Raw genomic sequence first — 114,626 nt, 5'->3', positions numbered from 1 at the left:
GTAAGCATTTCTCCACAAAGCATAAAGCCTAATGCCCGATATACCATTTCTGAGTATTTTCTTTGGCCTCTCCACAATCTATCCACCTGGTACAACTGGGTGGTGGACACACATGGCCTTTTGACGCAATCAAGAGATGCAGTTAAACACAAGATATATGAGGCTGTTGCTGTCATAACACGGAATACTATTTTGCAACTTTCGTGTGTGTGTGTGTGTGTGTGTGTGAGAGAGAGAGAGAGAGAGAGAGAGAGAGAGAGAGATACTTGGGATTGAGCCCAGGGACACTTACCACTGAACTACATCCCTAGCCCTCTCTTTTTATTTTTTGAGACAGGGTCTCACTAAGTTGCTACACACACACGACTCAAGAATAGAACATTCTATCCTTGTTCCTCATTTTAAGAGATATGCTTTCAAACATTTACCATTATTGGGATGTATGTTGTAGGAATTTTTTTTTTTTTTTTTGTCATCACTGCTGAGAATCAAACCTAGGGTCTCACACATGCTATTTGTGTGTTTGTGTGTGTATCAGGGATTGAACCCAGGGGCACTTAACCACTGAGCTACACCCCTAGCTCCTTTTTATTTTTTAAATTTTGAGATTGGGTCTTGCTAAGTTGCTTAGGGCCTTGCTAAATTGTTGAGGCTGGCTTTGAACTTGCAATCCTTCTGCCTCAGCCTTGTGAGTCGCTGGGATTACAAGCCTGGGCCACCATGACTGACCCTATGCAAGACTGCATCACTGAGCTATACTCCCAGCCCAAGTCCCCTGGCTTTCAGTTTCATAAATAGAATCCCTGTCCTGCCTACCCTCAGGATTGGATGAAAACTCAAACGAACAAATTTGGTAGAACCACTTGGCAAAGTAGTGCATTATTCACACATAAGGGGGTTGTTGTTTATTGCTGCTAAGATTGGTAGAGGTAATGTGGGATAACGGAAATTGTTTGTAATTTGAAGATAATGGAATTTAGATCCACTCCCAGCCATCGGCAACACCTTGTACTTGTTACTTTAATCTTCACGTAAGACAGGCAAAGTACCTGGCATATACTAAGAGCTCAGAAAAATTTTGCCATTACTAAAAGAGATGTGGTCTGAAAAGCATTAATTACTCCGCAAAAGGAAGCAGTAAATCTCCCTTGGGTTCGAGACTTCGAGGTTCCCAAAGCAGCATACTACCCAAGTTCGCACACGGTGGGTAAGAAAGGGGGCTGCATAGAAACAATCCTTGAATTCCCACCGTCAGGCTTCCATGGAGCGCCAAGGTGCACCCAACATCCTTAAAGTTGATAAGAAATGGCAAAATGACTGGGAATGGGCAGACCTGGCCATTAACGTTCTCTTGAGGGCTCCAGCTCCCGAACCCGACCGGGAGAATAGGTGCTGGAGCTCCAGTCTCATCGACCCGGTTGGGGGTAACGTGTGCGTTCCCCGCTGCAGTCGCGAGGAGGCGCTTGTTCCACTTCTTGCCCTGCACGAGTCCACTTTCGCGCACGCGCGATTCCTTTTCTTTAGTCCCTCCCGCTCCCTCCCAGCCAGTTACGTTTGACCAGTTGCGTTTGTGCGGCGTTCTCCACGCATTTTCTGACGTAGGGAGCGGCGGTGGGGAGCGGAGAGGAAGTCTAGCACGCTTACTGTTGGAGGAGGGAGGGGTGAGAGGAAAAACCGGGGCCGGAAGTGGAATCATTTCGCTTAACTCCTGGGAGCCCGCGATACGCAAAGGAGAAGGCGCGGGTCTGGCGGGTGTGGCCTCTGGAGGCGGAGGGCCCTGTGATTGGTCCTGGGCTGTGGCGACGGCGACGATTGGCCTCTGAGTGTGGAGCTAGGTGAGAATGGATGGTTGCCGTTAAAATTCAAAAGTGGCGGGCGTGGCGCGGGGCTGCTAGCCGCCGAGCTCCGTAGCGCGCGTGCTCTGTGTGTCGAGCTGGCGCGAGAACGCGGGTCCCGGGAATCCCGGCGCCCTGTCCTCTTCCATTGTACTCAGTGGAGTGCGTGAGGCCGAGGTGGACATGGAGTCGCAGGTTAGTAGAGCGGCGCGCTTCTCCGGCTGGGATGAAAAACAACTGCCGGCCACCAGATGCTGCCGAGTCCGCGGCACTCGGCCGGCCTGGGTCATGCCTGCCTGGAGGGCTGAGGTCCGTGTGGCCCTGCGACCGTGGGACGGGCGAAGGGGGCTGTGGAGACCACAGGGAGCAGTTCCACGAGATCGGAGGCGACGGCTGTCTAGCGGTCTCCAGCTTCAAGTCTTGGCGGCCGGGACTCCCATTCATACCTCCAGGATTTCCCATTTCGAATTCTCAGTCTGGTCTGGCGCGTTTCCGCCTCTCGATTCTTAGGATTGTAGTGTGTGAGAAGGGAGAGTTCTGAGATGACCTCTGCCTCTGGGGAAATGGTGTCTGAAGTCCACATCCCTGTCGTTGAACTTTTGTGTTGTCTTTCTGCTTCGAGGTGTTTAGAAAGGAGAGAGAAGGAATGGGGTAATATGGACTGAAGGATTCCATCCTCCCTCTTTACCTAAATTTTGTCGAGATTTCAGCCCAGTGGGGCTGGTTAATTTTAACTCTTTCTCTTATCTTTGCTACAACTTCTCAGTGGCAATATGTGTATATGTATGACAGTGTGTACAGACCTCTGGTGCCAGGAAATGTCTCCTGCCTGAATCCTTTGTTTACTATACTTTCACGTTTGTATTTACCCAAAGTCAGGATTCACCCTGAAGGAGGTTCTTTGTACTCTGACAACCAAAGGGTAGTACAGTGTAATGTGATTGAAAAATAGTAAAAACTCCTCAGTTCTGTTCTCCAAATATTTACTGAGCACCTACTATATGCTGGACACAGTTGTTGGGACTTAGGATGTAGCAGTGAATAGGACACATCAGTCTTCTTGCCATGCAAGAGGCCCTGAGTTCAGTCTTCAGCAGCAACAGAAAAGAGATTCCAGCATCATGGAGCTGCCATTCTGTGAGAAGACATACAGAAACTGTAATAGAGTATTAAATAGAGTGGTCTCAGTAAGTCCCACTGAAAGTTTAGAGTTGATTGAAGGCCTGAAGAAAATAAAGGAGTTAAACAAGTTGATATTGAGAGAATCCATCAGAGCAGAGTCTCTAAAGAGTTGCACAGTAAGTGAGCAAGTGGGAAAGTTGTGGGGCTGTGAGGTAATGAGGATTAGAGTTGCTGATCAAGTTTGTTTCTGCAGGAACTAATGTAAGGACTTTGGGTTTTGCTCTTAGTAAGATGGAGATTCATTGGATGTAAGTTTTAGGCAAAGAGAGATAAGGTATTAGATTTAAGAGGATCCCATTGCTGCATGGAGATTATACTGTAAAGGGGACAAGGAAGGAAACAAGGAGATCTGTTAGGACATTGCCTTGTAACAGAGTCTCTCAGCCTTGATTTATTGTAAGTTTACTGTGTGTGTGTGTGTGGGGCTGTCCTGTACATTTTTGATGCTTAGACCCCTGGACTCTACCCACTAGCTGCTAATAGCAACTCCTGCCTAGTCATAACAGTCTAAATGTCTTCAGATATTGTTAAATGTCATTTGGGAGGTAAAACTACCCCCAGTTGAGAACCACTGGAGTATGATAATCCAGAGTGTTAGCCGTGGAAAAAGTAATAACAAGTGGTTGGGTTCTGGGTGTGTGGCAGGGTACCAGGGATTGAATCTAGGGGCCCTTAACCACTGAGCCATATCCCCAGCAGTTCTTATTTTTCATTTTGAGACAGGGTCTCGCCAAGTTGCTTAGGGCCTAGCTAAGTTGTTGATGCTGGCATTAAACTTGCAATCCTTCAGACTCCTGAGCCACTGGGGTTACAGGCATGTACCATCACACCTGGCTTATAAAATATATGTATGTATTTAAAAAAAAATTTTTTAATTGTAGATGGACACGATACCTTTATTTATTTATTTTTATGTGATACTGAGGATTGAACTCAGTGCCTCACATATGTGGGGAAAGTGTTCCACCACTGAGCTACAACCCCTGAGCTATAATCCCAGCCCCTAGGTATATTTTGAGGACATAAGACAATGAAAGGACTCTGGGCTTTTTGGCTTGATCAACTTAATGATGGAGTTATATCAACTGATATGGAGAATTGCAAGAGGAACAAGTTTGAATGGGTGATGTATAGCTAAAGGTTAGGTATTAACTTTTTTTTTTTTTTTTTCCTTTTTGGTACTTGGGATTGAATCAGGGGGCACTTTACCACTGAGCTACATCCCCAGCCCTTTTTGTTTTTTGAGTCAGGGTCTCCCTAAGTTGCCAAGGCTGGCCTCAAACTGCCGTAGCCTCCTGAGTCATTGAAATTATAGGTGTGTGCCTCCACACCTGGCTAGTTATTAGACATCTAAGTGAAGTTGAAGAGTCAATTTGATGTTAAATTCAGAAGTGAGGTCTGGGTTAGAGATATAAATTTGGGAACTCTCAGCATATCAGTGGTATTTGAAGCTATGGGAGTGGATTATAATTAGAGACAGAGCATAGATAATTATTAATGCCTAGAAAGTTACTGGTGTATTTGAGGACAACAGTTTTGGTGGAATGGTAGGAATGAGAGCCTGATTGAAATGGATTTAGAACAGAACTTGGACACAGTGACTATTTTTTTTTTCTTTTTTAGTTGTAGATGGACATAATACCTTTATTTTATTTATTTATTTTTATGTGGTGCTGAGGATCAAACCCAGTGCCTCACACATGCCAGGCAAGCGCTCTACCACTAAGCTATAACCTCAGCCCCAACAGTGAATACTTTAAACAGTACTTTTTAGTTTTTGTAGTTGTAGATGGACAGCATGCCTTTATTTGTTTATTTTTATGTGGTGCTAGGATTCAAACCCAGTGCCACATATGTGCTAGACAAGTGCTCTACCACTGAGCTACAGCCTTAGCCCTAGACAATACTTTTGAGGAATTTTGCAGCAAAGAGCAGCAAGGAAAAGGGTAGCAGCTGGCTAGGAAAGTACAGTCAAGAGACTTTTTTAGGTTGGAAAGCATGTTTGTGTTTTATTCTGACTGGATTGCTCTATTAGAGTGTGAGAAGCTGATGATGTAGAGGGGAGAAGGGAGGGTTGCTGGAGCCAAGTTCCTGAGCTGGCAAGGAGGGTGGGATCTGCATGGGGAAAAGGGGTTGCCTTAGGAGAAGTCATCCATCTGTGATCTTGTGGTGAAGTGGATTTAAGAGGGGTTGGATGAATATCTGTTCTTATCCTTCTCATTCTGGAAAGTTGAGGATCGTAGCTTTTTTTTTTTTTTTAATACTTTTGTTTATTTTTATGTAGTGCTGAGGATTAAACCCTGTGCCTCACATATGCGAGGCAAGCACTCTGCCACTGAGCCACAATCCCAGCCCAGAGGATCATAGCTTTATAGATGGGAGAAAAATAAAAAACTGAATTATGAATAAATAAGTCTTTTTTTTTTTAATATTTATTTATTTATTTTTTAGTTTTCGGCGGACACAACATCTTTGTATGTGGTGCTGAGGATCGAACCCGGGCCGCACGCATGCCAGGCGAGCGCACTACCGCTTGAGCCACATCCCCAGCCCATAAATAAGTCTTTAAACATCTTTCCTTTCTTCATCCACCTTCCCTTCTTTCTTCCTTTTGGTTCTGGGGATCAAACCCAGCACCTCACACCTGCTAGACTAGTGCTCTACCACTCTTCAGCCCCAGAATACGTTTTCTGCATCCAAGGGCGTAGTTCTGCAGGAGATCTAAAATAGTAGTATATAGAGGAAAAAGGGCACACATAGTGCTTGATGTTGGAATATTTAAAAAGAAAAATTGGTTTTCATACTATATTTGATTACACTAAATTAAAATAAGCATTTGTGGGCTGGGGTTGTGGCTCAGTGGCAGAGCACTTGCCTTGCACATGTGAAGCACTGGGTTTGATCCTCAGTATCACATAAAAATAAACAAAATAAAGATATTGTGTCCATCTATAACTAAAAAAACTTTTTTAAAATAAGCATTTTTTTTGTGCATGAATGGGAAAAAAATCCACCTCCTTTTTATTTGTATGGTTTGGCTGTTTCACCGTTTAAATATTCCTTCACTGGGAGACATTTAGTTCCTTCAAAAATCATAGAGTGTTGGCTGGGGTTGTGGCTCAGCCGCAGAGCACTTGTCTTGCACATGCGAGACCCTGGGTTAAATCCTCAGCACCAAATAAAAATAAATGAATAAAATAAAGGTATTGTGTCCAACTATAACTAAAAAATAAATATTTTTTAAAAATCATAGAGTCTTAACCATGTAGTAGACATTGTAGTAGAGCCTGTGGTTAGTTATGAACAAAATAGACAAGTTCTTATGGTGCTCATAATCTAATGTAGGGAAAGACAATAAATAAACTACAACTAAAACAAAACCAAGATATCAGGTTGTTTCAAATTTTATAGTGATACTCAATGACTTTTTTTCCTCTTTCTCTTATGATACTGGGAACTGAACCCAGGGTGCTCTACCACTCAGCTACATCTCCAGCCCTTTTAAGTTTTATATTTTAGACAGGGTCTCACTAAAGTTGCTGAGGTTGACCTTGAGCTTGGAATCCTCCTACCTCTGCCTCAGCTGGAATTACAGGTATGCTACCACCATGACCAGCTTGAACATTCTTGAATATACCTCGCTGTATCACATGTAGCTCAAGCTCCCTTTCCCAAAACTGAATGTAGCATCTTTTAAAACACAACCCTATCACCAGACGTGGTGGTGTGCATGCCTGTGGTCCTAGTGATACAGAAGACAAAAGGAAAGAGAATCGGAAGTTCAAGGTCAGCCTTGGCAACTTAGTGAGACCCTGTCTCAAAATAAAAAATGAAAAGGACTGGGGATGTAGCTCAGTGGTAGAGTTCCCTTGGGCTTAATCTCCAGTACCACAAAAATGGAAAGGGGAAAAAATAAATAAGTAAACCCAGCCCTTCGGGTACTCTTGGATTTCTCTGTATCCAAATGTAATTGTACATTACAATAGTATATGAATCTACAATGATCTTTTTTTTCCAGCGTTGGGAATATAACACATGCTAGACAAGTACTTTGCCACTGAGTTATATCCCAACCCTACAATGACTTTAGAATTTAAAAACAACATAACCAGCCCTTTCTCCTGTGATATGGATAATGGAACTGTAGTAGACCCCTGGGAGTCAGCTTGAACTCCTCATCTTCCTCCCTGCCTGTGTTCTTTTCCAAGTCAGTTCCGAGTTAGATCAGTAATTCATTTCTCGTGTTTCGGCCCCTCTTCTTCATCCCCACTGCCCAACTTTACATCTGGTATGTTAAATTCTCTCATGTGTCCAGAATGGTAAGAATCATCTATGTCCTTGGGAGAATTGAGAAAATAGTATTCTGTAGTTTTAATTCTTGTTGAGCCCCAGTTGGGAAAGTCTGCCTGAGAGAGTAAGCTCTGGGAAGGCAGAGACTTGCTGTTCATTACTCAACCCAGCACCTAGAGCAACATCTGGACATCAGCAATGCAGATGTCCAGCAGATCTGCGGATGAATGATTATACCCTTCTTCACATTGCTCACAGTTCACTTTTGTTGTTATTGTTGCAGATGGGACAGAATACCTTTATTTATTTTTATGTGGTGCTGAGGATTGAACTCAGTAGCTCATACATGCTAGGCAAGTGCTCCACCACTGAGCCACAACCCCAGCCCCACAGTTCACTTTTTTAATACCAATGTAGTCATTCTCTTCTAACTAAAAATCATCAGGCTCCCTCCTGCCTTCAGGGTCCAGATCCTTTACATGCCAGATTGACCAGCACAATTCCCTTCTGTTGTTATCTGCTCACTCTCTATGTACGGCCTATGCGTTCAACTGAGTAGAAGAGATTGTCATTTATTACATACACCCTCCTCACTCTCTACCTGGAATGTTTGTCCTTGACTTAAACTCATTAGGCCAACTCTTCCTTATCCTTAAGACTACCTAAAGATACTCTTCTCTATCCAAATGGGATGCCCACCCCTTTCTCTGGTCTGGTTTTAGTACTGAAATTTCTCTGTCCCAAGAACCCCTTAGTTCCCAGGAAACCAAAATGATTGGTTACTCTGGATGTGAGCAGCCATGGAGTGAGCATAACCCCCAGGTACTGAATTAAGCTACTTCAAGGAGAGGATCTCTCTTTTCCCACTGCCAACGTTATGGTCTCTAGATTGGTCTTTCTACTTACTTGACTTCCCCATGCAAGTCAGTATATTTACAACTGAAACATTTAATTATTTATTTGGTACCAGGAATTGAACCCAGCAGTGCTTATCCACTGAGCCATACCCCCAACACTTTTTATTTTTATTTTTATTTTTAGGCAGAGTCTCACTAAGTTGCTGAGGTTGGCTTTTAAAAACTAGCTGGCTCTTCACAGTATGCAGAGATAAAGTTTAAACTTCTTAGACTGGTATCACAGTCTTATAGGGCAGCATGGTCCAACCAGGCTGGATTCTAAATCTGTTTTACCTCTCAGTGCCTTCCTTCCATCATCTGTAAAACTAATAATTGGCACTAATAACTAATTAGTGTTATTAACTAACAATATCCCCTCAGTGGGCTGCTATGAAGATAAAGTGAGTTGATGCAGATAAAGCATTTAAAACAGTGCTCAATAAATTCTGCCTGCTTCTTTCAACCAGTCTTCAGTCTTCTCTGTCTTCCGTTTTCTGTCCAACATCTGTCCAGCTTTTCTCTTAGGTTGCTCCCACTTTTATGTCATGCCCCTCTTCTGTCCATTGCTATTTTGCTGGCACAAAATCTGAGTCTAGCATTTGGGACAGGTGGTACTCAGTTAGTGCTTACTAATGGTGACACTGGGAATTAAGGTTGGGGGGTTAAAATGGGGAGTTCACAGGGAATTTGTGCTCCTGGATATTATCTTTTGGGGGGAAGTACCAGGGATTGAACTCAGGGGCAACCACTGAGCCATACCCCCAGCCCTATTTTGGGTCTTACTGAGTTACTTAGTGTCCTGCTTTTGCTGAGGCTGGCTTTGAACTCACAATCCTCCTGCCTCAGCCTTCTGACCTGATGGGATTACAGGCGTGTGCCATCATGCCTGGCCTGGATATTATCTTAAAGGTCACTTTTCCCAGCAGAGGTGCCCCTTATTGGAAGTGAAAAAGAATATAGAGTTGAAGACACCGCTGGTCAAGGGTCCTTCCCAACTGCCTCTCTCAAGAAGTAGGCTCAAGAGGGGGCCTAACCAGATGGAAGATGCGTTGGAGCCTGCAAAGGTGAGCTGGGTGTGGAGAGCTGTGCATGTATATATGTGTGAGTGAGGGTATGTGTGTGTGTGTGAGAGAGAGAACCAATAAGGGAAGTGACTATGGACCCTGTCTTTACCTTTCTCCAGAAACGGACACGAGGTGTGGGCGCAGCAACCAAAATCAACACGTCCCGCTCCAGAGTACCACCCCTCACCACAGTACCACAGACACAAGGCCATACTGCAGGTGGGTTCTAGGGGTGGACAGGAACCACGGGCATGGGTGTGCAGTGCTTGTCTACTCATGCTTTTCTTTTTCAATTTCAATCTGTTTTAAATAGGTAATAACATTTTACTTGGTTCAGAATTCCAAAGGCAGGAAGAGGTTATACAGTAAAGCTTCTTCCACACCTTTGTCCTCTAGGTACCAAGTTTACTTTCCCTGGGGCAACTCCATGTCCTAGGGATATTCTGTGGGTATATAAGCAAATATGGACATCATCTCCCACTTTTTTCACATGAATAATAGCATACTTTACATATGGTTTTATCACTCTATTCTTTTTCACTTGTCTCACTCCACCTTGCTTCTTGGCATGGTGAGTAATTTCTGTCCTAGGAGGGTTGTCATCAGGAGCTGGTCATATGTAAGGGATGAGAGAAATTATCTCTGATCTTTAGAAAAGTGTGCTCTGTGCTTCTGGCTCAGACAGTACATGATTGTTACGCATTTCCTCTCTCCCTTCTCTGGATAGTTCAAAAAGTTCCCAAGAAGACAGCACCCCGTTGTTCCACAGCTATTACTGCAGGTAATTGTGCTTAAGAGCTGGGGCTGAGAGGGAATTGGGGTATGTGTTAAGGGAAAATGGTGGAGGTAGAAGGATGTTGGTTCTACAATTCTTTTGTCAATTTCCAATTCTCTAGTGTTGAAGAACCAGAAGCCAGTCCCTGCTGTTCCTGCCCAGAAACCTGGCCGTAGGTGACAAACATAATCATTGGGTGAAAGGCTGGGATAGGGAAGAGAAGGTGGTGAGTGCCCAGAAAAATCCATTGGTCTCTTCCCTATTTAGAGGGGAAAGAGATAGGTATGGCATCGAGTGTGGAGGCCCTGAAGGCCAGAAGGGAGGAAGGATAGAGAGCCAAGATTCCATTGACTTTTGTCTTTTTTGTGTCCATGTTAGCAACAGCTGTTCCTCCCATAGCGGGAGTAAAGAAACCCAGCAAACGTCCTGCCTGGGATTTAAAGGGTCAGCTATGTGACCTAAACGCAGAGTTGAAACGCTGCCGTGAAAAGTCTCAAACATTGGACCAAGAGAACCAGCAGCTGCGGGAACAACTTAAAGAGGCCCAACAACAGGCCAAGGACTTGGGGACAGAACGCAGTACCCTAGAAGGGGAGTTGGCCAGGGTACGCACCCAGGCTGAGCAGGGCCAACAGCAGCTTGGGAATCTGAGTGCCCATGTCCTAGAGCTGGAAGAAAGGCTGGGCACACAGGAAGGTTTAGTGCAAGTCCTCCAGAAAGAACAGTTGGAATTACAGGAGGAACGGAGGGGGCTGACAACCCGATTGGAGGAACAAGAGGTAAAGGCAGGATTCTCCAAGTGCAAGCCCCCTTTCCTTGCAGAGGTCATGCCCTCTTTCCTTTCCAGCCTCCCTTGAAGTCTCTTTGGGCCTAGAACTCCTGAACCCACCTATCTTTAGCACTATGCCTCTGTCCTCTACCCCAGTCCTTTATTTTTTTAATTTTATTTATTTTTTAGATGTAGATGGACAGCATGCCTTTATTTATTTATTTTTAATGTGGTGCTAAGGATCAAATCCAAATGCTAGGCAGGTGCTCTATCACTGAGCTACAGCCCCAGCCTCCCAGTTCACTTCTGACTATTGCTTTCTGCCCCAACTTCTCCCTATGCCTCCTGTGTATCTCTCACATGGATATGTGTCTTGCCCTAGTCATCTACTTTCCTATTTTTCTTCAGTTCTCCAGCTTGAATACAAATTTCTGTACAAATCTTTCCCCATGTGCTTTGAACTCCTTGGTGAGCTCCAACTAGACTGAATTACTCGCAGTTTCCCAAATGACTCAATTCTCACTTCTGGCACTTTGCATGTACATTTTTCTCTCTTTTATTTATTTATTTATTTGATATGGGGGATTGAACCCAGGGGCACTTAATTTCTGGGCCACATCCCCAGCCTAAGACTTTCACTTTGCTCTTTCTGGAAAATTCTTTCTGTACTCCATCTTTCCCTTGGTTCACTCCTATAGTTTTGGGTGTCAGCCTAGATATCTTCCTCATGCCCCTCCTGGATAATCCCATAGTACTTACTATCCTAGTACTATGATTCCTTCTTTTTCTCTTCTTTCCTTGTACTATAATTCCCTCTTTTCTTTTCCCATTCTCTTTTCATCCTTCTCACATGGTAGAAAAATCATTCTATCACAAAGCTACATCCCCAACCCCTGATTCCTTATTTTCTTAATTTCTTTCTCTACCAGACTTACACCTCATGGGCCAAGGAGCCCACCTCCACACCCTCTCCCCACCATTTCATTTTTGTTACATGACTTTTTTAAATTTTTGGTTGCATATCACCCTGTGTGTGTGTGTTCTGTTTTGGGCAGAGGAGGCTACAGGCATCAGAAGCAGCTCTGTCAAGCAGCCAAGCAAAGGTGGCATCTCTGCAGCAGGAGGCTACAACCCAGGCAGCCTTACTGGCTGAGCGAGGAGACCGTCTCCATGGGCTAGAGATGGAGCGCCGGCGACTGCATAACCAGCTGCAGGAATTGAAGGGCAATATCCGGGTATTCTGCCGGGTTCGTCCTGTCCTTGAAGGGGAGTCCACCCCATCCCCTGGCTTCCTCTTGTTTCCTCCTGGCCCCGGTGGGCCCACTGATCCTCCAACTCGCCTTAGCCTCGCCCGATCTGATGATCGGCGTGCAACCCTGAGTGGGGCACCAGCCCCCACTACCCGCCACGATTTCTCCTTCGACCGGGTATTCCCACCAGGAAGTAGGCAGGATGAAGTGTTTGAGGAGATCTCCATGCTTGTCCAGTCCGCCCTGGATGGCTACCCAGTATGCATCTTTGCCTATGGTCAGACAGGCAGTGGCAAGACCTTCACAATGGAGGGTGGGCCTGGGGGAGATCCCCAGTTGGAGGGACTGATCCCTCGGGCCCTGCGGCACCTCTTCTCTGTGGCCCAGGAGCTGAATGGCCAGGGCTGGACTTACAGCTTTGTGGCAAGCTACGTAGAGATCTATAATGAGACTGTTCGAGACTTGCTAGCCACTGGGACCCGGAAGGGCCCAGGGGGTGAATGTGAGATTCGTCGTGCAGGACCAGGAAGTGAAGAGCTTACTATCACCAATGCCAGATATGTCCCTGTCTCCTGTGAGAAAGAGGTGTGTACCTATGGGGACTGGAACAGGAGAATGGGGAAGAGAGGGCAGGGAGTTACAGATGGAGCAGGAAAAAATTGAAAGATAAAAGATGAGTTATGGGAATGGGTTATCACATCAGTTCTGACTAGTCAGCTGTAAGGTGACAGACCTGCCTTAGCAATCAGGGAGTAGAGAGGAAGGGACAAGAGTCACTCAGCTCCTGCTGGTTGCATCACAGGTCTCTTCCTGCTGTGTGTCTTGCTCAGTTCACTGTAGCCATGCTGGCCTTTTGGCTGTTCTTCAAACCACGTCATAATCCTGGTTCAGAATCTTTTCTTGAACACTCCTCCCCTGGAGATCTCAAGGCAGTAGGCCATCTGCACTCTCCTCTCTAAACTGTACACTCTACCCACCTTCACAAAACTTGTTTTCTGGTTTTGCTCCTTAGCATTCTCAGACATACGGTATATTTTATTTATTTTGTCCTTTCATTGATTTAAAAAGAAAGCTTCAGGGTATCAGGGACTGGCATTCATTGCCACACCTGACAGATCATCTCTGACTTCATGAATGCCTTTGCCTCTTGGCTGTTCCCCATTCCCAGGTGGAGACACTGCTTCATCTGGCCCGCCAGAATCGGGCTGTGGCCCGAACAGCCCAGAATGAGCGATCATCACGCAGCCATAGTGTGTTCCAGCTGCAGATCTCTGGAGAGCATGCTGCCCGAGGTTTACAGTGTATAGCCCCCCTTAATCTTGTGGACTTGGCTGGAAGTGAGCGGCTAGACCCTGGCTTAGCCCTTGGCCCAGGGGAACGGGATCGTCTTCGGGAAACACAGGCCATTAACAGTAGCCTGTCCACACTGGGGCTGGTCATCATGGCCCTGAGCAATAAGGTGGGAATGGGAACAAGGGCAAGTGAGACTTGGGGAGCCACTGGGATGGCGCATGCAGAATACTGCTCTATCCTAACAGCCAGTCCCTTCTTTCCACTACCAACCCTCTAGGAGTCTTATGTGCCTTACCGGAATAGCAAGCTCACCTATCTGCTACAGAATTCTCTGGGTGGCAGCGCTAAGATGTGAGTGAAAAGGGCAGCTGGAAGGGGTCTGGTAGGAACTATGATGATATTGAGGTGATGGGTAGGAAGGGGGAGCAGTGGTGGCCTGTCAGCCTCTACTTACCACTAATGCTGGTTGGACCTTTTATCTTTCCACAGGCTCATGTTTGTGAATATTTCCCCTCTAGAAGAGAATGTCTCGGAGTCCCTCAACTCTCTACGCTTTGCCTCCAAGGTGCGATTACTACCAAGCCCAGTCCTTATCAGAACCCCTGGCTAGATGTAAGGCATCTCCATCCCAACCTCCTCTTCTCTCTGCTTGAGAGGTAGAGGCATTTATCAAAAAAAGAATTTACTTTTTTTGGTACTGTGGATTGAACCCAGGGGTGCTTAATCATTGAGCCACATCCCAGCCTTTTTTATTTATTTTGAGACAGGGTCTCACTAGTTGTTTAGGGCCTCCCTAAGTTGCTGAGGCTGTCTGAACTTGCAGATCTCCTGCCTCAGCCTCCTGAGTCGCTGGGATTACAGGCATGTGCCACCATGCCCTGCTTGCATTAAGTTTTTAAAAATAGGTGATTAGGGGCTGGGGGTGTGGCTTAGTGGTAGAGTGCTTGCTTGGTATGTGTGAAACCTGGGTTCAATCCTTGTCACTGCAGAAAACAAAAACCAAATAGGTGACTAAATGGTCAAAACTATATGTTACAAAAAGAAGCTATATGCATTTCTTATTGCCTTATGTGTGTATATAGTTTTGTGCCTTGTTTGTAATATTATTCCTCATCAGCACTCAGGGATCATAGAATTATTTTTAGGTCTGCCTAGCATTCCACTGTGAAGATAACACCAAAATTTATCCACCAGTTCCCTCTACTGGACACTTGGATTGTTTCCACTCACTTTCTATTATGAACAAAGCCACATTGACTAACCTTGAAAACATGTCAGTTTGTATTCTTTTAGTTACATCTAACTAGGGAAATACTGTTTGAAATGGAATTGCTAGAACAAAAGAGATAGGCTGGTTTTTCAGAGCATTCCAAATAGTGTGAAGTCAGCCTCCAAATCCCACAAGGGTCAATCAGCCCGGTGGCCATGAACTCTCAAGGACACTTAGTGTTCCTGTTAGAGTTACACAAGTCAAGGGAGTTTCTGTTTCAGGGAATAAAAATAAATAAATAAATAAATATATATATATATATATATATGTATTTTTTCCCTGAACCTAGAGCCTTTCAGTGAGTTTCTGGCATTATTTGTGGTCTGATTGTGTCTGCCCTTCTGGTGTGCTTAGGCTTCCCCCATGCAGTACTGGCTTGCTACCATGGAAGCTGTCTCAGCACCTGCATTGGCTGTGCTCAGGTTTACCCCTGATATTTGGCAAGTTCAATTAAAAGGGCATTGGCGTTTGTTTCCAACTATTTATATATGTATTTTTTTAAATATTTATTTTTTAGTTGTAGATGGACACAATACATTTATTTATTTTTATGTGGTGCTAAGGATTGAACCTAGGGCCTCAAATGTACTAGGCAAGCGCTCTACTGCTGAGCCACAACCCCCAGCCCTTGTGTATGTATTTTTATTTTGGCATTGGAGATTGAAGCTAGGGCCTCCTGCATACTAAACACATGCTCTACCACTGAGTTATATGCCCAGTCTTTTAATTATATCAACATGCAGCGATATGAACCTTTTTTTTTTTTTTTTGGATAAGAGATTGAACCCATGGGCACTTAACCATCAAGCCACAACCCCAGACCTTTTTGTTTTCTATTTTGAGATATAGTGTCTTGCCAAGTTGCTGAGGACCTAGCTAAGTTCCCGAGGCTGGCTTTGAACTTGCCATCTTCCTGCCTCAGCCTCCTGAGTCTCTGGGATTATAGGCATACACCATTATGCCTGGCCAACCTGAATTTCTTTTTTCTTTTTTTTTTTTTTGAGAGAGAATTTTTTTGGTATTTATTTTTTAGTTTTCGGTGGACACATCATCTTTTTTTTATTTTTATGTGGTGCTGAGGATCGAACCCAGCGCCCCGTGCAGGCCAGGCAAGCACACTACTGCTTGAGCCACATTCCCAGCCCCTGAATTTCTTAATATCCCCTAATAACCAGTTAAGTTTCATCTAGTTGCCTTAGTTAAGTTTCACTTAATTAATTAAATTAAGTTTGTTAAATCAGGATCCAAGCAAGGGTTGTTCATTTCATTTGGTGGAATATTATTGTAGTCTGCATCAAGCCCTCTACTCCCTTTTATGCCATTTGTTAAAGAAGTAGAACAATTTGTTCTACTTAATGTGCCATATTCTGGATTTGGGCTGGTTGCTTCCCCTGCCATCTAAAGGCATTACTTCAGATATTGTAGGTTTGGCTCCAAAATACTAAAAATACAAAATAGTAAAATAAATCAAATGTTGCAATAATGTAAGTAACGTGAACTTTTTGTTTCCTAGTGTATATAAAAGGTATGTTTACATTATACTGTAGTTTATTAAGTGTGTAATAGCATTAGGTCTTAAAAGTACATACCTTGGGGCTGCGGTTGTGGCTCAGTGGTAGAGCGCTTGCTTGGCATGTGTAAGGCACTGGGTTTGATCCTTAACACCACATAAAATAAATAAAGGTATTGTGTCCATCTACAGCTAAAATATATATATATTAAAGTGTACGTACCTTAACTGAAAAATGGTAAACAGTACTAATGATCATCTGAACTGTTAGGAAAAATGGCACCAATAGAATTGCTCAATGCAGAGTTGCCACAAAACTTCAATTTTGTTTGAGAAAACAAACAAACAAACCTGTTATCTGCAAAAGTGCAATAAACGGAAGTGCAATCAAATGAGATATTCCTGTATTTGGCTGCTCAGGAAATCAGTTCTTAATAGAAAAGAAAGATGCTGAATTCTGATTGATTTCTCAGTATTTAATTGATATCTAGCAACTCCAAAGATGGTTGTTAAGGTTTTTATTGAGGTGGGAGGCAGACAGTAATTTTCTATGTACTTATGTATTTGAAGTCTGTTCTTTGTAGTTATTATTCTTTCTGATACCCCATCTTTGGCAATATGAGCCCCTGCAAGTTGGCTCCTGTGTCCTTCATTTTAGGGGCAGTGCTGGGGATGGAACCCAGAGCCTTGCATATGTGGGGCAAATGCTCTACCGCTGAGTTATATCCCTTAGTCCTCCTGTCCTTTAAAAGGAATTGCAGCAATCTTTTTATTTTATTTTTTTAGTTGTAGATGGACAAATGCCTTTATTTTATGTGGTGCTGAGGATTGAACCCAGTGCCTCACATGTGCTAGGCAAGCGCTCTATCACTGAGCCACAACCCCAGCCCAGTTATCTTTATTTCAGATTCATCTTGTATATTTCCTCCTCCCGTGTTAGGATGATCCATTTTCTAAGGAACCCTAGTTCTTAAGTGTTTTTAATATTTTGTCTAGGTTGTTTTAAAGTAGAAGGGTTTGGATGTCTCTAGTCCAGGGTGTTGCTGGAAATGAAAATATTCTCTCTGCTCCTATATCTTCATGTGAAACTTCCATCACTTCTTGGGCCTTTTCACCTTCAAACCTCAGTGGGAATAGAAGGAACCTTAAGTGGGACCAGCATGAACCTGTCTTCAGAGCCCTTTATTTCAGTATTCCCTAAGGGCAGCCCTAGCATGGGGTGAGGGGTAGTAGAAGAAATTGTTCTTCTGGTTGCTCTGTAATTTGTTTTTATCCTGTCTAATCTTTCATCTCCAGGTGAACCAGTGTGTGATTGGTACTGCTCAGGCCAACAAGAAATGAAGATGGATCCAGATCTTATTTGTGTGTGTATGCGCACTTGTGTATGTTTTTGTGTGTATGTGTTGGGGAGTGGGGAATGCCTTATTGGGTGGAGGGCACTATGTACCCCAGCTTATCAAATAAAGAACAGTTCTTGATTTTTATTTTTTTTTTAAATTTAATTAAATTATTTATTTATATGTGGTGCTGAGGATCGAACCCAGGGCCTTGCACGTGCGAAGCAAGCCCTCTACCGCCGTGCCATAACCCCAGTCCCCAGTTCTTGCTTTTTAAATAAACGTTTTATTAGCGGTTGGCAGAGGAAGCAATTTTTCACATCTGTAAAGATAAGAGCTGTGAATTGTCCACTCTGCTGTTTGTGTGTTTGGTTTTGTTGTGCAGTACTAGAGACTGTACATAGGGCTCCTTCATGGTAGGCAAGCTCTACCACTGAGCTATATCCTCATCCCTTTTTATTTTGACAGTGTCTCACTAAATTGCCCAGGCTAGCCTCAAACTTGCAATCTCCTGCCTCAGCTTTTCAAATATGCTCTTGTGCTCTTACGCCCAGCGTGATTGTGTTTTGCAGAGCCATGACTGGCTTTTCTCCCATTTCTTACCTGGTCTGGAACATTCTCCACTCTGTAATGCCCCCTCCGTGTCGTTCGCAACTGGAGGCTGTGCCCATAGCTACCACCCTCACCTTCTAAGTTTCCCCTTGAAGTTTCCCCTTCTCGCAAGTCATCCCACCCCTAAGCAGGAACGCTCTGTGGGTGGGTGTGGAAAGGTGGGGATCTGAGGCTAGAGGCGTGGCCGGAGTGTGCTACCACAAACTGCTGGCTTTTTCCTCCCGCCCTTTTCCTTCCTTTGAGTTCGAACGTCCCGGGCCCTGCCCGCCCGCTGCCCATTGGCTGGCTCTAGTGGGCGTCACCACCTTGGGTACTATATCTACGTCCTTGCACCGCCCTGAAACCGCGGGTTGGGCCGAGCATGCGAAGAGGGCGCACACACCCGCCTACTGCCTCGCGCCAACCGCGATGGGCCGCCGCCCCATAAAGGAGGGGCTCAGTCTTCCCAGGTGCCGTACGCGGGAGGAGCCACGCGTGCGCACGAGCGCGGCGGAGGGGGGACAACTTGCCATGGAGAGGGCGGGGCCGGGGCAAAGGCGGGAGGAGGGCGGGGCGCTAGGGAGGAGGGCGTGGCAGGGGCAATGGGAAGGGTGAATGGAGGGCGGGATTGTGAACTGGGGCTGGGGGCGGGACTTGGAATGACCATGGGGGTGGGGCAGTTAACGGATGTGGCATGGGGCGGGGGGCCAATCTGGAGGCAGGCGGCCGAGGAGGGGGATTCCCTCTTGCCCCAAGGGCGCGTCTCCCATTGGAGGAAGGGGCTGCGGGGATTCCCTCTCCCTCTGGATCCGGCTATCCGCGCCCCCCTCCGCGGAGGGGCAGCCTCTTGCTCGGCGCCCTCCAGGCCTGTTGGAGGTGAGGGAGGTGGGGTGAGGTGGTGCCCGCCCCCCACTTCGGCTCCTCCTTCCCCCACCTCGTCCTCCCCTCCCATCACCCTCCCCCCCAGTCGGTCCGTCCCTCCCCTCTCTCCCCCCGCCGCCTCCTCCTGCCGCTGCCGCTGCTTTGGCTGCTGCGTCATACGCCCCAGAGCTGCCGGGACGAAGGGGCTGGGCCTGGGGACCCCCCGGCCTCTACCTGCACGCCCCCTGACGCCAGGACTTGCCCTCCCCGCGCGGGGGGCTCGCCCAGGTTTTCTGCGTCGGCCCCTGCCCAGCTCTCGGCGGCCCCAGCTGTCACTGGTAAGAAGGCGGCATGAGGCGCCAGTGGGGGGGCAGGGAACCGGGGGTCGGCGCGCAGGGCGCGGGCGGGAGAGCCCCGCCACCCTGGCCTCGGGTCCGGGCTGGGCCGACTCAAGTCCCTTCTTGGACTTGCGGTCGTGGGGAGTAGAGACCGGGACTGGGACACGCCCCCCTCCCGGGGCACTCAGGGAAGTTATCTAACCCAGGGGCGGGGAGCCCCGAATTTGAGGGTGACCTGACATAACCTAGCACAAGGATGATTGTTCTGAATGAGACCTGCAGGCCTAGGGGGAAAGTGGTGTTTCTACTCTGAAAAGCGTCTCTGAGCAACCGAGTAGCCCAATTATGATACCTCTAAACAGCTGGGGAAGGTGAAACTAACTGAGTGGTAACCTCTGGTTCTGCAGCCGTCATTTCTCCTAGGAGCTCAAGGCTAGGAGCTAAATATCCCAGGAGAGCTCTGGAGGCTGGGAAACTAGAGAACTGGGTTGGGAGGTTGGGGTTAGGAAGAGGAGAGCCAGCAACTAGAGTTGGAAGAGCTAGTGAGTGGTGCCCAGTTGTGTCCTATTCAAGTATGTGAGGGATCCGGAGACTGGCTTGAAGATGCTTGCTTGGTCCGTGGTAGGAGAAAAAGGCAAGGAAAATGGGGAAGCTTTCTCAGCATTTATAACCTTTTTTCCATCTCTTGTTTCGGTTTAGGTCACCCCAGGATGCAATGGCGCAGCCCCCCCGGCTGAGCCGCTCTGGTGCCCCCTCTCTCTGGGACCCAGCTTCCCCTGCTCCCACCTCAGGCCCCAGGCCTCGACTTTGGGAGGGTCAAGATGTGCTGGCTAGATGGACTGATGGGCTGCTATATTTGGGCACCATCAAGAAGGTAAGACCTTTAATCTCTGACCTCTCACCTTTTCTCTATTCCCTTTATGTGTTTCCTATTTCATCTTTTGTGCTCACCCATTCCAGGTGGACAGTGCTCGAGAGGTGTGTCTGGTCCAGTTTGAGGATGATTCCCAGTTTCTGGTTCTTTGGAAAGACATTAGCCCTGGTGAGACCCTAAAAACCTAAGATTGTGCATCCAATGGAAAATAGAAACTTGGCTTGGTGGGCACAACAGGACTTGAGGGCTGGCCTCCTGACATTATGTTCCCTCACAGCTGCTCTCCCTGGGGAGGAACTCCTCTGTTGTGTCTGCCGCTCTGAGACTGTGGTCCCTGGGAACCGGCTGGTCAGCTGTGAGAAGTGTCGCCACGGTGAGAGGACAGACCACCTTAATGGTCCAATTTGCCCTGCACCTTCTAGATTGCCACCAGCCCTTTCCTCTAGCACTGGTGCTTATGTCCCCTGTCCTGGTTTAAGTTCCCAGGCCACCACTCTGGCCAGTCTCAACCCTGTAACCTCATCCCCTTCCAGCACTGGGAGAGGTAGCCAGAGAGAGGATGCTATGAAGTTCTGTAGGCAGAGGGTAGCTCACATCCTTTTTTTTGGTCATATGACCTTGGGCAAGACCCCAAACATCTAGGAGCATTAGTTGTCTCATTTATAAAATGAGAATAATATACCCACCCCAGATTATTCTGTCTCCATACCAACCACACACAGGCATTCAATACAATAACAACAATAAACGTTGTTGTTTTTCAGCTTATCACCAGGACTGCCACATTCCCAGGGCCCCAGCCCCTGGAGAAGGAGAGGGCGCTTCCTGGGTCTGCCGCCAGTGTGTCTTTGCAATTGCCACCAAGGTAATGGCATCTCTTTGTTGCCCCTTACTGTGGGAGCTTCCCACCTACAGCCTCTCCTAAGCCTTTCATCTCCTACCCTTCTGAGGCCTCCTACCTGTTCTTTCTCTGCAGCGGGGGGGTGCACTGAAGAAGGGTCCCTATGCCCGGGCCATGCTGGGTATGAAGCTGTCTCTGCCATATGGACTAAAGGGGCTGGACTGGGACGCTGGACATCTGAGCAACCGACAGCAAAGCTACTGTTACTGTGGTGGCCCTGGGGAGTGAGTAATGAGGGGTGACAGGTTATGGAATGATTGATATGGTTGGTAGATTGTGAGAAATGAAAGAACAGGGTGAAGGAAACACTGCAGGGGAGGGGAAGTAAGTGACAAGGAGAGTTTGGGGCAGTTAAACAGGTACAGGAAGTATTTGGAGGCCACAGTTCTGTTCCCCAACAGGTGGAATCTGAAAATGCTGCAGTGCCGGAGCTGCCTGCAGTGGTTCCATGAGGCCTGCACCCAGTGTCTGAGCAAACCCCTCCTCTATGGGGACAGGTGAGGCCAGCACAGACTCTCCAAGAGCCTAGGACCCCCTCTGGCTCTGCTCCACCCTGTTCCCCCACACCCTCTGCATTCCAGGCTTTTTTCTATTGCAACCTTTCCTTACCTGCTTACCTCTCTCTTGCTTGGGAGTTTTGCATTGTCTGTATGAAATTTACCTAAATAAGGTGTGTGTTCTCCCTCTTGCTGACATCCAGGTTCTATGAGTTTGAATGCTGTGTGTGCAGGGGGGGCCCTGAGAAGGTCCGGAGGCTACAGCTTCGCTGGTAAGCTGGACTGGGCATGTCCTCAGCATAACTCCTTCCTCAACACCCCCAGTTCTTCACCCTACATGCCCTCAACCACTTACCTCAGAACTCCCCTAACTTGTGTAATTATTTCATGGCCTTAACAACTGGATGTTTCTCTAGGGTGGATGTGGCCCATCTTGTTCTCTATCACCTCAGTGTTTGCTGTAAGAAGAAATACTTTGATTTTGACCGTGAGATCCTCCCTTTCACCTCTGAGAACTGGGACAGTCTGCTCCTGGGGGAGGTAGGAAATAGTGGAATTTGGGGGATTGGGGTGGGACAGAGAATAAAGAGAAAGGGGGAATCACTGCTCTCCTAACCTTTTTCTTTCTCTTCCCCCAGCTTTCAGATACCCCCAAAGGAGAACGTTCTTCCAAGCTTCTCTCTGCTCTTAACAGCCACAAGGACCGGTGAGTTAGAAGGAGCAGGGAGGCCCAGAGAGATGAAGATCTGGATGTCTGGGAGGGGAAAGGCTGCAAGCACCTGGGGACCATCTCTGAAAGGGACTAAAGAATAGTATGGGGGAATCTTGCAGCACAACCTCATACCATTTCTCTCCTCGCCCCAGTTTCATTTCAGGAAGGGAGATTAAGAAGAGGAAATGTTTGTTTGGTCTCCATGCTCGGACTCCTCCTCCTGTGGAGCCCCCTGCTGGAGATGGAGCCCCCACCAGGTCACTGGTCCAGGGAGGATGGGGGAAATTCTCAGGAATTAGTCTAGGGGGGTACATGTATAAAGTTGGGGAGGTCTTTGGGGGTGTCCGGGAGGGGGCTGGGGGGATAAGGAGGCCTCTTACAGCTTCCCTTCAGGGCAGGGCCCTGGGGGAGGGGTCTCACGTCCCCTGGGGAAGCGCCGGAGGCCGGAGCCGGAGCCCCTGAGGAGGAGGCAGAAGGGAAAAGTGGAGGAGCTGGGGCCACCCTCAGCAGTGCACAATCAGCCCGAGTCCCAGGAGCAGAGGGAGCGGGCTCGTCTGCAGAGGGCACTGCAGGTACAGGGGCATGGGAAACCCCATGGGTCAAAAGATGGGGTGTGGGAAGGAATCAAAGATTCTCTCTCAGTCCTCTGCCCCTTCTTGTAGGCCTCAGTGTCTCCACCACCCCCCAGCCCTAACCAGAGTTACCAGGGCAGCAGCGGCTACAACTTCCGGCCCACCGATGCCCGCTGCTTGCCCAGGTTAGTGCTCCTCTGCCCCCCAACCAGATATGCTCCCAGTTCTTTATATCCTCCAGACTTGTCACTTAGAATTCTTTCCCTTCTCCCTTGGTTACTCACTACTTGTCCTAGTGAGATGTCTAGAACCAATGTCTGGTACCCAATATTATTCTGGGGATGGGGGTATTCTGGGAGTAGTGTTTAAAGTCTATTTCCCTGGAGGGAAAAGATCTTGTTTCCTTGCTTCAGGTCTTGACTTTCTTCCTCTCCAACCCCAGCAGCCCCATCCGGATGTTCGCTTCCTTTCACCCTTCTGCCAGCACCGCAGGGACCTCTGGGGACAGTGAACCCCCAGACAGGTAAGATTCTATCCCTTATTACCAGCGATACCCCTTCCCCTCTGTGGTCACAGGTCTTTTATTCTCAAACCATTTCTTTGCTCCTCTGATCCACAAGTGGCCCCCATTTCTGGTGAGTCTTTGTCTACACCTGTCTGTCTCAACTTAGAATTACATTCTCTCCCTAGGTCACCCCTGGAACTTCATATTGGCTTCCCCACAGACATCCCTAAAAGTGCTCCCCACTCAATGACTGCCTCATCTTCCTCAGTCTCAGCCCCCTCCCCAGGTCTTCCTAGACGCTCAGCACCCCCTTCTCCCCTGTGCCGTAGTTTGTCTCCTGGGACTGGGGGAGGAGTCCGAGGTGGGGTTGGCTACCTGTCTCGAGGGGACCCTGTCCGGGTCCTTGCTCGGAGAGTACGGCCTGATGGCTCTGTGCAGTACCTGGTTGAGTGGGGAGGAGGGGGCATCTTCTGAACAGACTGCCTCTGCCCATCTCCCCATTCACACACACGGCACTTTCGTACCCTGACCTCACCTACAGCTGGGATGTACCTGGAGAGATAGGGGGTAGTTCTCCCTATTGGCCAGGCTGGAATCCAGGAGATGGGTGGGGAAGAGGCTCTCTCTTCTCTACCCCCTTCAAGATTCCTGACCCCTCATCTTCTTCCCATTTCCTTTGATGTTATTTTGTTACAGCTTTTTAAATATTTTTTAAAATTATTTAACCCCTGGGTGCAGAGACTGAAGAGGGAGGGATAAGGGATTCCGGACTCTGTATGATTGAAATAAAGAGAAATAAACAAACCTAGTGGTTATGAGTCATGTCTGAAAGATGGACAGAATACAGAGACCTACACTTCTGACTTTCCCTAACCAAATGTGCATATGTGACAAGAAATTAAGGCAAAAGGCAATAAGAACCAGACAGGATTTATTAGGGGCCCAGTCATCATCATCACGTGGAAGTCAAGAGTGTTATTTTTTTTTTAATTAAAGAATCATGGCAGACCCCAATGATACAAATGTATGAATTGCCAAGATCATTGTAATGTCATGTGTAGATAATTAAAAAAAAAAAAAAAAAAGAATCATGGCAGGAACAGGGCTCATCATGGTTGGACTGTGCTGGAGTCAGAAACTGACTCTGTGACCTGGCGCACCCAGTGAAGGTAGGGGGAGTTCCCCTGTTCCACAGGCAAGGCAATCACCTCAGCCACTTCATAAGGATGCACAGAACTGCAAAAATAGGGAAGGAGGATGATTACTCAAATATTTACCCTAAGAAGCCCACCCCTCAGACAACTGCAGACTGCTCAGCAATTCCCAATCCACAATACCACATCCTCTCCCCTATCTAAAAGTTCTTACCGAACAAAATCTGTCAAGGCTGGGACCAAGGAACTTTGGGTTTTAATCATCTAAGGGGCAAAGTAAAACACTGTTGAATCAAGACATCAGAGTGATCTCAGGTGAAAGAAATCAGAGGTCAAGGGAACTGGAGCAATTTGGGGTGGGGGATGTTTCTCACCATCAGCACTTCACTGTCTTCTTCCATCTCTCCCTTCCACTCATAGCTGAAGAAGTCAGAGAAAGAGAGGGAGAGAGAGTCTTGGGAATGAAAGACTTTCCCCTAGGAAAAGGCTCCCTGTCAGCCTCTAAAGTTAGATTAACCTTCCAATTCTTTTGACTCACATGGATGTAATCTGAGGGATGAGGTTGACGCAGGCTGCTAGGCGCTTCTCCACCAAAGCTCTGAAGGTGAAGAGAAAGCCCCATTCAGAGTGCCCCGGGAAAAGGACTTTTGTTCTGGCAGCCCAGAGATGGCTTCCAAAGATGGAGAGCAGGAAGAACCAACCTTCTCCTCCGCCCCCAATTCTCCCTTCATGACAATACTTTCTAGCTCTATACCAAGGTCCCCACCTGGCAATTTCCTTGGCGACCTTTTCGTTGGGGCAAGTGACAAAGGCTGCAGAAACCGATCCTGGAACATAGCTAGAGCCAGATGCCGTAGTGGGCTGGGACGGTGGGCTTCCAGAGGCCATGGTCAGCAGTGCTCGGGGTAGCAACAGAAGGCGGGAGGCCACAGGCAGCAACGCAGGCATCCAAAGACAAGACAGGAACAGAGCGGCCTGAGAACAGGGGGCGAATTCGGTCTCTTCCCCACAAATACCCCCGGAAATGGCACCCCAGAATGCTTTGGCTGGGATAGAGCCTCAGGCTCTGCCCTTCTTGTTCTGCACACTGAAGGAAAATGTCCCTGAAAATTAAGCCCAAGACTCAGTTTTCACTCACACCTCAGCGGGCCAACCCCTGGGATTTGGGGTGCGGGGGGTGGTCTAAACTTCGAAGACCGGAAGGGGAGAGGCGGGGCCAGGCACTCACCCCTCCGCCGAGTAGAGCTGCGGACGCTCGACCGCCCCGCATGCAGCCTATACTGATAAAGGAGGACTGATATCAAAGGCCACACATTACACGGAGAAAGGACCCCAAACCCAAGAAGAGGGGCCTCTTCTTACCTGGGTGGCAGCCACGTGATAAGAAAACAGCGCACCCCACGTGACAGTAGAAGCTAGGGGGCCGGGAGTTTCCAGAATCAGCCAATCCTGGCCCTCACGTGGCGCGGATTGCCCCGCCTCCTGATTAGGGAGGAGCGAAGGGGATTTGGCCAATGGACAGCTGGATCCGCAGAAGTGCGCGTAAATGGCACGCCCGTTTCCGTGAAACCCAAACCCGCCAGTGGCTGGCGGAGGAGAGCCTCTGCGGCGTTCCACTGTCACGTGAGGGGGCGGGTCCGCTCGAGCGGTTCTACCTCCCGGAATGATGCGAAGATGCCAATCGCGAGCCAGTCCCACAGGCCACGTGATGAGAAAGCTAGAACCAGGGGGGTCGGAGACCCCGCAGACTCTATGCGTCAGGCGGTGAAGTCCTTATACCCCAGAATGTGCCTAGTAACAGCCCCAGCACTATTTCAGAGGCCTTAAGGAGTGGGAGGGTCTGAGAAGACTGAATCTCAGGGGTGAAGAGAGCGCCCCCTGTTCAATTAGGATTGAGCTGTGCCTGGGTTGATGAATGAACAACTATGATCTGAGGAGATGCCAGCTGTCCCTGGGTAGGGGGCAGTGATTAGGCAGGCGAAGGCATGGCATGACAGTGGCTAGGTGAGGAGAGATGCATTTTAATCGGACAGAGGTGAGACCCTGTCAGTGGGATATAGGATAATGGGAAGAGCTTAAGGGCACTCTTAACTGAAAACCCAAAGCTTGAGGTAGACTGGTGAATCAGAGTTGAGGGTTGCAGGTTAGGGAGAGTAGCGATGGTCCTTCTGTCCCCTCTCCTCTGCAGGATTGGTCCACCTCTGAGCCTTGGGTCTCCTTTCCTTAACCCATCCCCCAAGGAGCCAGGACCTGCCCTACATAACCTCCCTGGGGCCCAAGCACATTCAGTGACCCAAAAATCGAGGGGCCAATAAGAGGCCAGAGAAGTGGGAGGAGACAACAGACAAAAAGACTCTGCTACCCAATAGTCCCCCTCCCTCTGGGGTCACTGATATGGTGGGCGTGACTGTGACTGGGAGTTTCCCAAGCTGAGGTCAGAGTTCTCTCATATTTACCTCCCTGGAGTTGGGGGTCTCCTGTGATCTCTGGATTTGGGGCTTATCTCAGATCTCTGAGGGGTTTTCCAATATTTGTGTTGGAATATTTCTCAGGACTGAGTTTCTTTTATGTTGTTTAGGGAGCTTCTGTGTTTCAGGATCCAGTGGTCACTCTCCCTGAGGTTTTTCAAATTATTATGAGTTTTCAGTCTCTAAATTCCGGGTCTGGGCTAGCTAAGTGTCTCTTTCTCTGTCTCCCACTAAAACTGGAATTTCTCTCAGAGTTAAACAGTCTCTGAGTCTGGTTCCCCCACCCTCCCTTGGGATCTGAGTTTGGGGTCTCAGATCTCTCGCTGGGCCTGAGTTCTGAGACCTAATTCTAGGTCTGGGTCTTTCTAATCTGGGTTTCATCTTTTTCTTGAGTCTAGGTCTCAGGTTTTAGTCTCTAAAATCACTATCACAGGGCCCGAAATCTAAGATTTCTGTGGCTGTGAAGAACCTTTTGAGAGTGGATCCTTAAGATCTTGATCTTTGACTCCCCTCTGACGGGTCTGGGGTCTTTTTTCCCCCCCTCCTATATCAGGGATCTCCTTCCCTTTAGATTTGGGGTCTGTGTCTCAAATTAACCTGCCTGTGGTTGGGAATGAATTATATCTCTCTGAGTCTGGGGTCTGTGAATCTCAGGGTCTGGGGTCTGCATCTTCATGACTGTTTGCTCTCATGTGTGTTTGAGGCAGGGGTCTTTTTCACTCTCTTTCGCTCCCTGGGTCTCCCTGGGTAGGGATGGGGGCTGCAGTCTCTCCCTCCTCCTCCTCCTCCTCCTGCTCTCTTCTCTCGCTCGCTTCCCCCGCCCCCCTCTCTCTCTCTCCCTCTCTCTCTCTGCTGCCGCTGCTGCCGTTGGCTCTTATTCTCCTCCTCCTCCTCCTCTCTCCTCCTCTCTGCTCCTCTCTGCTCCTCTCTCCTCCTCTCTCCTCCTCCTCCTCCTCCACCTCCTCCTCCTTCTCCCCCTCTCTCTCCCCCTCTTTCTCTCTTCTCTTTCTCCCCCGTCCCCCGCCCCCTCCCCCCAGGCCTGATGAGCAGGTCTCGCGCCTCCATCCATCGGGGGAGCATCCCCGCGATGTCCTATGCCCCCTTCAGAGGTACGGTGGTGGGGGAGGGGGAGGGCCAGATGGGGGGGCAAGAGGGGGAGGGGCAGGGGGCGGGGGAGAGCCAGGGCTAGGGAAGGGAGGGAGCGGCTGAAATGGAGGGAGAGGAGGACCGGGAAGGCTGGGGTGGGAGCCATGGGGAAGGAGAGACTGGTAGCTAGAGGGATAGGGGTAGGTAAGGAACGGAGGGGCTAGGAAACAGGCCTTGAAGGGTGCTTAGAGAAAAACGAAGGGGAAAGAGAGCGCCAGAAAGGGGTGGAAAGGTAGGAGGATAGGGTTGGGGGAAGAGCTACAGAAATAATTTGGCGGTGGGAGCTGAGGGATGGGGAAAACATCAAGGAAATAGAGGCACAGAGTCTTAGGAGAGAAAATGAGAAGGAGAAATGAAAACATAGGGGTGAAAAGAGAAGCCAAGATTATGAGGGGAGAATACCGTGGGGGGCTTAGAATGGTAGGGGTTATAAAATGAAGAGGATGAAAGGAAAGAAGAGGCCAGATGGAGAGAGAGGGAGGCAGTGGGGGGGGGGGATGGAGGGTCCAGATGGAGGGAAGAGAGGAGAGAGGGAAAGGATTGGGGGAGGGGAGGCCAGGGTAGGGGAAGGGCCAAATTATGTGTATATTTTTGGGGGGCAGATACAAGGAAGATTGAGTGATGCAAGTTAGGGACTAGGTTAGGATCCTGCTCCCACTTTGACCCTCATTAAGTTCCTTAATAAGTAAAATGCAACCCTAGGGGTCTTATCTGTGCTCTTCATCTCACCACTTTTAACCCCCTCCCCCACCCCATATCCTTATTTCCATTCCTCCTCCCTTCTTATGCTGTCCATCACTTATATCTTTCCCCCCATATGATGTCCGTTCCTTATATGAGTCCCCCTTCTGTCCTTCCCCCATATCAGTTCCCACTCTGATGTCCATTCTCTCTTGCATTTGTATCTGGTAGCCGCCTTATATCTATACCATGTCTCTTGAACTCCTTCTTGACCTCCATGTCTTAATCTCCCTATTAGGTCTTCCTTGTTTCTTCTGCCCCATGTGTGTTTGAGCCTTTTTGGTGTATTCCCCTGTCCCTAGGCATTTATCATCATCTTTTCCTCCTTATCTTTTAGATACTTCCTGTTATTTGTCCCTGGCCCATCTTCTTATTTCCAGTCCCACTCCCCATCTTGTCACCACAGTCTGTGCCTACTGACTTTCCCTTTGTACCCCAAGTTTTTATCAGCATTCCTCTTTTCTTGTCTTCTCTACTTTCTTGGGTATTGGATATTTGAGGTGCAAAGATAGAGAGGGTTTTGATGCTTATAACAGGGACTATAAAGGATCCTTATCTGAATTCTTACAGGATTTCTCATTCTGGTAAAATTTCCCTCTTTCTCAGCCATGTTCCTTTGCCTCCCAGATCATTTTCATTCTTGCTTAAGTTCCAGAGTCTGTATGCATGTTTGTCTGTTTCCAGAAGATAAATTCCCTATGTTTTTCCCTGCTTCCAGGACAAAGATACCCCCTGAAGTCAAACTTGCTTCCCTAAACTGCAGCTCAAACCACCTCTTCCCATTAGTTACATGTATCAACAGATTTTTCATCTGGGTGAACCAAGTGCCTGAGTGCAGTGGGCATGTTACCTGCAATGTCTGTGGTCTCAGATTGGGTATCAGTGATCATTGTATCTAGAGACTGTTGAGTCTCTGAGACGGCCTTGAGACAGTAAAAGTTTCAGAGCATTGCCGTTTATAGACATTTATGTTCTGGGGGGTTCATCTGATCTGCAGGTTGAGTAAATTTGACTGGTATATTTGTAGACAGACAGGGGCTGGACTTTTTCAAAACTCCTACTCAGGGCATTCTGTTGGAATGAAACTAAAAGATCAGTTCTGCTGCAATATGCCCATGTTAATTATCCCATAAATGGGACCGAATTTTATTTTTTCTGCTTCTAAACCCTTTCTTACTCTTGATACCTTAAGCCTAATTTCTGTTACTTTGCTGACACCAATTTGACTTCTTACGTTCCTATAGGTCCTGTCCCCCTGTCCCCCTGTGATGGTGTGTGGCAATGGAATTTGAAGAAGAGGAATTTTGAAGGGGGGGGCATGGCAAGGATAGCAAAAATGGGGAAGAGAGACCCTGGGGCATGTCTGAGCATGGGCCACCCCTGATTTGCTGTTACTCTCTTCTGGTAGGTTTGTTCTCATCTCCAGCTCTTAACTTGGAGATTTCTATGTCACTGGATATTCCGTTTCTCCCCCCCCCCCCCATACTCTTTTTGTTCTTTAAACTCCTCATTATGCCTCAGGAAGGCTCCTAACTTGTGGAGTTGGCTTTCATTCCATCCATGGGCAGTAGATGGGGAGGAGGAGATTGGTATTGAATCTTTAATGCCTGGACATGGACTGGGGAAAGACATCAATTTGGTCTATTCATCCAAAGGACATATTTCCCACCTTCTCCCACCCTGGCTCTTCCATAGCCAGATGATGACAAAAGCCATGTTCTCTCTTCCACCAGAAGAACCAGAACCTTCCCAAAGGATGATCAGGGTAGGACTAGGTGAAGGGGAAGAAGTGATGGGGGAGGAGGTCCTCTCAGGTCTCTCCATCAATAGGAAAGCCCTCCACTTCCTCTTTTCCAAATGTTTAGCTCTCAAAAGCTCATGACCCAAATGTTCTTATCCACATACTTCATCCTTCTTCCCCACAGCTGTGTATAGTTTTCTCCTTACTCTCTTACATACAAGTGCTTCTGTTCCCAGAGTTGCTCCTAAATTCTCTATGTTCTTCCCTGCTTCCAGGAGAAAGATACCCTCTGAAGTCAAACTTGCTTCCCAATACATTCATTCCACCTTCTAAGTCCATCTGATGAGTGCCCTCCCTTTTCTCAGACTCCTGTCACCAACCTGTTTTTCTTCTACCAGTTGCACTGCACCTCCACCTTTATATTTTTCCCAAGTGGATGAATAGTTCCTTTACCTTTCCCTGCCCGCAATTGTGTTCCTCTCTGTCGTAATATATTTCCCTCCCTGAAATCTTTCTGCAAGTCTTCATAGCCTCTTGTGATGTGATTCCTCTTTTTTTCCTCTAGATGTAAAAGCTTATTTTTTGTTCCTTTAAAGTTGCTAAGTACTACCCTCAACTATGATCTCCTCAAGGCGGGTGGGGTTCCTTTCTTCCACTTTGTGGAATTGCTTCTTGCCATTTAGGCCTGTGCTCCCAAATGCATAGAACATCCCTTACTGTTTCTGTGTGTCTCCATCCCCCAGATGTACGGGGACCCCCTATGCACCGAACCCAATACGTTCATTCCCCGTATGATCGTCCTGGTTGGAACCCTCGGTTCTGCATCATCTCGGGGAACCAGCTGCTCATGCTGGATGAGGACGAGGTGAGCAGGGTGAGGAGGTTGGGAAGAGACCACACTGGGTAACTTGGGAGAATGTGGACAGAACAATGGGAAGAGTCCTTTTAGTGAAGGGTAGACAAAAAGAAGGTAATGAGAAACATTTGCAGGCAGTAGCAAGAGGGTAGCATTGATATTTGGGTTGGGGTATGATAAAAAGGACATTCTCTCATCTTGGCCTGGGGGTCTTTTGAAAGTCATAGGCAGTTTTGGAGAGGAAATATAGCTCTAAAGATATGGGGGTGCCTTCTGTTTTTATCTTGTTCATATTGTGGGATAGGTTTGAATAGGGAGGAAAAACTGAAGGGCTTGGAGAAAGGGTGAAGAAATGGGAAGTCTCCCCTTCAAAGTAATCCTGAGGACCCCTTTCCTCTTCTCCAATGATCAAGACTCATCACTCACCAGTCCTTTCTCCTGAGCATAGTGTAGGAAGGGGAAATGAGGGATTCAGAAAAAAGGCAGAGGACAGTGGAAGGAACAGGAGGGTACTGGGAAAGATACAGATGTTACTAGTTCTTGGCTTGAATGGGGTGAGGACTGCAGGTGCCTGAGATTGGAGTTTAGAGAAACACTGAGGTTTGTTGGGACTGATTGAATATCAAGAAGGAATATAGTGGAGGAGATGTCTGTGGAGGAGGGGAACTGAGAGCATAGGAGTTACCTAAAGGTGTAGAGGCAAGGACTGGCCAGAGTGAAGGAGATGAAATAGACAGATGTATCTTATGGGAGGTGGTGGCCATATAAGATTTGAGAGCCAGGGTCATGTGGATTCCGATTTGGGAGAAGCAGCATTAGCAGCAGAGGGTCCCTCAGAGGAAGCAGGATACAAATATGAAGGGTGGATGCCCCATAGGTGTGATTTCAGCAGTTGAGGGTGTTTGGGGGACAAGCTTTAGAGTGATAGGGTAGGTAGCCTGGAAGGCTAAGAAGTGGTGAGAGATGTACCTGAAAGCTACTGGGGATGGTGTTGTGAGGCAAGGCTAGAATTGCAGTTAGGGCTAATCAGGGTGTGAAGGGTCCTGGGAGGCAGATGAGTGTGTGGAGATAGCTGTGTAGAGATTTTCCAGACCACAGAGTAAAGAATAGGTGTCTAGGAGAGGACATGGTGACTCTCTGGAGGAGTCTTAGGTTTTAGACATTGCAAGGCATTTGAGTGATTCACTAGTGGTCATCAGCCTTGACCAGGGATTTGGAGACTAGGAAAACTAGAACCAATAGGAATAGGGACTGGTGAAAGGATAAAGAGGGAGGACAGTGGGTGGAGCAGTGAGGGAAGGACAGAAATGGGGACTGACTGAGAGGACCAGTGACCAGGCAGCTGAGGGGCAACAGGAATGGCTAGAGTTTGGGGTAGGAAGGTGATAGGAGAAGAAGCTGGGAAGAAGTAGATAGAACTAGGATAATGAACAGTTCGACTTGGAACTGGATGGGTTGTGAGATTGACGCTGGGGTTGGTGGGGGTGGGCTCTGGATCTTGTGAGTCCTGGTAGGACTGGAGGGTTGGACATATTTGCCCAGGGGATCTGGAGGTGAGGCTTAGGGAAAGGTAATGACTAAGGGAACAAGGGAACTAAGAGATGGGGGTGGGGGGGTTGGGGGTGGAAGTAGATGAAAGGTGGGGGGAGGTGACCAGGCCCTCTGGGGGGAGGGGAGGTTGGGTCCCAGTCTGGCCGCAAGCCTGGCCGTGGGAGGGAGACAAGCTGTGGATCCTGATTATAAATGCAGCTTCTGCTACCCCCGTGACAGGCTCGGAGGGAGAGAAGGGGTAAGGGAGGTGGGAGGTTGGGAAAAAAGAAGGGAGAATGGACGAACTGAAGGTCAAGGGGAAACTGGGTTCAGGAGGTAGCTAACTCCTGAGGAGTTGAAGGAAGATCTGAGAAGGGCTTGGGAGAATTCTCTGAGGGGTGCTGCGAGATAAATGCAGGGAGCAAAGAAAAGGGTGAAAACGGGAAGATATAAGAGGGAGAGAAAGGGACCGGGGAGATGGGAAAGAAAACCCCAAGCCACCTGGCGAGAGTGGGCAGGGGCAGGGGCGGAAGGTGGCAGGCGGAATGGAAAGGGGCCCAGCCTTCCGTGGAGGAGGCGGGAGAGGAGGGACGGCGCGGGCCAGTGAGGTCTGACACACCCCCGCATCCCCTAGATACACCCCCTCCTGATCCGGGACCGGAGGAGCGAGTCCAGCCGCAACAAACTGCTGAGACGCACAGTCTCCGTGCCGGTGGAGGGGCGGCCCCACGGCGAGCATGGTACGGCGGCCGAGCAGGCTCGCGTGCCCCGGACAGTCGCGGGGACAGGGCTGGAGGTGGTCGGGCTGGCGGCGCGGGGGCGTCGGGCACAGGGGGCGCTGGCAAGGGGCGGGAGGAGGCGGAGACCGAGTCTCGCAACTCTAGAGGAGACGGCGCCCTCGTCTGGGCTGTGGAGCGGGACAGAGGCTGTGGGTGAGAAACCCCAGCGCGTCCTTGCTCTGCTTCGCTCCCTTTTTCCTCTCCAGCAGCGAAGTTTGACTGTTTTCCCGGTGCTTTTAAAAATAGTCTCTTTAGATCTTTAGCTTCCTGTCCGAGTGTTCCTGTCCCTGCCCCTCCCAGCCCTTGGTCTGGGATCTTGGAGAGATTGACCTAGTTCCCGCCCTCCCCCCAGACCTCTGTCCCACCCCCTGCTCCGGATTCTTCTTCTAGATCTGCAGGTCTGTGGCCCATTCCTCTTTCTTGCCCCCTTTTTTCTCTTTTCACCAACTGCTCTATTTTCTGCAACTGTATCGCCCCCCTTTTCCTCCCTATTTCTCTTTATTTTCTGTACCCCTCTTGACTCCCCAGTCTCTCCCCTCTGCTCCCAGTGGAAATTCATTAGACCCTCCTTTCTCATCTCTTTCTGTCTGTAGAGATATCTGCTCAGTCTGTCTCTCCAATTCTCTCCCTCTCTCCATCTGTCTCTTCCCCTCCCTCCCCCTTTCTGCCCCCCCACCCCCCCTTTAGTCATTTAAAAAAAGATTTTTGTCTTCCTGAGAAGTTCGCTTAAAAGGTTTCCATGGGAACAGTGAGGGGATATGAAGGCAGAGAACAGAGATCTGCAGCCAAGGTGCAGAGAGACGCCCTCAGTCCCCGGAAACCCCCTCGCCACTGCCCCCTTCCTCTGTATTTCCCTCCCAGGACTTGGGATCCAGATCCCCCATCCCTCCAACCTTCAGATGATCTATTTCTCCTACCAAATCCCCCACCCCTCAGACATCCAGGGTTTCAGTTTCTTCTTTAGAGAGCCAGTGGCCTTTCCACATCCTTTGGCTCCCTCCAGCCACCTTGTGATAGGTCCAGACCTCTCTACCCTTGGGGGCCTGTTCTGGGACCCTGAGTGGATGGTCAGGGATGTGTGTCATTGTTATGGAAACCTCCGACCAGGGGTCTGTGTAGGTAGCTCATCTCTGAGGCAAATCCAGGTGGTGGTTGTGAAATGTGTACAGAGAATATGTGTGATGTCTTTCATATTTGTGTCTATGTGTATGTAATGTCCATATCTGGTGCATGTGTTTCTCTGCATGTGTGTGTGTATACCTTTGTGCCCAGGCCAGAATGGTCACATGCTCACAGAGCATGTTTATCAAATGTCCTGTGGTTGGCTGCTCTGCCCACATATTCTCCATCTTTCTCCTTACCCTGAGTCCTCAGAATCTGGGGGTCTCTGGCATGGGTCTTGGGTGGAGGCACCATGTGTGTTTGAAGTTGGGGTAGTATGTGGAGGTTGCTGTATGGGACTGGGAGGGGCTCCAGGGCTATAAATATATTTGGGGAGAGGGTTTAGTCAAAGTTTGATAGCTGGTGACTGGGGTCTTCAGAGGGACATGGAATGTGTAGAGAACATGGAGAATGTGTAGGAGACATCAGGGTCGTTGAAGTCTTGGGGCTTAGATCTGCGAAGGTGTTTGCTGAGGCTGTGGACTCTTCAGCCCGAGAGAGGTCGCCGGACCTTTGAGGGGCATTGGAATCTAGGGCTCCTCCTCTGCTGGGTGGAGCCGCGAGCCCTCCTTTCCTCCGCGATTTTGTTTTGGGGGAGGGGGTCCTGCTCAAGAGGGGATGGTGGAAGACCCGGTTGGTTTGGGGGGTCCCCTTACCCCCCTCCCCCGTCTCTCTCGCGCTGTCTCCGGGCGACGGGGCTCGTGACAGAGGCGGCCACGGCAGCAGCGGTCGCCTAGCAACGGCGGCGGGGCCCGGGCAACGGCGGCAGCGGCGGGAGCGGCGGCGGAGGGAGCCGTTCCCGCGGCCGTCACCGCGCGGCCGCCCGGGCCGTCCCGGGCCCCGCCGCCGCCCCCACCGCGCCGGGCGGCGCAAGCCGGGCCGCACCGCCCCCTCTCCCCCCTCCGCACCCCACCCCTCCCCCGCGCAGGGGCGGGGCCCTTCCCCCACCGGGGACACCCCCGAGCCCCCCCGGGGGGAGGTGCGAGGTAAGGGCGGGGCCGGGCGGACGAGGAACGCGCGTGGGGGGGCCGCGCGCGCGTGGGGCGGGGGCGCGCGTGTGCGTGGGCGCAGGGAGGGGGGTGGGGAAGCCGCGGCGGCGGCGGCGGCGGCGGCGGCAGCTGCTCCCTCCGCATGTTCTCGCTGCATCTTCCGAGTGGGGGGAGTTATGGTAACTGGAGGGGGGGGGTGCAGTGGAGGTCGGGTGGTCGGGACGGCCTCTTGGGGACACGGTTACAAGCTCGCGGGGGCGGCTGGTCAGGGGGGTCTTGAAGCCCCTGCTAGAGGGGCAGCCTGTGGGTTTGCGTGTGTGTTCATGTCTTTGCTCATGTCCCCTGTGTGTGGGTGCCATGTGCACAAGGGGCCCAGTTCCTCGTGCACACATGTGCAGCCAGCCATGTGCAAAGCGTGTCCTGTCTTATGCTGCTTCTTCCTGCCTAGGGGTCTGTTGGGCCAGCCACTATCTTAGTGGGGCAATCCATGGCCATACTGATTCATGTCACCCCTGACCCTGAGCTTGCATGTCTATGGTTGGGGCTCACTTCTCATCAGTCTCCTGTGTGTAGGAATGTGTGACTGGATGCATGAACAGAATTTTCTGTGTCCCTGGTGGCAGGTGTATGTCTTTGCATGTGTGTTCTAGCTTTGGCCTGAGTATCTGTGTCAATCCCAGGACTGGTGTCCAGGGCGTGTCTGGATGTGGGTGATGTGTGAGTGGAGAGGGGAGAAAGTGTGTGTGTGCTCCTTGGAATCCTACTGTGTATGAAACACCTTTGGACTAGGCAGGTGTGAGCCCCTGCCTGGTCCGGAGTGGGAATAGAAAGGCTCAAAAGGGAAGGAGTGAGATAAAGAGGAAAAGTGGGGAGAAAAAGGGAGAGGAGCAATGAGAAAGGTTTCAAGAGAGGGGAGAGTATGCCAGGGAGAAGAGAGAGCTGGAGAATGGGAACATGGAAGAGAACTCGCCAGACTTCAAAAAGGGAAGAGTGGTAGGCTTAAGATGGGGAACTGGATGGAGATGGTGGGAGAAGGGACCTCAGAGATAGGGAGCAGGGACAGGAGAGAGGCCTTTTGATAAAGTAATCTGTGAAAGAAGGGAGGGGAGATTGGAAAGGGCACTGGATTCAGGCAGGCCCTGTAGGATCAGATTTGGTTGGATCAGGTGAGGGCACATAAGTATAGAGGGTGGCTCACAGAGAGGCCTGTCATGGCAGGGACTGTTTTTAGAGGTTCATGTTCCCAGTGCAGAGCACTGTCCTCTATTTCTCTGCTCTCTATCCAACGCTATTCCTCATCCTGCTGTGGCAATGTTTCTGCCTAGGCTCCCCTTGAAAGCGGCCAGCTGAGTGTGGAGAAAAAGGCCAAAGGGAAAGTTAGGGTTTTGGGGGATTGGAGGGCAGGGACAAATTCTGTGGGTGGTGGCAAGATTAGAGACATTGGAGAAGCAGGAACCTAAGCCCTTGTTCTGTGTGTGTGCAATTGTGTGTATACAGGGTGTGTACATGTGTGGGTGTGTGCACAATGCCTATGTTACGGGTCTGTGTAGGTGGCTGTGATGTGTGTGCATGCGTGTATACATCGTGCAGGGGATGGGACGTGGAGACCCAGCAACTCAGTGTATGCTTTTCAGGTTTGCTCTGTGAATGTGTAAGACTGTGTTCTGTGTTCTCTGTACATGTTGCTGCATATAGCACTAATAACAGGATGTCCTGTGTTTCTGTCACTCTGCCTGCCTTTCCTCTGTGTTTCTCTTATTCTTTTCTTTGCAGTAATGAGAGTGTTTGTAAGCATGTGTCTATGTGGCCTTCATGTACCTGTGACTTAAGTGTGAGTTCATAGGTTTTAGCTCCTGGTGATATGTATAAGGTTATATTATCTCCAAGAATCAAGCAAACCAGGTACCAAATTCTTTTTTCTTCTGGTAATGCTTTAGTTCCAAAGCAGAATTTTAGTGGATTCAAAGTTAGACTTTATGCCTTTATTAGAGGAGCTCGTATGTAAAAATAATGGCTGAGCTAGGTTCCCTGAAATGAAAATGGGGCAGCTCTACCTTGAAAAGCAGAGAAATGTGACTAGGAGGAAGATATTTGGCCCTGGGATGTACTGTGTAGTGTATAACAGAAAGATAATGCATTTGCTCCTTGGTAGCAATCATGGATGCCGGTGTTGGAGGCAGGGAAGAACTGGGGAAGGAGAAGGAGGTTGTCCTGAGACAGAGTGGATGTGATTGCGCTTTTCATGTGAATGAAGGATTTTGTCCTTTGGGAATATGGGGGAAACCTTTATGTGGTTGGGATCATAGTGTATGTATTGTACAGGGATGGAATATGGTGTATTCAAGTATGTGTCCCAGGGGTTAAACTGGTATTCTCCTATGTGGGGGACATGTGTATGTCTTCAGGTTCATGTCCATTTCTGTAATGTGCGCTTGCATGATTGCCCAGAAGACTCAGGCCACAAAACCCACATTAGTGGCTCACATGTGAGTGTTTTGGTTCAAGTATGTACACCACTGTTGCAGTGTTCACACATGTGTAAGCATGTAGGGTGTGTGGGCCTCAAAGTCTGAGAATATGGACCTGTGCTCACAGCTGTCTGTATGTCTCATAAGCACATAGATCCTTATTTATTTTTGTATTGTGGTTCTGATATACACATACCCCCACAGCTCAGTGTATGTTTCTGTGTTCTACACGTGTTCCTGAGGGACTGATAGGGTCCTTGTATGATGGGATCCAGATTTTGTGTGCAAACCTCTAATGCTTGGGTTTTACAGGTAAAGGGAAGCTAGGGACTGATTCTAGGGCAACTTGGGGGCAATTTGCACTTCTGGAAGCAGACAGTGGAAATGTAGTATGGCCCTCTCTTGTTTTGTTCCGGAACCTTGAGGGTTAACAGGCAGCTCTTCCGGTCCACCTCCCCTCCAGCCTGTAGCTTCTTGTTGCCGTGGAGATGGTGGCCCCGCCCCTGATGCAGCACCTGCCCCCCCATTGGCTGCAGTGGTGACTGTGGGGCTGAGGGGGGAGCCCAGGCCTGGGCAGCCATTCTGGAGCTGAAGCCGGAGCTTGGCATCCCCCCCCACTTTCATTCTCCTCCAGCCCCTTGGCCCCTCTAAATTCCCTGGCAGCAGAGCCTCAGCTTCCCTCTTTGGATCTGCCATCCCTCTAGGCTCTTGGCAGGCTGAGCTTCATCCGCATTCACCTCCCCTCCTCCTCCTCTCCTAAACCTTAGATGGGAGTCCCCAGCACCCCCTAATCCTCCCCACTCCCTGCCCACTCCCCTGCATTCTTTTCTTTTCTTCTTCCCCCTTCCCTTCTAAGTCCCTGCCACTGCAGTGCACGTGGAACCGGCTCCTTTCTCCCCACCCCCCCATCTGCTTCTTAGATTTTCTCTCTCCAGCTTCTCCCCCAGCCACTCCTCACAGGTCCCAAGACTTCCCCCTCCGTCTAGGGAGGGGGTCATGGGAGGCAGCCCTGGCCCTCCAGACCAACAGGGGTCTGGGAGGTGCAGGGCAGGTAGAAGATGTCCCCAGAGAGAAGGGGAAAGCCAGCCTATGGGCAATGACCTTTAACCCATCTTTCCCCCCCAGCTAGCCCCTTCTGGGGGGGGGGTGGGCACCAGGACTTAGCCTCCCTGGATCTTCTATGTCCTTCATTACTGGGGTTTTACTGACCCCCTTGACCATGCGCCCCTGCTGACTGCCAACACTAGTCATGGGCTTAAGGCCTCCCACTCCGTCCCCCTCTGGGGGCTCTGGCTCGGGTTCCTTGCCCCCTCCTTCCCACCGCCAGCCTCTCCGCCGCCGCTGCTCTTCCTGCTGTTTTCCGGGGGGTAGGTGAGGCCGGAGCTGAGGGGCAGAGGGAGGTGGGAGAATGCAGTGGGGTCAGGGGTGGAAACCTGGGTTAACAAGCCCCTTCCCCAACTTCCCTTGGGGCCCTTTCCTCTCCTCCAGAATACCACTTGGGTCGCTCGAGGAGGAAGAGTGTCCCAGGGGGGAAGCAGTACAGCATGGAGGCCGCCCCCGCTGCGCCCTTCCGGCCCTCGGTGAGTGAATGGAAGCCAGCGCTTGCCAGATGTGGCTCAGCTGGGTCCCTCCCCTCCAGCCCCAGCTGGAGCCCTAGGATTCTGAGAAAGGGGACTGGAGGGAGAAAGATTTTGTGTGTATGTGTGTCCCCACCTCTTTGGTCTCCCTCTTCTTGGCTCTGCCCCCTGCTTCTTGGACTAGCCCTCCCACCTATTCCAAGCTAGTGTGTGTGTGTGTGTGTATTTCCCTCACTGTGCCCAAGGGAGCAAGGAAGACAAGCTGGTATCAGGGCTCCTGTTCCCTTTCCCACCTCTAGGGACTTTTCTCCCATCCCACCTTATTTTAGGGACTCTATACCAGCTGAGGGGTAAGTAGGTAGGACTGACCCTGCCCCAACCCACCCCTATCCCAATTTCCTCCCCCCAGCAAGGCTTCCTGAGCCGGAGGCTTAAAAGCTCCATCAAGCGTACGAAGTCACAGCCCAAACTTGACCGGACCAGCAGCTTTCGCCAGATCCTGCCTCGCTTCCGAAGTGCTGACCATGACCGGTACAGGGGAGGGAGCATGCGGGTTGAGATATGTGCAATATAGGGGACCTCTAGCGGTATGGGAAGGGAGGGGGTTATCCGAGGGCAAAGGTTGAAGGGCTCATGTTGATTGAGGGGTGTTATGGTGCAAGGAGAAAACAGAAAAGAGCTAGGACATGGCTGCAGGCGGCAGGAGAAGGGTGGGACATACGGAGAGGACAGGCAGGCAAGGAGGCGAAGGTAATGCCAAGGAGGGCATCTTCAGCCTGACAGAGGGTGGGCTCAGTCCAGGATCAGAGGAGCTGTACAGAAGGACAGAGAAGAGCCACACAGCCTGCCCATAAGGAACTCTGAATCCTAGGAAGTGGGCTTACTGGTTGGTGGAGGGGCAGCAGTGAGAGCTAGGTGGAACTGCCTGAGGGAAGGGCAGGAGGGGCAGGAGCAGCAGGTTGGAGTAGTGCTTGGGGTGACTGATGTTAACGGGTACAAGGTGGAGCTCATCGTGAGGGAAGGAACAGTGTAGAGTATTACAGAAAAAGGCAAGACCAGCACCAGTGTGCAGGGTGACATAATAGGGATCAGGGGCTGCAGGGTTAATTCATAGACTGAACCATGAAGAAGAAGGGCACTGTCCTGAGGCAGGACTGAAGGAGACCTTTTGGTGGTTGTCTCTGTTGTTTGCTTCTTGGGGTCCCTCTCTGGGTATCCCTTTTACCCAGTCATCCCTGCAGAACCCTGTCCTCCCTTTCCCCTCTGTCTGGCCACCCCCGGAATTGGGCAGGTAGGGAGGTTGGGGTAAGGTGAGTCAAACCTTTCCCTGCCCCCTTCCCATGTCACCAGAGCTGGATTTGGGGCCGGCAGGGGGTGAGGGCATGGTATTCCTGGCCGCGGGGGCGGGGGGCCGGGGGAGCGTGGCGCGCTGACGGCAGCCAGAGCCTGTGATGACGGGGCTGCTATAAATAACTTCATGGAGGCTCCCACACCCGAGCTCCCCCTCCCGCTTCCCTACTGCTCTCTACTCTTTATCCCCTACCCATCTCCATGCTGCTCGCCATCCTGTCCCTCTTCATTCCGTGCCCCTAGCCCCCTTTTTCTTTTTCTTCCCCACAGTGATTTTTGCCTTTCAGCCCCATCGCTTTTCCTGCGTCCATCTGTCTAGCTGCCCCTTCTCAGCCTCTCGCATCCTCTTTCTGCACATGCTTTTCCTCCTGCTTTCTACTTCTTGTCTTGCCTCCTTCCCCTTACTCCCATCTCCAGTGTCTAACCTTCATTCTGCTCCTTTCTCTTGTTTCTTACACTCTTCCTCACTCTTTCCCCTGATTCTACTGTAACTTTGTCTCTTATTCATTCATTCCTACTTTGAATCATGAAATGTTATTGGGCACTAACTAACTGTGTGCCAGGTCCAGGCCAGACAAGGATCTTCTGTGTGATTCTCCAGTTCTTATGTTGTGATCTTCTGTGTGACTCCTCGCTTTGCCCTTATGTTGAGACTTTGGTTTCTAGGGTCACCTAGAGGTCCTGTCTCCAAGGGGCCCTGGGCCCACCTTGGTTTTTTTCTCTTTCTTTTGCCAGGTCCATTCCTGCATTTAAGTATTTCTAGGTGTTCCCATTCCTCACAGCCCCTTAGATGTGAATAGAATGGCTGGTTTCTCTCACATCCCTCATGTCCTTCCTGAGGGGAGGCTGGGTTTCATTCTGTGAATTTGTGTCTATGTGCAGAGTGGTTCAGGAGACCTTTTCACCAAGTCTCCATTCTAAAATCACATTGATGAGTCAGGACCCCTGAGTCTATAAAAAGAGTTTGGGGTCCTGATCCTCTCTCCTGAACCTTCTGCCTGCCAGGGCCCGGCTGATGCAAAGCTTTAAGGAGTCTCACTCCCATGAGTCCTTGCTGAGTCCTAGCAGTGCAGCTGAGGCCTTGGAGCTCAACTTGGATGAAGATTCCATTATCAAGCCAGTGCACAGCTCCATCCTGGGCCAGGAGTTCTGTTTTGAGGTATTGGGTCTAGTGGGCTTAGGACCAAAGGACAGGGATGCTGGAGGGTAGGGACAGAAAGTCCTAGAGGAATTGGCACAGGGGTTGATGTCAAGAGGATGTCAGAAACCTCTTGGGGCTAGGATAGGCCAGGGAGGCAGAAGTGGTGGGGAATCTTCAGTTCTTAGGAGTAAGCTCCCTCTGGAGTCCCATTCTCAACTCCACACCCTTTCTAGGTAACAACGTCATCAGGAACAAAATGTTTTGCCTGTCGGTCTGCAGCTGAACGGGACAAATGGATCGAGAATCTCCAGCGGGCAGTAAAACCCAACAAGGTATTGGGGAGTAAAGGGGACGTGCATGGCATGTCTGGGGCAAAGAATGAGCCACAGGGAAAGCTGGGAATGGAGCCACCATTTGACCCAGCTATTCCCCTTCTTGGTCTATTCCCTAAAGACCTAAAAAGAGCATGCTACAGGGACACTGCTACATCGATGTTCATAGCAGCACAGTTCACAATAGCAAGATTGTGGAACCAACCTAGATGCCCTTCAATAGACGAATGGATAAAAAAAAAATGTGGCATTTATACACAATGGAGTATTACTCTGCATTAAAAAATGACAAAATCATAGAATTTACAGGGAAATGGATGGCATTAGAGCAGATTATGCTAAGTGAAGCTAGCCAATCCCTAAAAAACAAATGCCAAATGTCTTCTTTGATATAAGGAGAGTAACTAAGATCAGAGTAGGGACGAAGAGCAGGAGAAGAAGATTAACATTTAACAGGGATGAGAGGTGGGAGGGAAAGGGAGAGAGAAGGGAAATTGCATGGTAATGGAAGGAGACCCTCAAGGTTATACAGTGGAGGGGGTAGAGAGAGAGGAGGGGAGGGGAGGGGAGAGGTGGGGAGGGGGGAGGGTGGAGGATGGGAAAGGCAGCGGAGCACAACAGACACTAGTATGGCAATAGGTAAATCAATGGATGTGTAACTGATGTGATTCTGCAATCTGTGTATGGGGTGAAGGTGGGAGTTCATAACCCACTTGAATCAAAGTGTGGAATATGATATGTCAAGAAATTTGTAATGTTTTGAACAACCCACAATAAAAAATTAAAAAAAAAAAAGAATGAGCCACAGGGGGCCTAGTGAGTAAAGGAGGGGGAGGCTTGGGGGAGGAGGAGACAGCTTTGTAGGGACCCTGAATGAGTGGGGGTGTCCACCCCCATTATTCCTAGCCCCCTGTTTCTTTTTCCTTTTTTTCATACTGTTACCCTACTTTGTGATCTATATCCCTACTATAGAAATCATAGACTTAAAAGAGAGTTGATGGGACTCTAGAAGTCCTCTAGTGCAGCTTCCTGTCAGGCAGGAATGCCTCACTGACATCCCAACAGGTGGCCACTCAGCCCCTACTTACAGCATTTTTGCAGAACACACAAAATTCAATTAGCCGGATCTCTGTGCCTCTATGAAATTAGTGAGAATGGAGTGGACTAGATAATCTCTAGGGTCCTTCTGGAGCAGAGGTTCCTCAAGTCTATGTTTTTCCCAAAACTTCTACTTCCCAGGAGAAGTGCTCCCAGTTCTGTCATCTAGGCTGTGTATCCCACTAGTAAGATCACAGTTCTGGTCACTCTCATCTGGGGAAACTTGTTTCTCAGTGTCCTTCTTAAGAATTCTGACCCGGAGCTGAGGTTGTGGCTCAGTGGTAGCGCATGTATGACACACTGGGTTCAATTCTCAGCACCATATACAAATAAATAAAATAAAGGTCCATCAAAAACTAAAAAATATTTTAAAAAAATTCTGACCCATGCAGAGTCCAAACACTTTGCTTTTTTTCAGCACATTAGTGTTGATTGGTGTTGAAAAACGTCACCTAAACCTCACTGTGAGCTTGTGCTCAGTTATATCCCCAGGACATTCTCACACCAGCTATCAAGGCTCACTCATCCTGTATTTATGCAATTAACTTATTTTTTTCAGTTTCTGATGATCTCTATAGAACTTTTCCATTTTCCTCTTCAGAATCTGTCTTAATATTTTTGTTTTATTATTCTAACTTTTTTCCCCAGTACTGATTAGCGTCTGAGGAACTACCCTTCTATGTTAGTTTCTTAAGCTGCTGTAAAAAATTACCACAAACTAAGCCTGGTGTGGTAGCATATGCCTGTAATCCTAGTAACTCTGGAGGCTGAAGCAGGAGGACTGCAAGTTCAAGGCCAGTCTGGGGAACTTAGTGAGAACTTATCTCAAAATAAAAAATATGGAAGAATTGGGGATATAGTTCAGTGGTAGGATGTACGGGGACAGAGGGGGATTACCACAAACTGGGTCACTTAGAGCAACAGAAATGTATTCTTTGACAATTCTGGAGGTCAGAAGTCCAAAATAAAAATTAGCAGGGCCACATTTCCTCTGAAGCACAAAGAACAGTCCTTTCTTGCTTCCTCATAGCTCCTTGGAGGTTGCTGGCAGGCCACGGTTTCTAGCTGCATCCATCTAGCTTTTGCCTTCACCTTCATATGGCGAGCTCCTTCTGCATGTCTCATGTCTCCAAATCTCTCCTTATAATAGAAACACCAATTATTGTTTTAAGGGTCCACCCTATCCAGTATGTCCTTAATTTGACTATATCTGTAAGGACCATATTTCCAAATAGGATCATATTCACAAGATTTAGATAGACGATGAATGTGGGAGAGACTCTCTTCAATCCAGTACAGCTTCTCAGCTGTACAATTGTTGTCTGGATCCCACTTTCTCATTGTCTCCTCTTTTGGTGTCTCCATCTCACTGTCCTCTCCCTTTTATCTACCCTACCCACCATCCCCACACCAGGACAACAGCCGCCGGGTGGATAATGTGCTGAAGCTGTGGATCATAGAGGCACGGGAACTGCCCCCTAAGAAGCGGTACTACTGCGAGCTCTGCCTAGATGACATGCTGTATGCACGCACCACGTCCAAGCCCCGCTCAGCCTCTGGGGACACCGTCTTCTGGGGCGAGCACTTCGAGTTTAATAACCTGCCGGCTGTCCGCGCCCTGCGGCTGCATCTGTACCGTGACTCAGACAAAAAGCGCAAGAAGGACAAGGCAGGCTATGTAGGCCTGGTGACTGTGCCCGTGGCCACCCTGGCTGGGCGCCACTTCACAGAGCAGTGGTACCCTGTGACCCTGCCAACAGGCAGTGGAGGGTCTGGGGGCATGGGTTCGGGAGGGGGAGGAGGCTCGGGGGGTGGCTCAGGGGGCAAGGGCAAAGGAGGTTGCCCGGCTGTGCGGCTGAAGGCACGTTATCAGACAATGAGTATCTTGCCCATGGAGCTGTACAAAGAGTTTGCAGAATATGTCACCAACCATTATCGGATGCTGTGTGCAGTATTGGAACCTGCCTTGAATGTCAAGGGCAAGGAAGAGGTTGCCAGCGCACTGGTTCACATCTTGCAGAGTACAGGAAAGGCCAAGGTAAGTGCCGTGCCCTCAGGGAAAAGTGGCTTGGGAATGGGCACTGACGTGGAGGGCAGAGAGGACAGGGCACACTTGCAAAATTGGGTTGTGCAGAGGCTGATCCTTGAATTTTCTTGGGTCCCAGGACTTCCTTTCAGACATGGCCATGTCAGAGGTAGACCGGTTCATGGAACGGGAGCACCTCATATTCCGCGAGAACACGCTCGCCACTAAAGCCATAGAAGAGTATATGAGATTGATTGGTCAGAAATACCTCAAGGATGCCATTGGTATGGTTCACCTTCAGGCCCTCTTCCCAAATCTGCCAGATGCCTACCCCAGCCCTAAACTTGGTTACCCCAGATCTCAAGTCCAGAGCCCAGGACCCCAGCCTCCAACCACCTGGTTCTGAGATTCCTCCAACCCAGGCAGCTCCCTACCCCTGCCCTTGGAAAGAATGACAACTTTCTCTTGTGCCCCTATTCCTCAGGGGAGTTCATTCGTGCTCTGTATGAATCTGAGGAGAACTGTGAGGTAGACCCCATCAAGTGCACGGCATCCAGTCTGGCAGAGCACCAGGCCAACCTGCGGATGTGCTGTGAGTTGGCCCTGTGCAAGGTGGTCAACTCCCATTGGTGAGACTGGGAACGCTGGGCTGGGGGGCCAGGGTTGGGGCAGTTGTGTGTTCATCTGTTCATCCATCTGTCCATCCTCAAAGAGGACTGAGCACCAGTTATGGGCAAAGCATTCTGGGTGCTGTAGAACAGAAGTGAATGTGCCTGGTCCCTGCCCTCAGAGGGCCTCTACCAGAATGAGTAGAAATCAAATGAGATGCACAGAAAACCACAGAACCATTGTAGTACGTGTGAAGTGCTGAGTAAGAGCCCCACCCCCACCCCCATGTAACATCAGGACTGAGAAGGTAGAGCTTTGATTGAGATAAGCAAAAAGAACTGCCTGGTGCTGGGCTTTGAAGATTGGGTTAGGTGCTGATGTTTGCACATGGTGGGAAAGAGACATTTCAGAAGGCTGTGGGACAGGCATGTGTGGGAAGGTGAGAAGGCCCAGGAGCTTTCGAGGGACAGTAACTAGAACAGGTTTAATAATGGAAATAGTAGGAAAAATATGTGGATGTGGGATTAGAGTTAGAATCTAGAAGGCCTCAAGTTAAGGAGTTTGAGTTCATCAGTAGATCATAGGATGCCATTAAAGGTGTAGGCACCAGGAATTTTCATGATTGAGAAGATGAATCCATAAGTAGAGTGGAGTGTGGGGGTTGACCAGAGTATGGAAAATGAAGTTCAGGCTATTGGGGACCGCTGTTAATGGGTTAGGAATGAAAATCAGATCTTAAATCAGGACAGTGATAAGAAATTTAGCAAGAGGCCACTGTTAAGGGCCCTCTGAGGGAAAGATCAGCAAGAGTTGTTAACTGATTGCAAAGGAGGGGGCCTGTCTGTGGGGAGTCAAGGATGACTCAAGAGGCCATGAGGCTGTAGCTGGGAGACTGGTGGCCTCATTGACAGAACCAGGAAAGTCAGGAGGAGGAGTCAGTTGAGGTGTGGGGGCGATGGTGAGCTCCGTTTTACACTAGTCAAGTTTAAGGTGTCAGTAGGACATTGAAATGGAACTGGGAGGTGGGGAGAGTGAGCTCTGAGCCATTCCAGGGACTGGGGATCATGCCTGGGGCACGTCCATCCCCATTTCCCTGGAATCCAGAAGAGTTGGGGGGTCCGAGCTCCCTGTACCTCAAGTGACCCTCCATCTCTCTCCCATCTCTGTCTCTCCCTGGTGTCTGTTTTTCTTCTCCTCCTCTCCTTGTCTCTCTCACACATCCCTCCATCTCTCTCCCATGTGTCTCTCTCCCCTCGCCTTCTCTCCCTTTCCATTTCTCTCTCCCAAATCTGTCTGTTCCCTCTACCGTGGCCCTCTTCTTCCAGCAGCCTCCTGTCTTCCTCCTGCAGTCCCTCCTTCCCTGTCTCTCTTACCTCTGTTTCCACACCCTCACCTCCTACCACCCCCCTCAGCATGTTCCCTGGAAGCTGAGGGTCTCTGGGGCTCAGTCCCGGTCTCTCTCTTTCTTTCTCTCTCTCTCTGTCTCCCCACCCCTTCCCCCCAGCGTGTTCCCGAGGGAGCTGAAGGAGGTGTTTGCATCTTGGCGGATGCGCTGCGCAGAGCGGGGCAGGGAGGACATCGCCGACAGGCTGATCAGCGCCTCGCTCTTCCTGCGCTTCCTCTGCCCAGCCATTATGTCGCCCAGTCTTTTTGGGCTCATGCAGGAGTACCCAGATGAGCAGACCTCACGAACCCTCACCCTCATTGCCAAGGTCATCCAGAACCTGGCCAACTTTTCCAAGTGAGGGAAGCTTCAGGCATGGGTGGAGGGTGGGCAGGAAGGGTCTCCTGAGTCCCCAGAGACCCTGAGATGGGTAGATGTAAGGCCTTCTGTACAAGTGTGACCTCTCCCTTCTGGACCCCTTGGCCAGGTTTACCTCAAAGGAGGACTTTCTGGGTTTCATGAATGAGTTTTTGGAGCTGGAGTGGGGTTCCATGCAGCAGTTCCTGTACGAGATCTCCAACCTGGACACGCTGACCAACAGCAGTAGCTTTGAGGGCTACATCGACTTGGGCCGAGAGCTCTCCACATTGCATGCCCTACTCTGGGAGGTGCTGCCCCAGCTCAGCAAGGTCAGCAAGTGCTCCCTGTGCCCCATTGCTAGATGTTGCCAGAGGCACTTGGGGCCTGAGAAACTACTCCCCTGCACAGATTTTTCTCCCCTGCCTGTTCCCTGAGATGTCATACCACTACTCCTACCCAGACATCCTCCACCTGCACCTTCCAAGGCCCTCTTAGAGCCCACCAGTAATAGCCTTGCCCTTCCAGGAAGCCCTTCTGAAGCTGGGCCCACTACCCCGGCTCCTCAACGACATCAGCACAGCCCTAAGAAACCCCAACATCCAAAGGCAGCCAAGCCGCCAGAGTGAGCGGCCCCGGCCGCAGCCCGTGGTGCTGCGGGGGCCGTCAGCTGAGATGCAGGGCTACATGATGCGGGACCTCAACAGGTGAGCCCTCTGGGGGTCCCTGCCCTTATGTCCTAGGAACCCCATCTCTTCTATTCTGGATATTCTCACTGGGCCCCTTGTGCATCTCTAGGGCTTGAAAGGAAGGGATAAAGCAGCAAGTTCTCAGGGGAAAATGTTAAGGAGATAGGTACAGGCAGTGGGAGCCCTTCAAAGCCAGAGGGAACAAGGAACACAGCCCCAGAAGTGCCAAGGCTCCTCCAGCTCCCAGCTTAGTTGTAAGCCAAGGGGATCCCCATTACAGGCTCTTACTTGCTTTGTTCCTCTGCCCACCCGTGCTTGTCTCCAGGCTGAGGTTGAGCCAGTGTACATTGGCTCAGCCATGGGGTGTCAAAATAATCAAACATCTCTGTATGACTCAGAAAATAAGGATCCCCCCCCTCCGGCCTACCACCAGAACCCCGCAGACCTCCCCAAGATCCAGCACTTAGAGAAGCAGCAGCTGGAAGTCTAGCAGCCCCCAGATCCTGTTCTGGAACCTCAGCATTTGTTCTGAAAACTTCAGCATTTGTTCTGATGGGGCAGGCCCCCGGCCTTATTTGATGATCACCCTGCTGTTCTCTGCCCGTGTCTTTCCCTCTGTGATGCCATACCCATTCACCATTCCCACTGCTCCTGCCATCCATCCATGCCTTGCTCCTTCTCTCTGTCTGTGCTCGCCCCTCTTTCCATCTCTCTCCAGCTCCATCGACCTTCAGTCCTTCATGGCTCGAGGCCTCAACAGGTGAGGGGCTCTCCCCTCCCCAGCCCTCCTCTCCTCTCCTGTCAGCTCCCTCTCCCCCTCCTGACCTTCACCCTCCTCCTCTCCTCTCCTCAGTGCACCTCATCTCCTTCATATTTTCCCAGACTGCCCTCATCCCTCCTCTTGCTGCCCCCATTTCCCTTCCTCTAGGCCTCACCCTTTCCCAGAGGGGCCTTGTCCTTTCCCTTTTCCCACCTTTTCCGTCCCATCCTCCCTGACTACCTCTTTAGGGCTGTCACCACTGGCTCTCAGCCCTTCCCTGTGGGTCCCAATTTTCACCTAAGGTCCATACCAGCTCCAGGAGGCTCAGTTGCCTGTAGCCTAGCTTTACCCTGCTTGTGTGTCTGTCCCCTTTCCTTTGACAGCTCTATGGACATGGCTCGTCTCCCCTCCCCAACCAAGGAAAAGCCACCCCCACCACCCCCTGGTGGGGGTAAAGATCTGTTCTACGTGAGCCGACCACCACTGGCCCGGTCCTCCCCAGCATACTGCACAAGCAGCTCGGACATCACAGAGCCAGAGCAGAAGATGCTGAGTGTCAACAAGAGTGTGTCCATGCTGGACCTGCAGGGCGATGGGCCCGGTGGTCGCCTCAACAGCAGTAGTGTTTCCAACCTGGCAGCTGTCGGGGACCTGCTGCATTCAAGCCAGGCCTCACTCACAGCGGCCTTAGGGCTGCGGCCTGCTCCTGCTGGACGCCTCTCCCAGGGGAGTGGGTCGTCCATCACAGCGGCGGGCATGCGCCTCAGCCAGATGGGTGTCACCACGGACGGTGTCCCTGCCCAGCAACTGCGCATCCCCCTCTCCTTCCAGAACCCTCTCTTCCACATGGCTGCTGATGGGCCAGGGCCCCCAGCGGGCCATGGAGGGAGTGGTGGCCATGGCCCACCCTCTTCCCATCACCACCACCACCACCATCACCACCACCGAGGTGGAGAGCCCCCAGGGGACACCTTTGCCCCATTCCATGGCTATAGCAAGAGCGAGGACCTCTCCTCAGGGGTCCCCAAGCCCCCTGCAGCCTCCATCCTTCATAGCCACAGCTACAGTGATGAGTTTGGACCCTCTGGCACTGACTTCACCCGACGGCAGCTCTCACTCCAGGACAACCTTCAGCACATGCTGTCCCCTCCCCAGATCACCATTGGTCCCCAGAGGCCAGCCCCCTCAGGGCCCGGAGGTGGGAGTGGTGGGGGCAGTGGTGGGGGTGGTGGGGGGCAGCCACCTCCGTTGCAGAGGGGAAAGTCTCAGCAGTTGACAGTCAGTGCTGCCCAGAAACCCCGGCCATCCAGCGGGAACCTTTTACAGTCTCCAGAGCCGAGTTATGGCCCTGCCCGTCCACGACAACAGAGCCTCAGCAAGGAGGGCAGCATTGGGGGCAGCGGTGGCAGTGGTGGCGGAGGGGGTGGGGGGCTGAAGCCCTCCATCACCAAGCAGGTAGGTGAAGGGAAGAGGAAGCAGGGTGGGTGAAGGCAACAGTGGAGGTGGAGCAATCTGTGCCCTAAGGTTTTGATTTTCTCATCACCTTTCATAAATTAAAACAATGTGTGTTCAGGGGCCGCAGTGTGACATGTGCTGTTGGGGCACCATGGAGATGATGGTGAACAGACATAAATGCTTGCTCTGATAGCACTCATTCCAGAGAGGAGACGTGATCAATCGCTTCTCTAGCCCCTGGGGTTAGGGTGGGGACCCGGGATACCCCCTAAAGCAGGGGAACAGGCCTGGGACTGTCCTGTCTTTTGGCTGTGTTCTCTCCCTCTGAATGTGCCCTGCCTTTTCCCACCTTGCCTTGTCCCAGCATTCTCAGACACCATCCACGCTGAACCCCACAATGCCAGCCTCTGAGCGGACTGTGGCCTGGGTCTCCAATATGCCTCACCTGTCGGCTGACATCGAGAGTGCCCACATTGAGCGGGAAGAGTACAAGCTCAAGGAGTACTCAAAATCGATGGATGAGAGCCGGCTAGATAGGGTATGCTGGTACCTGCCATCCAAAGTCTCAGTTTTTCCTTTCACCCATAGGGGAGACCTGTAGGTCATTCCAAGGGAATCATCTAGGCTTAGGCAGTTATAATAGAAAGAAAAGACAAAAACTGATCCCCTCTTGAGAAGCTTTCAGTCCATAAGGAGAACCCGACATAATCAGTCTGCTTAAAAGCCAACTCAGCTACACTGTAGACTATCTAGGGAGAAACATGTTCTATTCTAGGCTTGCCACGATGTTCTTCCCTAGGGAAGCCAAAGCTCTACTCCTGTTACTGCTCAGGAAAGGAAGTGACTTCCCTAGCAGTGGGAGCTACTTAGTAGGGCTGAGGCAGAGGGGATTGTGGTTGTACTACAGGTGATGTCTGGGTTATCCACTTACTGTCCCTTAGGAATAGGTGGCAAAGGCTTGATGGGCAGGGGTCTTTCAAATTGCTCCTGTTCTGGGCTTCAGATGCAGAATCCTTGAGAAAGGCTCCAGACTAGCACTTTCTAGAACATTCTGAAGTTATGAAAATGTTCTGTAATATGCACTATTTGGTATGGTAGCTACATGTGGCTAGTGGCTACTCTATTAGACATTGGTTTTTTGTGATTCAGAACTAAATTTTTAGTGTTAGTTTTAAATAGCTACATATGGGCTAATGAGGTAACTGAGTGATGGTTTGTGCTTAGTCTGTGTGAGGCCCTAGGTTTGATCCCCAGAACTACAAAAATAAAAGTAAAATAAATAGCTACACGTGGCTTAGGTCTATCATATTAGCATAGCTCTAAGCTCTAGAGCTAGTAGGGCAGATAAAATGATTCTTCTGAGCTCTCTTGTTCCCAGAATTCCAGGGTCAGATTAGCAGAAAGGCATTCCTAAATTCTCAGCCTGAGATTCCCTTAAGATCACCTATCCCCAGGATAGCTAAGGAAGGAGTGTAAGATAGTACTCACCCCTCCTGCATCCAATGTCTTGCCCTCTTTCTCTCATGTGCTCATTCCTAGCTTGGGGCTGGAAAGTCACTTTTTAATTTCTGGGTTTGTTTATTTAAGGTGTGCCTATGGGTAGGTTGCTCTGTGGGTCCTCATGTGTTCCAGTGGACACACTTCTCAAGGCATAGGTCTATGACCTTGCTCCATCTTGAAGGAGCCTTAGCATCATGGCAGGGCATTCTCAAAAGCAGGCCTGAGTGAGTGTAATCCACAGGCAGAGAAAGGGTTGATGTCCTTCCCCATGCGATGGCTGTGCTGGGCAGACAGGGATGGGGGCTGGGTGGCTGAATGGGGCAGGGCACCTCTCACAGTGCGGGGTCTTGTGCCCGGCGGGCAGGTAAAGGAGTACGAGGAAGAGATCCATTCACTGAAGGAGCGGCTGCACATGTCCAACCGGAAGCTGGAAGAGTATGAGCGGAGGCTGCTGTCCCAGGAAGAACAGACCAGCAAAATCTTGATGCAGTATCAGGCCCGACTAGAACAGAGTGAGAAGAGGCTGAGGCAGCAGCAGGTGGAGAAGGATTCTCAGATCAAGAGCATCATTGGCAGGTGAGGGGCGGCCTGGGGAGGGGTAGCAAGGGAGAGCCTGAAGCTGAAGGGAGTGAGAGAGTGAGCTACTCCTCAGACCCCTGTGCCCATCTCAGGAGACCACCAGGAGAGCCTGCCACTCTCTCCCAGGGAGACAACCCACTCATCTCCTGCTTAGGGCATTAAATGTTTCTTTGCTAAACCCTGACGTTTCTTCTGGTAGAGTAACTTTTGAAGCCCTTGGAAAATATGGCAGGTACTGTCCAACCATCACTGTATCTGCACAGAGCCTGGGTCAGAAAACTTTGGTTGATTATTCTCAATGCAGTCTGTGAAGTTCACCCCAAAGCTGAGGAGGGATCCCTAGCCAGAGGAGCCCCTGAGCATCCCCATCTTGGGCACAGCCTCCCTTTCTAGCCTTGGTAAGGGATGCCATCAGAATGGGCCATTTACCCTGCACATGTTTCACCAAGCCCTGGATTCCAAAGGAGGTATCTTAGCAAGGGGATCAGTTATCTTAAAAACAGGGGGTGAGAACACCCAACCCTGTTCCAACCAGAACCAGTTCCATTTTGATCCATTAAAAATGTATTTCTGCATAAGACTTAGAATACATTGGAATAAAAGGGCTTCTTGACCTGAAACTTTTTTTTGAAACCACTGTTGTAATTGATACCATTTATGAGAGAGAACCTTGAGAGTCTTCACCAAAGTCAGGGAGATGCTGGGAATGATAAGGCTTGTAACAGGGACTCCTCCTGGGCTGGGAGGTACCCCAAGTTCTGCCACTGGAGGTGGCCTAAGTTCACTGAGGTGGCATAAAAGCCTGATCTTTAGCCTCAAAAGTTCTAAAGGAGGGGTACTGCTGTCTCTGTTGGGAAGGGGGCTGAGGGTGTCTGGGTGGTAGTAGTCTTTGAGGCATAGAAAGCTACCCTAACCAGAGAGATACCTGAGGGTCTGGACCCTGAGAGGAAGGCAGAGAGTAGCACCCTGAGTGACAGGGAGTCTTTTGAGTCATGACAGTGGAGGGATTTTAAAAAGGGGAGAAGGATTCCTGAGGCTTTTCCAGAAAGCTGCAGGGGTTTCCAGGATCAGGAGTTCCATGAACAGGCTCCAAGCCCGTGCCCGCCACTAACCCCACTGAAGCCCGTCCCTTCAGGCTGATGCTGGTGGAGGAGGAGCTGCGCCGGGACCACCCCGCCATGGCTGAGCCGCTGCCTGAACCCAAGAAGAGGCTGCTCGACGCTCAGGTGGAAATTACAATGTCATTTATCTTCTCCGTGTCCCATCCCCATCCATCCCACTGTCCTTTGTGCTCTCACTGCACCAGCCACCCCAACCCCATCGCCATCTGTCTCTTATTGTCCTCTGTTTGTCTACTTGCCACTCCACTCAGCCCCCCAGTGACCCATCTTCATTCCATCGTCTGTGCCTTTGTCACTCCTGGCAGTGTCAACCCCACCCCGTGACTTCCTGCCCCATCCTCCCACTCCTTTCTGCGGCTCAGGACCTTCTCCCAGATCCTCACCCTTTCTGTCCCTAGACCCCTCCCAGTTCCTAGAAGCCCTGCCTGTTTGCCCTGTTGAAGGCAGGAGTTCACTTTCCTCTGAGCTCTTCTTGGGTGAGGAGGGCTAGAAGTTGCTCTTTGCTGGAATGGAGCCCAGAGCAGTCTGAGTGGTAGTTTCCCCAGGCCCTGGAGACTTGGGATCTGGGATCCCTATACCTTTGTTCTCCTGGCTCCCCATTCTGACTCCTTGGCAGCTTCTGTAGAGCCCCCTCTTCCTGGCTCTTCAGACCTTGAAGGCCTCCCTGGAACTTCCCACCCCATCCCAATCCCTCAGTGTTTCAAGTCTAGCTTCCCTTTGGCCTTCCTCCCACTCAGGCCTCACACCTGACTGACCCTCCAGCTCCCTGCCACCACCCTCTGCTCACCTCAGTCATGGTGAGCCTGAGGTTCCACATCTTACCCTTTGCTTTCCCAAAATTTTGGTCTTTCCTACCCATATTCCTCCTTCCTCTCTCTGACCACCAGGCCTCTCCACCCCCACCACCAAGGCTCCTGACCCCATCACCCCACTCTCTCCCCCTGCAGCTCCTCATCAGGTAATTCTCCTGGTTCCGCTTTGACCACTGGCGGAGGACACAGGGGGAGGTGACTCCGGACCACTACAGGTTGGTCGTGAAGCCTACCCCCTCCACTCTCCAGTGCCTCTCCCCCATCACTGCTGCCCTCTGCCCCCAGAGAACCTCCACAGTCTCCACCTCCTGACACCTCCAGCACAGACCCATCTCCCAAGGTATACTACTCAGAGACCACATGCTGATCCCTCCCTGCAACTGCCCCTGGAGGCCTTAGCAATAATTTGACCCTAAATAGACCCAGCACATTCACAAGTCACACCCCTTCCCTCCAGGCACACCTCTCCCATCCTCCTCCTAACTCTGCACCCTCCTCTTCCTCTACCTCTCCAGTGTATGTCTGTCACCCCCCATTTCACCAGAGCGTCCTTGGGGGTTGGGCTTTATTAATGGGGTGGAGGTGATGCTGGGTTGGGGGACCTTGGCTATAGGGGCTGTGCCGATTGCAGCAGGTAGGTTGGGGTTTCCTCCTCCTTCCCTAATCCTGGTTCTCTACCCTCTCCTTCTTCCCATTCCTCTTCTCTCACTCTTTCTCCCTTATACCTGTGAGGTAGAAGGCATTTGGGGTTCATGTTAGTCCCCAACTGGGTGGGAATTGGGAGTGGGCAGTTAATTCAAGGGGACTTTGAGGGGCTCTGGAAAAGTCTGTTGAGGTATCCTGATAGTAGGCAGGGTGGGTGGAACAAGGAGCAAGGAAACTTGGACAGTGTTAGGACATGAACTGCCCTTGTGGCCTGGGAGTTACATCATGGGCTTAGTGGCCATGTTCTTTCCCAGGCAGAACTGATAGGAAAAGCATATCAAATAACCTCTATTCCTGTAAGAGCTCACATCTTGGGTTGCTAATGCCACTCATTACCCCCACCCCTCCTGCCACCCAGTGGTCTTACTGGACACAATCCTACCTAAAAAGCCAGTAAATGGGAACCTGTCAGCCATAGACATCATTTCTGAGATGCTTTATTTATGTGGGATTGATCTGCAGTGGGCAGTGGCTCCTCACACTGTAATTTTAACTCTCTGCCTGCCCAGCCTCTCTGTCAAAGTAGTTAGTGATCTGTAAACAGATGCTAAAAGGCACCAGGGGACCTTGCCATTTAAAAGACTCCTGCAGTGAATTCTTTTGTAAAATGAATAATGGCACCCTAATTTATCTTCTTTCTAAATTTGGGTCCATGGGGGTGTAGGGGGCTTGCCCATGTGCTGTCACCAGCAGACAAGTGGAGGGAAGGAAATTTGAGGATTCCTTTCCCTGCTCTCCCGCCACACTCAGGCTACCCTACCACATGCATTTTCCTCCCCCTCTGACTGGCAATGTGAGATACCAGTGAACTAAGAGGGAAGCTTTGCCTAAGATTGGGGTTTGGGTGACCTGAGAGGTGAGTCCTGGATCCTGGGATGGAAAGGAAAGCTGATCTGGAACTGTACTTGTATCCTTTGGAGATTTGGTCAGACATAGCTATGTTGCCAGGCCTAAATGCCCTATGGCCCAGAAAGTAATATGGATAATTTTTCTAAACCATTTTAGGTATTGGTCCCTTTGCAAATCAGCCATTAATTTAAAAGCCAGTTTTGAGCACAAATTTTTAAAAGCCAAGTGAATGACCCAGAGGTATGGGGGAATTCAGGTGGCTTTTCTCTTCTCTCCCAGCAGAGGAACAGAAGGTCGGGCTGAGGGCAGGAACCAGGAGTTGGTCCAGGAGCAATAGGAGGTGATGAGAACAGGTCCTGGGTGGGAGTAGGGTCAGGCACCCCTCACCCTCTAACTGGGATCCCAGGGAGAAGAACTGTAAGGAAAGTGGGGGTGGAAAGGAATGGAGCCAGTTACTGCTTCCTGGGGATGCAGAGATTGGGGCACACTGTGTCTCAGCAGAAGCTCCTAGTCATTTCCACCAAGTGTGTGAGAGAGGCAGCCCTCCCACAAGATTTTCCCTTCCCACATCACTTCCCTGAATCCCCTTCCTTTCCCCCCAGTACAGTTAAACCTCTCTAATTTGGGATGTTATATTTGAGAAGATGGCCACTCTGAATAAGTGACAAATCTGAATGACAGTGTCTATTTAATGAAATGCATGTCTTCAAAATATATACAGTAAGTAGAACTTGGTGAATAAGGCCCTCAGGGAGCATGCCTTAATGAATAGATAGGAATGAAAAGTCTGTTTGCTGGTATAGGTTAAATACCCCCTCCCACAGACACTTTCCACCACTAATTTGCTTAGCCCACCCTTTCTGCACAGATAAAGGAAAACTCAAGCCCAGTTTTTGTTCAAATTATGAAAAAAATTCCAAATCCACAGGGGTTTGGAGTAATGAGGTTTTGCTGTACTGCCTCCCTCGGTTCCTCAATACAAAGTTCCTACCTGAGATTGGGGGGTGGGCTGGGAGGGTGTTCCAAGAGGCGGAGGGTGGGCTAGGAGGGGAAATATAGGTGAAGCTAGTGGGGTTAGGTTGGGGGTGAGGTGGGAGCTTGCTGCTTTTGAGCTGGTTTCCTGGTGTTACACTCTGGGTTGAAGGTTTGAAGGCCCCTGTTAGGAGTCTGGGAAATGAGTCTCTACCTGATCCCAGAGGATCCTACAGGTGAGAAAAAACAGGAGGCTGGTGGGGATTGTCCTGGGAGGAGCGGGTTGGACATGGCTTATGGAGTGGGTTGGCTAGTGGGGAGGTCACTGATAGGGGTCTGGCATCCAGGCCCCTGCGAAGCGTCTCAATAAGTCCGCGCTCTCCTCTTTGGTATCTTGCAGGAGAGGCAGCTTCCCCCCTTGGGTCCAACAAACCCGCGTGTGACGCTGGCCCCACCTTGGAACGGCCTGGCCCCCCCAGCCCCGCCCCCCCCACCCCGGCTGCAGATCACGGAGAACGGCGAGTTCCGAAACACCGCAGACCACTAGCCCACCCAGCATCACAGACCTTCTTCTCCTTCCCTGTGCACTCCACCCCGGAACAGCACCAACCACCAGGACTGGACGTCACCGAGGGACAGTGGGATTGCCTCCCTGAATGCCTCCTTGGGGGTCACCAATCCTCCACCCCCATTGCACCATTTCTAGGAGGGAGAGCGGTAACCCTCAGCCGCCCTCTCTTCCTTCCTGTCGGGGTGCTGCCCCCTCTCTGACCCCCAGGGACCCTTGCCCCAGGACACCTCCTAACCCACACAGACCCCCTTCACTCCGGGGTGCTACCCCCATCCTCTGCCTCATCGTTCCCCTGAGCACTGGGGGACAGACCCTCACCCCCCACCCTGGGGGTGTGGCACCTCCAAACTTTCAACTTCAGGGTGATTTTTTAGCAGTAACCAGAGCTGACAATCTAACTCCTCTCCATCGCCCCATTTTTGGCCTCCCCTGCCCCCCTTGTAATGGGGAGGGGACCCCGGGTGAGGGGGCCCTATTACCCCTTGATTTCTCAGGAGCGTCTGGGGGGGCTCAGCACGCACAAACTCCTACTCCTCCTACCACTCTTAAATTTATTCCCTCCCCACCCAGAACCCAGATGGGGTGGAGGGGGCCGCCGGGGCAGGGAGGGGGCGGCAAGGGGGGAATGGGAGCTGTCTCCCCTTCTTCCCACACCTGATCTGCTCTCGGCTGGTCCCAGAGCGGGGTGAGGGGGCTTATGCCCCCCCCTCCCCCAGTGTGTTGGGGTGGGGTGGAATTGAGGTTAGGGTGAGGGGTTAGGGTTAGGAGGGTGTGTGTGTCAGGGAGGACAGACTGATTATCTGCCCTACCCTGACACACACAGTCCCCTGCCCCTCCCCTCTCTCTTGGTCTCTACTCCCAGGGGGAGGGGGGAACTTACTCTAGGAAAAGCCATGTCTCTCTCCCCCAGGGTGGGGGGACCTGTGTTGGAGGAGGGGTGTTGGGGGCCCCCTTCCATGACTCTGTCCCCCTGGGGAGGTAGGACAGGGCTGGGCTTCCCTCTCATCCTCCCCCCCCCAATCTCTTTTCACCTCCCTCCCTCCCGCCAGCTCCACAATTTTTCGGTGTTTCTCTGTACATAGCTCTCTGGCGGGATAGGGGAGGAAGGATGGATGGGGTTTGGGGTGGGTAGGCCCTGGGAGGGGAGATGTCCCTCCCTGGCACCCCCTCCTCCCTGACTGCTGTCTCCTACTCAGCCTTGCCCCCTCATCCCTTCTTGCGTTTGGTATTGAGATTCTTCCCAGATTCCACCCTTCTTTCTTTTGTATGGACAGTTCCCCTTCAGTCCCATCCCTCTACACACATACACCCAGCCGGGGCCAAATTTATACTTATATAAAAGTTGTAAATATGTGAAATTTTATCCCTGTGCCCTTTCCTCTGCTTTCCCCACTTCAGGCCCTACCCCTGGACCCTTTCCTCTCTTCTTTGGCTGTTGTAATTATCTGGGGTTTGTACTGTACATATCGGGGTGTGTGTGTGTGGGCTGGGGGCGACCCCCCTCTGTACAGAGCTTCCTGGCCCCCTCCCCCCCGACCCTCCCCTTCCCCCCCACCCCCTTCAGGGTAGGGAGATGCTCTTCCTACCCGTTTTATTTTGTTTTCTCGTTCTCCCTGCCCCAGTCCCAGCCTTCTCTATCCCCCACCACTGTCCCCTTTTCTCCACTCCCAGCCCCATTTCCTTTTTTTCTGGAGTGTGTGGTGAAACAGAAAAATCATGTTTAATAAACGGAGATTGTTCTTTTATCGCTGCACTGACTTTATTAGCCTGGGATCTCCAGATTGACCAGCAGGTGATGAGAACTACTTTTTAATTGCAATGCTGTGTATTAAACCTGGAACCTTCCACATGCCCCGGAACCAAGCCGCATATCTCTGCCTTGATGCTATGATCTCATTGTCTACGATCACCCTCCCATTCAGCGAGATTTATTCTGTTTTAGAGCAGGGGTTCAGCTCTCCTCTCACCCACTGCTTCACATAGCTCTAAGGAGCAGGGATGGTATTTGATGAGAGTTCCAGTATAAATCTACGTTTATTCTTTAAAAGAAAGTACCTATAAATAAGGCTTATTTAAATTGTTGGTTAAAATTCTTACGTGCGAGTAGTGAAAAATAAAACCAAACTGGTTCCTTAGTAAATCCGGGATCCACGCCCTCTACTTGCCAGCCCAATGATTCTTGCCAGCCTCCGATTCCCCGCATGGAAACAGGACGGGAACACCTACCTCTCATGGTTGGTGGTAGAACACGAAATAATGGGGGTAAGTGCCCATCCCACACAATAGGTACCCAATTAATTTTGCCCCTCTCCGCACCTGCTGGGGGGGCGGGCGCTACTCTTAATTGCCAAGAAACGTAGCTTTGAAGGGCTGCGCTCTACTGAGAACCAGCTCCGGAGCCTCCGCCGCTGCCGGGACTCTGCAGCACCTGACAAGGCCAACCGCTGACGTCTGGGGATCAGCGGCCTCCTACCAGCCCCGCCTTTCTCGCCAGCATAACCAATCATCACGAGGTTTGTAGGACGCCGCTCTCCTATTGGCTTCGGTCCTAGCTCCGCCCTGCGCACGCGGCGGCGGTGACCGACGGAGAGGCCGTGGCTTCCGGCCCGGAACGACGCAGTAGCTGAAAGGGTCTGGAGAAGTCTGATCCGGTTGTGTAACGGTGGGGGCGTGTCGGAGGAGAAGGCTACCGGATCCAGATTCGTGGTGTCGGAGGCTTGCCGCGAGCCTGCTTCTGTGTGCACCCTGAAACGGATCGGAGCGGCGGGGCAGGAGCCGCCCGCGGCTGGCGAGGTCAGGCTTTGCTGAAGGATTACCTCCTCATCTCCCTCGGGGCCTGGAAGTTAAACCCCGGTTGGTGTTTTTTTTTTTTTTTTTCCCAGGGTGAGCGGGACTGATCTGCAGAAAGTGTCACTTACTGAAACATCCAATTGTTAGTTGGGGGCAGTTGTTTGAGAAGACAAGGGGAACTTTGTCCAGGGTTTCTGTGACTCCTGTTTCTTTTTTCCACAGCTTTTGTCTACCCCCAAATTCCCATTTCTTCCCGATCCTCTGGGATTTTTCCGAGGAGCCCATGGATACCTCGACACCTTTACCTCCTGCACCCACCTCCCCGATCTGCAATCCAGCCCCTCGGACAATCCAGATCGAGTTCCCTCAACATAGCTCGTCTTTGCTGGAATCCCTGAACCGCCATAGGCTAGAGGGAAAGTTCTGTGATGTGTCGCTTCTGGTGCAGGGCCGGGAACTTAGAGCTCATAAAGCAGTGTTGGCTGCTGCTTCTCCCTACTTCCATGACAAGCTGCTTCTTGGGGATGCACCTCGTCTCACCTTGCCAAGTGTCATTGAAGCTGATGCCTTTGAAGGGCTACTTCAGCTCATTTATTCAGGGCGCCTTCGCCTTCCCCTGGATGCTCTCCCTGCCCATCTCCTTGTAGCCAGTGGCCTTCAGATGTGGCAAGTAGTAGATCAGTGTTCAGAGATTCTTAGAGAACTAGAAAGTTCAGGTGGTGGAATTTCAGCTCGTGGAGCAACCTCCTACCATGCACTTCTTTCCACCACGTCTTCATCTGGAGGCTGGTGTATTCGCTCTTCCCCTTTTCAGACCCCAGTGCAGTCCTCTGCTTCTACTGAGAGTCCTGCATCCACTGAAAGCCCGGTGGGAGGGGAGGAGAGTGAACTAGGAGAGGTGTTACAAATTCAGGTGGAGGAGGAGGAGGAGGAGGAGGAGGAAGAAGAGGAGGAGGAGGAAGAGGAAGACCAGGGATCAGCAGCTACACTATCTCAAACTCCTCAACCACAGAGAGTGTCAGGAGGTTTTCCTCGGGCTCGTGGATCCCACCCAGTACCCATATCTGCTACTCCCCGCAGGCTTCCAGAGAGTGAGAGTGCGTCACTTGAACCTCCTGCCCCACCTACCGCACTACCCCCCAAAATTTTCTATATCAAGCAGGAACCCTTTGAGCCTAAGGAGGAGATATCAGGAAGTGGAACTCAGTCTGGAGGAGCAAAGGAGGAAACCAAAGTGTTTCCTGGGGGAGACACTGAAGGGAATGGGGAGCTGAGATTCTTATTGCCCTCAGGAGCAGGGGCAACATCTGGGGGAGGGAGTCCATCCTGGAAGCCAGTGGATCTTCATGGAAATGAAATCTTGTCAGGGGGTGGAGGACCTGGGGGAGCAGGGCAGGCTGTACATGGGCCTGTGAAGCTAGGGGGAGCACCCCCTGCAGATGGAAAACGCTTTGGTTGCTTGTGTGGGAAGCGCTTTGCAGTAAAGCCAAAGCGTGACAGGCACATCATGCTGACCTTCAGCCTTCGGCCTTTTGGCTGTGGCATCTGCAACAAGCGCTTCAAGTTGAAGCACCATCTGACCGAGCACATGAAGACCCATGCTGGAGCCTTGCATGCCTGTCCTCATTGTGGCCGTCGGTTCCGTGTCCATGCCTGTTTCCTTCGCCACCGAGACTTGTGCAAGGGTCAGGGCTGGGCCACTGCCCACTGGACTTACAAGTGATTGCTGGGGCCATACACTAAATTGTAGAACAAGATAGCCACTGCTGCTGATGCTTACTTACCCTTCCCTACCCTAGTCTTGGATCTTGTAATCATGTCAAGAGATTAGATATATTATGGACCCCTTATTCTTGGAGTATAGACCTCAAACTGGCAGATTGGAAGCTCAGATTTCTCACCTCAGATTTTTACTAATCACTCTATAGAAAAGTGTTTTATAGGCCATACTTAAATTGATTACTTGCCCATCTTGGACTTTCTTTTTGTAGTGTTGATACCATTGAGGAAACTAGATTTCAAATTAGAAGGTTATTTAGTGAAAGAAGAGTTAGAGCAAAATGAAACAATGATAAATGTTTTTTTTTTTTAGTTTCCACAAGAAGTTAAAGGAGCTGGTCTCCAACTAGGATATGTTTAATTTGGAATACTAGTAATTCAGTGACTAAGCTCTAAGTTTTCCTTTCCCTTGTCATTGCTGGAATGATGTGAGCAGAGTTCTTTTTATGTTTTAAAAAAAAAAGTTCTCCCCTCCCCCACCCCCTATCTCCCAGTACAGGGGATGAAACCTAGGTCCTTTCACACTAGAGCAGTGCTCTACCACTGAGCTACTCCCCCAGCTCCTATGTACTTTTTTATTGAACCCTTCCAGAATCCCTTCAGAGTGAACGTTTCTTTCTCACCAGTGGACACCTTCCCAACATCTTGTTTTTAATGTAGGTGAGCACTTTATCAAGTTGAGCATTCCAGGTGTCATTTCTAGAACCTTCTTTATTAGAGGATAATCCCCCAGCAGCCTGTGCCTCTCGTTTACCTTTGACCACTGATGATTTGTATATTGATCACAGGTGATCAGTGAACTCAGGAGATAGCAACTGACCTAAAATGCTGTCAGAGTAGCACTGCTCTGAACAATTGCCATGGTCAGAGGGACTCAGGGCTAAGACTGCACATGCTGAAGGCTAAGGAGTAACTGTGCAAGGGGAGCACGCCACCTTTTCATTCCACCCACATTTGAGACAGCCCCTCTGTTGAGAGGTGGAGGCATAAATATTGGAATTGGGGTGGAGGGAAATTTTACAGTTACTTAATTTCTTCTAATAAACTTTGCCCTGAAATCTAAAGTGACAGTGGACTGGATTGATTCATTTGTGTGGAAGAGATGAGAACATCTGAGAACAGAGCTGCAGAGACAAGTGTTTCTTTTGCAGCTCAGCAGTGGTAGAAGAACGGGATGTTTTCAGGGTTATTCATAGAGAATACTGTCCTGGACTTAACCTTGAGTAACCTTACCTTTCAGACTTTATACCCCAGGTGTTACTTAGTATTGTCTTCTTTTTTTTGAAGGGGTGGACCCACTTTCATTATTTATTTATTTATTTATTACAATACTGGGAATTGAATCCAGGGGCATTTTATCAGTGCTCCATCCCCAGCCCTTTGTATTTTTTGCTTTAACTTGTGGTCCTCATGCCTCAGCCTCCCTAGTCACTGGGATTACAAGTGTCTGCCACTAAGCCTGACTTAATGTGATTTTTACCCATGAGATCCCTCAACTTTCTGTATTATGTATAACATTTGGTTTATTCTACAAACAGTGCAAAGCACTGTGCTAGACTGTGATTAATACTGTGCCCTCAAAGAGTTTACAACTACTAAGCTAGATAAGTAATTGCTTGTTGCCGGCCGCCATGAACAGGAGCTGAACATGTAGGAGCTGAGCAAGTACCCTTAGCCTTGAACAATGAAGGTGTGGAACTGGCTTGTTAGCAGCACAGAAGCAAGTGGACCTCAGCTTCGCTCAGCAAGCAATTACAGCCTCATTTGGGTGGAACCTGCTTGAGTGTCTTCCTCCCAATAAATAGGGCTTTAGGCTCTCTCTTTTGCCTGCCTCTCTTGCCACACTTGTTGGAGCTGGGGCAGAGGAGCTGACACAGAACCACAAGAAAAAGGTACTTTCTCTGTCTGCATGGTTATTTAGTTCTAGCCCAATTCACCCGGAGTGACCCCGACTGGTTTAGACATGTGACGTGGCAATTACTGTGTAGTGTAAGTCCATGATAGTGGGCTGAGTGTGGTGGTACATGCCTATAATCCCAGCAGCTCAGGGGGCTGAGACAGGAGGATCACAAGTTCAAGACTAGCCTCAGCAATTTAGCAAGGCCCTAAGCAACTTTGTGAGACCCTGCCTCAAAATAAATAATAAAAAAGGGCTGGAGAGGTAGCTCAGTGGTAAAGAACCCCTGATTTCATCTCCAGTACCAAAAAACATAAATAAATAAAATTATTAGGTATGAGGTATGGCACTGAAGGAAATGCAAGGCTCGATGGGCAAGGTAGCACACACCTGTAATCCCAACAAGTTGGCAGGTTGAGTCAGGAGACCAGAGCTGGGTTCAATTCCCAGTCTCACAAGAAAGAAAGGAAGGAAGGAAAAATGAGACTTGGTGATGGAGACAGTGAATTTTCCCAAATTTGTCAGACTGAAAAGAGCCAGGCCATTGTCCCATTCCTGTGGTAAGGACTGTGAACAAACAGGGAAAGGGGGCAGGGAAAGATTTGGGTCAACTACAGTCCCACCTGCCTGCCATTCTTGGCACATATTCTCTAAGTGGCTATATGTGGCATCAGGGTCCTTTGGTTGTAGGCATGGACACAGGCTCTGACTAACCTTATCAAATTGGGAATTTGTGGAAAATGTGGGGTGGCTCCTGGAATGGAAGGAAGGACCTAAGCATCAGCTTTCAGAAGGACAAGACCTGAAAAAAATTAAAAAATAAGGACAAGAACTGGGTCAGGCGCTGGGGTTGTGGCTCAGAGGTAGAGCGCTTGCCTAGCATGTGCAAAGCCCTGGGTTCGATCCTCAGCACCACATAAAAATAAATAAATAAAAATAAAGATATTGTGTCCAACTACAACTAAAAAAAAAAAAAAAAGAAAACAATAAAAATATATTTTAAAAAGAACTGGGTCAGTCCCAGAGATCCATGGAGCAGGAATTCCTGGGCATATATTTTAAGGTGGTGACCCATTCCTGTTTTTTGTTTTGTTTTGTTTTGGACTGGGGATTGAACTCAGTGGCACTCAACCACTGAGCTACATACACCCCCAGCCCTATTTTGTATTTTATTTAGAAACAGGGTCTCACTGAGTTGCTTAGCATCTCATTTTTGCTGAGGCTGGCTTTGAACTCACGATCCTCAGTGGTATGTGCCTCTGCGCCCAACTCTATTCTTTCCTTTTTTTGGTTTGTTTTTGGTGCTGAAGATTGAAGCCAAGGCCTTGTACATATTAAGCATGTGCTCCACCACTGAGTTATACCCACAACCCGGATTCTTGTTTCTTGTGTCACTCATCTAAAGATATAACTTCCTAGTAGAGAACTTTAAGCCTCATGTTCTCTCTCTGGCCAGAGCACCCTGATCATATGTCTCATCAATATGACAACAAGTAGGCATGGAATCTTCAAAGGGAAATGAAATTCCTGGGACAGAAGAATGAAGAATGGGTACAGCAATCTCCATTTATTTCCCATATGGAGATCCTGAAAGCCTCAGATAAACCTGGTACTTTGTGTGTGTTCAAGAAATGTTAAGCTTACCCTATGTACTTATGTAACTATACCACCGGTGGGATTCTACATCATGTATAACCAGAAGAATGAGAAATTATACTCCATTATATATGATGTATCAAAGTACATTCTACTTTTATGTGTAACTAATTTAAACAAATTTAAAAAGTTGAAAAAACAATGTTAAGCTGAAGAAGGCACAGAGGCACATTCCTGTAATCCCAGCAGCTGGGGGTTCAGGCTAAGGCAAGAGGCTCCCATGTTCAAAGCCAGCCTCAGCAATTTATTGAGGCCTCAAGCAATTTAGGGAGAACTTTAAAAAAAAAAAAGTGTTTGAAAAGAGCTGGGGATGTGGGGCTGGGGTTGTGGCTCAGCGGTGGAGTGCTCACCTAGTATGCGCGGGGCCCTGGGTTCGATCCTTGTACCACATAAAAATAAATAAAATAAAGGTAAGGAAATAAACATTTAAAAGGGAGAGGGGCTGGGGATGTGCTCCATGGCTAAGCACCTCCTGGTACCAAAAGAAAAAAATATGTTAAACCTACCCAACTTCCTCCTACCTCTGCCTGCTGAACTTAAGACAGAACCACTCCCTTCCTCTCTTTAATTCCTATAATACTTTGTTATTAACTTTTTAAAAAATCATTTTTAGTTGTCAATGGATTATTTTTTATTTATTCATTTATTCATCCATTCATCCATTTATTTATTTATAATTGGTGCTGAGCATTTACCCCAGGACCTCACACATGCCAGGCAAGTGCTCTGCCACTGAGCCACAACCCCAGCCCTGTTATTAACTTTCATCAAACCAATTAAAATACCTTGCTAGCATATTTTAAGTTTTTAGATATTCAGAAAACAAATTCCGTAATATATTTTGCTTTAATATATCCGTGTTCTCTCTGCCTCTGTTCTTTTCTCCTGATAGTGAAAGAGATCCCCTCTGTCCAAGGCTAGCATCATTCCCCTTCCCCCATTCTTTTAATTATCCACTCTTCTGTGTCTGCACCCTCTCTGTCTCTGTAGTTGCTTATGAGTATTTAACCATGCTCATGGGTTTGTGAGAATTGATGAAAATACTTAGAACAGTGCTTACACACTAACCACTCAGTATCTGTTACTAATATGAATAAGAGCAGTAATCATCAGTTCCCCACAACTTAAATCAGTTCTCCTAGGGAGGGATTATATATATGGAAGGAAGTATATTTTCAACTAAGTTGGAAATTGGCATGCAGTACTCAGTAAGGATTTGTTGTGGTTGTTATTACCTGGCTCATCAATGCTGGATTCCAGGACTTTTTATGCTCTCTTCTAACTTAATACTCCTGAGTGGTTTTATCCACTCTTTTTAAATAGTGATATCTGTATGTCTCCAGTTTACCTGACCTCCAAACCTACTTGGATTTTTTCCTTCTTTCCTTAACAATAAGTGCAAGCTGTGTACCAGGTACTGCTGTGAAGAGCAGAAGGTACTATGGGGACTCGGACCCTGGATGTTTAAACCAGCTACGTAGCTACTTTATAGACATCTCAAGTTGAATGTGTCTAGAATGTTCTGCTACCCATAATCAACTACTCCTCCACTGTGTCCAGCTTTGGCAATGGTTCCACCATCCACACAAATGCCCGAGATTAACACCTGGGAAGCTACCTTAACCCCTCTCTTTTACTTCCATATTTGTCCTACTAATTCCTTCTTCTAAATATTCCAATTCCTGGATGCATTTCTTCATCTTCACTACTACCACTGTAGCCTCTGCTGGTTGTCTTTTGTCTTGCTTCCCTTCATATTTCACTGTATGCAATATGGTCAGAGTGTTAACTTTCTTTTTTTTTTTTGGTACTGGGAATTGTACTCAGGGGCACTCAGCCACTGTGTTAGTTGTGGAGCAGACTGAACAAATGTTAGCTGTAGGGTGGGCTGAATACTCGACCCCCTCTGTCTGCTTCCTTATCACTTGTTTGCCTCAAGTCTGAGCACTCAACCCCACTCAAGGCTGAACACTCAGCCCCACACCTGGCCCGTGCCCAATCTGCCTCAGGGCAGAAGATGACACCCTTAGCAACTACTATATGATCCAATCACTGTACACCATCAAGGTAGCCTGCAGACCCAGAGACCCTCATTAGATTTGGCTATAAAAACCGTCTCCTGCAGGCTCGCTCCCCCACCTTCTCTTCCACTCCTGCGCGATCTCTTTCCCTGCTGTCTCCCTCTCTCGCTTTTTCTCTTCCTTCCCTGTTAATCAGACACCACCACAATAAAGATCTCTTGGTCACTCCAAGTGTTGTGGTCACTTTCCTTTCACACTGAGCCACATCCCAGCCCTATTTTGTATTTTTTTTTTTTTATTTAGAGACAAGATCTCACTGAGTTGCTTAGCACCTTGCCGTTGCTAAGGCTGGCTTTGAACAACTCCCCATCCTCCTGTCTCAGCCTCCAGAGCTGTTGGGATTACAGGCATGGTCCACTGCTCCCACCCAGAGTGAACTTTATAAAGCAAAGGATACTGTTGCACCAGGCCAGAGTGAACTTTCTAAAGCAAAAGACACTGTTGCTCTGTGCGAAGCCATCTGTGAATTACATGAGGGTCTTCTCTGTAAGATCAGGTGAGGCCAGCAGCGACCAAAGGAGGCAGATTTAAAAAGGCCACCCAATGAGGCTTTATTTGAGATATCACTCCCTGGCGGAACTTGATCAGACTGACAGAGTGGACTAGAGAAGGGTCTGAGGAGAAACCGCATGGAAACTGACCGGACTGGACTTTTATGGGGCTTAGGCAGGAAGGGAAGGGCTTGCGACAGGAAAAGGTGTTTTTAGAGTCCCTTGACCCATTGGAGTTCGTCGGAGGAGCTGGCTGAACTCCAGGATTGGCCAAGGGGTCCTGATGATTGACAGGCATGAGTCAGGAGATCCCGCTGATTGACAGGCATTTCTGTGATGCCTGATTGATGTTTCTTTCCCCCATACGGGCTGCTTTGTCCTAAGTCACTGCCACCGACTATCCGTGTCTCTCCCATAGCAATGGATTGCCCAATGCATGTGACCTTTATCTCCACTCTGCTAGGAAGATCCCTCATAGTGGCTCCAGAGATGGGCGTAACCCTTTGGAAAGTGGACAGCACAAGTTTGACCTTTTTTTGGAGAAGAACATTCTATGGAAGGCCTTTGATGTTTCCTGATAGAAATAAAGCAGTCACGGGCTTCATTTTGCCAGAGTTTAAAGCTCAATCCCTCTGATCGGCTTGCCAGTCCTTCCCCCACTTTTGAAACTACTGTTTGCTTCCTGTGATGTTTTTCACTGTTCTATTTTTCTTAGCTTTTATTTCTCCACCAGCCCATTCCACCAAGGGGAACCCCATTCCACTGCCTGCAGGACCCAGGTGGAATTGCACCACTCTCCAGGTTAACCCTTTCATGAAGCCCAAGGGATCTGGTCCCATTACTGCCATCTCATTGCTCATTATGTCTTTCCTAGGCCTCTGCTTCTGCTTCTTGTGCACATCTCTCACAAAAATAATCCCAACTTATTGGATATCAGTTTAAACATTATTTCATCTAGAAATCTCCCTGACCAGGGTAGGGCCTCTGCTGTGTGGCTCTCGTAGCTCTTACAAACCTATATCTTGCAATTTCCTTTATTCAATAATTATTTGCCAGTTTCCCAGGGTCTGGTGCAGTGGACAGCTTATCTCACAAGCTTATCTTTCAGTGCAATAAAGGAAATAAAACAGGTTAGGTGGAGAGTAACCTAAGGAAAAGGAGGCCATTCCATAAGCATTGACCTAATAGACAAAGGAGGGGGAAGATGGTTCTGGCAAAATGTTAGCAGATGCAAAGGCCTGGAAAGAATGTGTTGGCTTATTCAACAAGGAGACCAGTGGAACTGGAGCTACAGGGGGAAATGAATGAGATATGATGGGACAGGTAGGCTGGGGCTGGGTCATACAGAACCTTTCAGATCATGAAAAGAAATTTTTGCACATGCGACTAAAACACTCAGGGTCACTCCAGGGGAACTGGGCTGCGCGAAATAATCACACAAGAGACAGAAATACCTTTTTCGTTGGGGGTGCTGTGACGGCTCCTCTGACCTTAAGTGTTGGAGAAAGAGAAAGAAGGAGAGAAAGAAAGAGAGAGAGAGAGAGAGAGAGCGCGCGCGAGAGCGCCGAGTGCGCCTGCATGTGCTGACCTCTTTTATTGAGGAGAAGCCATTCAAATTAGGCCAGGGGTCAGGTTTCAGGGGGCTGAGTCTAGCTTCATGATATCTGCTGTCAGCAGGTTGACTGACATCTAGGAAGGCCATACCCAAGGGCAGAGTAAGAGAAGGGGACACACAAAGGGCATTTCCATGGACCACTCTAGCCCAAACAGGGCCAAGGGGTAATATCACAAAGGAATAGGTGAGCATAGCTCCACCCATGGGGCTGCAGGAAGGCACGCCCAGCATGAAGACACATTGGTTGCATTATTTCTACCCTCAAGATTGGGGCTATTGTCTTCAGCAACTTCAGAAAAGCCAGATCATGGGGGGATGACCAACAGTACCTCAACCGATCAGGAGGGGGAAAATGGTGGTCACATGACGTGACGGCCTCCCACAAAATTTGGATTTGGAAGTATAATGGGAATGCTGTAAAGAGTTTTAACTAGGGGGTAACGATCTCTCTCTTTCTCTCTCTCTCTCTCTCTCTCAATGTTTTTTAGTTGTAGGTGAACACTTTTTTAAAAAAATTTATTTTTATGTGGTGCTGAGGATCGAACCCAGTGCCTCAAAGGTGCTAGGTAAGTGCTCCATCACTGAGCTACAGGTCCAACCCCGGAAATGATCACTTAACCATTTAAAAATATTCCTCTACAGAGTGAATAGGGAGCTACAGTAGAAAGAAGCAGGGAGACCAAGTAGACTATTTCATTAGTGCAGATGAGTTGGGTAGAGGTAGCAGATATGCAGAAAAGTAGATGAATTAAAGTTATTACATATGGAGGAAATTCTGACAGGACCTTCTAATGAATTAATAGATGGTGGGAAAGTCAAAAAAACAAGGAAGATCTCTAGAGTTCTGGCTTGAGCCCTGGATAAGAGGTCATTTGATGAGGGGAAGATTGGAAAACAAGGACTTGGATTTGGATCATAAGCTTTCCTTAGCTAGGTCTGGTGGCACATGCCTATAGGCCCAGTGATTACAGAGGCCAAGTCAGGGGAATTCCAAGTTTGAGGCCAACCTCAACGGTTTAGCAAGACTAAAAACAAAGAGCTGGGGATGTAGCTCAGTAGTACAGCACTCGCCTAGCATGCCCACAGTTCAATCCCTCATATGTTAAATAAATAAATAAGTAGCTTTGTTTCACTCACCTTAGACTATTCCAAGTTGTCCAGGGTTGTTTTAGAGCAGAATTGACAAATTTTTTCTAGAAAGTACAAACTTGGGGTTTTGCCTGCCAAGAAGCAAAACCAAGCTGGGCATGATGGCCCATACCTATAATCCAGCAGCTCAGGAGGCTGAGACAGGAAGACTGCATATTCAAAGTCAGCCTCAGCAACTTAGTGCCTGAGCAATTTAGTGAGACCCTGTCTCAAAATAAAAAATAAGAAAAACTGGGGATGTGGCTCAGTGGGAAAATGCCCCTGGGTTAATCCCTAATTTTAAAAAAACAAAGATATTATGCATGCACTTAAATAACAAAATTTCCATTAATATTTTAAAATTCAATAATTGAAGCAGACATGGTGGCACACGCTTGTAATATTAGCAGTTCGGGAGGCTGAGGCAGGAGGATAGTGAGTTTAAAGCCAGCCTCAGCAATTTAGTGAGGGCCTGAGCAACTCAGTGAGACCCTGTCTCTAAATAAAATACAAAAATAAGGCTGTGGATGTGGCTCAGTGGCTGAATGCCCCTGAGTTCAATCCCTAGTTCCAAAAAATAAAAATAAAAAATACAATCATTGAGTACAATTTTTTATAATTCTGCTCCTTATCAGGGATTCAAACTTAGTGTGGTGTGTCATCAAAATCAATCGCAAATGTTCATTTGTTAATGCTCATCTATAATGAGATTTTACATCTTTCATTTTTGAAAATGTCTGCACAGATAGGTACTACCAAATGCTAATACCAATCCAAGAGTATATTTATTTATTTATTTATTGGTACTGGGGATTAAACCCAGAAGTCCTTTGCCACTGAGCCACATCCCTAGCCGCAGCATCCCCCGCCTGTTTTGTTTGTTTGTTTTTTGGTTTTTGTTTTTTTGAGATGGTCTCAATAAGCTGCGTAGGGCCTTGCTATATTGGTGAGGCTGGCCTCAAAATTTCAATCCTCTCGCACCACTGGAAATAGAAGCATGTGACACCATGCCCAGCTATTTTTTTTTAATATTACAACTTATTCAATCTTCATTACAGGCATGGTGTATAAACAAGGCAAGTAAAGCACATATCACACCCCTCCCATTTTGACATTTTATGGTATGCAGGTTGAATTCATTTACTTGAGTTGAAAGCTGGCAACAACAAATTTTTGTAATTTAGTTCTTCCTCCATAGCTACTCCAAGTTTCTCAGTTCCTAAACTACACTAAGAGGGCTGAGTATGTAGCTCAGTTGGTAGTGTGCTTGCCTTGCATGCCCAAGGCCCTGGGTTCAAACCTCAGCACCACACAACAACAACAACAACAAAAAACCCCCAACACTGTGAACCCTGAAAAGGTGCGCTGCAACATTCATGTCTTAATCTGACACTTCTTGTTTAGTTCAGGAACAGCTGTCTTGCTCTTAGCTACCCAGACCAGACCACCAGCAATCTTAATTGTTAGTTATTATATAAAAATAAAACTGTGCTTCTAAGTATGGATTGAAACTGTTGTGCCCAGAGCTCTTTTCAGAGCATTAGCTCCCTGAGGGAAAAAATAAGTCCTAACCAACTGCTCTCACGAACAGTGACCCCTGACAGTGTACCTAAGGTCCTTTGCAGGAAAAATCAAAAGGTCAGACAACCCTGATCATCCTGACTACTTTATCATTATTAACATACAAGATATACTTAAAACTGATCTCAGAACAACTATTGCAACCATATCCCAAGAAATGTTCACTTTTAACACCTTTAGTTCCTGCAAGATACCAGAGCAAGTGAGTAATCATCTCCAAACAGCGTTGCCTCATCATTTACAAGTGAGAGGAAAATATCTAGAATTCTTCTCTCCTAAAATTCTCATCATACCCAATGGCTACTTATAACCTTAGCTGACAAAATCTAAAAGTCCTCAATTTCCTGATTTGAGGAATCAATTTTCAAGATGACAGTCAAGATTTAGAAGAGCTTTCAGGGTTTTCTTTACCATAGTCCATGAACTCACTAATAAGAATCTCCTTTTATGGGGCTGGGGTTGTGGCTCAGTGGTAGAGCACTTCCCTAGCATGTGTGGGTTCAATTCTCAGCACCACATATAAATAAATAAAATAAAGTTTCATTGACAACTAAAAAAAAATTTATTAAAAAAAAAATCTCTTTTTCCTTTGTCACTTTCTTCCCTCACCCCCCACTCCCGCCCTGTACTGGGGGTTGAACTCAGGACCTCACACTCCTTGATTGATTTCTGAACACACTGCTGATATTGCTTGAAGAGCTCAGTGCCTATGTTCCCAGAACTGTGTTCTTTGAAGAATTTCTTGGAAAACCAGTGATTGAAGAAACACTGATACCACACTTCCTGTCCAATGTGTCTTCCCAGCATTCATGACTGTAGTGTGGTGCTGGACCCAAGAATGTAGCATTTTAATTGAGCAGATTTATTGCTTGTAAAGTACTTACATAATCTTATTATGTTCTTCCCCAAACTTACCTTTTAGTATGTCATTACACTGTAGATTAATCACCTCCATTTGAAGGTTAGATGGTAGAAGGAAGCTCCTCAATTGCACTGTTAAATGAAATATGGAAATTTTCTTTCTTTCTTTCTTCTTTTTTTCTTGTTCTGGGGATTGAATTTAGGGGTATTTTACCACTGAGCACATTCCCAGTCCTTTATTTATTTATTTTTTAAATTTTTTTGTAGCTGTAGATGGACAGAGTGCCTTTATTTTACTGGTTTATTTTTATGTGGTGATGAGGATCATAGCCAGTGCCTCACGCATGCTCGGCAAATGCTCGGCAAATCCTCTGCCTCCAAGCTATAGCCCCAGCCCCCAGTCCTTTTTATTTTTTATTTTGAGACTAAATTTTCACTAAATTGCTAAGGCTGGCCTTGAACTTCTGATCCTCCTGCCTCAGCCTCTCAAATCTCAGTGATTACAGTTAAACACCACCATGCCCAGAGAAATATGGAAATTTTCTTTGCACTTGCAAGGAGGTCACAAAAGCTTGCTGAAACTGTACTTCAAGCTTCAAAAATGTATCTGCTCCAAATTTGTAAGGAAATGGCATTCTTGTCTCTTTTACCTCCCCGCCTCCATTACTGAAGATGGAACCCAAAGGTGGTCTACCACTAAGCTACATCTCCAGCCACACCCCCACCTTTTTGGGACAGGGTCTCATTAAGTGATGAGACTGGCCTCCAACTTGGTATCCTCCTGCCTTAGCCTCCGGGGTAGCTGAGATTATAAGCATTTGCTGGTGTGCCCAGCCTTGTTTTAGCTTTTGATAGACCAGGAAGTATATAAATAACTTAAACAACTTTATCACAGTTTGTTTCCCATATAAGCACTCTCTTGCCTTGTAATTTTAGGTTAAATTCATCAAGAAATATTACCACATCTGCAGCAAAAGCTAATTTTAAAGTCATTTAGTGTTTGATAATAGCGGTTGTATCAAGGTTCTCCAGAGAAACAGAACCCATAGGCTATATATATGTGCACAAATATTAAGAGATTTATTTTGAGGAACTGACTCTCGAAGGTTGGCAAGTCTAAAATTTATAGGGTAGGGCCAGCAGGCTGGAAACCCAAGCAAGAGTTCTCTGTTTTGAGGCAGAATTCCTTCATTTCCAGGAAATCTCAGTCTCTGCTCTTAAGAACTTTGACTTGGGCTGGGATTGTGGCTTACGGTAGATTGCTTACCTAGCACGTGCAAGGCCCTGGGTTCCATCCTCAGCACCACATAAAAATAAAATAAAGATATTGTGTCCATCTACAACTAAAAAATTAAATATTAAAAAAAGAACTTTAACTTATTGGATGAGGTTAACCCACATCACTGAGAGTAATCTTAAAGTCAACTGATTGTAGATATTAACCACATCTACGAGATTCCTTTAAAGAAATTTCTAGACTGGTGTTTGACCAAACAACTGGGTTTGATAGCCCATTCAAGTCGACACGAGAAGTTCAACCATTACAAGTGGATTGGGGGCGGTGAGGGCCCATTGATTGTCGGGGTTTATTCAGCTGCTGGCTGACTGAATGGGTGTCCCCTTCCTCTTTGACCACTCCAAGTGTGTCCCTCCTGAAGCTGTCCACGTGGTTGAAGAGGTCAACCTTCCCTGATAGAGGAAGACCATTCTTGGGTCAAGGTTACACAGGTAGCTGCACTCTCCTACTAGAATCTCCAAACAAGTTCTCAAGGGAATGAGGGCATGTTCAGAAAAATCTTAGTTTCCATTCTGAGCTCAAGAAAATCTCAATAAACTTACTACCACTGAGCCATCGAACATTGGTAGGACAAGTCAGGATGTTCTGCTTCTATTTCTGTCAAAAACTAATTGTTTTCCTTCAGGTTGCTATAACAAGTTGCCATAGTCAGAGTGGTTTAAACAACAAATATTTATTTCTCACAGTTCCAGAGGCCAGGAAGTCCAAGATCAAGGTGCAGGCAGATTTGCTCTCTCACTTCACATGGTGGAGAGCAGAGAGAAGCAAGATTTCTCATGTCTCTTCTAAGGATAATAATCTCATTCTCCCCACCCACCAGTACTGGGGATTGAACCCAGTGACACTCTATCCTCAAGCTACATCTCCAGCACCCCCTCTTTTTTGTATATTTTTTTAGTTGTTGATGGACCTTTATTCATTTATTTATATGTGGTGCTGAGAATCGAACCCAGTGCCTCATACATGCTAGGCAAGCGCTCTACCACTGAGCCACAACCCCAGCACCCCCAGCCCTTTTTACTTCTTATTTTGACACAGGGTCTTGATAAATTGCTGAGGCTGGTTTAGAGCTTGTCATCCTCCTAACTCAGCCTCCTGAGTAGCTGAAATTACAAGTGTGCCCTGCCACACCCAGAATACTAATCTCATTCCTGAGAGTTCCAACCTCATGACCTAATTATCTGCCAAAGACCCCACCTCCAAATACCACCACACTGGGGATTAGGTGTCAATATACACATTTAGAGGTCAACCCCTCTGGAGTCTTCTCTTGCCCTGTGAGAGCTCTGTCTCTTTTCTTCCCACTTAAATAAACCCTACTTCTTTAGAAAAGGAAAGAAAGAAAGGAAGGAAGGAAGAGAAGAGAAGAGAAGAGAAGAGAAGAGAAGAGAAGAGAAAGAAAAAATTGAGAGCCAGTACAGTGAACCTTCCCAGCTATCTGGAAAATGGAGGTAGGAGGACAGCTTGAGCTCAGAGGTCGGGACCAGCCTGGGGAACAGAGTGAGACCTCATACCAAAACACAAAAAAACTTTGAGAATATATGTGTTAAATTTTTATCTAATTAGGGCTAGGGTTGTAGCTCAGCGGTAGATCATTCTTCTAGCACATGCAAGGCCCTGGGTTCGATCCTCAGCACCACATAAAAACAAATAAAAACAAAAATAAAGGTATTGTGTCCAACAACAACTAAATATATATATATATATATATATAAAATTTATCTAATTAAAAGTTGCAGAGAAAGAAGAAAATAATAATAAAAATTAAAAACAGGTACTTTTTTTAAGAGTGATATCAAGTTCTCAAATGATAGCTTTAATTGCATTAGTTATTTTTAATCCATGCATTAAAATCATGTTGAATACATGTATGAATATTTTACTTGAGGGCTGGGATATAACTCAGGGATAGAGTGCTTGCCTACCATGTTCAAGGCTCTAGATTCCATTCCTAGCACCAAAAAGGAGAGAGAGAGAGAGAGAGAGAGAGAGAGAGAGAGAGACCCCTAAAGGGGATTATTTCTTTTTGTGCTTTGTTTTGTTTTGTTTTGTTTTTGCAGTCCTGGGGACTGAACCCAGGACCCTACACTTGGTAGGCGGGAATGTAAAATGATGCTGCTACAGAGGATCCCCCCAGCTGAACACAGATTACCCTATATCCAGGAATTCCACGTTTGGGTGTGTACTCCAGAGAATTGAAACCAGGGCTCCAGCAGATATTAATATACCTATGCTCATAGCATCATTATTCACAGTAGCAAGATGTGTTTTATCTACACTCTGTGTACCATCATGCATCACTTAGCACTGGGGACATGTTCTGGGAAACGGGTCCTCTGGCAATTTTGCCACACTGACACAAGTGCAAACCACTACACACCTCAGCTAGATGGTATATGCCCTTGTATCTGCAGTCTGTTGTGGGCTGAAACATTATGTGGCAGTGACTGTGACATAAACACAATGGGATGTTATGCAGCTTTTGATGAGAAGGAGATCTTGACACGTGCTGTGATCTCATGGAAATCATATGAACTTTGAATATGTTACGCGAGTGAAATAATTACACAAGGATGAATGAGCCCACTCTTGTGATTGGTTTAATCACAAATGTGTTTGATTACGTGTGTATGATTCCACTTGTGTGAGGGAGTCACCGTAGTCACATTCATAAAGACAGTGTAGAATGGTGGGTGTCAGGAATTGGGAGGGGGGAGAGTGGGGAGTTACTGTTTAATGTGTGGAGCTTCAGTTTGGGAAGAGGAAAAAAGTTCTGGAGAAGGAATGTGATGATGGTTGTTCAACAATGTGGATGTTCTTAACACCAGAGAACTGCACACTTAAAATAGTTAAAATGGCAAAGTACATTTAACTACAATTAAAAAATCAACCATTAATGAAGAAATGGGTCTAGGCCTTGAACATCAGTGGCTGCTCACATCACAGAAAAAGATAACCAGAGGTTATTTTCCTCTTATGGAAAATACCGCCACCACCCGTAAATTAGTCTTACCAAAAATATCTAACTTGAATTTGATGAAGTCTCAAGATTTAACTACCAATTTACAGAAAATGCAGAGGGCAGGGAAACATATTAAACCACACAGTGATGCAATCAGCAAAATTGGGAATGTCAGGAACTCTAAAGGACAAACAACTCATCTTCACCAAAAAAAAAAATATTGCAAGGGGAAGAAAAGAGATGGATTTAAAGAATTTAAAACATATAATAACCAATCATAACGTCTAGACTTATTTAGATCATAGTTTTTATTTAAAAATGTTTTTAAAGGCATAGCATTTATGAGTCAACTGGAAGCTCAACCACTGACTAAACATTTGATGATATTAAGAAATTATTGTTAACATTTTTGGTTGTAAAGCAGGGCACAGTGACATGCACCCGTAATCCCAGCAGCTCAGAAGGCTGAGGCAGGAAGTTCCAGAGTTCAAAGTCGGGCTCAGCAACTTAGCAAGGCCCTGTCTCTAAATAAAACATAAAAAAGTACTGGGGGGTGGGGAGCGCTGGGAGTTTGGATCAGTGGTAGAGCGCTCGCCTAGCATGGGCGGAACCCGGGTTGGATCCTCAGCACCATATAAAAATAAAGGCATTGTGTTGTGTCCATCTACACCTAAAAAAATAGATATTTAAACAAAAAATAAAATAAAATAAAAAAGTACTGGGGGGCTGGGGTTGTGGCTCAGTGGTAGAGCACTTGCCTCGCACAGGGAGGCCCTGGGATCAATCCTCAGCACCAAATAAATAAATAAATATAAAGATACTGTGTCCATCTGCAGCTAAAAAACTATTTAAAAACAAAGTACTTCAATGTGATTCTGCAACCTGTACACTCAGAAAAATGAGAAATTATACCCCATCTGATTCAAATATATGATATGTCAAGATCACGTACTGTCATGTGTAACTAATTAAAACAAATAAAAAAAAATGATGTTAAAAAGAAAAAAAAGTACTAGGGATGTGGCAGAGTGGTAAAGAGCCCGTGGATTCAATCCTCAATACAAAAAAAAAAAAAAAAAATTCCTCTGTGTATAAATTATCGTGTATAATTTGAGTCATGTAAATTTCATTACCTAATCCAAAAGTAAAATATTAAAATTCCTAGCTGGATTCTGTAGCATATGCCTTTAATCTCAGCAGCTCAGGAGGCTGAGACAGGAGGATCGCAAGTTAGAGGCGAGTGTCAGCAGTTTAGCGAGACTCTGTCTCAAAATTTAAATAAAATAAAAATTTAAATAAAATAAAGTTTAAATAAAATTAAAAGGTCTGGAAAGGTAGCCCAGTGGTAGGAGCACCCAATGAGTTCAATCCTTAGAACCACAAAAAATTAAAAAAAAAAAAAAAATCATACTTTAAACTCATATTAAACTCTTGAATCTTAAGCTTTTCTCAGAAGTAATATTGTTTTTAGTATTATCAAATTTTGAGGCTGGGTTGTGGCTCAGTAGTGGAGCGCTTGCCTAGCATGAATGAGGCACTGGGTTCAATTCCTGGCACCACATAAAAAAACAAAATACAATAAAAAAATTAAAAAATAAATAAAGGTATACAAAAAACATATTATCAAATTTTGAAATATATTACTTCCTCATAAATAAAGGATTTCTTTTAAAGTAATTATATTACTATAAAGAATTGATATGTTTAGCATAAGAAAAACAATATGCAATAATTATTTCAAAAGACACTAAGTAAAAACATGATATGTTAGAAATGGAATTGAAAGAGTGGGATGCAGCCCAGTGGAGGGACCTTGCCTATCATGCCTGAGGCCCTGGGTTTCATCCCCAGCACTGCAAGAAAGTAAAACTGAATTAAATTAAATTGACAATAAACATCAGCTCGTTGCCTTCACATATGTATTTTCTGTCCTGCCACTGAAGTGGACCAGCAGCTATGTGAACCCCTGGTGTGCATGTTGTGACCTCCACTGCCATCCTGGTGTGCATGTTGTGACCTCCACTGCCATTGGCGTTACAGCGAAGTGTGGCTGCTTGGAGAGAGTGCTAGCTCGAGATCCAGAGCAGGCCCTTTTCCAGGTAAATCTAGGACTTCCTTTCATGTTAAGATTGAAAGCTTTAGAAGATAATGTCATGTCAGCAGGACCCAGGAGCCCATACAAAGATGTCCATACTTAGCAAAAGTTGTGACAATCTAAGCAATTAAAAGAAGAATAAGCTGGGCATGGTGGTGCACGTCTGTATTCCCTGTGGTTTGGAAGGCTGAGGCAGGAGGATCACAGCCTCAGCAATGTAGTGAGGCTGTAAGCAACCTAGTATCAAATTAAAAAATAAAAAGGGCTGGGGATGTGGCTCAGTGGTTAAGTGCCTCTGACTTCAATCCCAAAATAAATAGATAAATAAATAATGATTATATTGAATTAACACATAGAATTGAAGGAAATTCATTAGTTCATAGTGATACTCAAAATGAGAGTGTCAAGAAGTCTCATTTATTACCACTTGAGACAACTTCTAAAATAACTCCTTACTTTGAAAATTAATAATTAAGTAGCTCAGTGATGGAGCATGTGCTTAGCTCGATCCTGGATCTGAATTCAATCTCTAGCATGAAAGAGCAAGGAAGGGAGGGAGGTAGTTCAAAGAAAAGGAAGAAAAGAAGGAAGAGAAAAAAGAAAATTATAAAGAGAAATTAATAAGTATTTACTTTGCCCTTTCAAGAAAAAAGTTAGCTGGTCGTGGTGGCGCACTCCTGTCATCCCAGCAGCTTGAGAGGCTGAGGCAAGCGGACCGGAAGTTCAAAGCCAGCCTCAGCAACTTAGTGAGGTCCTAAGCAACTTATCCTCAAAATAAAAAATGGAAAAGAGTTGGGGATGTGGCTCAGTGCATAAGTGCCTGTGGGTCAATCCTGGTAATAATAATAATAATATTTGAAGAGGCTGCACCCGTGGGTGAGGCACTGGGTTTGATCCTCAGCACCACATAAAAATAAATAAATAAAAATAAAGGCATTGTGTCCACCTACAACTAAAAATAACAATAATAATAATATTTTTAAAAAGAAAAATGTTATTTTTGGATAAGCAAATAGTCCTAGTGGATGAGCAAAACCTTCACAGAATTCTAGTTCATAAATGTGAATGAAATAGAATTAGGAAAACAATTTCAGAAACTTCAATGAAAATATTGATTTAGGAAAGGATTATTATTTGGTGCTAACCAATAGATGACTGTATAGCTCATTGGTAGAGCATATGCTTAGAATTCAAAAGTCCCTGGGCTCAATCCCTAGCACCAAATAATCAGCAAAAATCAATAGTTGATTGGTTGTTGTAATGATCATACTTGGCCAAAGCAACATTACATAGAGTACTTTCTAGTCTCAAGAAGGAAGGCATTAACTAGAAGTGAAGTAATCAGGCTATCACCATCCAAGTCTAGGTGACAATCTTAGCACACTAATGGTTGATCCTGTGTGATCTAAGGGAGGGCCACATTAATTGCCCTTCCATTGGATACCACATGACTCCATCCTTCTCAGTGCTTTGTACCCTAGTTCAGAAATCCTTCAGAGAGTTCAATCCACTCCTAAAAACATGTTGAACAGTGAATTTTTAGATAATGTGAGTTTATGGGTTGTTGTTGTTATTATTATTTGGTACTGGGGATTGAACTCAGGGGCACTCGACCACTGAGCCGCATCCCCAGCCCTATTTTGTATTTTATTTAGAGACAGTGTCCCCCTGAGTTGCTTAGCACCTTGTGGTTGCTGAGGCTGGCTTCAAACTCGTATCCTCGGGTCTCAGCCTCCTGAGCCGCTGGGATTACAGGCGTGGGCTACTGCGCCAGCATGTGTCATTATTTTAAATGGAAAGAATAATGATATAGCTGTATGTAGTGGTGGACGCCTGTAATCCCAGCTACTCGGGAGGCTGAGGCAGAAGGATCAAAAGTTTAAGGCCAGCCTCAGCAATTTCGTGAGCCCTGTCTCAAAATAAAAAAAAGAAGGTGGAGCCGGGGGAGATGGTGCACGCTTGTAATCCCAGCGGCTCAGGAGGCTGAGACAGGAGAATCGTGAGTTCAAAGCCAGCCTCAGTAAAAGCGAGGGCCTAAGCAACTCGGTGAGACCCTGTCGCTAAAAAAAAAATACAAAATAGGGCTGGGGATGTGGCTCAGTGGTCCAGAGCCCCTGAATTCAATCCCGCGGTACCAAAATAAATAAATAAATAAAATAAAATAAAAGGAGGAGGAGCATCTCTGAGTGCAATCCCCAGTACTGAGAAAAATTAAAATAAATTGGAATATAGTTGGGGAATGAGGTGGGAAGGCAGAGGAGGGGAAACAGAAACAGGGAGAAAGAAGACAAGATGGCAGGACCAAGGAGGAGAATTTTTTTTTTTTTTTTTGTACTAGGGATTGAAGCCAGGGGCACTCTACCACTGAGCCACATCTCTAGACCTTTTTTTATTTTTTATTTTGAAACAGGGTCTCACTAAGTTGCTGAGGCTAGTCTTGAACTTGCAATCCTCCTGCCTCAGCCTCCCGAGTTGCTGAGGTCACAGATGTGTGCCATCCAGCCCTGCTAAGAATGCATTTTTTAACATGACTTTTCTGCTTACATCATGAATGTGATCTCTTGCAAGCAAACAGTGATCTTTCAGTCTCTATGATCTGAAATTCTCCTTAGGACTTATTGTCAAGTATTAGTGGCTAGGGCTACCCATAACAAAATACCACAGACTGAATGCCTTAAACAGCAGATATTTATTTTCTCACAATTCAAGAGGCTGGAAGCCCAAGACAAAAGTCCCAGCAGGTTTGGTGTCTTCTGAAGTCTCTCTCCTTGGCTTACAGACAACCCAGCAAACTTCTGCTTTCCAGCGGCCTGAAATCACACCTTCTCCAATAAAATCTGAATCGTGGTCCTGGGAGTATTCTCCCTCTGTTCTAGGATGCCCTCTAGAGTTTCCTCAAATCTCTACATTTACTATCCCATCAGCTGGTTATGGTGGCACACACCTGTCGTCCTAGTGACTGGAGAGGCTGAGACAGGAGGTTTGGAGTTTGAGGCCAGCCATGGAAACTTAGACACTGAATCAAAATAAGAAATTAAAAAAACTGAAAATAGGGTTCAGTGGTTTAGCACCCCTGGGTTCAATCCTCAGTACCACAAAAAAAAAAATAATAATAAAAATAAAAAACTCTATGGGGCTAGGGTAGTGGCTCCGTTGTAGAGCACGTGTGAGGTACTGGGTTCGATTCTCAGTACCACATAAAAAAATAAATAAAATAAAGCTTTGTGTCCATCTACAACTAAAAAATAATTTAAAAAAAACTATCCTTACTACCCTCTCAATATTTAATAATTCCTTAAATTACCCTGATTAAATTACTACAGGGTCAGTCTCTCTCTCTTCTCTTTCTTTTTCTCTCTCTTTCTTAATTGTACACAGACTGTTAAAAAAAATGGCGCCAAGAGTGGTCCTAGAAAGCAAACTGATAAAGTTGTTTATCACAGTGGGGCATTGGTTTGGTTGTTCTTCAGCTAAGCACTGTGTTGACCTCTGTGTCAATGAGACATGGGCTACTAGTACCCCATAGCACATAGTGGCATTATATAATCAGGCTAAGGTCTGTGGTTGATTTTGGTGAAGTGCCAACTGAAGCATGTGCCTTGGGAGCCCCTATGGCTGCTGCACTTCACGGTTATGGAAGTAATAATGACTCTAAGGACTGGGTGTGGGAAGGTTCATTTGAATACACTTGAGGGCTTATAAAGAAAAAATAACAAGCTCAGGTCTGTTAACTCTCAGTTCAAGTCATGGAATGAACCAGAGAGCTTCCATGATAACCCTGAAATAATCTCCTGTTTCTTGTTGCTCCAGTGATGATATTGCTGAAAATAAAAAATAAATTTTAATTATGCAGGTTGCTGAATTATAGTGACAGTGAATTCATAGTCTTGTCAAGTGTCTCGTATGAGAGGTAAGACATTGATCAAGAAAGAAAGGGGACGCTGAACTTTGAAATTGAGACATTTGAGCAGTGTGTAGTGGCACATGCCTGTAATCCCAGCAACTCTGGAGGCTGAGGCAGGAGGATTGTGAATTCAAAGCCAGCCTCACCAGATTAGTGAGGCACTTAGCAACTCGGTGAGACCCTGTCTTTAAATAAAATATAAAACATGGCTTGGGATGTTGCTTAGTGGTTAAGCACCCTTGGGTAAAATCCCTGATGCCAAAAACAAAAAACAAACAAACAAAACCCCCAACATTTGAATGAAACAATCTTGAACTCCTAGGTCATTCAGCAGAAGTAGCTTGTCCTATGGTATCTAAGGATACTAGCATTCCTCTGCTTTAGAATTTGTGACAACCTCACCTGAGGCAGATGATTTGAAAAGGGATGTTCATTCTCTTCAAGACCCACCATAGCCATACCCCATTGCCTTTAGGCCCAATAGTACTGTCAAATCCTAAAATGCTACACAGGAAGAGGGGTACACCATGATTCAGGAGGACATAGCTTGGACACCAAAAGAAATGCAGGATTTAGCTAATATTTACCAGTAGCAATAAGGGGAATACATGTGGGAATGGACTCTGAAGTTCTATGTTAGCCGACTGTCACTGTAACAAATGCTTAGGATAATCAACATATGAAGAGAAAAGGTTCAATTTGGTTCATAATTTTGGAGGTTTCAGTCCCTTGACACCTGGCCCTGTTGCTTTTGGGGCTGGGGTCAGGCAGCACATCTTAGTGGGGAGCCTGCTTCTCACCTCATGGCTGCTGGAAAGAAAAGAGAGAAAGAGCAATACACTGGTATCCCACAGTTCCCTTCCAGGTCATATGCCCAATGACTTAACTTCCTCCCAATAGGACCCACTTCTTAAAGATTTTACCACCTCCTGATAGTGCTGTGGGCTAGGGACCAAGTCTCTATTTAACACATGGATCTGTGGGACACTATCTAAACCATAAAGCAGGTTGATAAATCAAGGAGGTCAAAATATAATACTTTGTGAGGTGAAATTCTTATTTTTTTTTCTTGCTGTTCGAGGAATGAAACCCAGGGCCTTGTGTATATATACTCCACCACTGAGCTACATCACTAGCCCTCTTTCCTTTTAAATTTTGAGACAGGATCTTGCTCAGTTGCCCAGACTGTCTTCAAACTCATGATCCTCCTATCTCAGCCTCCTGCATAGCTGCGAATACCAGTGTGCACCATCACATCTGGCCCGACATTCTTTTATACAAGTGTGCTCACTAAATTCTGAATGTAATGTGTTTGCTTTTTACCTGAAGGTGGGTCTAACTACTAATTTGATTTGTTGAATGAAACTCGAGCTCAAAATTAGAATTTAATGAGGTCTAACTTAATAAGATTAGAACACCAGAGCTTCCCTGGCATGTAGAGGAGGAAATTCAAAGTGCAGAGAGCTGGATTGGATTCTGATGATGTTCAACTTATTTCCTAATCAGATTCTATGTGCAGGCCCAAGACCATACTCCCTTTACTCAGGCATTGGAAAATGCATTTAGGCTAGGAGTGTCACTCAAAGAGCATGCACATGTTGTGCTCGGGTTTAATCTCCAGCATCACCAAAAAGGGGGGAAAAAAAGCATTTGTGAAGGGAGGGAAAGCCTGCATCCTTGAGAAGTTCTGGACTGTTCTCTTTTGGAAGCCAGGTAGGGAATCCAACCTTTAAGAGGGAGCCTTGACTTCAATGGGAAGGATGGCATTTCATTGTAAAGAGGCCAAGTGAAGCACTTAATCATCGAAGATAAGGGGACACAGCAACCATAAAGGGCATCAGAGATGTTTCTTTAATCAGAATACCTTGACCTGCAGTGATCTTTTTTTTTTCCCATTCATTATTTCATTTATTTATTTATTATTTTATTTATTTATTTTTACTGCAAGAATTAGAGCAGAGATCTTTAGTGGGAACTAATTGATGGTGGTGTTTCTAGGAACTAAATAGATAATCAGCCTACTAGAATATTGCTTAATTTACATACGTTATAGGTCTGGTTGTCAGAAACTTGAGTTGGGCTGGGGATGTAGCTAATGGTAGAGTGCTTGCCTGGGGTTTGATTCCCCAGCACTCCTACAACAAACATACCAAAATCTTGACTTAAGTCACCCCAGTAGAGAATGATGGCCTCCCACCGGTTCCAAGTATAAGTCAGTTCACAGACCCAGAGCCCTTTGATAGAGAAGAAGGTCAGATCCCCCGAGAAAGAATGTTGAACCACCGCAGCAAGAAAACACACCCATCTTCTTCCAGGTGTTCCCTAAAGGAACCTGCAGCAAGTTACTAGAGTTTGCAAAGGAAAAGGAAATGCCCAGGTCTTTTCAGGGATTATTAGACACTGGCTCTGGATTGTAAGGAATACCTGTGGAGAAACCTGTGAAGAGATGAACAAAAGGACAGACACAGACTGGGCAGCAGCAGGCAGAGAAGTGAAGTGAGAAGTGTCCACTCCTCCCTCCTGCTGAGTTTATTAACTCAAAAAAATTTACCTACCACCGTTACCATGACTACATTCTAATTAGTATTTCTTTAACCCCAAGTTCTAGCTAATGGAGATAAGGTCCAGGTTAGTACAAACACGAGCCCCTTCTCACCAAGGACATTGCTAAGGAAACCAGATAGTGCACCTGCATAGTTATCCTAGTAGCTTCAAGGAGGGGAGATTGCTGGGCATTCCAAGCCTGGGAAACAGGGTAAACTTGTGGAGAACATTGCTATGGCAGCTGGGCATCCCGTGATTTTGCACAGGAATTTCCCAGTAGCCAGGTATATCCTAACAGCCGGACATTCTATGTCTTTGCACAGAAACTTCTTAGTTACCAAGTATGTCACAGTCACGAAGTTTGTCAGAGACCCCAATCCCAAACACAGAACTCCCTCATTGGGTTGATGCCAATTCCTCAGGATTCCAATGCCACTGTGTTTTGCCATCCAAAGTAAGCATATATGGAAGTCAGGTGATAGATGAAGTTTAACTAAAGCTTGACTCACAGAGGGTCCAGTAGATTCACATTTCTCTGGTTCCAGAAAGTATGACTGAACAGATATATTTGACAACTGGAAGAATTCACATATTGGCTCTGATCCACCGCATTATTATGGGGTCATGGTGGTGGGCAGGGTAAGTAGAAGCCTGTGTCACCTTCACCCCCACCAAGATAATAAAACAGAACAGTACTGCATCCTGGGGAAAATACAGGGATCAATGCTTCCATCAAAGACTTGAAAGAACCCAAGGTGGTGATGTTTCTCCCTTCCATCTAATTCACCAGTTTGGTTTGTGTGAAAGCCATGTGGATTTTAGGACATGACTGTGGTTATCATAAACTTAATCTGGTGGTGACTCAGATTGCTGCTGCTGTTCCAGATGTAGTCTCTTTTTACTACAGTATTTTACTAGACTTATGAATCATCTAAAAACTGCATGTGGTTTTGTTTGTTTGTTTTATTGCAGTGCTGGGGATCAAACCCAAGGTCTTGCACATTCTAGGCCAGCGTTCTGCCACTGAGCCATACCCTCAGCCCTGTGCATGCTTCTTCATTACTAGGATCTGAACATCCAGGAGCTCAAACATTCTAAGTGCTCTACCATTAAACTACAACCCCAGCCCTTTTCATATTTTAGGAATACAGGATCATGCTCAGTTACCCAGGCTGGTCTTGAACTTGCGATCCTCCTACCTCAGTTTTCTGAGTAGCTGGAATTATAGGTAGTGTGCATTATGCCCAGATCTGTGTGTTTTTTAAGTTTACAGATATATGAAGCTTTTTTATTTTAAAATTGATTTCTAACAATTGCACTATGATTCAAGTGTGCTAGTCAGCTTTCCATTACAGTGACAAATAACCCAGAAAAGCAATTTAAAGGAGGAAAGGTTTATTCTGGCTCACAGTTTCAGAGGTTTCAGTCCACAGTTAACTGAATTCATTGCTTTTAGGTCAGTGACCAGTAGCAAGGCAGAGAGGGTGCGGTAGAGCAGAGCTGCTAATCTCATGGCAGCTGAGAAAGAGTGAAGGCTAGGAAGGGGCTGGGGACAAGATATACCTTTTCAGAGACTGGGTGCAGGGGTGCACACCTGTAATCCCAGTGACTTGGAAGGCTAAGACAGGAGGAGAGCAAGTTTGAGGCCAGCCTGAGCAATTTAGCAAGACCTGGTCTCAAAATAAAAAATGAAAAGGGCTGGGGATGTGGCGCAGTGGTAAAGTGTCCCTGGGTTTGTCCTCAGTACAAAAAAAAAAAAAAAAAAAAAAAGAAAGAAAGAAATTTTTTGAGATATATGTTAAAATATCCCACTATCATTGGGAATTACATAAATTCTTATACTTTGGTCAGCTTTGCCTCTTATATTAATAGGGTATGTTACTTTGTGCATAAAAACTTAGACTTTCTATAACTAATTAGAATAAAAAATTTAAAAAGAAACAGACGTTTTAGTTAAATCCTCTTTGTAAATTATATCTCCTATGATTATGTAAAATTCCTCTTCATTCTATTAATGCTTTCTTTTGGTTAGCATTTGTCTGGTGTATCTTTTTCCAAACATTTATTTTCAACTTTCCTGAAAATAACCTCTTTGTTTTCAATGTAGTCAACTAAATAGCCTATAGCTTGCTATTTAAAAATAATCCAGTAGCTCAGCGGTAAAGCACTTGCCTCACATGTGTGAGACACTGGGTTCGATCCTCAGCACCACATAAAAATAAATAAAGATACTGTGTGTTCATCTACAACTAAATAAATATTAAAATCATCATCATCATCATCATCATCATCATCATCATCATCCAGGCAGGCATATCAACCCAAGTCTGTAACCTCTTCTGCTCAGGAGGCTGAGGCAGGAGGATCACTTGAGCCCAGAAGTCCAGGACTAACCTGGGCAACTTAGTAAAACCCTGCCTCAGAATTTTTTAAATGGTGGGAGTGGGGCCAGATGAGGATGTAGCTCCGTGGTAGAACACCCCTGGGTTCAGTTTCTAGTGATGTGCGCACACGCACAAATTAATTGGAATGATTTTGTTTTCTTTTTCCTCTTATTCAGTTTTTGTGGTTTGAATATAATTTGTATTTCTATTATTCTTTTTTAAGTGTCTTTAATATTTTAAGTGTCTTTAATATTTTAACACACACACTTGACTAAGTCTAAAGTTGGTTGACTTTTTTTCTTGTTGTTTAGGGATTGAAGCCACTGAGCAAATTCCCAGTCCTTTTATATATTTTAGTTAGAGACAAGTCTCGCTGAGTTGCTTAGGCTGGCTTTGAACTCGTGATCCTCCTGCCTCGGCCTCCTGGGCTAATGTGATTATAGGCTTGGGGCGCCACCAGGCTGAGCTAAAGTTAGCTGACTTTTTACCTTCTTTCAGAGCAAGGAGCCTCTGATTGCTACCAGACTGACCACCCCCTCCCATCTGGTGTGTTACTATGTCTGGCATTCCATCTTATCTTATTTTATATGCCTCAAATTGATGTTGTTATTATTACTTTATATAGTCAACAGTTTTTAAATGACCTCAAGTCCTTACCAATTTATCTGATTACTTTTCTCTCTTGAATAGCAGTGTTTTAAGTTTCCTTCACCCTGAAATATAGCCCTTAGGAATCTTCACTGAGGGTGGGTAGGTGATAAACTCCAAGTTTTTCTTTGGGTTAAAAAAAAAAAAAGAAGAAGAAAAGACTTTATTTTCCCCTTATTTAACATATTTTATGATTTACTTTATACTTTAAAAAAGCCAGAATTTTTTTTTCTTTTTATAGTGCTAGGGATTGAACCCAGGGTCTCATGTGTGTTAGGCAAGTGCTCTACAATTGAACTACATCCTCAGTCCCATAAAAATCCAGAATTTAGATGTCTACTTTTTTTTAACCCGGGGGCACTTGCTGCTGAGCTACATCCCCAGCCCTTTTTTTAAAATTTTTCTTTTTAGTTGTAGATGGACACAATACAGCCCCATGATGTTAGATGGACACATCGTGTATGTGGTGCTGGGGACTGAACCCAGGGCCTCACACGTGCTAGGCAAGCATTCTACCATTGAGCACAACCCCAGTCCTCCCCAGCCCTTTGTGGTTTTTTTGTTATGAGACAAGGTCTCACTAAGTTGCTTAGGGCCTCACTAAATTACTGAGGCTGGCCTTGAACTTGCAATCCTCCTGTTTCCTTTTTTTTTTTTTTTCCCTCTCCCAGTGGTATTGGGGATTGAACTTAGGGCCTCATGAATGCTAGGCAAGAACTCTACCACTGAAGTATATTCCTAGCCCATTTAAAAAAAAATTTTGATGTATTTTGAGACAGTGCCTTGCTAAATTCTCCCTATTTGCCTTGTACTTGTGATACTCCTGCCTCAGTCTCCTGAGTAGCTGGGATTATGGTCATATGCCACCACATTCCAGCCTCAGAATTTTAGGTGTCTTGATACTCCAACTTTAAATATAAATTTTTTATTTACATTAAAAGAGAATTTTTTATACAGGGCATGATTGTTCAACACCTGTAATCTCAACAATTTAGGAGACTGAGGCAGGAAGATCATGAGTTCAAGCTTCTTCGATTTAGTGAGATTCTCAGCAAATTAGCAAGACCCTGTCTCAAAATAAAAAATAAAGTGGACTGGGGATATAGCTCATGGTGAAATGCCCCTGGATTCAAGCCCAGTACTTAGAGGGAGTAGAGAGAAACTTTTCCTTTGCCAAATTAACACTAACACCCCTGCAAAATGAACATTTTTTTTTAAATTTTTGATACCAGGGATTGAATTCTAGGGGTACTTAACCACTGAACCACATCCCCAGCCCCCCCTCCTTTAAAATATTTTTAAGTTGTAGATGAACACAATATCTTTATTGTTATTTGTTCATCTTTATGTGGTGGTGGGGACCAAACCCAGGACCTCACACATGCAAGGCAAGCGCTGTACCACTGAGGTACATCCCCAGACCTTTTTATATTTTATTTTGAGACAGGGTCTTGTCAAGTTGCTCAGGACCTTGATAAGTTGCTGAGGCTGGCTTTGAACTTGAGATTCTCCTGCCTCAGCCTCCTGAGCTGCTGGGATTACCGTTGTGCACCACCATGCAGGGCCCTTATATCACTTTTAACCTGGAACAGTCCCTTTTTTCATTGCAGTGAAGAACAACTAAAGAGAAGACCTGATGTCCTGTAAAAAAATTCCACCATCGTGGGGCTGGGCATATAGCTCAGTTGGTAGAGTGCATGCCTTGCCCTGGATTCAATCCCCAGCACCACACACACACACACACACACACACAAAAATATTCCACCATCTAGGTCTCTTTGCTCCCTGTGCATTTCCTATAAAATGTAAATTAGATTCAAAGTTTAATTGCAGTCAAATCAAACACTATTGGTTAGATCACATCATGGTCGATGCAATATTCACATCAGAAGACAATACTGTACCAATTCCCAACAGCAAAAATAAACAAATAGCCGGGCGCGGTGGCACACACCTGTAATCCCAGTGGCTTGGGAGGCTGAGACAGGAGGATTGCAAGTTCACAGCCAGCCTCAGCAATTTAGTGAGGCACTAAGCAGTTCAGTGAGACCCTAAGTAACTCAATGAGACCCTGTCTCTAATAAAATACAAAATAGGACTGGGGATGTGGTGCAGTAGTTGAGTGCCCCTGGGTTCAATCCCTGGTTTAAAACAAAAAAATTAAATTAATTAAATAAATAAGACAATACTGTAATGTCTTATTGATCCACTTGTTACATAAGCTTTCTTACACAAAGTTCTATGGTAAGATGGTATCTTTTGTAAATGGTTTATTCCAGGTTTTTCCTAGGTCGGGCTTCTGTGTGTACAATAAACAAAAGATGAAAAAGTGGTGGGAAAGGCCTCTGGGGATAGTGGGTCAGAGAGACCCGACCTCTAATTAGCAGGCATTGGGACCAATTGGAACCTGCACATGTGGGAGAGTTTTTCTTGGCTATACATTTAAAAAGCAGAATTGCTGAGTAGGAAGATAGTGCATTTTCACCTTTACTACTTACTGCCAGGTGCAGTTAGTCAATTTGCACCTCCACCAGCAGCATTGAGGCGTTTCTTTGCCCCAGCACTTGTTATTTTCAGACTTCTTTACTTTAGCCAATGATTACATGAAATAATATCTCATCATGATTTTTTTTTTCAGTATTTAGAGATTGAACTCAGGACCTCACACATGATAGACAGGCACTCTACCACTGAGGTATATCCCAATCCTTTAAATTTTTTATATTGAGACAGAGTCTCACTAAATTGCTGAGGCTGGCCTTGTACTTGTGATTCTCCTGCCTCAGCCTCCTGAACTGCTGGGATTACAGCTAATTTTTACGTATATTCTAGTTTTGCTAATATAAATAGAATATTTTTGTGTATATGTATATGCATATATATATACACACAAATATATATATATTCTTTTTCTTTTAAATATTTTTTAGTTGTAGATGGACACAACTTCTTTATTTTTATTTGTTTATTTTTTTTATTTGGTGCTCAGGACCGAACCCAGGGCCTCACGCATGCAAGGCAAGCACTCTACCACTGAGCTACAACTCCAGCCCATATATATATTCTTGAATACATATAAATATACATATATTTTTTCTTTTTTGTTTTTTGGAGGTACTGGGGATTGAACCTGGGGTTTTATATATGCCAGGCAAGGACTCTACTACTGAGGCATATTCTTAGCCCCCAGATCTTTATTTTATTGATTGATTGATTGATTTTTAGTTATAGATGGGCACGATACCTTTATTAGTTTTTTTTTTTATGTAGTGCTGAAGATGAAATCCAGTGCCTCACATGTGCTAGGCAAGTACTCTATCACTGAGCCACAATCCCAGCCCCCCAGTTCTTTTTTTTTTAGTTGTAGTTGGACATGATATCTTTATTTTTATTTATGTATTTTTATGGGGTGCCGAGGATCGAACCCAGCACCTTGCACATGGTAGGCAAGTGTTCTACCACTAAGCCACAACCCCAACCCCCCCCCCTTTTTTTTTAATTGAAATTGTTTTTTGTTGGGTGCTGGGGATTTTTTTAAAAAAATTTTTGTAGTTGTAGATGGACTAAGTGCCTTTATTTTATTTGTTTATCTTTTATGTGGTGCTGAGGATCAAACCCAGTGCGGGATTGCAGGAGGGTTTCATGCATGCTAGGCAAGTGCTCTGCCACTGAGCTACAGCCCCAGCCCCCTTACTGTGGCTTTTAAAACAATTATTTCAACATTATGGCATTTTACCAATATTTCTTTTCCTTCCTTCCTTCCTTTCTTCCTCCCTTCCTTCCTTCCTTCTCTCTTTCTTTCTTTTTTTTCTTTTTAAAGCTGGATTCTTGTTCAGTTGTTCAGGTTGTCCTCAAACTGTTCAGTTCAAGCCTTTGCCTCCCAAGTAACTGGGACTTTAGTTGTGTGCCATCACACCTGGCTCTTCCCCACTATTCTTGAGTCTTCCTTTTATAAAATTAAGGACATCTACTTAACCACAATATTATGTTACTAAAAAATAACAATAACTCCTTATATCATGTAATACACAGGTTATATTCATATTTCCCCAACTAATAGGGATTCAGGTAAATCTAAATGGGAGTTGACTGCATTCTGATGATGTGTTTATCATCTCCAATCCTGAATGATGAATTAGCTGGGTGTAATAGTCTAGGTTGCCAGATACTTCCTCTAAGAACTGGGAAGGGCTGGGGGTGTAGCTCAGTGGTAGAGCACTTGACTAGCACATTCCAAGCCCTGGATCCCCACTGCAAAAACAAACAAACCCTTGTCTTCTAGTTTCTATAGTTACTGTTGAGAAATTTGCCATCTGTCCAAGCATTGTTGCTCTGTAGGAAACATGTGTTTTCTTTCTGTTTTTTTCTAACCCCCCTCTCCCATCTTTGAGTTCTCCAGTTTCTCTCTGATGTGTCAGGGTGAGGATTTAGTCTATCTTGGGACTCATTTCCTGAGACTGAAAATTCTTGTCCCAAATCAGTTCTGGAGGATGATCAGCCATAATCTCTTCTTATTATCTCATTATCTGTTTTAAGAGCCTAGAATAGTGCCTGGCACACATTAGGTGCTTATAAATAGTTGTTGAATGAATTTGTAAATGAGCATTTTTTCCACTCCTCATTCTCTCTATAATCTCCTGCTCAGACTGTTTTTTTCAGACATTTGTTGGAACATCTCATTCTATCCATCATCCTTCTTCATCTCTTTTACACATTTTTCCACCCTGTATCTTTCTGTGCTACATTTCAGATAATTTTGTCAGATTTATCTTCCTCTTCCAAATTTTGCCCTCACCTACTTCTCTGATCTTCAACCCATCCACTGAGTTTACAATAATCATTTATAAAATGATACCTGTTTAATTTTCTCATAGCAATCTGCTTATTTCTCATGAAGATTCCTTGTTTTAGGACCTCAGTAATTTTTGCCATACCTATAGTCTGAATCTTATTCCATTGCCTGAAGGACTTTAGGGTCTTATTTTGCTATTGGTTGCAAAATGGTGGATCATTTCCCTCTGAAAAAAATTATATATATTTATATATATGATTATTTATAAAATCTCTATATATACATATTTTAAGTTGTCAATGGACCTTTATTTTTATTTATTTGTATGTGATGCTGAGAATTGAACTCTGCCTCACACATGCTAGACAAGCGCTCTACCACTGAGCCACAACCCCGGCCCCTGCCACTGAGCTACATAAATCACCAGCCCCCCCTTTTTTGTGGGGGGGAGGTGGTCAGTACCGGGGGGTTGAACTCAGGGGCACTCGACCACTGAACCACATCCCCAGCCCTATTTTTTTGTATTTTACTTAGAGACAGGGTCTCACTGAGTTGCTTAGCGCCTTGCTTTTGGCTGAGGCTGACTTTGAATTCGCAATCCTACTGTCTCAGCCTCCCCAGCCACAAGGATTACAGGCGTGCACCACCCCGTAGGGCTTGCCAGCCCTTTGACTTTTTTTTTTTTTCTTTTTGAGACAGGTCTCACTAAGTTGCTGAGACTGGCCTTGAACTTATTACCCTCCTACCTCAGCCTCCTGAGTCGATGGAATTGCCAGAGTGTTTCACTGAACCCAGGCATACTTTTTAATTTTGGATTGTGAGCTCATGTAAATGACCTTGAGATAGACTTTCATGGATTGTTGTGAGGACCCAATAAATTAATTCCTATGAATTTATATCTGAAGTCCATGGGGAAATGAAATCACATTGAAAAGAATTTACAGAAGGGCAAGAACAGCCCAACAGGTTATTCCATGTGTAAAAAGAAACATAAATGCCCACACGAGTGTCACTTTTTTTTTTTTTTTTGAGTGTCACGTTTAATCTGTTAAACTCTGGCAAGAACCACCCAGGGAAGTAGGATGTGGTGGCAAACGACTCTTATTTTAGCTACTTCGGAGTCTAAGGTAGGAGGATTGCAAATTCCAGGCCAACCTAGTGGGACATTCTCTCAAACATAAATGCCTGGTGCAGTGGTGCAAGCCTGTAATCCCAGAGGCTCAGAAGGCTGAGGCAGGAGGATCTCAAGTTCAAAGCCAGCCTCAGGGCTGGGGATGTGGCTCAAGAGGTAACGTGCTCACCTGGCATGCGCGGGGCGCTGGTTCGATCCTCAGCACCATATAAAAATAAATAAAGATGTTGTGTCCACTGAAAAATAAATATTAAAAAATTCTCTCTCTCCTTAAAAAGAAAGAAAGAAAGAAAGCCAGCCTCAGCAATTTAGCAAAGTCCTCAGCAACTTGGCAAGACCCTGTCTCAAAACAAAATATAAAAAGGACTGAGGATGTGGTTCAGTGGTTAAGTACCCCTGGATTCAATCTCTGGTATCAAAAAGAAAAAATGGTCATTTTGTCAGGGGCATTAGTGTTAATTTGGCATTGGCAAAGGAAAAGTTCCCCTCCCCTCCCCTCCCTTCCTTCTCCTCCTTCTCCTTCCCTATCTCCTTCTCCCTCTTCTCTTCTTACTGGCGATTGAATTCAGGTGCTAAGAAACTCAGTGAGACCCTGTTTCTAAATAAAATACAAAATAGGGCTGGGGATGTGGCTCAGTGGTAGAGCACCCCTGGGTTCAATTCCCAGTACCACCACACACAAAACAACAAAAACAACCATATATATATATATATATATATATATATATATATATATATATATATATATATATATATCTCATAATATTAATGCCACGTTCTTTACTCATGTCATCTTCTTTTTTCCCCTTGGGTACTGGGAATTGAACCCAGAGGCACTCTGTCACTGAGCTACATTCACACCCAGCACTTTTTATGTTTTTATTTTAATAAAGGGGGGAAGGTCTCACCAAATAGTCCAGGCTGAATTCATTTTCTTTCCTTTCTCAGGGGTGCTCTAATACTGAGCTCCCAAGTCCAAATTTTTTTAATTTTAAGACAAGGTCTTGCCAAATTGCCGAGGCTGGCTTTGAACTTATAATTGTCCTGCCTCGGCCTCCCAAATCACTGGGATTACACAGGTGTGTGCCACCACACCCAGCTGCTCATGTTATCTTTAACCATCCTGACAACCACAAGGAAGTGATAGTCCCTTTTTCCATAGCAGAAACTGCAAGAAGTTCATTAATTTATAATTGGGATACCCCATTTAAAACCCAGGCCTGAATGATTGTAAAGTCCATACTCTTTCAAACGCATCCCACTAGCCCTCAGAACTATTGGGCGGCGAGGAGGAAGCCATTGTTTGGACCACATACATATTTTTTCCCAGTTTTAATTTTAAATCATCCAATTACCCCCATGCATCATAAAAATGTGTTAAATAGTTAATGGAAAGGGAAAAAAGGATACATAAAACTAGAGAAGAATTTCATTTTAAGTAGAGAAATTTTAGTTCTCTATTTTCCTTCATTTTTCCAATTTGGGATTTTGTTTATGTACAAAAAAGGCAATTAGCAAGCAGTATACTTAGGAGAAACCCCTAGAGCTTCCAGAATTTAATAAAAATGTATCTGAGCTGAGTATTCCAAATGCAGCAAGGCAAGCCAGTGTAATTTTAATCCCTTAATAAGTAAGGAGTTTGTTAATTTGCCCTCAATACAAACAGTTTTACACCAACAAATCAGAAAACATTAAAGCCAACTGATTTGTGACAATGCACTTCAGCAGGCAATCTCTTTTGTTTCGCAGTTCCAGACAGACTTCCGGGTGGGCCCACTTGGGGTGTGAGGTTCTGGGCGGGCCCTACTCACCTATGGAGATCTTCTTCCAATGATCATTTTCCAGAGACAAGGCAGAGATGTTCAGGAATTGCAAACTATTTTACATATTATCGGTATAAATTGCATCTAATATTTGGAGCAAAGGGATCCGATTTTAATAAGATAGATTCAATTCACTACATAAAGTGTAGGTATGAATGTAAAGTATAGTAGTGGTATGGATCTATTGATTTAATCAATTTTGCATTAAAAAGTGAGTGCTCATTGGGGCTGGGGATATAGCTTTGCTTGCATGCAAAAGGCCCTGGATTCAATCCCCAGTACCACAAAAAAATAAAATAAATTAAAAAGGGAGTGCTTGTTATTTGATATAAATTTAACATGTGATCTTTGCATCTCAGATTTGGCAATAAGTTCATTTTATTGTAAGGCCTCATAAAATTTTTTTTAAACTGATGATTGAACCCAGGGGGATGTTCGTAATGAATTACATCCCTAACCCTTTTTTGTTTTTTAAATTTTGACTCAGGGTTTCACGAAATTGCCAAGACTGGCCTTGCTGTGGTGGCTCACACCTGTAATCCCAGTGACTCAGGAGGCTGGGGCAGGAGGATGGCAAATTCAAGCCTAGTCTTGGCAATTTAGCCAGACTCTGTGTCTCAGGGGAAAAAAAATACATTGCTACAGCTGGCCTGGAACTTGCCGCCCTCCTGCCTCTACTTAGTAATCTGGGATTACATTGGGGTGGCCCTTACAAACATTTTAATGCCATTAAGTAAGTAACTAAATAATTAAAGATAAACATCAGCTTTGCAAACGTATCCAAACATGGAAAAATTATTGTTAATGTATTTAGCAAAAATAGATGATACAAATAATCAGAGTCACTGGGAAATGAACTCACTCCAACTAATTGGTCAGTTTTATATTTTGGCTGTGCATTTACTTTTACCAGACTCTGAGGAGACCTACACCATTGCCAAAAAAAAAAGAAAGAAAGAAATTATAAAAGCTTTTTATTTTTCTAAAACATCCATGTCATATAATATGAATCATTTCTTCTATAACAAATATATATGGACTTTAACAAATATATTAAATTATTTTGATGCTACTAAAAAATATAAGTAAAATACTTTTTTTTTTTTTTTTAGGGGGGTGGGATTGAAGCCAGAAGCACTGCAACACTGAGCTTTTTATGTTTTATTTTGAGAGAGTGTCTTACTAAATTACTGAGACTGGCCTTGAACTTGTGATTCTGCTGCTTAGCCTCCGGAGTTACTGGGATCATAAGCATGTGGCATGTGCCCTGTGCTGTGGCACTGTGCCCAGCTCTCAACTTATTTCTTTAAAACAATGGACCTAGTTATTTTATAGTCCATATCAGATAGTTCCAAATACATAAAATATTTATAGGACTGTCACTAAGCCATAGGATGCCTTTGTGCAAATTAGAAAAAGTGGCCCTTTTGCAGTGCATGGTGCACACCTATAATCCCAGAGACACAGAAGACTGAAGAAAGGTGTCACAAGTTTGAGGCCAGTTTAGGCAACTTTAAAAAAAGAAAAGAGGGCTGGAGATATAGCTCAGTTGGTAGAGTGCTTGCCTTGCATGCACAAGGCCCTGAGTTCAATCCCCAGTGCCAAAAGAAAACTTGGGGGCTGGGGATGTGGCTCAAGCGCTGGGTTCAATCCTTGGCACCACATAAAATAAAATAAAGATGTTGTGTCCACTGAAAAATAAATATTAAAAAAAATTCTTTCTCTTTAAAAAAAAGAAAAGAAAGAAAGAAAACTTGGCCCCACTTTAAAAATATCTTTTGAAACTTAAAATCTTATCCCAAATTCCCATTAGCTCTGGCAGGGAGGACTTTCAAGCACTCTTGGAGCACACAGGTGTACCCACATTCTCACCCACTCATGCAATCCCTGGATTCTGGGGCACAAAGCTCCTAGTGGCCACACAGTCTTCTGCCCATCCCTGCCCCAGGTGTCAGATTGGAAGTCTAGCAGTTACAGAAACTGGAATTACAGGACAGTGGCCAGGGCCTAATTCCCTTGTGCCTCTAGTCATCTTTGATTGTATGCTGGTCATTATGTTTGGGGAAAAAAAAAAAAAAAAAAAAAAAAAAAAATATATATATATATATATATATATATATATATATATATATATATATTTATATATATATATATATCTGTTGGAATAATTTGAGGGCCAGGATGAATAATTTCCTTCAGAGAGAATTTGTATTTACATTGACCAGGAGTTGGGGAGCACTATCCAAAGTCAAGGCTTGGGGTTCCCTGGGTTACCCAGGCCTAGAACCTGGCCATAAATCAGGCAGGTGGTCCACTTGTTTTTACAGGGGGAAAGGGGATGTCCTATCAGACTTCCCAGCTGTGTGCCATGCAGACCATTCACCTCCAGAGACCATCAAAAGGAGGTACAGTTCTCCCTTAGTGGGCAAAGGGCCTTGTTTGTGAGCAGCGCTGGGCTCCTCCCTCCCTTGATTCCAGTTGCTCTTCTACCTTGTCAATTCTGTACAGAGGATGTCTTAACATTCTATTCAGCTTATTTAGCTGTATTCAGCAGGAGTGTTGCTTGCGACAGTTATTACCGGAGAAAGGAAGTCCTGTTGTTTTAATTTGCATTTCTTTGATTAGTTGTGAGTCCCAGCATCTTCTCCTCTGTTGGTAGCCATTCAAGCTCATTTTCTGTGTAATGCCTGCTCATCCTCCTTGCCCTTCCTTTCCTGGTTTCCTGCCTTTCTCTTGTTCATTTTTCCAGTGTTCCTTAAATACTCCAGATATAAATTGCATCAGTTTTATGTAATATCTCTTCCTAGTTTATTGTCTAAGAATACTTTTAGAGTGTCCTTTACTGAACAGAAATCCGTAATTTAAAAATAATTTAGTTGTAGATGGGCACAATATCTTTATTTTTTAAAATTTATTTTTATGTGATGCTGAGGATTGAATCCAGGGCCTCACACATGCTAGGCAAGCGCTCTACTGCTGAGCCATAACCCCAGTTCAAGCAATCCTTAATATTGATGCAGGCAAATTCTACACACCTCTGTCCTCTAGAAAGTTTGCAAGTTGTTGACATGGTGGTTCAAAGCCAGTTGGTTCTTCCAGGATCCTTTGACCTGCACTAAAGTAGAGGGACTCTGACTTCCGTCTTTTGTTCACTGAGTATGTATTTTCAGTCTGTCTGCAGTGCCGCTGAGCCTACCACACTTCTGCCTCAGTCACTGGTTTCCAATGAAAACCACAAGGCCCTCACACGTATCGCCATTAAGTCACATACCCCTCACCCTGTGCACAGGGATTTGTTTTAGATTGAAAGGCAGAAGGGATCTCTAACATTTTTCCTCTTGGTTCAGCCCACCATTCCAGGCTGCAAAGTTATTTTTGGACCCTGATTCTGTCATCCAGTACTTTGGCTGTCCCAGTTTTCTGCCACCTGAAACTTTGATAAATATGTCATCCATTTCCATGTTCAAGTAACTGGTAAGAATGCTAAACATGAGAGCATGAAGGCAGAGCTGTAGATTGTTCTGGAAGTCCTCTACCAGGCAAATGTTCATCAATTAATGATAACATTCCTCCAACATTTCTTTTGGAGCATCTAAATGACCAACTCTGGGATAAGTGCTGGGAATACAAAGGTGGCAAACAAAATAAGTTCTCTATCCTCAGAGGAGTCACAGTCTAACGGAGGAGACAGATATAGGAACTGCACGATATAAATTATAAATCCCACTTGTGAGGGCATTTGTTTACAAAGCACACCCTCATGGATTGCTCTCTTGAGACCTGTTTGGGATAGGCAGCCAACCAGGGATGAGAGCCCTTAACCACAAGCCTCGCACATTCCCAAGTTGTCCTTAGGGCTTGTAATCAGGAAATTAGTTCAGCACTTTGTTGAATTTCAGAGGTGCATGTCATGTGCTAGTAGAAATATTTCAAACAGGAAAGAAGTCAGTCTGGTGCTAATTGTTCCTTGTGAATGCATGCAGTTCCCTTTTATGGGTGCTTATTAACAGTTTGTTCACAAGTCATTGCTAGTTTCACTTGTGGCACTTCCCCAAAGATCTCCAAGACAAATTCTCATCATGCTGAATACTGTTCATCAGGACCAGGAGATTCAGGGTGCTCTGAGAGCCCTTACTATTATAGGAAGTGACTGTTTGCCCTTCAAGCTCAGCAATTCAGAGGAGTTGGGTAAAGCTCCATGAGTCCACACCCTTGGTCTCCACAGCCAGAGGTGGTAAGCAGAGTATAGTGTGTTTCTGTACCTGTGAGGTCCTGTCCCAGAACTGCACTCTGAAAAGAACTTAGTGGGTCGTGACCAGCAAGCACTTCTTTTTAAATAAAAGAAGGCTGGGTATGGCTGAGTGAAGTGATAAACCTCATGCCTAGTTATGCCAGGCCCTGGGCTTAATCCCCAGGGCACATCAGTGAGGTAGTAAGGGTAAATGTTGTCTCATGAAATTTTCCTTTCAGTTGCAAATTTTATACACACGCGCACACGCGCGCGCATACACACACGAAATGGATTATCTAAATGTATATCTTACTGTGGATCTTAGTCAAAAAAGTTTGATGTTGTCAAGTGTGGTATAATCCCAGTGACTTGGGATGCAAAGGCTAGAGGATCACAAGTTTCAGGCCAGTCTCAGCAACTCAACAAGGTCCTAAGCAACTTAGGGAGACCTTGTCTCAAAATAAAAAATAAAAAGGGCTGGGGATGTAGCTCAATGGTAGAATGTCTCTGTGTTAAATTCCCAGTCTCCCCACCCCCCAAGTTTGATGGGCACTGGCCTAGTGGTTCATTCCTTAACAGCTGAGCTGGGTTCAGCCAGGTGACTGGACAAGCTGTTACCGAAAGCTCAGTCCTTGTCCCCAGTGCCAATCCAATAAAGAGGACTCGGTTTTGAGAAAAAGGAAAAAGGTTTATTGCTTCGCTAGCAAAGGAGAAGCACAGGGGATGCCTGTTCCAGAGGTTGTGATACTGCCCATCAGGGAGAGAGGGATTTTTTTTTTTTTTTTTGGTTACTCAGGGGCACTCAACCTCTGAGCCACATCCCCAGCCCTATTTTGTTTAGGGTCCCGCTTTTTGCTGAGGCTGGCTTTGAACCCCCCATCCTCCTGCCTCAGCCACCCAAGTGATTGTAGGCGTGTGCCACCGTGCCCAGTATAAGGTCTTTGCTTAGCATCTGGACGGCCATCTTAAGCGATAACCACCATTTTAAGGAAAAGTCTGTTTCTGAGAAAGACTCACCACTCCCTCACGGCAACCCGACCCCCAATGCCTGCTTTAGGACCAGACCCCTCTGATTCCTGAGCCTGCTCCATAAAAGGCCTGGAACCCAAGCCTGTTTTGCCTCTCTCCTATAGAGACATGGTCTTTGTTTGTCAGCTCTGAGGAATCAACTCTCAAGTGTATCTCCGCGTTCCTCGCTTTCCCTTCACCCAGCTGAACAGGGAGCTTTAAAAGAGGTGATTCAAAGGCTACATTCTACATGTTCTCTGTCAGAATTGTAATTCATTTAATTTGGGAAATAGTCATTTCTTATATCCTTCTTAGATCTTAGATATTTAGTACCAGCACCAAAGTCTGAATTGCTTCTTTTTTTGTGGTGGGTGTGTGTTCAAGGACAGATAACTCTGCCCTGGATGAGAAAGAAAGGTAATTCTGTTTCCCCTGAGATTAGGGAGGGGGAGAGATTAGGGAGAAGGAAGGAGAGAGGAAGAGAAAGAAACACATCCTTTTAAAAATAAATTGGATGGGCTGGGATGTAGCTCAGTGGCAAAGTGTCTGCCTTGCATTCGCAAAGCCCTGGGTTCGACCCCCAATTCCAAAAAAGACAAAAAAAAAAAAAAAAAAAAAAAAAAGAACCCCACCAAAAAAAAAAAAAAAAAAAGATTAAAAAAAATAAATTGGAGTGGCAGAGCAGCAAGGGTTATATTCAAAGCATAAAGTGGACACTGTTACAAAGCCATTAAGGGGATTTCCTCAGCTAACAGCGGGCAGTGGTGCCCATCCCGAATCCCACCAGCTCTGAAGCATGAGGATCACAAGTTCCAGGCCAGTCTCAGCAATTTAGTGAGCCCCTGTCTCAAAATTAAAGAAAAAGGGCTGAGGATGTGTCTCAGTGGTAGATAGAGCACATGCCAGCCCCTCTGTTCAATTTCCAGCACGAGAAAAAACGATTCCTCACTAATAAGGCAAGATTGAAATACTGTGTAATACTATAATGCCCACCTCTGTAGGTTTTTATGAGCATGAAATGAAATAATAAGTACAAATCGCTTAGTTCAGCACCTGCAGTGTGAGGTGTTCAGATGTGGTTCTTATTTTCTAGTTTTGAAGACATGCTCACAGGGCCCTATTTCTCTCATTCCCAGCACTATTAATTTCACTCCCTATTTTCTATTTTCAGCAATCTGGAGAAACACGTCTATGGCTTTCTAGCAATTCTGGATTTTATGGATATTATCTCTCACACCCCAGCGGGTTTCAAAGCACATCAACCTGCTTCTCCGGAGTCTTGAAGCCTCTGTTGCCTGCAGTTTGCGGGCGGAGGAACCGCTCTGCGCCGCCCAGCCCGCCCTCCGCCGTCAGGGATCGCTCCCCGAACCCCAACTCCTAGTCCCCCGGGTCCTCTGGTTATTGGAGGATGCCGGGAGAGTTCTGTTTTTTAAATCAGGCTTCCCAGCCAGGCGCGGTAACACGCACCTGTAATCCCAGCGATTCGGGAGGCTGACAGGAGGGTTGAAAGTTCAAAGCCAGCCTCAGCAAAATTAGCGAAGCCCTGAGCAATTTAGTGAGACCCTGTCTCAGAACATAAAAAGGACTGGGGATGTGGCTCGGTGGTAAAGCGCCCCTGGGTTCGATTTCCAGTACAAATCGGAGGCTTCCCTCCTATTTCTTAAGACCTTCCCGCCTGTTCTCCAACGTGACAAACTTCTTACTTGCTTTCCCTCGCCCCAGCCCGGCCTCTCCTTCCCTTCCTCCCTGCTCCTTGACAGTAGCTCATCGGCGGAGGGGTACTGGGGTGCCCGCACCCCCGGGGGCTTGTCGCCCCCACGATGTCCAGCAGGGGGCGCTCAGACCGTGAGTTCTCCGGTGTTTGGGGTCCCCGGGCTGAGTGCGCCCTCGGGATCACTCCCTGTACCAGGACCGACCCTAAGGGGCTGCATTATGGCCACGTGCAGACAGCAGACGTCTGTCAGTCCGTCCTCAGCCAATCATTCATTCACAGCCAGTGCAGTCTCCACCAAACTACTCCATGTCCATTGAAGTCCTGAATCCCAAAATGTCCCTATCAAGCCGCAGGCAACAAACAGTGGAAGTTACCTACCTTAACAATACAATTGAAATTCAAATATGTAAAAGAGTTTAAAAAGTGGGGGATAAAAACAGGATCAAAGAATTTGAAGGAGGGGTGGGGATAGAGCTCAGTTGGTAGAGTGCTTGCTTTGCCCGCACAAGGCCCTGGGTTCAACCTCCAGCTCCACCAAAAAAAAAAAAAAAAAAAAAAAGATGAAACAAAGTTTTCTTACAGAAAGTCTGTTCTCATTTCAAGAATTTCCCTTCTTTTAAAATGCCTATAGGGTACCGTTCCTTTTTATTTTCTGGTACATACTTAGTGTCCTGTGTGGAGGGTGACAGGGTACTGAAGCATTAAAATGCCAGGTCCCCAAAAGGTCGCATCACATCGAAGAGGTTGGTCTCTTCACAGACCCCGTCATCTCCAAACTCCACTTCTGGAAACAAGTCCCCAAGTGACTGGCTGTGGGACACACCCTCCCTTCGGAAATAGCAAATACACATCCCTGAGGGGAAAAACCTTTGTGTAACAGGGGTCACTTGATGGCTTTGAGTACGTCCCTGGTGGCGCTGAAACTTACACTTTTTCTTTTCCCCAAATCTTCTTTTCCCTAAACTTCTCCTTCCTGATCTTTTTCTTTCTAAACTTCCCCCTGATCTTCTTTTCCCTAAGCTTCTTCTGTATCTCTGTTCCCTAATCTCATTTTCTCTGAATCACCTCTTTAAAAGCCCCCCTCCCCCGCCCCTTCCTGCGGATGAACAGAATCACAGCTTTTAGGACGGGAGTCCCCCGTGTTTCTCCTTTGCTAACAAAGCAATAAACTGTCTTTTTCCTCAAAACCTTGTCCTTGCTTATGGATTGGCATCAGACACAAGGACCAAGTTTTCAGCAACATTTGCAATTGCTACACCCTTGAAAATAAGGCAGAGGGGCTGGGGCTGGGGCTCAGCGGTAGAGTGCTCGCCTAGCATGCACGGGGCACTGGGTTCGATCCTCAGCACCGCATAAAAATAAAACAAAGGTATTGTGTCCAACTAAAACAAAATATTTTTTTTAAAAAAAGAAGAAGAAAAGAAAAGAAGGTGGATACTTCTCAAATACTCTAAGGATACATACCCTTTCAGCATTTCCATCCCAACTAGGCTTTAATTTTTAAAAGCCTACCTGAGAGCTGGTGTGTATGTAGCTCAGTGATTGTTTAGCATGAGTGAGGCCCTGGGTTCAATCCCTAGTATAATATAAAAGGAAAAAAAGAAAAGCTGATTAGAAAGAAATTACTTTTCTTTTTTCTTGGTACTAGGAATTGAACCCAGGGAGCTTAACCACTGAGACACATTCCCAGCACTTCTTCTTCTTCTTTTTTTTTTTTTTTAATTTTTAATATTTATTTTTTAGTTTTCGGCGGACACAACATCTTTGTTTGTATGTGGTGCTGAGGATCGAACCTGGGCCGCACGCATGCCAGGCAAGCGCGCTACCGCTTGAGCCACATCCCCAGCCCCCATTCCCAGCACTTCTTATTTTTTATTTTGAGACAGGATCTCATTAAGTTATTTAGGCCTTGCTAAATTGCTGAGGCTGAGGCTGGGGTTGTGGTCCAACTAGAGCACTCACCTAGCATGTGCGAGGCCCTGGTTTCGATCCTCAGCACCACATAAAAATAAATAAATAAAATAAAGGTATTGTGTCCAACTACAACTAAAAAATAAATATTTAAAAAAAAATTGCTGAGGCTGGCTTCAAATTTGCCATCCTCCTGCCTCAGCCTCCCCAGTCCCCAGGATTAGAGATGTGCACTTTGTGCCTGGCAAGGAAAAGAAAGAAAGGAAGGAAGGAAGGAAGGAAGGAAGGAAGGAAGAAATGTTTTAAATCTGTGCTTTACAAAACAATATGGACATCCCTCTACCCTCCACTCCCACCCCCACCCCTGTACTGGGGATTGAACCCAGAAGTGTTTACCATTGAACTGCATCCCTATAACAGTGGTCCACATTAGGCCTTGAATATAGCCCTTGCTGCTCTGCCACTACAACTTATTTTTAAAAAGACATGTTTCTTTCTCTTCCTCTCTCCCTCCTTCTCCCTAATCTCTCCTGTTCCCTAATCTCTGGGGAAGCAGGATTAACTTTCTTCCTCATCCTGAGCAGAGTTATCTGTCCTTGAGCACACAACCACCACTGGAACAAAGTAATTCAGACTTTGGAGGTGGCACCAGAAAATCTCAGAAATGACTACCTCCCAAATTAACGAGTGAATTGCAACTCCAAACAACATGTGGAATTCAGCATTTGAATCACCTCTTTAAAAAAAACACTGCTAAACTGGCTGAGACAGGCAGATCACCAGTTGAAAATCATCCTCCGCAATTTAGCAAGGCCCTAAGCAATTCAGTGAGACCTTGTCTCTAAATAAAATATAAAATAGGGCTGGGGATGTGGCTCCGTGGTTAAGCACCCCTGGGTTCAATCCCTGGAACCATAAATAAATAAATAAAATAAAAAGCCCTGCTCCCCTTGATGGGCAGAATCACAGCCTCTGGGACAGAAATCCCCTGTATTTCTCCTTTGCTAGCAAAGCAATAAAACTTGTTTTTCCTTTTTCTCAAAACTGTGTCCTTGTAATTGGATTAGCATCAGGGGTAAGGACCAAGTCTTCAGTAACATCCCCAGTCCTTTTTGAGACAGGGTTTCGCTGAATTGCCCAAGCTAGCCTTGAATTTGTGATCCTCCTACCTCAACCTCCAGAGTGGCTAGGATTACAGACATGTGCTACCATGTCTGGCCCATGTGGACTTTTGTTTTTAATGTGTCAAACTCAAATTTCAAAGGAAATAGACCATGGAAAGATCAGCTGAGCAAAGCCCTAATCCTGAAAACTCTATTTACAAAAAAACACTGCTAACTAATGATTAGAAAGCAACACTCATGATTTTTTTTTTTTAGTTGTCAGCCGACCTTTATTTTATTTATTTATATGCAGTACTGAGAATTGAACCCAGTGCTCACACATGCTAGGCAAGCACTCTACCACTGAGCCACAACCCCAACACCTCATGTTTTCAATATTTTTTCCAATTACAAAATGTTTATTTAGAAGGGTCACTGGGCACTGAGGCGCACACCTGTAATCCCAGAGGCATAAGAAACTGAGGCAGGAGGATCGCGAGTTCAAAGCCAACCTCAGCAACCGCGAGGTGCTAAGCAACTCAGTGAGACCCTGTCTCTAATAAAATACAAAATAGGGCTGGGGATGTGGCTCTGTGGTCAAGTGCCCCTGAGTTCAATCCCTGGTACACCCACCAAAAAAATAAAAAAAGAAAGAAAGAAAAAGAAATGTCAAACTGGAGAGGTAATAACATAGAAAGGGGCCCATCTCCTATTTGGAGATGGATAGTAATCCTATCTCCAACAAAACCTGAGAAACAGCCTGGTCCATCTTATCCACAGAACAATGCATTGCACAAGCACTTCCCAAGGAACAGCTGGTTACAGGGTGAGTGGAAATGTCTGCTTCCATCAGATGGTTTCAAGTTCTCCTACTGGTGGGAGGACAGAGTGGGAGGGATGGGCTTCTGCTGGCGTTGGGCACCCTGCCAGCCCCGGTAGCTTTTCAGCTAGGGTTTAGCCAAAAGAGGGAAGGAAAAGGGAAGGGGAGGAACTGGGAAGTGGCCAGTGACTGCTGTGTGACAAAAGAGGCCCAGGAGACAAACCAATGGAGAAATATTCATAGGGAGGAAATGTGGCACTCACTGCCTCCTCTGGGGACTTGAGGTAGGCACTAACTTTTGATAGGGTCCTTTGACGTTGGTGTGAAGCTAGGAACTATGGGAGGAAGGTTCCTTTAGTGGCACAGGCACACTAAGGTAACTTCTGACCAGCTACTGACTCCAGGGCCCACACAAACATGGGATTGACTTGTAGATGAAGCCCCCCTAAACAGGACGGCTACCATGACAGTTCCAGAGAAGACCAACTAAGGTCAAAACCTCAACAGTCCGACGTGAAGGAGGGGTTGAACGCCTGACTGGCAAAGAGTACTGAAGGTGGTCCCCAATTCTCCTGGTAAACATCAACTGGGGACAGCACTGTCTCCTTTTGTCATTCTCTGCCTGGAGATGGCCCACTTTCTCCCTTGAGAGTGCTATTTGTTTAAGCCTCACTTTTATTTTAGTGTCACCTCACTTTCACTTATAATAAAGTCCTCTGCATGACTTTTGGTGTCTGACTTTGAATCTTTGGTCAGAACACAAGAAAAAAGGTCTGGAGTTTCAGCTGTCTGCTTCCTGTGACCCTGTCATGGAGCTGCCCTCTGAGGGTGGTGACAGTCACAATGTGATGGAAAAGTAGGGGGCCCAAGTCATTTGGGGGTGTGTATATCAAGGAGAGCCTTTTTGAAAAAGCCAGGTGTAAATTATTTTATTTATTTTTTTTTTTGGTGCAGGGGATTGAAGCCAGGAACACTTAACCACTGAGCTACATCCCCAGCCTTTTTAAAGACAAGGTCTCACTGAGTTGCTTAGCGCCTCACTAATTGGCTGACGCTGGCTTTGCACTTGCGATCCTCCTGCTTCAGCCTCCTGAGTTGCTGGGATTCCAAGCATGCGCCACGGCACCAGGCCTAAATTAAGCCTTAAAAGACATTCCCTCGAACATCTCCCCTCGGGTGCTGTCCCTCTTCTGGCATCCAGGCTTGGGCTACATACAGAAACGGCATACAGAAACCCGGCCTACTCTGGCCAAGGCCTCCTTCCTAAGATCTTCTTTCCATTACTTTTTGTTCAAGGGATGAGATGAACTCAACACTGTTCCCCAAAGCACCACCTATTTGTGTCCCTGTTTAAGAAATTCTATGCAGACAAGAGCTGGAGTGGGCTTTTGCCATCAGGGATCTGGGCTTGTGCCAAGCCTAATGTGGTTGCCCTGCATTCAAAAGGAAGAGCCTCTGCTTTCTCCTGGAAGCCTGGGGATGGTATGGGTTCAGCTGCCTTTGGACAAGCTTCATGTGGAAAACGTGAGGGTGCTAGAGGGAGGGCTGTAACTAATGTTTTATGGAGGGCTGCCTCAGCAGGGGAAGTAGCCCTGCTTCTGTTAAGGCCTCGGGAACAGGAAGCCGGCAGTGCAGAGCAGCCAGAGGCCTCCTAGGCATGGGAGGGGGCCAAACAGAGAGCAGCTTGGCATGGCAAGTTTGTTCCCTTCTACCTCCCGCCCACTGGCCTTGGCCATGCCATCCCCATGCTACTGACCACCAAGTTCCTGTAGCCTTTAAATACCTAAAGACCCTGGAGCAACGGCAATTGTGGATTCCAGAAAGATCATTACAAAAGCTATATAAGAGGAGTCTTGTAATACAAGTCCCCACTTCCTCCACCTCTGCCCCTGAGTATGCAGGTGTGAGGGGTGCTGAGGTGGGCAGACAGGATCCTGGCTTTCCTCACATGCTCAGTCTTTCCCTCTAGCTCTAGACATGTGTGCTGTCTGCACGTCCTCTGTCCCCATTCTCTCCAGAACCCCCTCCACATGCTGCCTCCATGAGTGACCAACTGGAGTGGGATGACTAGTGCCCTGCCAAGGCGTGTCCACATCCTAACCTCTGCAACCTATGAACATGAACTGACCTGGAGAAAGGGTGTTTGCAGATGTCACTAAGAATCTCAAGATGAGATCATTCTGGATTATCTGAATGAGCCCCAAATCCAACAGTGTCAGACACACGGAAGAAAAACCCAGAAGGCCACGTGAAGATGGAAGCAGAGCACAGACTTCCACAGCCACAGACCAGGAACACCGGAGCTGCTGAAGTTGGAAAAAGCTCTAAGGGCTCTCCTTGAGCCCTTACAGCGTGGCCTGCCGGCACCCTGATTTTGAACTTCTGGACTCCAGAGCTATTGTTTTCCTGTCTCACAGGCATCTTCACAATCTTGCATGCTAGAATCCTCACTTCTCCCTACTTCTAAAATATTAGCAAATTTTAAAAGCTAATTCTTTTTTTTTTTTGTACCTGGGGATTGAACACAGGGACATTCAACCACTGAGCCACCATCCCCAGCCCTATTTTGTATTTTATTCAGAGGCAGGGTCTTACTGAGTTGCTAAGCACCTTGCCATTACTGAAGCTGGCTTTGAACTCTCCATCCTCCTGTCTCAGCCTCCAGAGCTACTGGGATTACAGGTCTGTGACACCGTGTCCAGCTTTAAAAGCTCATTTTTTTTTTTTGGTACCAAAGATTGAACCCAGGGGTACTTAACCAGTGAGCCACATCCCCAGCCCATTTTATTTTTTATTTTTGAGACAGGGTCTTGATAATTTGCTTAGGGCCTTGCTAAACTGCTGAGGCTGGCTTTGAACTTATGATCCTCCTGCTTCAGCCCCAGCTGCTGGGATTACAGGTGCACACCACCACACCTGGCCTTGCCTAATGCTTTTTAAACTTGGAATATTCACTATGGTTAAATAATGTCTTCACAAATGTAAATATTTTGTTAATAAAATTAAATATTTCAAGGATTTGAAATAAATAAATAAAGGGAGACCTCATTGAACTTTCATGAATCCCTTTGGTGAAACCATGTAGTCTCATGACTCTACCCAGAAGTCACAGGCTGACATTCATGAGCTCACCTCTGGCAGGAGGCGGGCCCAGAGCTCAGCAGCAGCTATTGGAAGAAAGTGAATCTTTTCACATAAATCACCATTTGAAATATGCTTACCAAGCGCAAGCCAGTACATTTGCTTGCTCTTTTCATAGAAGCTTATGGCCTTTGAGTAACTGAATTAGTCCTCAGGCTACTGGAAGGCAGAACTTAGGCCTCTGGACCTTCCCCACATCTTCGACTAGACCCCCTCTTGAGGCTGGGGTGCCTGGAAGGTGCTGCTATGCTGACCCTGACTTCTGCATGCAAGTCCAACCTAGTCTGACTCCCCACCTCAAACCACTAGCACAGGGGTTGGCAAAGGAGGACCCATGGGCCAAATCTGGCCAGCCACCTGCTTTAGTAAGGAAGGCACTACTGGAACCCAGGCATGCTCCTTCCTGTCCACGTTGCCTGTGGCTGCTTTTGTATCTCATAGGCAGAGTTGAGCAGCTGCAACCAGCTGTATGGCCTACACAGCCTAACGTATTTCTTCCCTGGCCTTGTGCCTAAAGAGTTTGCAGTCACTGCTTGGAGTAAATGGAATACAAGGGATGCTTTTCTCACCTTGGTTGGATTTATTATTTACTTTTTGGGGGGTATTGGGTTGAACTCAGGCACTCTGAGCTAAATCCCAGCCCTTTTTATTTTTATTCTTTATTTTTGAGGCAGGGTCTCACTAAATTGCTTGAGGCCTCACTAAATTGCCAAGGCTGATCTTGAATTTGGTATCATCCTACCTCAGCCTTCCGAGTCGCTGGGATTATAGGTCTGTGCCACTATTCCCGGCCTTTTTCATTTTTTATTTGTCACTAAGAATCTCGAGACAGGGTCTCCCTCAGTTTCCCAGGCTGGCCTTGAATTTGGGATCCTCCTGCCTTGGCCTCCAGAGTTGCTGGAATTACAGGCATGTGCCATCTGCCTGGCTCCTTGATGTGCTTGTACAATCTCTTTTCTACATGCGTCCTGAGGAAGGCTGAACTTTTTCTGCTTTCCCATTCATTACCCTCATGGGGTTTGAAATTGTGTGAATTCTACCATGTTAAGGAAGATCTTCATGTCCTTAACCTGTCTTCCCTCCTCCCAGGGCTTCTCCCCAGAGCGCAGCATTGATGATTACTAAGGGTGCTATTTTTCCTAGCAACTTTCCTATCTGGGTGATGCTCTGGGGTTTCTCTGCTGAGCCAATTCTTTGATGGGTCCTGAGATTCCAGATGTGGCTGAAGGTTTCCACTCCTCTGGTCTCCTGAAGACCTCTTCCCAGGATGAATATTGATGGGCATGAAAAGACACTGACCCCTGGCTTCCCACACTTACCACCTAAGAAGGCTTTCCCCCAGTGAGTGTGGTGGTAAAGCAAGAGTTGGGAGCTTGCCCCAAAGACTGCCACGTTCAGTACTCTCGTGGCTTCTCTCCAGTGTGTCTGCAGTGGATGAGAACGAGGTAGTATAGTAAAAAACAAAACAAAACAAAACAAAAAAATCCCTCTTCAACACTTGCCAGGCATATGCAGCTTATTGAGGTCTGGATGTTGTGGAATGAGAGCTGTGCACCTTGTGTCATGGGGTATGATTTGTCTGAAACCCTTTCTGCATTCTTTTTCTGTGTGTGCTGGGATTGAACCCAGGGCTTTGCATGCTTGGCAAGTGCTCTATCACTGAGCTACCTTCCAGTCCCAGTCCCTTGTTCATGTGTTTTTTTTGTTTTGTTTTGTTTTGTTTAAGGAGGGAGGTACCAGGGATTGAACCCAGGGGGCACTTAAAGACTGAGCCACATTCCCAGCCCATTTTATTTAAGACAGAGTCTCACTAAATTGCTGAGGCTGGCCTTGAACTTGCTGTCCTTCTGCTTTAGCCTCCCAAACCACTGAGATTATGGGTATGTGCCACTGTGCCCAACTGTTCTTTTTCTTGTGGTGCTGGAGATTGAACCCAGGGCCTTGTGCGTGAGAGGCAAGTATTCTACCAACTGAGCCGTATCCCCAGCCCTATTCATGCATTCTTTACATCCTACGTGACTCTTCTTCAGCATGGACCACTGATCACCAATGAAAGTAGCCTTCGGAGAGAAGACTTCCCTGCACTCCTGTGTGCTCTCAGTTCTGAAGGTTCTTCCACACCAGCGGTGCTCCTGAATGCAGAGGAGTGCTAATCCCTAGTGCTGCCAGCCGGGAGGCAGAGCTGGAGGCTGTGCCACCTTGCTCACGCTCTGGGGCCTTCTCTGCTGTGATGGCCCCTCCCATGCTCACTACAGGGGTGGGGCTTCTTCCTGGCGTGACACCCCCATGTGCAGGAACTGTCTTTCTCAGCGCTTTCTCACACCCTGATACCCGCAAGACTCCTCCCCAGTGCAAGTTCCCCAGGCCGCAGGGGAGAGTGAGCAGGAACCCCTCTCTCCAGTGTGGACTTTCTCAGAGCAGTGAGGGTGCCTTCCTAGTGGATCCTCCTGCACTCACTGTGCTTGAGGAATGAGGAATCCCTTTCTTCTCAGACCTCTTTGGTTTCTTGAGATTCGGGAGTGTTCAGTCCCATGTCTGCAAATGCGCTGGTGGACTGTTTGCCAACTCCAAAGAAACCTGGAGGACTCATGGAGAGTTCTGGACATTTTATTATTCACAAGTCCTCAGCAGCCACAGGCTGGGACACAATGGAGAGCTTGCGGTTCCTACATTGGGCCGACGGATTTCTTCAGATGTTCTGTATGTACTTTCTTTTTATTTTTACTCTGCTTTGATTCCCACCTAAAGATTGGAGGTGAGGGATATGGCCAGCTCCCCCGCCCCAACCATTTCCTTCATTATCACACTCTTTATAGAGTCCTTATCTCACCACAAGCTTTCCTAGGCAGTGATTAGTGTTTGTCCACAAAAGGTTAACAGATTTGGATGTCTGGAGGTCTCCTGTGCTTTTCCACGGCCCCTGGTGTGGGCAGCCAGGCCCTGCTTCAGCACCATTTCAGTTCTGCTCTTGCCATCTGGCAGATAAAACGCCACAG

The 114,626-nt window shown here is 46.7% G+C and overlaps 5 protein-coding genes across 15 annotated transcripts; 4 read left to right on the top strand and 1 right to left on the bottom strand.

Annotated features, from left to right (window-relative positions):
• The first annotated feature begins 1,697 nt into the window (after positions 1 to 1,697).
• Positions 1,698 to 17,618, top strand: Kifc1 (kinesin family member C1). 3 transcript variants are annotated; one of them, XM_027943628.2, is made up of 11 exons: positions 1,698 to 1,835; positions 9,130 to 9,267; positions 9,387 to 9,486; positions 9,995 to 10,048; positions 10,164 to 10,214; positions 10,421 to 10,821; positions 11,867 to 12,646; positions 13,230 to 13,520; positions 13,632 to 13,705; positions 13,844 to 13,919; positions 17,431 to 17,618. In XM_027943628.2, exons 2-11 carry the CDS (start codon positions 9,241 to 9,243, stop codon positions 17,473 to 17,475), a joined length of 1,899 nt encoding a protein of 632 aa, XP_027799429.1. In that variant the 5' UTR covers positions 1,698 to 1,835; positions 9,130 to 9,240; the 3' UTR covers positions 17,476 to 17,618. The 3 variants fall into 3 exon arrangements, with proteins under 3 accessions (XP_027799429.1, XP_027799430.1, XP_071469588.1); XM_027943629.2 differs by lacking the exon at positions 1,698 to 1,835 and adding an exon at positions 1,886 to 2,030; XM_071613487.1 differs by lacking the exon at positions 1,698 to 1,835 and adding an exon at positions 1,886 to 2,030 and having other exon boundaries at positions 9,127 to 9,267.
• Positions 17,619 to 18,790: 1,172 nt separating this feature from the next.
• Phf1 (PHD finger protein 1) lies at positions 18,791 to 24,126 on the top strand. 5 transcript variants are annotated; one of them, XM_027943667.2, is made up of 15 exons: positions 18,791 to 19,261; positions 19,961 to 20,135; positions 20,222 to 20,303; positions 20,413 to 20,508; positions 20,900 to 21,000; positions 21,112 to 21,260; positions 21,438 to 21,533; positions 21,737 to 21,805; positions 21,950 to 22,073; positions 22,172 to 22,239; positions 22,398 to 22,502; positions 22,628 to 22,817; positions 22,888 to 23,002; positions 23,263 to 23,340; positions 23,508 to 23,674. In XM_027943667.2, exons 2-15 carry the CDS (start codon positions 19,977 to 19,979, stop codon positions 23,570 to 23,572), a joined length of 1,497 nt encoding a protein of 498 aa, XP_027799468.1. In that variant the 5' UTR covers positions 18,791 to 19,261; positions 19,961 to 19,976; the 3' UTR covers positions 23,573 to 23,674. The 5 variants fall into 5 exon arrangements, with proteins under 5 accessions (XP_027799468.1, XP_027799469.1, XP_027799466.1 ...); XM_027943665.2 differs by having other exon boundaries at positions 18,794 to 19,261; positions 23,260 to 23,340; XM_027943664.3 differs by having other exon boundaries at positions 18,799 to 19,261; positions 22,908 to 23,002; positions 23,508 to 24,126.
• A 110-nt stretch (positions 24,127 to 24,236) lies between these two features.
• On the bottom strand, positions 24,237 to 25,905 carry Cuta (cutA divalent cation tolerance homolog). 4 transcript variants are annotated; one of them, XM_027943623.2, is made up of 7 exons: positions 25,839 to 25,896; positions 25,705 to 25,756; positions 25,243 to 25,451; positions 25,015 to 25,074; positions 24,851 to 24,896; positions 24,691 to 24,740; positions 24,237 to 24,558 (listed from the first exon to the last, which is right to left on the bottom strand). In XM_027943623.2, the coding sequence occupies exons 2-7, from the start codon at positions 25,744 to 25,746 to the stop codon at positions 24,432 to 24,434; spliced, it is 534 nt and encodes a 177-aa protein (XP_027799424.1). In that variant the 5' UTR covers positions 25,747 to 25,756; positions 25,839 to 25,896; the 3' UTR covers positions 24,237 to 24,431. The 4 variants fall into 4 exon arrangements, with proteins under 4 accessions (XP_027799424.1, XP_027799425.1, XP_027799428.1 ...); XM_027943624.3 differs by having other exon boundaries at positions 25,705 to 25,751; positions 25,839 to 25,882; XM_027943627.2 differs by lacking the exon at positions 25,705 to 25,756 and having other exon boundaries at positions 25,839 to 25,905.
• A 13,627-nt stretch (positions 25,906 to 39,532) lies between these two features.
• Positions 39,533 to 58,818, top strand: Syngap1 (synaptic Ras GTPase activating protein 1). The gene is made up of 17 exons (XM_071613485.1): positions 39,533 to 39,722; positions 39,844 to 39,935; positions 40,342 to 40,463; positions 42,288 to 42,441; positions 42,657 to 42,755; positions 45,268 to 45,891; positions 46,019 to 46,163; positions 46,364 to 46,508; positions 47,993 to 48,229; positions 48,360 to 48,561; positions 48,758 to 48,936; positions 49,637 to 49,678; positions 50,062 to 51,133; positions 51,498 to 51,671; positions 52,998 to 53,209; positions 54,348 to 54,438; positions 58,072 to 58,818. The coding sequence occupies exons 1-17, from the start codon at positions 39,605 to 39,607 to the stop codon at positions 58,216 to 58,218; spliced, it is 3,855 nt and encodes a 1,284-aa protein (XP_071469586.1). The 5' UTR covers positions 39,533 to 39,604; the 3' UTR covers positions 58,219 to 58,818.
• A 2,023-nt stretch (positions 58,819 to 60,841) lies between these two features.
• Zbtb9 (zinc finger and BTB domain containing 9) lies at positions 60,842 to 63,879 on the top strand. 2 transcript variants are annotated; one of them, XM_027943735.2, is made up of 2 exons: positions 60,842 to 61,035; positions 61,255 to 63,879. In XM_027943735.2, exon 2 carries the CDS (start codon positions 61,316 to 61,318, stop codon positions 62,753 to 62,755), a length of 1,440 nt encoding a protein of 479 aa, XP_027799536.1. In that variant the 5' UTR covers positions 60,842 to 61,035; positions 61,255 to 61,315; the 3' UTR covers positions 62,756 to 63,879. The 2 variants fall into 2 exon arrangements, with proteins under 2 accessions (XP_027799536.1, XP_027799535.1); XM_027943734.2 differs by having other exon boundaries at positions 60,842 to 61,095.
• Positions 63,880 to 114,626: the final 50,747 nt, after the last annotated feature.

Source organism: Marmota flaviventris, chromosome 6 (assembly GCF_047511675.1).
Source record: "Marmota flaviventris isolate mMarFla1 chromosome 6, mMarFla1.hap1, whole genome shotgun sequence".
NCBI classification, from domain to species: domain Eukaryota; kingdom Metazoa; phylum Chordata; class Mammalia; order Rodentia; family Sciuridae; genus Marmota; species Marmota flaviventris.
The sequence above is the reverse complement of the archived record's forward strand: the minus strand, read 5'-3'. Positions and strand labels throughout refer to the sequence as shown.

What these genes read in the sequence shown, in the direction of transcription:
- Syngap1 (XM_071613485.1), top strand. Translation starts at nt 39,605, where the DNA reads ATGGGCTTAAGGCCTCCCACTCCGTCCCCCTCTGGGGGCTCTGGCTCG. An exon ending in GCCAGGAGTTCTGTTTTGAG is followed by an intron (nt 42,442 to 42,656) that starts GTATTGGGTCTA and finishes CACCCTTTCTAG; the next exon opens with GTAACAACGTCATCAGGAAC. An exon ending in AAGGTGGTCAACTCCCATTG is followed by an intron (nt 46,509 to 47,992) that starts GTGAGACTGGGA and finishes CCTTCCCCCCAG; the next exon opens with CGTGTTCCCGAGGGAGCTGA.
- Kifc1 (XM_071613487.1), top strand. An exon ending in CTGTCTCCTGTGAGAAAGAG is followed by an intron (nt 12,647 to 13,229) that starts GTGTGTACCTAT and finishes CCCCATTCCCAG; the next exon opens with GTGGAGACACTGCTTCATCT. An exon ending in CTCTACGCTTTGCCTCCAAG is followed by an intron (nt 13,920 to 17,430) that starts GTGCGATTACTA and finishes TTTCATCTCCAG; the next exon opens with GTGAACCAGTGTGTGATTGG.
- Zbtb9 (XM_027943735.2), top strand. Translation starts at nt 61,316, where the DNA reads ATGGATACCTCGACACCTTTACCTCCTGCACCCACCTCCCCGATCTGC.
- Phf1 (XM_027943663.3), top strand. Translation starts at nt 19,977, where the DNA reads ATGGCGCAGCCCCCCCGGCTGAGCCGCTCTGGTGCCCCCTCTCTCTGG. An exon ending in TACTGTGGTGGCCCTGGGGA is followed by an intron (nt 21,261 to 21,437) that starts GTGAGTAATGAG and finishes GTTCCCCAACAG; the next exon opens with GTGGAATCTGAAAATGCTGC. An exon ending in CCCCTCCTCTATGGGGACAG is followed by an intron (nt 21,534 to 21,736) that starts GTGAGGCCAGCA and finishes GCTGACATCCAG; the next exon opens with GTTCTATGAGTTTGAATGCT.
- Cuta (XM_027943623.2), bottom strand. Translation starts at nt 25,746, where the DNA reads ATGCGGGGCGGTCGAGCGTCCGCAGCTCTACTCGGCGGAGGG. An exon ending in CAGCTCTACTCGGCGGAGGG is followed by an intron (nt 25,452 to 25,704) that starts GTGAGTGCCTGG and finishes CCCTGTTCTCAG; the next exon opens with GCCGCTCTGTTCCTGTCTTG. An exon ending in GTCGCCAAGGAAATTGCCAG is followed by an intron (nt 25,075 to 25,242) that starts GTGGGGACCTTG and finishes CTTCACCTTCAG; the next exon opens with AGCTTTGGTGGAGAAGCGCC.